The 144179-nt window shown below is 37.3% G+C and overlaps 2 protein-coding genes across 2 annotated transcripts; one reads left to right on the top strand and one right to left on the bottom strand.

The window, feature by feature from the left end:
• Positions 1 to 45600: 45600 nt before the first annotated feature.
• Positions 45601 to 99132, top strand: TMPRSS15 (transmembrane serine protease 15). Its single transcript, XM_086631475.1, has 27 exons — positions 45601 to 45745; positions 46663 to 46793; positions 47096 to 47163; positions 47975 to 48019; positions 50323 to 50465; positions 52175 to 52219; positions 54613 to 54654; positions 58097 to 58216; positions 63824 to 63932; positions 66632 to 66741; positions 67428 to 67565; positions 68835 to 68984; positions 71281 to 71383; positions 71872 to 72022; positions 73211 to 73352; positions 78003 to 78092; positions 79109 to 79234; positions 79708 to 79839; positions 82254 to 82364; positions 85034 to 85166; positions 89769 to 89864; positions 93355 to 93404; positions 93847 to 94021; positions 95964 to 96145; positions 96387 to 96482; positions 97412 to 97551; positions 98977 to 99132. The coding sequence occupies exons 1-27, from the start codon at positions 45601 to 45603 to the stop codon at positions 99130 to 99132; spliced, it is 3129 nt and encodes a 1042-aa protein (XP_086487601.1).
• Positions 99133 to 104917: 5785 nt separating this feature from the next.
• On the bottom strand, positions 104918 to 133384 carry CHODL (chondrolectin). Its single transcript, XM_086614952.1, has 9 exons — positions 133023 to 133384; positions 122410 to 122527; positions 119984 to 120037; positions 115617 to 115933; positions 114719 to 114876; positions 111348 to 111395; positions 110881 to 110964; positions 109107 to 109209; positions 104918 to 105002 (listed from the first exon to the last, which is right to left on the bottom strand). The coding sequence occupies exons 1-9, from the start codon at positions 133382 to 133384 to the stop codon at positions 104918 to 104920; spliced, it is 1329 nt and encodes a 442-aa protein (XP_086471078.1).
• Positions 133385 to 144179: the final 10795 nt, after the last annotated feature.

Genomic DNA, 144179 nt, shown 5'->3' with positions numbered 1-144179 from the left:
TTCTAAGCAAAGGCTGGCAAATGCGAGCTCCTTATTCACAGTAATGACAGTGATGTTTTCTACCTCAAACAGTCTTTTCCTGAGATCTCCTCATAATGCACATGCCTTCTAAAGGCATTGACTGAATCCACCTTTCTCTTGGTGTGAGTTGGCTATGATAACCATGGGCTATGTACAATCACCCTGACGCAGGCAGATGCTTCTGTCAGTCTCGAGAAAGAATGAAAACACTGGATTGCTCTCCTTCCAGCGCTGACAGAAGGAGCACCTCGTAGCATGACTTCAAGGTGGAGGACGACCTTTCAGAGAAAAAAAGTATATTGTGTGGACTGCTGTGTGCTGTTTTCATGCTATGTAAGAAATAGTGACAAGGCTTCCATTGCCCCTGAAACTGCTGATGTTTAACAATGGATAAACACCTGCCTAATCAAGAAAAAGGTGTACAGTGCTTTATATCATCTTCCTTGCTGGTTTGTTATCTTGAAGCAGCTGAGTCTCACCAAGAATTAGATATCTTGCAAGCAGTGTACTTGAAATGCAATCAAATAGATAGTGTTTGTTGAACAGATACTGCCAAATGGATGTGGCTAACATTTGTGCCAGCGGTGCCTTGTAGCTTCTGCAGAGTGACAAAAAAATACTCTTTGTAATTCTCTGAAGATCTGTCCTAGCACAAATTATTTAAGCCAGTTTGGGTTTGATCCTTCTACTACTGAGTGCTATGCTCAGAATGGGAGTCTGGCATTCAAGAAGATATTTGATATCATACATTCAAAAGACAAGTGATGAATCTTCTGGTGTGACATGACTGACAGTAGGCTGAAGCATTGAAGTGAATAAGGCTTTAGTAAAAGTTTCTTGCAAGGAAAGCGTACTTCTGGTACACCTGTGAGGGTATCTTAAATGCTTTAGTAAAGATCTGTTTGAAGCAAGTAGTAATATGGAAGTGTGTTATAGAATCATAGAATCATAGAATGGTTAGGGCTGGAAGGGACCTTCAAAGGTCATCTAGTCCAACCCCCCTGCAAGGAACAGGGATATCTCCAACTAGATCAGGTTGCTCAGGGCCTTGTCCAACCTGGCCTTGAACGTCTCCAGGGATGGAGCATCCACCACCTCTCTGGGCAACCTGTTCCAGTGTTCTACCACTCTCATGGTAAAAAATTTTTTCCTAATATCCAACCTGAACCTACCTCCCTCTATTTTAAAACCGTTACCCCTTGTCCTATCATAACTGGCCCTCCTGAACAGCCTCTCCCCATCTTTCCTGTAGGCCCCCTTGAGGTACTGGAAGACCGCTATAAGGTCACCCCGGAGCCTCCTCTTCTCCAGGCTGAACAGCCCCAACTCTTTCAGCCTGTCCTCATAGGAAAGGTGCTCCAGCCCTCTTATCATCTTCGTGGCCCTCCTCTGGACCCTCTCCAACTGGTCCATGTCCTTCTTATGTTGGGGACTCCAGAACTGGACGCAGTACTCCAAGTGAGGTCTCACGAGGGCAGAGTAGAGGGGGAGAATCACCTCCCTCGACCTGCTGGCCACGCTCCTCTTGATGCAGCCCAGGACGCGGTTGGCCTTCTGGGCCGCAAGAGCACATTGCCGGCTCATATTGAGCTTCTCGTCCACCAGTACTCCCAAGTCCTTCTCCTCAGGGCTGCTGTCGATCCATTCACCACCCAGTCTGTATTTATGCCTGGGATTGCCACGACCCAGATGTAGGACCTTGCATTTGGCCTGGTTAAACTTCATGAGGTTGGTACGGGCCCACCTCTCCAGCCTGTCGAGGTCCCTCTGGATGGCATCCCTCCCTTCCAGCGTGTCGACGGCACCACACAGCTTGGTGTCATCGGCGAACTTGCTGAGGGTGCACTCCATGCCACTGTCCACGTCACCGACAAAGATGTTGAAGAGGGCCGGGCCCAACACGGACCCCTGAGGGACGCCACTCGTGACCGGTCTCCACTTGGACATCGAGCCGTTGACCACTACTCTCTGAGTGCGGCCATTGAGCCAATTCCTTATCCACCGAGTGGTCCATCCATCAAACCCATGACTCTCTAGTTTAGAGAGAAGAATGTCGTGCGGGACAGTGTCAAAAGCTTTGCACAAGTCCAAGTAGATGACATCCGTTGGTCGACCCTTGTCCACCGATGTTGTCACCCCATCGTAAAAGGCCACCAAGTTGGTCAGGCACGATCTGCCTTTGGTGAAGCCATGTTGGCTGTCACCCACCACCTCCTTGCTCTCCATGTGCCTTAGCATGGTTCCCAGGAGAATCTGCTCCATGACCTTGCCAGGCACAGAGGTGAGGCTGACCGGTCTGTAGTTGCCCGGGTCCTCCTTGTTCCCCTTTTTAAAAATGGGGGTTATGTTCCCTCTCTTCCAGTCATCGGGGACCTCGCCAGACCGCCACGACTTCTCGAATACAATAGCCAGTGGCTTGGCAACTTCATCCGCCAGTTCCTTCAGGACCCGCGGATGGATCTCATCAGGTCCCATGGACTTGTGCACCTTCAAGTTCCTCAGATGTTCTCGAACCTGGTCTTCAAGTACAGTGGGCGGTGGTTCATCCTCACAGTCCCTGCTAGTTCTTTCCACAGCTTGGGTGTTGAAAATTTCTGTCAGAAGTATTGAGAGAAAGTGCCTTATAAGATATCATTAATGTCTTGTAAAATGGAGTTTGGTGTTTAAGTAAAGCAATTCCTACTGAGCTATATATATAAAAATCGGTTGCTAGGCTGGCTGTGAAGAAAAAATACTTCCTTGAAGAAAATGTTACTTTTAACTCTTCATTAAGTTCTTGCCTGTTGAGGTCTCTTCAGCACACTTGACCTTATTTAGTTTCTAAGAGTAAGAAATATGTTTTGTTGAAGATGTAAGACTTATAACCATTTAAACTGAAGTTATGTTTGGAGTTTGAATATGCAGTATGGCACAGGTATTTTAACTTGACTGCATCTCCTTATTTGGAGGAAATACGGTTATACTTACAAAAAACCTGGTAATCCTTAAGAACTGATACTTGTCTAAAACAAATAACAGTCACTGGCATGTACATTTGGCTGGTACTTGCCATGAATCTGAATATGGATTTCCCTGTAGTAACATTTAGGATGCATACCATTTTGAGGCTGAACTCTTTTAGCAAAAGTCTATTTGACTTGTGCAAGTTTAGCATACTCATTCATGGTGCTCTCACAAAAAAGTTACTCTTGATCAATTACTGCCAAAATGACCTTGAAGTCTTAATTATTAAATTGTTTTATACTATTCCTTGCAAAGATGACACTTACTCATTAATTTCTCTGCATTCCTTATTCTCAAGATATTTTTCACCGAAGGAGTAGCAATTTTATCTGGCTACTTATTATCGTGATTTACAGGTTGCTTATATAGATTATAGATTGTCTCTATTTAGGGCATTAGAATTTATCACTTAGATGCAGCAAATAGTTACAAGTGTGTGGTCGTTTACTGTCCTGTAAATGATCCTATTTGTCACAGCAGTTAGATTGAGCTGGGGGGATGTAACCTCTGAAAGCTGCGTGCTTCCCATAGCAAAACAGAACACAACTACCTGCTTTTGCCTATTCTGAACAGATGTGGCAACAGCAGTAACACCCAGTAGCTGTTTAATATGATGTTGCTTTTGTTAGAAAATTGGGAAAGGAAAAACAATTTGTGAGTATATGTGAAGAAAGATGTGAAGTCCAGTCTTCAAATGTGGTTTCTTTTAACTCTAGCGGTGTTTTGCCAGAAGTTTACAAGCACAGGAGGCTTGAGAATTATGTTCACATGAAGTATATGTTGAGTTTTCCTTGGTAGCCAGCATTTTCTGCACTCCTTACTCTGGGAAACACAGGCAAGTATGAAGTCACCACTTCTTACCTGCTGGTCAATATCAAACAGTTCTGTTCACACAGTTTTCTCTCTGTAATCTCTACTTTTTCTCTCTGTAATCTACTCTTTCACAAATTCATTGCTTATTTTAGTTTGTGGAAATGTCTCTTTCTTCTTTTCATTTTGCTTGGCCTTAAGCTCTCCTTCTACAGCACCCAAAGAGAGGCTGGGGATCCTGGTCATCCCCAAGGAAAAAGGTATTTTATTCTAGGCTAGGCAAAAGAGCAAATATAGGACCACTCACATGCATTCTTTCTTGTATTTCTTCTCTCTGCCTTCTCCATCATAAAGATGCATCCGTGCACATTAACCCCAAGGCTTTGTTTCATCATCATCCTCCTGAAGCCAGAGACTGAGAGAATTGTCTCAGTATATCCAGGGAGAGAAAGCAAGAGATATGATCAAACCATCAACCTTCCAATCGGACAATATAGTCACTTTGTCTTCTGAAACAGGAGCTGGCTCTAGGACTGTTGCTTTAATCATATACCACATAAACTATTCTGGAATTGTAATAATATCTCTCTACTGCTTCCCTAGCAGACTTAGTTTCTCATTCATCAGATGAAATATTGTATTTGTTGAACTTACCTGTGACTGTTTGACTGGGTGCTGAGGTTTTGAAAACTGCTTACCTGAACTTAATAAAAAGCATTTGCAGTCATTTTAAGAGCATCTTGGCTATTCAAGTCTTGACTTCTGAATAAATTGTGGGTATGGAACAAATAAACCTGAATTTTCCTTCAAATTTCATCAAAGGCATGGTCATCAAAAGTCACTAGTTTTCTGACAGTCCAGGAGTGCCATCCACAGGATGAAGTTCATATTTTTGTGCCACTTAATTTCTTTGATACTGTCATCAGTAAAAAATAGTCAAAAATCATTCTCTGAGATTAATGCTTAAACAAGAAAAAAGTAATTTTTTTTCAGGTGTGTTCCATTATTGAGTCTTAATAAAGTACAATAAGAATAAAAGAAAGGGTAGTGATTTTGATAAATGTAGGAGGAAAGAATATACCTCTCAAGTAGAGGAAATCTGCAAGTAGAATGAGATATACTTATTAAAAGGTAACTGTGCAGAAACTATTGTTAATCCTCTGTCACATCTTTCAAAATACCTGTGAGTTAGTATTTCCTTGAATACTTTCGTTCTATGAGTCCCACACAGAAATTACTTCAAACTACCTTTTTTTCAACAATGAGAAATCATTGAAGTGCAGCTTCACAATATTTTTGGCCAGTGTTAGCAGCCACAGTGGCAAAATCAGGCTCTGGTGGGGAGCCATAAATTATTTTGAGAGGTCTTGTACCATTAGTGATATTTGTACCATAGTTCCAGAATTGCTGGCCTGAAATTTTTGTGAGCCTTCTGCTATAAATTCCTATGAAAAAAGAGATGGACAGCTGCTCGAGGTCTCCTTATTATCAGAAAAAGTTTTTCTTATCTTTTCCTTTCTCTATTCTCTTTCCCCCTTACTGTTTTCTATGCATATTATGTTTTGCCACTCACTCTAAACATACTTTCTTTCCTCCCCTCTGTGTATATTTGTCTGGTTTACTACCTTTTCTGTTTCTACTTACTACAAAGCTATGTGCTGCTCTGAAGAAGTAAGTACGAAAAAATGGTTAATGACCTCAAGTCAGTACTTTCTGGATCTGTTTGTTCCTTTCTTTGACCTTGAATGTATTTTATCTTAGTATAATTGCTAATAAAATAAGTGTAGTTATCTCTTTATTGTCTGACTTTTTTCCCGTACTGTATGCTTTTTGTTTAGTTAGGTCAGGCGCATCAAATTTTATTTCCAGTCTAGAAAATATGTTTCAAAACATTCCAAAGCAGAAGTGATTTTGATACAGATATCATTTTGTTTTGAGAAGGGAGTGAGATTGATTTAATTAGAATATTTTTGCAAAAGCTAAGCCAGGGAGGCTAAAGACCAATAAGCATTTCAGCTGCCCAGTATACCTTGCAGAATTAACCTTCCCTGATTAATTAACCTTCTGTGCTCTCAGTGGAAAGTAAAATTGAATGGGATCAGATTGCTTAAGTGCAGTTGTACACACATGTAGAAATGTAGTTACTAGGACTGATCCAAGGATACACTATCCAGACGGTCTGATTCTTAGCTGAAACTGCAGGAATGGTAATTTCAGATTTGTTCTTTAGGCAAAGATCACTCAGGAAAGAATGCAGAAAAAAATTACTATTGGCTCATAATCTTATTGTACAGAGCAGTATTTCAGAATATCTTCCCTGCAAAGTGTGACCTAGAAACCTATGCTATTTTTTTTATTTGTCAAGCTGCTGGTTACCATTGCACAGGTCAGTGCTTAAATAATGCATCACTTCAAGGGTTATTCTCCCTGCTTCATTTCTCACAGAGAGTAAGTTCTGGTATCATGGGAGTTCTTTGTTTATGCTATTAATCTCTATTAAGTTCACTGCTGAAAATGGAGAATAATCCTAGACTGTGAAGAAAAAAATGCCTCAACAGTTTTAAGTATTTTTCTGGGCTTCAGATATTTTTCTTTTTTTTCTCTTTTCCTTCAAAAATCTCTATAATGTTTACTGACTAGACTAGCAACTCCTCACATCTGATTGTTTCTTTCTACGCCCTCTGCAGCCTTATTCTTTGATACCCAACTCTGCAAGCAACTCTGTTTAGAAGTATTAAGATCTTAGTGTGTTGCCACCTGCACATATTAAGCGGGCCAAGTTTCTCATTTTCTCTTCATTTTCTGATGTCTGTCATTACAGACAGTCTCATACTTAGCTTGGAGCCTTTTGTAGCCTGAGAGCTTTTTGTTTGTATTTGCACAGTATTTACTACAATGGGATCTTGGTCCATGACTAAAGATGAAAAAAACTACAGTGATATAGGTGACGGTTAACACTAGTAAAACCACCATTCCCAGAAATAGATACCTCTTCCGGGATCACAGTGTAAGGCTAGAAAGAGAGAAACATAACTGTTCATAGGTACAGGATGTAAATCGAAGGTCTGACATACTCAGATATTATGTTCTATATGAAGAATCTATAGGGGCTGAGAGAAGAGCATGGCTTCTTTTGTATCACCAGTATACACTAAACTGCTTTGCCATCATTTTAACATACAGAACATAACCATTGGGAATTTTACCAGCCTTAAGTTTCTGAGCAAGCCACATTTACTGCCTGATGAAATATTGATACGATGAGAGGTCATGCTCTCTTCCGAAATCCCATTAGTAACCTGTGTACTGAGGGGGAGAAAAGGAATGGGACTTCAGGATTATTTTTAAACTTGACCACTTTAGAAATTCTTAGCCAAGATATCTATAAATAATACATATCTCAGGCCCAGCCTAAAAACATCAAATTCACTCTGAGGTGCTGGTCTTGACTAAAAACAGATTGCAAATGGTGGAGGAGGTGTGATTTGCTCAGACTTCTTTTTCAGGACAGCTCGCAGCATTATGGAACAGAAATGCTGATGACTTTCGGAAGGTCTCATTTGAGAGTTAATCTTCAAAACTGACCTTCGCAAACCTGACAGAGGAGATGAGTCCATCGAATATTAACCACTTTCTGAAGTAAGGGCAGGGACTGCTGGGGGAAGGTCTAAGGCTGCAAGGGATTGTCATTTTTGTAGGTTTTCAGACTGAGAAAATGAACAGGAAAAGTAAAAAAGAATTTGCCTGCTAGGCCAAGGACAGATTTATTTATTCTACAGGCAGTGCGGAGCACGGTGCATTATAAGCATGTTTAACAGGTTGCTTGGGAACCATCTCAGACTTTTATAATGTGATACACCAACCTTTGCTCAAATTTGTGCAATACCAGCCTGGATGCAGCTGCTCCAAAGGCTCCTTATCTTGCCTTTCCACCTGGTCTATAAATGCAGCAATCATTAACAATATTGCTGACCCCATGGCTGTTGCTACTAATGATAACTAATAACAAAGTTAATATGAATGTTCATGGTATTATTATTATTTGTTCTAAGCACAATACCATCTATGCACCAGAGGAATGTGAGGTCCTATTTTACAGAGCATTATTGTCACAGTCCATTTGAATATCTCAAATTTAAAGGACAATGTACTCTGTCAATTAAGCTTTATTTTATGCACTTCATAGCAAAAATAAAACCAAAGTGTCTCAATTCCCTTTGTACAGACTAGTCTAACATGTGAATTCACTAATTTGTTATTTCTTTAATTCACGAATTCTCTTACAAGTTCTCTAATTCCTAACTTGTATATCTGTGAGCAAAATGTTTCCCTAGCTATGGTGAGAGTGCTCATTCTTCCTCCTCCTCCTCTGCATCACTCTGGAAAGCATGAAAGCCTCAGCAGCCTGGCCGCAGTTGGATGTCCTTTTGGGTAAGCTGATGTACTTACACCTTCCAGCTTGGAAGTTTGGTCTATACCATACCCATTAGTTAGTGGATTCTGATGAAACTTCCAGACAATTACTATGCAAGAATGCAGGAGGTGATATCTGCAGGAGGCAGATATCAAACCACATAGCTCACTCGTATTGCAAGTATTTAGTTTCAGTTTTAGAGGGAACGAACATTCTTTCTTATTTTCTGTTTGCTATTATATGTTTTTGTAGTGTTTAGTATTGCTTATGCATGATACAATACCCATGTGTTTATCTGCAGTATCATGAAGGAAAAATCTGAAGTTTGATGACACTAAATGTTTTTATATGTCTATTTACCTCAAGTCCTATGTCATAGTCCAGAAACTTTAATTTAAATTAAAGGAAATTAAAAAAATAAATGTTATTAGTGGACATCACCATACCCAGAGAGTTTGAAAAAATAAAAAGCTTTCTCTTTTATCCCAGAGATGAGTGTGTCTTTGGTGCACCTTTATACAGTTGGTAAAGACTCTGATCTCTGACTGGCATTAGCAGAGTAGTAGGGAAGGATGGGAAAGTCCTGAAAGACCAGAACATTGCCAAGAATGCTAGCTTAAAATGTCTTTGAGATCCATCATTTAGATATGTGCACATCTAACATAAACCTTACTAATTCTGTATAAATCTAAATTTTGCTCATTCTGTTCAGTAACACCAGAACCTGTCTTCCATGAGTCATCAATGTTACAAATTTTATGCATCCACCTGGACATCTTAGTAAGGAAAGATAGCAAGTTAGCCTGATGAGACCTAATTTCTATTAGATGCAACTGTCATTGAAGATCATTAGGCCATTCACATAATTGTGGGTTAGCTTGAGTGCTCTGCTTACCAAGGAGCCCCTAAAGAATCACTAGCCAAAGAAACTCTGCAGATTTTACAGCATTAGTGCACTTCTATTTACGCTGTTATTGTATTTCCAGAAAGAATTTATGGGGCAGTTGCAGAAAAATATCTGAAATTCTGTAACTGGTAGACAGTGCTAAATTTGTAATCAGTGTGAAAATGCCCATCTGGCAACCTTTGACTTTTCAGAAAGTTAACAAGTGTGTATCTCAGAAAGTATATCCTATCCTTGGTTATTCTGCATGAAAAATGTAGGTAGCTGTGAATTTTATCATCTTGTGAGCTTTATGTTCCTAATAGTCTTTGGAGTGGAGTTTATTAAAGAATGTAGTTTATCAAAGGATAGCTCAATCATCATCACATTCTTGCTGAGTACCTGAAATAACATTCCTGTTTTTACTTCAGTGATAGACAAACAGCTTTTATCTTCCAGTGGTTACTCAGTTAAAGTACCACATTTCCAAAGTCTAGTGGGAAAAGTACTCTATTTTATGTAATTCTATTTTCTATGCATATGGATTGAAATGAAACAAAATGAAATGAAAACTTAAAAAAATAGCTGAAGAGATCGTGGCTATTATAACATTTTCTGTATTCAAATAAGAATTCAGAAGGACATTCTTTTCTTCTATAGACTACACAGGAGGGCCTCTATGTTGAAGCTTCAAATGCTTCAGAAGTGTCTCAAAGAATGCCATATAACCACTTCAGCCTCTTCAAAAACAAAGCCAATTTAGAAGTTACATTCAAATACAATATTCTGTAACTGAGATATCATAACTGGACCAGGAAATTCTGACCCAGGGGAGCTGGAATGACAGCTGGTCAATGACTGCTCAGAACTTTGGTGACAGGAGCTGCAGGCGTCTGCTGCCATGGGCAATTCCAATGTACATTTTCTTCACAGACTCATTACTTAACTTTTTAAGACAAGTCCATTTTTACCATCTCTTGACTATATTTGGAAGACTGTCTCAGAAAGTAACATCTACACTTGTTAAAAACTTTATATTAATTTTAGTGTATGCATATTCACAGATAGTTTGTACCTGTTCACGTTTATACGGATGAAAGATCGTTTGTTTTCCTGTAATGGTCACAGGCTGATCAAAGTAAGTAGTTTTTACATAGTGGCAGCCCAGTGAGTATCTTCCTATCAGAGAGGGTGAAGACTTGGAGTCCTTCATGGGGTGATTTTGGGGGAGGAAGAAAGGAAGGGAAAGTGGAGAGAAAGCTTTCCCAAGATAAATAGCGTCACTTAAGTAAGAGAAGTGTGAAGTAACGTCCTTTTTTCCAGTCTGAGCTAATTTATTCTTCTAGATTCATTACTGACTGTATGTGCTAAATCTTCTCTCCCAAAGACTTTCTTAAAAAAAGATAATGTAACCTATCATTTTCCATATGTACATCTTCTGGATTCACTGATGGGAATAGCCTGACTGTGGAATAAAAGCTGTTTCTGTTTCTTTGCAACAGATAACAAATTACAGTGGGTTTAAAAGATATAAAAAGATTTATTTCATTCTACTTTTAGCTATTAACTATATTGAAAATCAACTTTCCAATATAAAATCAGATTTCAATGATATTTCTTCAGTTTTTCTTCTGGTTTCTAGAAAACATTAGAGCGAGTTGGCTGTCCTGGTTTTGACTAGGACAGAGTTAGCTTTTCTTTTTAGCAGCTAGAAGAGCTCTGTGTGTTGGTTTTAGTCTGGGATTCTCTATGAGAAAACTGTTGATAGCACACTGATGTTTATAGTTGGCACTGAGACCTCAAGGACCTTTCAGCTTGCTGTGTTCTTGTCAGCTTGCAGGAGCAAAACAGGATGGGGAGAGCATAGCTGGGACAAGACAAAGGGACCACAACTCCTCTTATGATTTGAATTTAGACTTAGGATTGAGGGCTGAATTGGCCAATGGAGAATTCCATATCAGGCAACATCGTGCCCAGCATTTGAAGGAGGGCTGACAGGGAAGAAGAGCTCTTGCTCTTCCAAAGACTCTCTCAGTCTCTCTGAGTGCTCTCTCTCTCTCGTTCTGCTTTTGGGCCTCTCGCTCACCCAGGATTGTGGTGTCAGGACTTAACTGTTTTGGGATCGTTTGCCGGGATGAGACATGCATTGATCATGGGGTGATGAGCAATTACACTATGCATTATTTGTTTGTATATATTATTATAATATTTTTATATTTATTATTATTATTATTATTATTATTAATAATAATAATAATAATAATAATAATAATAATAATAATAATAATAATTCTTATCTCAACCCATAAGTGTCCTTCCCTTTTCCTCTTTAATTCTTTTCCCAATTCCTCCGGGGTGTGAGAGGGTGAACGAGTGGCTGTGTAGAGTTTAGCTGCCAGCTGGGATAAACCATGACACTGATGCTCTAAAGATTAATCCAGTAATTAAAATAGACATCATTTATATTTGGAACAGAATATCTTCTTATTGTAGCCAATGAAAAATTCTTTTTTAACAACCCTGAATGTATTATCATAAAGCATAAATTATATTTAGAGATAGAACAAACAAAAAATGGTAACAGTCTTTACTAGGTGAGCCTTAGGACAACCTCAAGTAAGCCACTTAGAACTTAATAATATCTTTTTCTTATGGGTGTAATTCGCACTGCTCTGCATGTGCAGGGCTAAGCTGAGCTGCCCTTGTCCTGAGCGAGGCTGAGCTGGGTTTACCAGAAGCCCCGTGGCCAAGTGCCCATTGCCCAGCCTGCCTGAGCTCCAGCTCTGTGAGTGCCACCAGGGAAGGGGCTGACAGCCCCAGGCAGTCCCTTCCAGATAAATGGCCCCCGGGGGTACACGGGGGCTGTGCAGCAGTTTTCATCCCTTCCGTGGGAGCTACGGGAGAGGGAGTAGGTGGGGAAAAGAAAACCCACAGTCAGCATCAGTTTCTTGAGAAGAATTTGGGATGCTAATGTCACCCTGAATCTACCTCTCTGCTTTAAGCAAACTGTCACCATTGACTCTAGCAACCAGAGAAAAGGCGAGCATAACACATTAGAGGCATAGATAACCAGTAAGTCTTCCTGTACAACTGTTGGAAGGGTATTAATGTCAGTGAGTTTTTTCTTTACTAGTTTGAACTGTGAGCATTAGTACTTTGTAACCAGATTAACTACTGCTTCATTTTCATTAGAGTGTTAAAATTTTATTAGGCTAACAATAAATTCTTGGCTCTATGTAGTAGGTGTGGTCCTTTCCACACATAACAAGTTTTTTACCGGTGTACACTGCCATTCAAACTGAAGCAAAAAAGGTTAACACATCTACTTTCAATTCACAGCAAAATCTGAGGTAAAATCAAGGCATAGCATGACATATGCAATAAGAGATGAAGATAGGGAGATGAGTGCATTTGAAAGTTTATATGTGCTAGTGGAACCTACAGCTGAATCAGCAGATTCCACTTGCCTTCATTGCAAGAAAAATTGAACTCTAATTTAAAATAAGGCTGAAGCAATACAAGAGGAAGAAAAAGACACATATAGATACATGAGTTACAGGGATACAGTTAATAAACTGACAGCTATTTTTCCTCTTATTTTCCTTTGAATCAAAGCTCTTCTTGTTTATTACGTCAATAGCATCCAAGATATCAAGGATGTTTTGCCGGTGATTTGTGGCTATTTAGTTCTCCATGCTTCTTGTTCAAAGGTTAAGAGAAGTGAACCCAGTTTTCTTATTTACTAAATAATTGCAGTCTGTCAGCTTAAAATCCCTTTACAGTTACAAAATAAAATAGAGTAATTATTTATTAGGTGTTTATCTTTCTCCTAATGACTCCTGATTGTGGTCCATCATTATGAAAACATACACATCAACAAAACATGGAAAAATAATAGTGGAATTTGTTGTGAAGTTAAAAAATCAGTGAAATTGAAAGACACAGTGATCTTACTAGAATTCAGCTCATGATGGGAGAAGCAGGTTGGAAGGTGACAATGTAAAAGTGCTGTGAGATGCACCAAGTTCAATTTTGAGCCTTGTAATTACCACGCGAAACTTGTCCTAATTTAATCAAATCAAATCTGGCCTCTGTAGCTGTGAGAAGCTGAGGTGGTGCCAACAGAGAGTGAACAAATCTAAAGGGAACCCAGCAGTTATTCAACAGGGAGTTACTGTTTCAGCATCCAAAGGCTTTAAAAGATAAAAATATGAGCAAGAGTGAGAGGAAAACGAGAAACAGACAGATGTTGTCAGAGTACAACTGGATTCATTTATGTTTATTTGAGAAATTCTCCCTAGAAATGATTTTTCAAGAAGCAATTTAATTTGGCAATTAAAATAAACAAACTAACTAGGGCTATCAGTTCACAAACAGGTCATCCTTATTCTCATAATTAATATTGACTTTTGAAACCCGTGCGACTGGATCAGAGTTTCAGGACCATAACTCTTTCCCCAAGACAGCCCTCATTCTGTTCTGCCCAGGAATAATGATCTATGTTGAAGTTTCCTCAGTCATATTCAACCTTGTTTCCCACCTACCACCGTTGATGAGCTTGATTGGATTTTGTTAAAAATCCTGTAGAGAAGACCACATTAAATTGTGCATCATGTAAATCACCATCATGCTAGAGATGTTACTGTCTTAGAAAGCTCTTTGGGATTTTTCTGAGTTTCATAAACAAGGTTTCCATGAAGAAAAAAATCTAAAGCTTTATTTTTAGTGCTGGAAAGCCTGAGTGATTAAAATCCATTGGACTTTCCACATATTTGAAGTTGATAAAATAGCAATATTTACAGAGGTAGTGGTAAAGCAGAACCTAAGAAATTCTTGTCTCAAATGTGCAGTATTGAAGGTGAGAATTAATGCTGAAAAAAAAAAACACTCTGTTTCTCTGAATAAAAAAGGGCACTAGCTTTTACTCCTATTTTAATCTTTCTCAAACCGAAAGATTTCAACAAAAATAATCTGATTCAATTTTTCTTGGTATGTTACTTTGTTTTCAGGGATTTGAATAGCAAGTGAATCTTGCAGATACATAGGCGAATGCATTACTGAAAGATTCATACCCGAGGAGTTCATGCAGCCATCTGGAATGTGGTGCTTTTCCTGATCTTTTTATGAAGCAGCAATCATTTTATCCAGAAGCAGAATTGTTCTTACAGAAAGAACCAGATAATTTTGGTAATTACGCAGAGACTAAAATGTAATATTTAAAGTGTAAGTGAAACAATTTTTGGTAACTGAAACTTTTCTTAGAAGCAGTTTGTTTGCAGCAGTGTTCTAAAATTTCATAACTGTAACAATAACAACAAAACAGCAACAGTGCTTTGGAGCAGGAAATCATAGAATCATAGAATCATAGAATGGTTAGGGCTGGAAGGGACCTTCAAAGGTCATCTAGTCCAGCCCCCCTGCAACAAACAGGGATATCTCCAACTAGATCAGGTTGCTCAGGGCCTCGTCCAACCTGGCCTTGAATGTCTCTAGGGATGGAGCATCCACCACCTCTCTGGGCAACCTGTTCCAGTGTTCTACCACTCTCATGGTAAAAAATTTTTTCCTAATATCCAATCTGAATCTACCTCCCTCTATTTTAAAACCATTACCCCTTGTCCTATCACAACAGGCCCTCCTGAACAGCCTCTCCCCATCTTTCCTATAGGCCCCCTTGAGGTACTGGAAGACGGCTATAAGGTCACCCCGGAGCCTCCTCTTCTCCAGGCTGAACAGCCCCAACTCTTTCAGCCTGTCCTCATAGGAAAGGTGCTCCAGCCCTCTTATCATCTTCGTGGCCCTCCTCTGGACCCTCTCCAGCTGGTCCATGTCCTTCTTGTGTTGGGGGCTCCAGAACTGGCCACGCTCCTCTTGATGCAGCCCAGGATGCGGTTGGCCTTCTGGGCCGCAAGAGCACATTGCCGGCTCATATTGAGCTTCTCGTCCACCAGTACTCCCAAGTCCTTCTCCTCAGGGCTGCTGATTTTCCAAAAATCAAGGCTGTCACTTTCAGAAATATGCTTTATTGTTAAAGTCTTCCATTTCTGTGTAGCTCAAACTGAGATCTATTGTTTCTGTCAAAGCTGCACAGACTCAATATAGTCAAAACCAGGGTGAAACTGTAAATTGTTTAATCATCCCCAAAAAGCACACGTGTAATATATAGCTGCCTACACACTGGTTAATTAACTACACCCAGAACATAGCTTGCTGTAGGAACGTTTCTGCATGTTTTCCCTATTCTAAGCTATTGGTGCAATACTAGGAACAGCAGTAAAAGTGCCCTTTTCAGAGTTGCACCCTGAAACCCAGGTTTGTTACTCTTGTCCTTTTATCTTTCCAAATAGTAGAGGGAAAAATGAGCTTGGTGAAGAGCAGCACTGCCCTCCGGTGGTCAAATTAATTCTTCACAGAGGTAAGGCTTGGTATTCCCTTCAGCACTTGGAGGAGAGTCGTTTGAAAACTGGTGCCTAGAACTGTACTGCCAGCAAAACATACGTGCATGGGATTTAAACTTTCAAGTTAGAGTTTGAATATGAATAATGAAAACTCGGTTTTTTGTTGTGTTTTGTTTACAGAAATCTGTAAAATATTTCTATGCAAGATTAGAAATCACTGCAAAATCACTGCAAAATAATAATGGAGTAGATTTGTCTTTGGTAATCTGTAAACACTACAGCGTCAGCAAAGATGAGTTCACTTATATCATGTCTTACTCACTGTCTTATTAACTGTCTCACAAGTTCACAACCCCGAGATGAAACATTTAATTTGGACTTGCCAATAAACTGTTTAGAATAAAATATTCAGCTTTTTGAGATATTTATCTTTTAGTCACTGGACAAAGCATGGTAGACATTAGATCAGATAAATAGTAAAAAATATTTCTATTTGAAGTTAGTCAGAAAGAAGCAGGAGAATAAAATGTTTATATTTAAACTTTGTGTATATACAACTATGTTTACATAGAAATAAGGTTGTTAAGCTGTTTTTTCTGCTTAAATGTAATCCTTATGGAAACCCTTTCACAGGCATTCTTTCAGTTAACAGACAACTGATGGCAGCCTTCTTAGAATGAATTTTCAAAAACTGAACTTCCACCTTGCAAAATTTTATTATGAGAAGTTTTCATATAAAACAAAATCAGAAATCTACTCAAGTCAAAACATCTGACTGACCCAACCTACGAGCTCTGCTATCCTAGGGGGAAAAAAAAAAAAAAAAAAAAGAATGAGTTTGTTTGGAGTGAATTGTTCTTGAATTGTCCATGTTCTAACTTCTCTGTTTTCCTAATATTTCTGTCTCATTTCAGATACTTACAACTAGTTGGAGTATTTTTCTCATTGACTTCTGGATGTTTGTCCTAGGAATTGAACCTGCACTGATAGATTTGTGGGTTTCAACCAATTATTTTTTCCTTTTTGTAAATATATTACATGGTAGTCCTTCTGCAGTCATTTGACATTTGTATTTTAAGATTCCTTTAGAAAGGTGTTTTAGTTTTTTTAAGTGCCTTAAGAAAATGTTCCTCAGATCCAGTTAGCTGAAAACATCTAATTAATCCAAACTACTGTCTAATCTGTTTTTTTCCCCCATGCTTCAAGAGGCCTTGACCCACTCTTGTTAATATTCACTTCTTTACCACATGAACATCACTGAAATTTCTAATAAAGGAGTAATATTTATTCATTTTGCTCTTTTTATTGGCTCATATTCCCTTACAAATGTATTTTTAAAGCTCTAATATCATTTTTACCCTTCTATAGTCTCCTTGGCTCAACAGAAATTCCTCAGAGGGAGGATTTTTTACTCCCTTTGTTCTTCACTTAGAGACAGACTTGATTTTACCAGGTCTATGTCAGAAGTAAGTCAGTTCCTGACTGTGATATAGACTTGTGTTTCTTGTCCATCCAGGTGCCATCTATTTTACATTAAGAAAAAATGCACACACGCATCGCATAAGATCTTCATTTTCAGACGGATCTTTAAGTCTGCCATGATCATATCACTGTCTCTTAGTACCTTAGTTTTCTTGACAGGTTTCTGATTCCCCCTGCCCATCTTCTCCAAAGATGTAAACTCATACTTGAAATCTCATGCTGAAGCATCACTTTTCTTAGTATGTTCTCTATTTTAACTTGTTAATGTTGGCTGCACATTACAGACAGCATTAAGCAAAGTATGACAGAACATGCTTAGCTTTAAACACGTTTCCATGCTTTACTGAATCAAAGCTAAAATTATGAATCAAGTTTATTTTTCTCTTGATGATTTTCCAAATGTTGTGGCAATATGTTTCCCTCAACAACTAATTTGTTTAGTATTCATGAACATGCAAGATATTTTTAAACTATTCTCAAGTTGATCACCAGCTCATCTCACTTGAACACTTTTTAAAACATAGGACTAAGCGTCACTGGTTTTAAAGTAGACTGATTAGTTGAAATAATGTAGAGACTTTTAATGTGGCTTAGCTTCTTTTTAAATATTGACAGGAGTTCAAAAATAAGTTGACACTTTTATAAATACAGTAACTGAACAATATGCATTACAGTTTGCTAGAAAATTAATTTTAAACATATTTTCTTAATTAAATATATAATTAAGAAGTTGTCTTTGGATTTAGATTTAAAATACCACTGAAATCCTATATATTTACAGCGAATTTGGATTTTAATTGACCTTTATGAATATATAATGCAGGAAGATTCAAACGCAAGTATGACTTTTTATATTATTTTTTAAAAATATAATCCCCATTCTGTGATCTCTTATGGCTTGCTTCACAACCAGCAGACATCAGTGATGGCAGCAATGATGATGTCAGTGAGAGTCTCCCTATTTGAGTGAGGTTTGGATCAGGCCTATTAACAGTAACTTCCAACTATGACCAATTTCATTTAAAAGAGTTAGTTGACATAATTCCTAAAAAAAAGCACTAAGTTATTCCTAAAGAAACAAATGCTTAGCTGATCCTTCTAGATATTAGAAGTAGCCTAATTATCTATATATGTCCATTTTGGGTGATAAAAAGGACATATCTCCTTGCTATCTAAATGCCAGTACACACAAAAAAATACTAATGAAGCTGAACCAACAGCTCCAGGAAAGAACATTTTAGTTCTATTATTCTGCAAAATGGCAAGACAACTAATACAGTCTGGGGAAGATTGTAAAATGAATTATCCTTAGCTGCACTTTCCCTTATGGCCTGATTCCAAAGCAAAGAACTTTCCTTTCATTCCCTATAAATCTCTTTTCCTGTTATCCAGTAGTTTATTTTACTTTAGGGACATGATCAGCTTTTACCTGCTTTTAAAAATCCATTTCTGACAGCAGGTAACAGCATTTGGAACCTCTTGCCTTTACTATCACTTTAGACTTTTTGTGCAATGAAATTGGTCTTTTTTGTCCTTCTTAGTTTGCAGATAGTGAAAGCTGATGCATCAGCCTCTTGATGTTTCCCGTTGGGCATGAAGAAATGACCAGGCAAAAAGCCAAGTCTGAATGAGATTAACACAGAGACAAAAAATTCAACAATGTTGTTTTTTCCTCAACTTCTCATTTAGCTAGAATTTCATACCTACGCTACAAAGTAGGGAAGACTGACTTTCTCCAAAAATATTTTATTTAATAACAGAAAGCTAAAGTCCTCCTTTACTGTGGATGGAGGATACACTATATAATTAGTTTAGTCACTTTACAAACTGTGATGTCTGAGTTCAAGGGAGCAACGAATGATTCAGGGTGCTTGCAGAGCTGCCAGACTGTGGTTCACAATATAGTCCACTGAATTGATTCTGAATACAGATCCTGAATTTGTCTTCTTTATCCATGCTACTTAACCTATGCATCAGCACCAAAATCCCCTGGATCATCTGCCTGGATACACTTTGATGTTGGTAGGCGTATGAGGTGTGTTCTGTGCTGTGTTCTGTGAGCAGTTCAGTGGTATGGAGTGAAGGATTAATGTTCTCTGGCTCCTCTTCAGTCATGTCTGGCATAGCTGAGCCAGTGCAAGGAGCACAATTTTGATCTGATACAGCCCATTGGAAAAAAAAATAAAAATCTCCTTTAGAGAACACAGACAGCACTTTCAGAAACCATAAAAGGTTGTGTGGCTCAGAGAAATATGTCTGGGGTGCAGTTCATATGGACTTTATCTGAATCTACACTTTATCAGTAATAGAAGAATGTCATACATGGTCTTAGTACAACTGGAGATAAGGTGTTTCCCAATTAAATGGAAAGACAGCCTAACATTGTATTACATATTATCTTTGGGAGCTGCTTATGTTATAGAACGAAAAATTGTGCCAAGAAAGATGTAAAAGAGACAAGAAAAGTTAGATTAAACAAAATAATAATTTCTTGGATATTAGATTTACAAATTGAAGTAAGGATAATTTTTCATTAACTTTTAAATTTATGTTCATAATTTTCTATTTATTAAAGATTTTTTTTTAGTTCTTGTCTACTTAAATTATAATCATCACAGTATATATAAAGTACTATGAAAAATAAATGCATTGATTGGAAATAGATAACATTTCATGAAATTTCTGATTTTGAATTGGTATTAAAGAGAAAAGCATCATATCAGTGAAGTAACTGTAATTATTAACTGAAATAATTGGAATATGAATAAGAAATAATAGAAAATTAAAAGGTGAGAATTGCATACAGAAAATTTGAGGAAAATATTTGAAGCTTTCTTGTGTGTATTTTTCTGGGAAAACTCTCTTAATTTTTAATATACATGATGATGAAGAGAAACGTTCAGAAACTTTCAGAAGTTCTGGGAAAAGTTCCTTTGACATACCAGGAGCCTAAAATCTGTGTAGATTAACCACTCCTTATAAAAGAGGACTTTTGGAAAGATACATGTTAAGGTGTCTGCTGTCAGGCAGGTTCCAAAATCATCACTACTGACATGGTGTTTAGTGAGCACAGAGTATACTCTGCAGTCAAATGTCCATTTAAAATTTGTAATAACAACTTCACTGCACAGTGAAGCATCACTATGAAAGTTAAACAGACGAGATGGTCAGTGTAATTACTGTAGCACAATGCAGAAATCCTAGTGATTCACACAGGAGTATAAAACTTCATCAATGAGAATCAAAAATCCTGTTCTCTAATCATGGAAGAAGAAAGCTTAGTTCTATTTGTCTAAGTTAAAACAGGAATAATGTGAGAAGAATAAAATTCAACAACAAGCAAAGTGGTTGCCTACTGATTCCTAATATATTTTTTCAAAAGGGATGGCAAATCGAGCAAGGAATGTGATTTTTAACCTAGGAAAGACTCTGAAATTGAAAAATGAAAATGTTTTAGTTTGCCAGAAATGTTAAATCCTCTTTTGGAGCTGCACTAACATGCAGAAGAAAATTCACAGGAACTGTACTGCCATATTCAATGTACGAAGTTATTTCGTATATATCCATCAGTAGTTTCCTATGTGTGTGTTAGCACACTATCTGCCAGTAGAAGAGCAGTGATAAACTAGCTAGCATATTGTATTGGGTTTGCCTGGCAAGGTTTTTTAGTGGGGGAGCTACAGGGGTGGCATCTGTGAGAAGCTACTTGAAGATCCCCCATGGCCAATAGGGCCAATGCCAGCCGGCTCCAAGACAGACCCACTGCTGGCCAAGGCTGAGCCAATCAGCAATAATGGTAACATCTCCGTGATTTAAGAAGGGGGAAAAAAAATGCACAACAGCAACTGCAGCCAGAGAGGAGTGAGAATATGTGAGAGAAACAGTACTGCATACACCAAGGTCAGTGAAGGAGGAGAAAGAGGAGTTGTTCCAGGCACTGGACAGAGATCCCCCTGCAGGCTGTGGTGAAGACCATGGTGAGGCAGGCTGTCCCTCTGCAGCCCATTGAGGTTAATGGTGGAGCAGGGACCCACCTGCAGCCCATGGAGGAACCCAAACCCAAGCAGATGGATGTACCCGAAGGAGGCTCTAACACTATAGAGATTCTCACACTGGCGCAGGCTTCTGGCAAGACCTGCGGACAGAGGAACTCACATTGGAGCAGGTCTTCTAGCAGGACTTGAGACGCCATGGAGCATTCACACTGGTGCAGTCTGCTCCTGAAGAACTGCAACCCATGGAAGGAACTCACACTGAAACAGTTTGTATATAACTGCAGCTTGTGGGAAGGACTCACATTTGAGAAGTTCATGGAGGACTGTCTCCTGTGAGAGAGGGACCTTACGCTGAAGCAGAGAAGAGTGTGAGGAGGTTCTGCCTCTGAGAAGGAAGGAGCAGCAGAGACAACATGTGGTGAACTGACTGCAACCCCCATTCACCATCCTCCTGCGCTGCTGTGGTGGAGGAGGTGGAGAATTCTGGAGCGAAGCTGAGAGAAGAAGGCAGGAGTGGGAGGAAGGCATTTTAAGTTTTGTTTTTATTTCTCATTATCCTGCTCTGATTTGATTGGTAGTAAATTAAGTTGATTTCCCCAAGTTGAGACTGTTTTACCCATGATGGTAATTGGTGAGCAATTTCTCCCTGTCCTTATCTTGACCCATAAGCCTTTTGTTATATTTTTCTCTCCCTTGACCAGCTGAGGAGCGAAGTGATAGAACAGCTTTGGTGGGCACGTGGCATCCAGCCAGGGTCAACTCACCACACATATAAATTGCATTATTAAATATTAAGACAAGGCAATCTGTAAGACAGAATTTACTAATTCAAAACACAAGTGAAGGCCCAACATATAAAGCATGAAATTAAAAGTGTATTTCAATAAACAAAGTGCTGAATAAGACTACATAATGTTCCTGTGCTGTAGTGTCATAGAAGAATTAACTTTTCAAGTCATATATTATCTGTTTTAGTCATGTTAAATGGTAAGGAAAGGACATAAGAAAGATAAACCAAGTTCCAATCACTTGAAACTCTGTTTCATTTTATTATGGCATTTTTATTGTTCAATCATACATTACTCACACTAAAACTGTGGTTTTTAAGTTCACATAAACTTTTCCAGTTTATAATGCATTTTCTCTTTCAGCCCAAGCAGAAATGATTTTTCATATTTTGAGGTCTGGGAATTTTCTACTTCGACTTGATACCATTATTTCTATTTTCAGTAGCTTTTGAAATTAATTTTGGTAATGAATTATGAATTATGTAAACTGTAACTGATAGAAAGTGAAAATGGAAAGAAAAAGGCCTTAAACACAGGCACATTAGTGAAAAATAAGTATACAGGCTATGATGTGTCCAGTATTCTTTGTAAACTCTTACATTCTTTGCCATTTGTTGCAAAAAAGTAAATAGACCTTTCCATAATTAGTTACTAAGAAATATGGTTGAGAAAAAAAAAGCTTTATCTTAATGAATGTTCCATAATTTAGAGTTGTACATTATAAATTAATAAGCACCGATACTTTACCAGTTCTGCTGAATACATAAAGTATAATTTTCATTGATACATTACTTTCCATCACAGACATTTTAAGGAACCAAAAAATAAAACATCCCTAGTCATGTGTCAATAGAATTGAATCTTATGTCTAATCATAGAATGGTTTCCATTTGAAGGGACCTTTGAAGAGCATCTACTCCAACCTGTTGCTCACCAACATAGGCTGCAGCTCCACAACAGGTTGTTGCATCTCCCACAGCCAGGAGGAAATGGCCCACCTTTTGTAGGAAGGGCCTAAATCTTAATTAATTACATAATTACAAATTCATACCAGCTGGATACATATCCATAATTCCCCCTTTTTGTTTGCCAGGTTTTTTTTAAGGCTTTAGGGTGAGCAGAGACCCAGTTAAATAGCTTCAAATATTTTAACATTCTGAACATTCTGACTCCATAAATTCTCACTTCCCTCTTTCTGTCAGGGTAGCAGCTTTACCTTCTTTGTCAAAGGAATTCTCACTCTGGCTCCAGCTCTGGCAAGGGAGTCAAGGTCTCTTTATTCTCATTCTGGCTCCAGATCTTGCATCAAAGCCTCTTTATTCTACAATCACATTGGGATCACCAGATGTTGCTCACCAATATAGGCTGCAGCTCCACAGCCAGAAGAAAATGGCCTGCCTTTTGTAGGAAGGGCCTAAACCTTAATAAATTACATAATTACAAATTCATACCAGCTGGATACATATCCATACCAACCCTCCTGCCATAGGCAGGGACATCTTCCACTAGATATAGTTAATCAAAGCCCCATCCAGCCCAAGCTTGAACACAATGATGAGGTATCCACAATGTCTCTGGGCAACCAGTTCCAGTGTCTCACCACTCTCGTCATAAAAAGTTTCTGCTTTATATCGAGTCTAAATCTACTGGTTTTAGTTTAAAACCATTACCCCTTGTCCTGTCACAACAGGCCCTGGTAAAAAGTCTGTTCCCATTTTTCTTACAAGCTCCCTTTATGTATTGAAAGGCTACAGTAAGGTCTCCCCACAGACTTCTCTTCTCCAGCGTGAACACCCCAACTCTCTCAGCCTTTCTTCATAGGAGAGGTGTTCCAACTCTCTCGTCATTTTTGTGGCCCTCCTCTGGACCCACTCTAACAGGTTCATGTCTGTCTTGTGCTGGGGACCCCAGAACTGGATGCAGTACTCCAGGTGGAGTCTGATGAGGGAAGAGTAGAGTAGAGTAGAAGAATCACTTCCCTCCGCCATGCTTATTTTTATGTGGCCCAGGACACAATTGACATTTGGAAGAGATAAGGGCTATAATTTTATATTAGAGGAAATAAAATCTGCACAAAGTCCAAAGCCAATTATCTTCAAAGGCAAAAGTTCGTGCAGCAGTCAACATTCAATCAATTCCAGTTTTCTTAATGAAAGTTTACAATGTGCAGACTGTCTGGAAGTATATGTGTGCACATACACACTAAGTAGTCAACCTCCTTAAGATCTGCCAGTTGTTAAAACTAATGCATATGGTTACTGAACCATCCAAATCAAAAGTAACTGATCTGAATCATGGACACAGATGTCCATTAAGCATGGATCTGTGAGGCGACTTCCTTGAACTTGTGGGAATGATCATGCTGTGCATTTCTGACTCTGAATTCACTGAATAAGAATACGTCTTGAATAATGAGAAGCTTCCTGTAAAATTGCACTGTTTATAGCATCTTCATGGGTATTTTTTTCAATTCTGCATAAAGTTTCTGGTTCTGAATTCTCATCTGGTATTTTGAAAGCAACACAGTTCAAGCACAGGGCTTGATTTTCAGAAAAGCTCAATCCTTCAAGTGTGAGTATGACTTGTGTTAGACCCTGTGTGAAGTTTGAAAACAGATTGTGCTATTAGATTAGTATAGCTATAGTCTGCTGTTTGAGATCCAGGGGAATTCTAGCCGTCAAAGGATGAGTGGAGTACAACTGACTGTTAGTCAAGTCTTCCTCCCTCATTTGCATCCTACACAACTTAATGTATTTCTCTTCAGCTGTCTGTCAGCATTCGAATCTACACTTTTCTTGAAGTTTTAAAACTAAGAAGCATGCCATCATTATGGCTTTAGGTCAGTAAAGTGAGTTGTAAAAGTCATAAAAAGAAGGAGTTTTGCCTATGGGTAGATTTTTATTCTTTTTTTCTGTCCTGTAAAGCCACTAACACATGGCAGATGTAGTTGTCTGTGCTTTAGACAGGCACTTATTTTAATCCAAATTCTAAATTTCCATAGCTAAAAGTTACCTGCCTATGGGAAAAGTACATTTTCCTCCTGGTTTTCGAAGGCTGAAGAAATATCTTTGTTTTAAAAAAGGTGGGAGGGAACACCTGCTTGCATCATCCTATTCACTGCGGGACCTTCTACTCATCCACTCTTTACTGAGAACACGTGTAAGAGCACCAACTATAATGATTAAGTTTTTGAGGGAGACTCTATCTGTGTCTCCAAGCAGGCATTCAGAGCTGATCCAATAACCTCTAGTGTATCACTGCCAGCTCCCCGAGCCCTTTCAGATGAGCCCCATCTGGACTAAGAAATTTAGGAAGAACAGTAGAAAGACTGTAAGTTTTGTCGTAAAAGTTTGAGCTATAGGATATATACTTTTTGTTTCTTCTGTTACAAATTCATAATAAAGTCATGCATTATCATTTACAAGCTTTCAAAAGGCTAAATAGAAATGTCTATTTCTCATATAAGCTTAAAAAAATAAATCAGTACAATTTTATCAGAGCACAAAATTCACTATTCTCTGTGTGCTGATGATGACTCATAAAATTGGCTTTCCAACATATCATGCAGAACTATAATAGCTCATTTTCCAAGAGACATTGCATATATTTTGCATTTACTCCACAGTTGAACAGTAAAACGCCTCAGTGCTCTTCTAGTCATTGGCTAAGTTACGGTTAGCTTCGCAAGTGCTTTCCTTATAAAAATTGGTGATAGGCTTTGTTCCTGTGCATTACTCTTTTCCATTACTTGAAACATTTTAAAAGAGAAAATGTACAACATGAAGCCTATATGACCTTTTCATTACATCTGTATCTATTTATTGCTATTGATTGTCTTCTTTCCTTTAGTTGACAATATAAAATCAATCCTAAGTAACTGGGCAGATTTTACTCATGCAACATTGGGTGTTTTTTCAGGTCAAGCTATTCAGTCTAGCATTTCTCTTCCTTCTGTAGATAATGATATCTCTTCCAGTGCAAGTTTTGAACTGTGGAATTTCTTCTGTGAAGACATGAACCACTTTCCCTTGAATTATCTTTACCCGGTTTCAGCTGTTTTTACTGGTAAATTTTGTAGTTCTGTTTTTCTCAGAGATCTGGGTTTTTTTCATTCTCATCTATCTCACTAAAATTATTATCATTTGTATTCAGAAGTGCCTTCCACATGTTGTATAACCTGAAAAAAATACCCAGATCTGTCACTATCTTGAAGGTGCAGAAAGCTTCCTGTTATTTCCCGGCATTTGTTTTTTGCGTAGCAAATTATATCTTGAAAAAGACAGTTAGATTGTAGCTAAGCAATTGCTACCCATTGTCTGAAATCAGTGTTGTTTGCTTTTATTATGGTAATGTCTAGACAACTTATGAGTGAGGTGCTGTCTTGCAACATGCTGTGTCTGTTGTGAAGTCCAAGGTCATAAAATTACTTCTATTCAATTTTTTTTTTCACTGTCAGTGAGGCTTAAGGACATATTTACAAATAGGTGTGAGCTTATGTGCTCTTCTAAATTAAGGTCTTAGGCTCTGCTTCAGCAATCAGATCTATGTAGGCATATGGTGTAACTGCCATGGCCATGCAGTTCTCTGCTCACAGCAAACATGATTAAATTGTGACATGTTTGCTGAAAAATTATACTGAAAGTAGAATGTGCACATCTGTAGGCAGATAACTGTTCTTAATTCATTAGAAATGGCATGTGTATGCTCAAAAAAGAGATATAATTCTGCATCCCTAATTAATAGTGGGTAATGTTTGAGTAGACACTGGATTACTAAGTGAAAAATAGTTTTGAAGGCACTTCTAAAGAATACTTTTAACACATAGGTTGGTTTTTTTTCATTATTTTAAATACATAAAATTATAATGTTTTATTTATTTGTATGTGTTATGTATATATATAAATATTCCCACGCAACCTTAGTGAAGTGTTTTACTACCAACAGCACAACTGTTAAGAAGTTACTTATTAACAAAAGTGAGTCTTATCCCACAATGGATGGCATAGAGATTTTTCAGGAAAAATAAGAGGGCTGTAGACTTCTCTGCTTTCTCACTCCAGTGTTCACTCAGAGTCAGAAAGTTCTGGTGGTTTTTCATTCTGTATTTGCTGAGTAATTTTTTCCTAGCTGTGGTTAGTCACCTAAAAGTAACTTCAAATTTTACAGTCTCTAATTTTAAGTTATGAATACTTCATATTAAGGGTTTATATCAAGAGAATCTGGGGGTACAGAAGATAACTTAAAAATTACCTTAGCCTAGATTCATTTAAATCCACTTTAACAAATAGATATTCTTCTCACAGTTAATGGAAGCTGATTATTGCCCAGGAAAGGAGGTAAAAAATACAGGTAGCTAAGAAGAGAGTCAATGGGTTAAACAAAATAAACCCTAAGAAAAAGATTGCTAAAACTGTGGGGTTTACATTACACGTTTACTCTGCTCATAATAACAGACGGTGACTTAATCAAATCCCTGCCTCATTTGAGACACATAAAGGGGAATGGAGAAAAACTCAAATAATTTACACTTTGTTAAAAAAACACAACAAAAAAAAACCTAAGAAGAAAAAAAGAATCAGACTGTTCTCTCTACTAAATAAACTGAAACGATCCCATTTTCTCCCAGAAGACTATGTAATAGAATAAAAAAAAAAATCCTTTCTATGCAAGAAAGGAGCTCTACTGAAAGAATATGTCAGATAAGTGGAAGCTTTCAAATAGTACAGCAATTTCTTGCAACTTTCATTTTCGGTTTAATAAGAGAGGGGATATGATTCTTCCTTGGGTGCAGTAATGTGAATACAACCCTAAATTCAAAGTTCGTAATAGCCCTGCTTTTGATTTTCAGATGGAACTAGAACTCCCATGGCCCCTTGGTGAAAGAAAGAGTGCTGAAAGCCACAGGCTTGGGAAGGAATTCTAAACGAGAAGTGCTCATTTAAGGGAGCAGCAACGTGGAATCCTCTCTTGTGGCTCAGCCCTCTCAGAAGAACACTTCTTCCACCTGCCTTGCTATTCTCCACTCTGACCCAGGCTAAGTAGCTTGTAGCAGTTATTTTTCTTAGTCTCTTACTCCCTCCAGACCCCGTCCCAAATAAAGGTTATTTCCAAAAGGCTTTCTAAATAGCACACCAAAAAGAAGTTCCCATCGTAAGAACCGTGGCTCTAATAATGCTGTTAACTGTCAGCCTCAACCTCCACTGTGCTCAGATGCCCACTGCCGCTGCCGCTGTGTTGACAGAAAGCAATGAAAGTGCTTGTTTGTCTTCACCAGCTGTGAAGTGTAAGAATGCTTCTAGTTGCAGATGGCTCTCTCCACTACCTAAAGCTATCTTCACCTGTGCCACTCTCAGCAGCGCATACTGGCCTGTGTGAAAGATTTCTAACTAACCCTCTCTGGTTTTCGTTTGAGCGTTTTGTTGTAAGATTGTGGGTGATTGTTTGTTTGTTTGTTTTTCATATGGAGTTGATGGTGAAATCAACATTTTAGCCTATGACTCCCCACGTAATAGATTTTGAGCTTGGCGATTACAATAGCTTCAGGCATGCAGATTTTACATTAGTAGAAGGGAACATGAAGTGTTAGGAATGTTAAGACAATATATATTTCCACAGATTCCTAATCTGACACATCCAGACAAGAAGAAGAGGAAATATTTGGCTTCACTCTCTTACAATGACATATTTACAAGACTAGGGTTATTATTCTGTTTTTTAATCTGTTTTCTGCACTTCATTTTCCTGAATACTAGTAGGATTATGTGACCTTCTGTTTGAATTCACTTGTCTTCAGAGGCTGAAGCTGTCTTGTGTGTTATCATATCACATGAAGAGACATCCTGTAAGCCCTTGCTGAGCCTCATAACAGTTCACGAGAGCATTGAAAGTGAAGTTAAATACAACCAGTTATAATCCAATTACCACTCAAAACTGTAAGAAAGACCTAACACATCTGCCTTTCTTTGATGAACAATAGTTCAACAGATTCTGATTTTACTCTCAGGGAAAATATAGTGTTTGACCATTACATAATGTAGTAAGTTGCACATATATTATGTTAATCTTCTCTTTGGTAGTAGCATGCCAATTAATACAAAATGTTAAGTCTTTTTGTTGGATGTTATGAGTGATTATGTGAAGTTTTTTTTTAACATGTGAAATACAGTATGTGTTTCAGTTTTTTTGTCTCTGAAGTGGAGAATACACTTCCATTAGCATAAAAAGTTAGAATATCTTATATCCTATTATATACCTTATTCCATAAAGCAAATAATATAAAGATATTTTTTCTGTTCTTGTATAGATTTACCAGAAGATTAGATAGACTTTGTGCCCATTTGTAGCATTCATCTCTTCAAACTACTGTGACGGGGTTTCTTTATGCAGCCAAAACTGTATACATGTTGTAACCTATAATAGTAAAATTCCTTTCAGACTTGTTAAAAATGCATCTCCACACATAGTCATAGAAAGCTTTATTTAGATCAAATTTCTGGATTCTTGTAGAGAACAGGAAGTAAATAGAGTCTTCCTTCATCCACAATATTAGGATTCACAGATTTCAGATATTTTTCTCTCACAAAAGGAGAACATATGGACTTAGGAAAACTTTGAAGATGAATCATTTTTCTGCTTGTTAAAGAAATTTAGGATCAGAGTAAATGTGATTAATTATTGTTTTCTTCTCAAGACTGTGAATTGTATTTTGTTAATTTAAGCCCTAATATCTTAGTAAAAATTAATTTGTCTAAATAACTATTTGAAGGGACTATATTCTCTTGTTTCATTCAGGAGATACAGAGCTGAGACTACAGAAATGAAAAATCTCCTGGAGAAGATATTTGATCCAGGGAGTTGTATGCTGCCTTTTTTTTTTTTTTTTAATCAAATATTTAACTTCTGTAGTCTTGGACATTTTTAAATTTTAAAATCACACAACCCTTCACTGTCTTTATTAAGAGTATTCACTCTTCTTAACTGTTTATTTGGGAAAAAATGTATTTAAAATGAATTAACAAAAGGAGTGGTTCAAATACTAAGTAAAGCTATTAAACAGAGTTAGACAGAATACAAGAATATGCTGTTATTCTTTGTAAAATGTGAAAACAAATATATAAATTTAGATTTAGGAAAGGATTATTTTGATTATTTTATTTTCTCTTTCCCACATCCTGCCCATTGTCTGCTGTGGCAGAGAACAAAAAGGAAAAGAGGACAGAAGAAGAAAGTTTAGAGACAAATGAAAAGGAAAAGTGATATAGGGAACATACTTCAGAAACAAGTGTTTTTCAATAGAGTATCTTAAAAAATACACTTTAAATATTTCAGAGCTTTTTGAAGGTGAAATAATTTGAAGTAGCACAGTCATATTTTCACAAAACGTCTCTATCAAGTCTGACAGAATCTACAAATTAAGAAGCAGATCTACTCATTAAAATTAATACATTTTGCAAATAAAGAGTATCTGAAACATTTCAACCATCTGCTTTTCCCAAGTTATTGATATTATTGATATCTTTTGTTGCATATCACAGAACTGATTTAGAACTTATTGAGAATAAGACATACGGGAAAATCAGCTTCTAAAGAAGTCTTATTTCATTTTTCAGACCAAATCAGATGTAATACTCTGAAAGTAACAAAATGTCCAGACACATATCAACCATGATATGGGCCTGGGCCACCACTTTTATCTGCAGGCTTCATAGACTTTAGCATAGGAGAATGTAGAAAATTCTATCATGCAATCTTTTTTATACAGTGGATAACTATATTCTTCAAATATTATCATTATTATTCTACAGTTCTTGTTATCTTGTAAAAAATATTGTAAAATAGAATAAGGAAGTAGATTAGTAGCAGCTTACCACATATAAGCACCACAATATTAAGTAAGCAAAAGGTATTTCGTGCCAACACAGCAATAGTTTAGGCTAACCGGAAGCAAGTTGACCAGAAAATACTAGAGATATCAGACAGAGGCGAATTGGAGTTCTCCAGAGGTAAAAAAAAAAAACAGAATAAATAGCCTAACTGCAAAGCAGATGATAATTTACAACCTATAAACTTGTATGATTCCCTGTACATATTTAGGTACTTTTATATTAGTGTTTAAGACGATAAAAGAAAAATCTGGCACAATAGTATTGGCCTGACCATGAGATTTGTTAATGCAGCGGTATATATCTTCTTGAAAATTTTCAGATCTGAGCTGTTAGTTAATAGTTTCCTCCCTAGGAGATTAAAATTCCCTACTAAGTAAGTAGTGTCAACTGTTGAAGTAATCACTTTTATCTTTTAATTTGTTTTCCTCTTTTTTTCTTGTCATTTAGTATCCGTAATGTCACCAACTGTCACCAACGTGTATGCTTCATATCATTGTATTAGATGTAATGATTATCATATCTATTTCATTGTTATTTATTTACTCAGTACATTACATCATTAGACTAAGTAATATTCTCTTTATCTATTGTACTGGGTCCAGCTGGGGTGGAGTTACTTTCTTCATAGCAGCCTGTGTAGTTCTGTGTTTTGTATTTATGGCTAAAATAGTATTTCTAACTCACTAATAATTTGGCTATTGCTGAACAGTGGTTGCACAGTGCCAAGGTTTTCTCTTTTTCCCATTCTGATCCCACAGTGAATAGGATGGCGTGAGTAATAAATTAGACAGGGACAGAGTCAGGTCAACTGATACAAATTGGCCAGAAGGATATTCCATGTCACATAACATCATGCTTATCCATAAAAAATACTATAAATACTTGTAGCTAATCTTACTGGGGAGATATCCTTGAACCTTTGTAATTCTTTAATTCTGTTTGGAAGTGGGGACGTCAACAAAGAGCAATGACACCTCTGTATGTCAAGATGAGTCACTGAGTATGAATATGTTTGTTCGTATCCAACCGTACTGCAGAGATGGCATTCATTTCAAGAAAGTTACGTTCAGGAACGGAAATTTTGAGCACCTTTTTGTAATCAGACCATTCTTCAGCTAAGGCACCAGATCACTGGAACAAGGCTCAAGCATCACAGGCAAATATAGTGCTCTGACACATTTAGTAGCTGTATCAAGCTTTCCATACAAAAGTTGAGAGGTGAACATGTTCCTCATTCTTCAGCAAGTCAGGATAATCCAAATTGAATCCTGTTGAAGGCTCAGTAAAAATGTAAACTTGGGTCATTACTGGACTTATATTTAAAAAATGAAGCAACATAATATATATATGTAAAGTAGACTCGTAAAAAACACAAGGCATGAACAACTTTGTCAGACCAATGGTCCATCTATCCAGGTAATCTCAATAACATGCTCTGTCTCTGAATGCCACTTAGAAAACATACAGAAACCTGGTTACTCCCAAACGTAGTAACTTTAGTTGCTATAGCCTCCCTAAGTTTACTCTGTTATTCTTCAGACACAGGGAATTCAGCAGAAACTACACTCAAGATGAGAGTGCCCCAAGGGTTTTCAGTGGTGTTTTAAAGAAATTTTAATGATGTCCTCTTTATTGTTGCCATTAACCCTCTTAATGGTGCCCTTGATAGTTTCTTTACTCTCCTGGCTAACACCGTGGACTGAATTGAAAATTTCAGATGACTGCTAACAATTTTCCCAGGATCTTTTTCCTGAGTTATAACTGCTACTCCCAGCTTTAACATTATGTAGTCATATTTGAAATTTCGTGTTCCCTCTAAATGTATGATCTTGCATTTATCCACACTGAAGGTCACATTTCACCTTTTTTATCCATTAACTTCTAGACCCTTCTAGAGTTCCTTGTCATTAGTACATCTGAAAATTACCCAAAGCTTAATGTCAGAAGCAAACGTGGAAATTTCACTGATTCCTCCTTTTTTAGGTCATGTCTGAAGAAGTTGGCTAAAAACCAATTCCAGCACCAGTCCTTGAGGGACTCCATTACAGACTTTTTTTCTACCCTGAAAGGTGAGAATTAAACGCTCTCCTTTGCTTTCTGTACATAAACCAGCTTTATGGGTCCCTATTAAGCGACCTATCCACCAGTTCTCTGGCAACTTAGCTTCTTCAATACTTCTTCATGTGGAGTCTTGTTAATGTATTTTGAAAATCAAGATATATCCATCATATCCCTTTATCTAAATGTCTATTGACACCCTTACAGCCCATATTTCCAAAATACCAACTTAAATACTATGCACAAGGTTTTCAAAACGACATATATGTTTTGTTCATCCAAAAATGTAGACTTTCAAAAATACTGAAGATAATGGTTTACATACTCTCCCCCTTATATTTTAAGATTTAAATCAAAAATCATGTATTTGTATCCTGGTGTGTATCTACAACAAAATGACTCTACACAGTTTCTTTCAACAGTTTCTTTTTAAAATTGTGTTTGTCAAATAATTTCATCATTGCTACTTGCAAAATTTCTTATTACTGTAGAGTAATCAGAGTTCCTTTAACAAATAAAATTGTAATAATTAATGCCTGTATTACTCATAGTTGACAGAGTTTTTTATGACATACAATGCATATTTTATGCATATGATGTCACACCTTAGTCTATGCATTCTGGTGTTTTTCAAAATTCATGAGGCTTTTTCTTTTACTTTTTTTTTTTTTTAACTTTTTTAATATTTCTGGTATTTTTTTACCTTAGTTTGGATTTTATTTTTCTTCTAGGTTTCCAGCATGTCCCGCCAACAGGTTCCTTCTTTAATTTTCATCTCACTTTGACAGAAAATCTCCTAATTCTCTGTATTTTCATTTTTCGGTGAGGATTGATATTTTCACAGAATATTACTTATTTGAAATGAGGTGGAAATTCATCTTTTGCACTCTATTTAGCAAATGGTTTATCTCCATCTCTGTGACTTTTCAACGAGCAGGAGTCTTCTGTTGACTTTCTATGGGACAGTGTAAATGCTACTAACTATGCCATCTTTACTGTTTCAAAAGTGTAATGTTTTTCATGCTTTTTTAGAAAACAGTTTAGAAATAATTATCAAACAAAAATATATATAAATATTTTAATTTGCTTCATGTAATTCCTAGCCAAAAGAAAACAACTTAAGTTATACAATAGCAAAAAATCTATTTATAATTCCATTATGTTTTTATTTCTCAAATTTTTATAGCTTGTATAAATATTATTGTTTGTATAGCTATATTATTACACCATTTAATAGGCTTTTTACTAGATTGCTTCACCCTGAAAAATTGCCCTTTTTCTTTATATTATTGTGATCATGTTTGACTGCAGTGAAAATCATTGTTCTGCGAGATTATGTTGTTTTCAACCTCCATGTACTCTTTTTTTAAAAAAAATACTACAAAAATTCATGTGATGACACAATTTTACTTTATAATTTATGATCTCCTTTTTCTCTCGCATAAACTTCATGTCAAAGATAAAGCCTCCAAGATAACGAGTAAAAACTAATATTATAAGTCAGGGGAAGAAAAATACATACTGGTACAAGCAGAACATTAATTCCCCAACTGAATCTGTAAGCTTATTGAAGAAAGTCAGATGTTTGCTACAGTGTAGGAAAATCCTTTATTTAAGAAATAAGAAAAAAATCAAATAAATTTAAAGAAACTAGGTTTATTTGTCATGCTTATTCTTTTAGAAGGAGTCATCTATAATGATTATTCTTTGTTACTTCTGGAAAAAAAGAAACTTGAGCTTAACATTTGCTATATAATATATGTGACTCTTCTAATTCAGCATTTACAGATTCTGAATGTTGTGTCTGTATTCTGCCACTCTGAATCTCTGAAAACTTGTTAGATCTATGGGTACTTATTCCTCCAGAGCAGAGTTGTGGAGGCCAGTTTCTAACAGACCATGCTAAAATCTTTTTGTCCCCAAGACAATAGCTCTCATAACCCTAAATATATATGGATCATTTTTTTAGTTGGTAGGAACAGGAAAACCTTGCAATATAGTTGTACCCTGACAAAAATGCCTTAGGATACATATAAAACTCAATCTAATCTTTGAATTTTAAGTTAAAGGTGATTATTTTGTGACTGGAAATAGTTTAATTTTCCATGTATAGTTTAAAGAATTGACAGAGGTATGAGAGAGGGAATTATGTTCTTTTTTATCAACAAAATTGCCAGCTTCGTTCCACTTCTGTAACCTTTTATCACTTCCATATGTAAATGAAAAAGAATGGAGATCTCAAATCCATTTGCAGGGCTAGTACTTAGTAAGACAAATTTTTAAATGTAAATTGATTCAAAATGGGTTGCTTATGCAAAGTTTGGAAAATCAGTTGGTTTATAGGCAGTATAGTGATAACAGGTTTTTGACATTTCCATTGAAATAAATGATATATCTGATAGGTGGAAACGCTGAAACTCCTGAATACTTGTATAGCAAAAGTAAAATAGATAAATTCAAGATAAAATGCTGATATATTCGCAAACTTTAAAATTCCTTCTTGTAGAATTATACTGAAGCATTTCCTTTCCATCCTCTGTCTCTTCCTTCCCATGACGGAACAAATATAGTATGAAATCAGAAAAACTGGTCTCATCTATAGGGAATTTTTAAGGCCTCATTTTTGGCAGCATTGCCATTTGGTCAGTCTAAAATAGTTTTTTTACTTTTTGCCATGTTTCTGTCTCACTTAAAAGAGCAACAGTTTTTCTTTTTTTGCTTTTTATCCTCCTCCAGAGCATTTCAAATCTGTCAGAGTTGATTTATATTTGTATGTAAATCCTACCATGCGGAGAAGTCCTGTGTCTCAGTTGTCCAGTTTTCATTGTTTTTGAATGACAATTCTGATTTTGGGATTGAATGCACCCTCAGCAAGTTTGCTGATGACACGAAGTTGTGTGGTGTTGTGGACATGCTGGAGGGAAGGGATGCCATCCAGAGGGACCTTGACAGGCTGGAGAGGTGGGCCTCTGAGAACTTAATGAAGTTCAACAAGGCCAAGTGCAAGGTTCTGCACATGGGTCAGGGCAATCCCATGCACAAGTAGAGGCTGGACAGAGAATGGATTGAGAGCAGCCCTGAGGAGAAGGACTTGGGGGTGCTGGTTGATGAGAAGCTCAACATGAGCCGGTAATGTGTGCTTGCAGCCCAGAAAGCCAACCATCTCCTGGGCTGCATCAAAAGAAGCGTGGCCAGCAGGTCAAGGGAGGTGATTCTGCCCCTCTACTCTGCTCTCGTGAGACCCCACCTGGAGTATTGCATTCAGCTCTGGAATCCCCAACATAAGGAAATGGATCTGTTGGAGCAGGTCTAGAGGAGGGCCACGGAAATTATCCAAGGGCTGGAGCATCTCTCTGATGAAGACAGGCTGAGAGAGTTGGGGCTGTTCAGCCTGGAGAAGAGAAGGCTCCAGGGAGAACTTATTGCAGCCTTCCAGTACTTAAAGGGGGCCTACAGGAAAGCCGGAGAGGGACTTTTTCCAAGGGTGTGTAGTGATAGGACAAGGGGCAATGGCTTTGAATGGAAAGAGGGTAGACGTAGATCAGATACAAAGGAGAAATTTTTCACTCTGAGGGTGGTGAGGCATGGAAAAAGTTTCCCAGAGAAGCTGTGGATGCCTCATGCCTGCAAGTGTTCAAGATCAGATTGGATGAGGCTTTGAGCAAACTGATCTAGGGGAAGGTATTCCTGCCCATGGCAGTGGCTTTGGAACAGGATGATCTTTAAGGTCCGTTCTAATACAAACCATTCTATGATTCTATGCTTTTTAAATGAAAGCAAATTGAGGCTGAAATCTTTTCATAGAAAAAAGCTATAAAATTTTGAATATAATTGTTAGCATTTCATATGGTAGGTTATATTTGATATCAGATTTTCTTTTCCCACTTTGAATAGACATTAAAATAAAGAAGTCATCAATATTTTTTGCAATAGAAAGTTATAAAACTTTTTACCATTCAGTATCTTGGGAACATTTAAATTGTTTCAAAGGAGACGATAATCTTATTTTTGTGGCACTCACAATGGGTAATAAGGAACAATGTGAACACAACGACCAAAATTTGAACTCCTGTTCACACAGACAAGTCCATTTATATGAACCTTTGAGAAAGTAATTACATGCTTAGTTGACTTCATTTTCAAAATCCAAGAGCATTTTCCTCATCCTTCTGTGTTATCTGTCAGTTACTATTGAAATAATGATCACAAAAAAAAAATAAAAATAAGAAACCCATTGTACATTCTTTATTTTATTTCTCCCTCATCTTGTCAAATATCCAATGTGAAAAGTTAAATTTGATGCAAGAAGCTAAATGGATTATCACAAAGGTCGAACCTGGATGCCTTTCCACATGTGTTTAAGAGAATATAAATGATCTTTTGTTCAGTAGTCATTTTTTGGGTCATGTATAGAGTACAAGAAAATAACAGTAATCAAAACATGTAGTGATCTAACTTTTGATCTATGTTGTCTTGTTTGAGGGATTTTGAAAGACGGAGTACACTAGTTTATTTAGCACCCCTTTCCTCCAAAACAAACACAGATTTTTGCCCTACTGTTACATTAGGTGTAAGGTGGGTTTTTTCAAAGGATTCTGCACTAATGTAATTCTTCTATCAGTCAGGCTCAGCTTCTACTGAAAGTTTTACCACAACATCAAAAGGAAAGGAACAAGACTGGGGCTGGATGTTTTTGGAAGGGTGTGCAGAGTATTTTTAACATCAAAAAATTTCATGCTGTCGAAATTCTTTGTAATATGTGTATTTAGAGAGAGCAAGCTCATGCTTACATTTGACATATTGAGGACTAGGTAAAAGTTTATCAGTGCTCTTTTACAGCTTCTTTGGCCTCAGCTCTCTTCTTATTTTGCGCAGTATTTTTATGAGTGGACTCCAAGGATTCAAGATGTACTTCTTCTTATCTTCTTTAAATTGAGTGTTCCCTGTCTGACCTGTGTGTCTGATTTTCTTTTGCTCTAGCTGATGTGATCAACCAGAAATAATCCTTATGAGGTGGTAAAAAATGGCATAATAATGGAGATGTTTGAGGGTTTGTTTCTTATGATCTGCCTTTCAGAATCTCTGTCAGTTAGCAGTGCTCTCTCATCCATAGTATAGCTACACAGTTTCATAAAAGCAAATTGAATTTCTTATACAAATTTCCTAAATTATTCCAAAGACTTATGGACAAACTAATTTGGCTTTGTACTATTAATTATATAGGTTAGAAATAGAGATAGTTATTGCTTCTTAGGCATTTCTTATTCCTTCTGCTATGGAGATATTTCTGACTAGAGTTTTCCAGGGTTGTAAGAACAGAGATCAGTTTTAAATGTAAGTTTGCCTAAAAGAGTCAGGGATTTACCAAGATGACCTGGAGAGTGTGACTTTTAAAGCACTTAAATTTCAGAGAAACAGATGCTGTTACCAATTTTTATAGTTAAAATTTAATGATCTTGTAAGTAACTTCAGCTAGCTGATCTGCACAACAAGGGATAGCAATGATTATCAACTTTAAAGACCTGCAGTCAACAAAGTGTTCAATAATTTAAATAACACTCCTGAAATACAGGTCTTAATGTCTTAATGCTTTAATTCATATTTGAACATGAAATTTCCCATTTTTCATATTGTTTTGAGACGTAAATTTTTAAACATGTAACAAGAGTAACAATTTGCTAACCAGCACGGACAATCTTGGGAAAGGTTGCTGGAGACTACACAAAAAGACAAAGGCATATTTTAATGACAGTTGTTGAATATTTAAAAACAATATTTTTCTCCATACTTTGCAGAGGTTATAGATACAGTTCACATAGGATGAAAAGAGGTTAAACTAGCCCACATCTAAGTCTGTTTCAGATCTTTTTCTTTGCTGTGTTCTGTGGCCTCTTAACATGCAAAGAGATACAAAGTTTTTATTCCAAAGCTTCTTTAGAAACGAAAATATACTAACAAAAACCTGTGTGTCTAGTATAGAAAAAAGTAGTCTGCATTTATTCTATCATTCTGAATAAAAGCTAATGAAGACAGAAGAGAACGATTCCCTTGCCAAAAAGAAATTTTGCATTTTGAAAATAAATTTTCTTTTCAACACTTCCATATTAGCCTATAAGGCAAAAATCTATATGCACAGTAATGCTGTAATTGCTTTTATTCATAGAAACTATTACATTGTGGTAAATTTACTACTGTTTCAGCTACTGCTCCACACAGGCTTTTACATTAATTTAATCAGACCAGCAACAATGTTGCTACTTCCTCTTGACCTTTGTCTTTTACCTGCTTATTTTGCCATTCAGTGTTATCAGTTAAGTTAAGGCTTTGATTCTTTCCCATGTGTGCCATACCTGTTCCTGCCTCATCCGATTTTCTTGTCACAGAAAACTTTGAGTTGTCATGCTCTTTTCATTACTCAGATGGTTCATGTTATTTTCTGTTTTCTTCTGTCTTCAGTCTCTATTAACTAGTGATTTGTTTATTGATTGCTATTATCTTCACCTTTTTTCTCCTAATAAGGGGGAAGACAAGGAAGCACGTGCATGTAGGGGTGCAAAAACAGCTGACTAGTTCAATATGACTGAGTGACATTTTCTAACTGGAAGACATCACGATATACTCAGCTCACCTTATTTTAATTACCTGAAAATTAGACATTTGTATTAAAATATTTATTTCTGATGTTTCTTCAGTCAATGAAGAAGGATCAACTGCCTCCGGAAGAAAATTTTTCCCCTCACCATTAGACCTCTGAAGTTTGGTTAAAATCTTCCTTTACTCTCAGTGCTAGCTGCTAACTCTGCGATCACTTCTCCTGAAGTAAACTGGATTCATCACAGATTTCCTTTCTTCATACTCTCAATCTGCTCCACTTTTTACTATAATCTATTAAGAAACACATCTCTGATTCTGACTTAAAATAGAATTATCTGATTTTATGTTGCGAAGTGCTGGAAAAGTAAGTGAAGGTTGAGCTGCAGCTACCCAAACTCAGAGAAGTTATTGACTGATCTGGAAAGGAATCTCAATACTGTCCTGTGGAATCTTTCTGGATGTGCTCAAACAAGGGAAGTTATGATTTTGTTGGTGCTGGGGTTTTTTTATGGGGTTTTGTTGTTGTTGTATCTTTTTTTAAAAAAAAAAAGGTCTCCCTCCAGTTTGTGGGGAAAGTAATATATTCCACTTTTGCTTTCTGTGCATTCTTTTTTTTCACCAATCCAGTCTGAAGAATTAAAACTGCTAATGACAACAGTGCATTTTTAATCACTTTCTTGATATGGATCAATTAACATGGAGACAGATTAGTTCCCAGCAATCCATTTGGATCATTTCATTGAACAGTTAATTTTAGTCCATATTTCTGAATCCTCTTCAAGGGTTGTATAAAATCTGTGGGAGTTTCATACTTTTCTTTTTTTCCCCCCTTTTTGTTACGGGTTTATTGGAAGTCAGAAATTAATTAAATTGTGAATGCACAAAACAGCATAGATATTAGCTCGTGTGACAGGAATCTAAAACTCTTCAGCACCCTTTGTCAGAATTTCAGTATAGTCTTCCATATAAAGTAAATACATCAGTTACTTATTGCATTCAGTTACCCATTATGGTATTATTTTGCACAACACACATTGTTGCAGAGCCCTTCTGTGGACGGCCCAGAGTCATGACCATACACCAATATGGTTAGAAAATCATGCTCCGTTTATTACAAACAACACACAGGTTATATAGCGGAATGTGGCGTGACACGACTACATTCTACAATTGGCTTGCTTAGCGTAAACACACTCTCGTGGGCTATAGTGATAGGGCAGCACTAGCAGACCACAGGTAATAAGCTCATCCCTTTAGTCTCCTCATTGCGGTCATCGGAGAGGCATCCGGGAGGCGTGCATCTTGGCAGGCAATCAATCTACATTTCCTTTTAAGGCCGTTAGGCTAACTTGAAGGACAAAAGTAATCTAGCTGGTAACCTTGTGCTCTGGGGCCCAAACAGGGATTGTCCATACCCGAAAGAATATTATTGCCAGTCTCGGAGAGGAACTCCTCCACAACACATCTCATCTGTTTAGTGATCACCCCTAGGAAACTATTTTCTCATCAGATGTGTATGTGAAAGTTCTTGGGTAGTGTCTTAGAGCAAACACCCTTCTCAGATGACTCCATGAGCGTATCTTCCCACTACCAGTAAATCTTTCAGCATGATGAGACCTACCAGATATCAACTCAGAGTTTTCAACAATTGTTATTTCAGTGTATAGTTAGAGCCCCAATTTGGGGAATGCTTAGGGACTGAAGGCAGGTATCAGTGCCCAGTTCCCTTCTCTATCTTCCCCGTTTCGACATATCTCAGTCTAATGGAGATCTACATTACCTAGGCCTCTGAGCAGTTACACTTGTTACATGACCCTGAAACTGGGTTGTTTTTTTGGTTTGATTTTGGAGAGTTTTTCGTTGGTTGGTTGGTTTTTTAATTAGCTCAAACTGTATGACTTTGGGAGGGGGAAATGGAAGCATAGTTCCTTCATACCTTTCACTTGACTAAAATACAGGTCTTTCCAAACTTGTTCAACATTTTTATGTTCTACAGCACAGTTTTTTCACCATCTCTAGTCCAATTTAAATAAAAGAAAATTAACCATTACTTACAACCTTAATACTGTATGCCCTTCTAAAACGTTGTGATCTTGTCTAAGAACTTCAGGATAAGAAATACCATCCTAGAAAATGGAAGATTCAGCAAATTCTTCAAGTTGGATTATCCTGGAAATAGGTGAAAATAGGGCATACACAAAGACTATGTAGTCCTTTGCTAAGTTATGACTCCTCTGCCAAGCTGTGTCTTGCTGGGTCGAATATGCATGAGAAGATGTCTAAAGAGAGAATAGCACAATAGTGATGTATATTCTGCCACTCTTAGTCAAGCAATGTTAAATAATGGACTACGCAAAGGATCACATATTTTTAATTACTAAAAATTCTGATAACTTCTTTAGTAAATGAAGTCCATGTTTTTCACTTCATATAAAGTTCAACAGCTGGCTGACCACTACTATATATCTTCCTCATTCTCAATACACACAGTTGGAACAGTTAAAGGGTAATCAATATGCAGGTTTTGGACTTTTTTGATATGGCATTGTTGAGAAGTTGTGCTTCTGAACAAACTCTCTTTAAACTTCTCTTTATGATGTTGTAGTGAAAATAAGCTCACAGTCTGTTTTTGTACTTTCACTGCAGATCCATTGATTTAGCTTTCTGCCTCCCTCTATAGAAGCCAGCATAGAAAAAGAAACAAATCACTGAGACATCAGAAAACAGCTGCCATTAAGAAAGCTGATTTTCATTTCATTTTGATAGGGAAGGGCAAGTCTGTGTGGGTAACCAAAACATTTTCCCACAGATAACTAGCTATTAATGGAATGTCAGTCTTTAGGTATGTTTGTGATAGACTGGGTATTAGAGGAATTATCTGACCGCAACATGTCCTCCTTTCTGTGTTAGCAGCCTTTTCATCCTGTGCTGGAGATTGATTGAACCAGAAAATAAAAGCATTGCAATGAGGCTATAAAACCTGTGGAGTTGCAGATGTGGATGCAATATAAACAAACTAAATTGTGGATCTGTTAGGCTTCTACCATGGAAATGACCTATTTCTTTAAAAATTACCTAATCTCATGTTTCACTAGTATGACTATAGTAATAATTAAAAAAAAAAATTATCAATTATCAATACTTAAATAAGTTGCCATATTTCTCTGGTTTTGAACACATTCGTAGAGTATTTCTCTTTGTATCATTTACACTATTTTTAAATCATGGTATAATTGTTACATCATAGAGCTCACAAGTGGTATCATAAAAGTAGAGCTTAGAAAATAACACGAAACTGATTTCATTAGTTTCTTATTTGCAAATTGTTTGCCAATAGAATTGAATAATCTGGTTTATTACTTTTAATTCTGTACTATTTTCTCCAGTGAATAATATCTGTACTGCAGGCTGCTCATGACCTGTGAATACTCGCAACTTGCAGTAGATGGAAATTCTCTGTAATTTGGTAGTAACATCTGTTACTGCTCACTCTTTTCCTGAATGGATCACAATGTTTTGTCAGTTTAGTCATGTAGCAAACCAACCAAATCCAACTTTCAAGAGCCCTACCAGTCTACTGAGGAAATGGAAGTGAAAAATCAACTTTAGAATTATAATCAAAAGAAAAAAAATACACAGCTAAGACTGCAGAAGGAGAATGAACAGGAAGACAAGTAACTAAATGAGGAATAAAGGAGTAGAAGCAAGTGAAGTCAATGGCTAGACAGAAGTCTGCAGTTACAGGATGTACTTGTCATTAAGAGACTTAGAAATAGCCTGACAGAAATCTCATAAAGTTCAACAAAGTTCAAGAAGTGTCAACTCCTGAATCTAGGACAGAATAACGCTATGTACCAGTATTGGCTGGGGGCTCACAAGTTGGTACAGACAGGGGTGTCTAATTGCTACCTTCAGCTACCTTCAGGATGATTGCAAAGAAAATGAAGCAAGACTCTTCTCAAAATTGTGTAGTGAAAGCCCAAGAGGCAATAAACACAAATTGCAGTAACTAAAATTCCAATAAGAAATATGGGGGAAAAAAATCATTATGCAGGTAGTCAATGCTGGCACAAGGGCCTTTCCAGAGCAGTTATGAGGTCTTCCACCTTGGAGGCATTCAGATTTTGCGTGGACATGGCCCTGAACAGCCTGATTTAGTTTCAGTTAGCCCTGACTTGAGCAGGAAGTTGAACCAGATGACCTTCATAAGTCCCTTCCAGTGTAAACTGCTGCTATAATTCATTAATGTTAAGCTAACATTGGTACAATGTTGAAATCTACCCCCTTCATTTTGAAGATTTACAAATGAATATGTGAAATCATGGGTTCTTACATTCTTTTTTAACCAGCTCATATTAGTACAGACTATAATATGTTACAAACGAATTAATGAAAGATGTCACTCTTAATTACTATCATCTTAGCATCCAGGGCTTGCCTATTCATTATTGCTACCATGAACTTTTTGCCAGCTAGAATTGTTTAGCAAATGAGTTCATCTGTAGGAGTTGCACAACTCTAATTGGAGACTATCCTTGCTAAGCTATGTTCTCCGCCAGACTGTAATTGACGTATATAAGTGCATATACAACTTGACTATCACATGCAAGATGTTAGTAAAAGAACTGAACTGTAAATGCCCACAACTTTTATTTCTCTGGTCAATCACTTCACCATTAGGGCATAAATTCAGAATTTAAAATGCAGTGACATCTTTGGGTAGTAGTGTTTATCTTTTTTCAGTGATATACAAAGTCAATTATGTAAGTAGTTACATTATGCAAAATATGACAAAGGAGTCCAAAATCCATCTGCATAAAACTTTGTGATAGAAAATGTCTGATTATGAATAAGACAGAAATAAACTAGTGTTGTTTTATGCAGCATGGACAATTGCAGTGAGTTAACCTTGGCTACCTGCCAGATGCCCACCCAGCCACTTCCTCCCACCACCTCCTCAACAGGACAGGGGGAGAAAATAGGAAAGGAAAGCTCATGGATCAAGATCAATACAGGAATATCACTCACTGATTACCATCATAGGCAAATCAGACTCAGCTTGGGGAAAAGTAATTGAATTTATTGCTATCCTCAAGTGGCGCAGGGGGCTGGGGGCTGGGGGAGATGTGATCGATCCGCAACAGCTCTTCTTTGTCGCTCCTTCTTCCTCACATTCTTCCCCTGCTCCAGTGTGGATCCTTCTCATAGGTTGCAGCCCTTCAGGATAAACCTGCCCCAGCCTGAGCTCTCCAAATCTTCCAAAGATTGACTCAGACAAGTTTCCCTTTCCTTTTGCAAGTGGCAATATGGCTGGTATGCTCAGATTCTCCAGTTCTGTAATGACAGCTAAGGAATGTCATACCATAAATCTGGATTTAGGACCTCTGATCCAAAGTCAAAAACAGTAGCTCACAGGATATGAAACATAAAATCAGTATGACTTTACTCTTCTGGAGCTGAGTTACTCAAAAGTTTTGACAGATTAAATTTGTAACAAAAGGTTTTGGACTGGATGGTACATTGTCTGTTTCATCTACTTTTGCTTTATTAAGGATGCAGCACTGGCCATCCACAATGCTTTAACTTTACCAAGGGCTTGCATCCCACGGCACTTTTATGCCTGGCAAGAAAGTACAAAACAAGTATACTTTTCATAGTATCTTGACAGGCTAGTCCTCCAGAAACGTTGTCAAAGAACCACACCTTACATAGATTACATTTGTACTGCTGAATTAGTGTTCGGTGTCGAACACATTGCTTTACTATGGCACAGTACTAAAACACTTATTTGCCAGCATTTCCTATATCTATAAAATTATTATTAAAGAACATTTTTAAGCAGAATGATTAAAGACATGGCTTTCACTGTTATGCTTATTACTGCACTTGTGAAGAATTGCCAAAAAACCTGTATAAGCAGTAAATCTGACTGCAGTATTTTATATTAATTTTCACTTAAAAATATAAAATGAGAAGAAATAGTACAAATCCAGTGATCAACCTTACATTTCTGCGGTTTTGCTTATTCTTCAGCTGAGACATAATTTTAAGTGCTTCCTTTCTGAAGAGATTTCTCTTGTTCATATTTGCACATCTTGTACATGAATATGACTGTTCGAGAAAGTTGTAAAAACCTATGTCAATAAAGTTTTATGGCATAATTAATTTACAGGCATCTCCTATAAATATCTGTTCATGTGGATTATCATCCTGCCTTTCAGGTTGTGTCTTTTGTCAGCCCTTAATTCGTACAAGCTTTCAAGACAGAAATGAAGCTGAAAAAATCACCTGATAAGAAATACGTTCGTCTTAGTTACTATGAAATTGTGTTTGCTTCTCTGCTTGCAGTTTTTGTGTGTGTTTGTGTCGGACTGATTGTACTTTCATGGTTATCAATCCAGAAGTTAGAAAGAGGTAAGTAGCCAACCTTTAACCTTTTCAAGAGTTCTTAAGCAGACATTCAATCTTTGAAGCCAGTGGTGTTGTCATTGTAATTATATTTCATATTTCATGCTATGTTTTTACTGCTGAGGGAGAGGGGTGTTTGTTTGCTTTTTTTAATGTTTCCCTCCTCTTCTTCCCTGGAAATTGATGTGAACAAAATAGGCAAAAATAAAAACACTTGAAGCATACACTAAAGCCATAAGAAAGACTTTTCATGATTTAGACTTTGGGAGAGGTCCCTAAAATGCAATTGAAGCTATAAAGTTTTGGTTATTCAATTGTATTCATCAACTGGAGAAGGTAATAGGGCAAATTGTGAATTTTTGCTTTTTTCTCCATGTATAAGGTTTTACTCAGAAAGACATTGATAATCCACTCAAGTCTGTATGGAGCTTTAGGTGTTCTATATCTCTTGGTATCTTTTTATTTTTATTTTTAAAAAAGTTGGTTTAAAGTACTTATTGGTGTGAGAGAGAGTATCTAGTTACATATTTTTAATTCAGAATACACAAAAACCTCATAGTTCACTAACTCATTTGTCCCAAATGTCTTTGTCCTTCGCGTTGGACAGAACTGGACATATCGTTATCTCCTTTATCCACTCACAGTGCTGCTGGAAAACAGTATTTAAAACAGAATTCAAAGCAGTGAGAACCAAGGACAAATAGTATTCATAAAAATATCTTTACAGTGGTACCTATTGTAAGCATTGAAAAATGTCTATCACTTTTTAAATATCACCACTATGTAAACATCTCCGATTACAAAGCAGAACAGAAAGCTGAAAGTTATTGTATTGATGACCTATGTGGAATAAAATCTAATGTAATGCTTTTCATTTGTTTCTATACAATTCAAAACCCTGAATTTTATTTTTAATTATCTAGCTGAAGCAGATGAGAGCACTCATGGCTACACGGGAACATTTAAAATACTCTCTGGTGCATCATTCACTCCTGCTTTGCAAAATAGATCATCAGCTGAATTCAAAGTCCTTGCCTTTGATGTTGAACAGTTGGTAAGAACCCATTGGTCTCTGGTTAATCCAAGAGTATGTTGTAGGCACATTAATTCCCTAACATGACCTGTTGTTGATGGCTTTTTCCTCTCTCCAAAAGGAGATCTTTCAGATTCTAAGCCTGGTCAGAAATCTATATATTCCTTATTTGTGTAAATCAATGAAACATCAAAGAAAAAGTTTGCTTCTCTAGTCTAAATTTGGAAAGGAAAAATTATTTAGTATTAAAACTATTAATGCAGTGTGTAACTGAGTGTATTTTTAATTACTGTATTGGTTCAAGATTTCTCTTTTCCATATAGATACAAAACATCTTTCAAGCAAGTGATCTGAAAAACAAGTTTGAGAGATGCGAAATTTCCCAGTTCAAGTAGGTGCAGTTTACTTAACTGTTGCAAATAAACATCAAAAGTCCTCACTTAGCTATTTCTCTCAGGAGTGCTTACCAATACCTTGATTTTCAAGAGATCCTTGGGAATATCTGATATTATTCCTTTAATGTCTTTCATCTTCGAAGTGCTGCTGTGGGAAGTTTGACATCAATGTGTTTCCTTGGGCAAACTTCTTTCTTGGACTCCTGTGTGCCCATGCCTTGACCAAACCAGTAAGGCTAAGCCCTAAGACCAACTTACAAAACTTTTGTATTTTAAAGAACTGCTAAAATCTCCCCACACACACACCACCCTCCCCCGATGCTTATTAGCTGTGCTATGTTTGCAGGGTTGTTGGCCCTTGCCATCTAGAAGAAAGTTCAGGTTAGAGATCTATCCACACGGATCCACTTAACTCATATTCCTTAGAGTGTTACCAGGTGAGGCTGTCATTTGACACCAGGTAAAGCTGCACCCTGTGTGTCCTAAAGAGTCTGTAAAATAGGTACAGTAAGACTTCCTTAATTTATTTAAGTTCATTTAACTTCATTTTTCTATATCCCGTTATATTGGTTGTCCTACTGAAGGACAGCTGGCAAAAAAATCCAGTATATGCCATGTGATCTGTAGTGTTAATCATATCTGCACTGCTCTTAATAAGGTCTTGATTCAGTAAAACACGTGTAATACTATCTCCCATTATTAAACAGTTCCAGAACACACTTCCATCCTATACACAACATTATAAACTCAAAGGGAATCATATGCTTTTATGTTACGTTTTGGGTTATTGTTGTTTTTTTTCTACAGGGAATCTGAAGATGGCCTTGAAAGATTCCAGAAATCAGAGACTGGGTAATTGCATATGATGAAGTTTACTTAAAACATGGGCTAGAGACAATGATGCTACTCGTTTAGAAAGTTCTTCTGTGGACAGTGAACAGATAAAAAAATACATATTTAGAGATTGGATAAGGCCCTCTAAAGACTATGTGAAGCTTCAAGTCATATCTTTCCTCCAAAAACATCCTTTAGGATTAGAAGGAAAAAAAAAAGTGATAGTCCTTGAGACTGTCCATTTAGAAAGAAAAATGGGAATGGTAAGGACAGTGAAGCAGGTAGGAAACTAGCTAGAAAGGAAAAGATACCACTTTTGCGCTGAGCTTTCTTGTGGTAAGCTGCTTAGGCTGGCTGGCAGTTCTCACATTATCATTAGTAACTCCAGTTTTAAATAAAGAAAGGTCTGATTACACACTATGATAGGCAAGAACAAAATAGGACAAAAGATTAAGACTCTAGAAGAACTGGAAGACCTTGAGAAATGAATAATATAATCAGTTGTCTTATAGGTGAGACCACAAAATTAAAGAAAAGTACACAATATGTGACAACAGAAAATGTAATTCTGTGATTCTGTGATACTAGCTGTTCTTGTGATATGAATGTTTTCTGTAAATACCTAAAGCAGATAAATATTCATAGGATATAGTTCAGTTGAATGACTGTGCTTGCAAAAGAAAAATGGATATTAGCCAACTGTGAATACATGTATGTTGAAAAGGGAAGCAGATTTGACTTAGAGCAATCTTTTGATTGAAATAGTGAAAGCATAAACCTAATTAGCTAGAAAGATGGAGTATAATCACTTTATGAGGGATTTTATAACATCAAGAGAATAGAGTACACAGTGGTAGGAGTAGGTCACTTCTAGGTTTTTGTCTTTGTGAAGGTAGATCCAACCAGCACAGTTTGATTTCTGCACATAGAATGGGACTATTCTCATGAAAATTTGGGCATCAAAGATGGAGACATCTCTAAACTGATTGCTCAAGACTCTTTTTGCAAGTGATGGGGTTTTAGAGTTTTCTCATCTGGTCAATTTAGACGCCTTTTTTAGGAGGAGATCAATTATGCCATAGAACAGCTTATTTCTTCCCAGCAACTACAATGGTAATCCAGATATCTACACTGTAATCATCTGCATTTGGCAAAACCAATTCCACCCCTGTATCTTGACATAAACACCACAGAAATCACAGAAAATCTGCTATCATTGAATGTTGGATCTGGCTTTTAAAACATCAGTAAGGATCCATCTTTGTTTCTGCTTTGAAGCAATATTTGAAATATTACTTTGTCTCAGAAATTATTTTCTAGTTGACTCTTTTAATTTAAAAAGTGTTTACCCCTTTGGGCGATCTCCTTGTTATTTCACCCTTGAAACTCTGGTGAGTCACAAGGATAGTAATAAAAGCTTTTGTTTGCTCAGCATGGCCTAGAGGTTATCAGAAACATGTAAGAAATTAGAGGAGAGTTTGTCCATATATTGAAAACTGCAAACTATGCTCAGCAAAATGGCAAGATTAATCATTCCTTATCAAAAAACACTGCTGAATCAGTTGCAATTGGGTAATATAAATGATTAAGAGTAAAAAAGTTTGCCCCTACATTTAAGTAAATGGAGAAAAACTATCTTTAGCAAGCACCATACTTTGACACTACCTTAATCTACAAATACAAAACTTACTAATACTTTCTAGAAGGAATGGAAGAGAGCAAACAGATAACGCTTCAGATAAAATTCAGGCCCCATAGAAGTTAAATGTAGTTTAACCATTGATTTCAAAATATCTGTGCTTTCCGTTGTTATAGTTTCTTTATTAGAATGCAGGCACACAGGAGATTCTCACAGATGCAGAATCCACAGATTATGTTTGCTTTGTAGAAGTGATCACATTGTACTATATTTTTGTAACATTATTTATGAAATATATGTATTTATAATTCTAATTATATTATTATATAGGTTTCATAACACTTCAAGGTTCGCCACCAATATTTTAGGGCTTATCTAGGAGATACTTCTCTTTTAGTTCATTCAAATTCAGCTCCATTGCAGCAATTGACACGAAGATTATTTTGGGTTTTTTCCAGAGCAAAAATAAGAGTAGATAAAGAAAAAAAATTGTTTCTCCAAGGTTTAAACCTACCTGATAATTAAGAGGTGTTTCTTTATGCATCATCTTTGCCAGCCAACACTTAGGGATGACTTTGTGAATGGAACCTGTGTTGAAAAGAAATATTGTCTAGATAAGTCATATATCGGATTAACTTCATTAAGTTGCTAACTAATCACTTTCTCTGTTTTGTATTGCTAGCGTTGTTGTGATCTTCAACCTTTATTTTACCCAGATGATAACAGTTGAGAAAATAAAAAATGAGCTGGTTTTGGGTATCAACGCAAATGAAACTGATCTTACGCAGACTTTGAAAATTGATGTGAACAGCATACAAGTCACAGGTAATGCTAGTAAACATTTCTTTTCTGTATAAATCCTTGAAAACTACAGGTAACGTGAATGAATACTTAGGCTCCCAAACAGCAAATAGATTGTTACTTATGCTCATGGGTGCCCTCCTTCCCCATTACTGAACTTTCAGTAGCAGCTGAAAGAATCATTTACAACCTCAACAACTAGAAAGTATGAGTCAGCATTGTGTATGTGCACTAAAGAGGGAGTAAAGGACAAAGTAGTGATTTCCCAGCAAAAAACACTCAATATCTTTGAAGTAGCATAACATCAGTAATTTCCCTATTCCTCAAGTTGAAGCAATTAAGCCACAATTTTGTTGTTTCATAAGTAAATGCAATTATCATTTTGTTTTGCTAAAGAATAATGGAAAGGGCTCATCCTCACAATGAGTGAACTCATTTATTGCAAAGATGTCAGTAAGAAAAACAAGCTGAATACAGAGTGTGGCTTCTGGAGAGGTATGCCCAAGGAATTGGCTTCGTATTCCTCTACAGTTTAGGTAAAGCATAAATGGAAAAAAAATGAATGTGGCTTAAAAGACTAGCAAGTTTTATACTCTGCAAATATATAAATGTAGTGATTTTATGTAAGTACTAGAAAACTTATCAAAGCCTAAGTGGTAGCCAAACAAGATCAATGGGAATCCTTGTTTTTACCTCAATAAGCTTTAAAACAGACCTTCACTGAGGATGAGGATAAAAAGTAATTTGAATCCTTTGAAGTGGAAGTTGATTAGCTGACATTTGAAGACCTGCTGGAGATACTATTAAGTAGCAACTGATTGCTTTAAGAGGAGTGGGACATCTGGTTTGCAATCTCTCTTACTCTCTTCTAAAAGGTGCATTTTTTGCTAAGTATTTCAGATATTCAAAGGCTAAATTCTGACTCTTGACATCTTTATTTCTCTTTCCTACTTGCACCATATATAAAAAGTTGTTTCAGATAACTGCATATCACTATGGAAAGTGATTGCTGATTATACTTCGAAAATACCACCAAAGAATATTATGAAGAGCTTATTAAAAGGTTGTGTATCTATTGATGAACTTTGAAGTAGTCAAACTTTTCTTGCTGTGGATCATGAAAATGCCTCTTTTCACGTGAGATATCGTCTGTCCATTCCATCAGGAGTGCTTCAACAAAATAACAACTGCAACTAATTAACAATCATAACCATATATGGCACTTTTGCATCACGTTTCTCAGTACGTTCTGCAAGAGAAGTCTTACTGCTATTTCAGAGAGGGAGGGAACTACAACACAGGTGTGACTTGCTTGAAATCACAGTTTTCATGGTGATTAAAAGTAACTTTCTTTCTTGCAAATTATCCCAGATTAATTTTAACTCATTTATCTGATCTAAATACTGTTCTATAAGACACAGGTGCTCTGAAAATCTCCAGAGCATAAAAAGTGTAAAGATAGAGATTTCTTAGTTGAAGGCATTTTATATGCAAGACAATGAATAGAGATTGAGGATTGAGAGGAATTAATATAGACTTTCACTCCTTAGGAAGATCATAGCCATTGAGAAAAGGCTGGGAACAAGGTGAGATGATCAGAAGGGTAGCAGGATGCTGCTAGTGATTCAAAGAGCAACAGTCATAGCTGGTATTTTTAAACTTTTCTGAGTTGTATAAAGCTAGATACTGTGCTAGATGCTTTTATAAAAGGAGTTTATAATGATTTCTTCCAGTAGCTGCTGAAAATCTTACTACAATGAAGCCTTCAACTTCATCAGGTCAGTATATTTCATGAAACATAAACTATTTTTGTTACCAATACAACATGAACAAACATAAGACTTGCTATTCAGCTGGCATAACTTTGTAAAGTAGCCTTGTCTGTAGTTAGGGCTTGCCTGCTAGGGTCCATTCAGTGATAGTTAGCCACACTTCATCCTTTCTGACCATTTGAGTAAAGCAATGACCTGAAGCCTGTACAAAAGCTTTAAGAGCTTAATTAGTGGATCGAGGCAAAAGTTGAGTCTCCATCAACCAACTGAGTCATAAGTTGAAATTTTCACAGATTTAGGCAGGTAAATGAGGCTGGGGAGTTCTACTCTCATGCTGTGGTTACTAAGAAACTGAGCAATGTTGATTGATAGATTTTCCTTACACTATCACTGGAAGTGTTATGACAATAGGGTATGAAGCAGACACAACTCCTTGCTCACAAATTCACTGAGTACAAAGGTGCCAAAAGTCAGTCAGACAACTGAGTAATTCTGTAGATGATTTGTAGAATTAGATGCAGGTAGAGTTGTCACATACAAACTGCATAAAAATTATCACTTACAAATTATCACATTCAGATTCTCCAGGACAGGGTACCAGACCAGGAGCTTCATGCAATTTATGTGAGCTAAAGAAATGCATCTATGAATACAACAGCCAAGTATTTATTGATAGTCTAATTACAGCCATAACAATGAAAAGGCTATTATTAGTCTAGTTACAGACCTACTAATGTATATAGTCCAAAGTGTACAGTTACTACATCTTATTCTCAATGATACAGTTAAAACTGCTAACATACAAATTTTCTCCTATCTATCCTTTCCTCTAGTATGCTGTATCTATGCTGTCCTGAGTTCTAAGTGCAGTGTTACTAACCATCCTCAAGAAGAAATTGGGAGGTGAGAGGGAGGTGCCAGAGGAAGGGAAAAGAGTGTCAGGAGCTGTCAGCACACGAAGCTGGAATAGGAATAATGTTCCTCATCTGGATTTCTTCCCCCTTGGTCTTGAATCTGCTTGGGGTCATTTTTGTATGCTTGCTAACACTGTCTGCTTCCTTGCTCTTTCTCTTTGCCTTCAAATCCCTCAATAAACCCAAGTTTTACTGTTTGTTGTCTGTTTACATCTGTGGATGCTTGGATTTTGGCTCATTTGACCCTAAAATCATCCTTATTCACCTCACGTGCTACTTTAGTGAGATCACACAGTAATTGGCTATTTGTAATTTGTGCTTATACCACTGGTGCCTCTGACACTCTCCTATGCTTTTCCTTTCATGGCTTTTACTGTCAACTTGTGCATGCACCTTTGGGACAGCCTGTAACAATCTTCATTTTTTTCAACAATCTTCAAGATGTAGCTTCCTTATAATTGCTTTATTAGAACTACTTGCTCATGCATGCATCCATGTTTTAGGTCATTGAATGTTTCATTCTTTCCAAAATAGTGATCCTTTAGAACATTTATAGACATAGATACATATGTATATAACACTTTGGAAACTACTGTGAAGCTATAAAAATACTTTCCTTCTCTGAATGTATCTGTGTGAGATCAGTCAGTCCAGCTGGACCCTCCCTGAACTTTCCCCTCAGCTATCCTCTCTCTCTGCCAGAGGAAATGTGTCCTTAAATTTGCTGATACAGTACGCTCTGTAAACCATTTAATAAAAAATGGCCTAGCATAGTTTAATAGCGTGTGCCAAATGAGCAAGTTTTGATATAAAATTGTTAGGAAGCCCTCATGCAAATTTGTGCACTAGTGGAACTGGGAGAGCAGGAGCATCTCACAACGTTAAGTTTGTGATGGCCTATGATCAGCAACTTCTGCCAGCAAAATTAGTAGATGACAAACTATAGAGAAGACCTTACTGTACCTCTCATTTTATTCTTTCTAGACCTTCATCTTATAAACTAAGGGACAAGATCTATTAACTGTAGTGAAATAGGGATCTTTTTCAGCTGAGGGCATCATCATTCTACACACATACTTGAGTCTTAATGTAGAAAGTAAAAATAGTGAACAGGGATGCTAACGCAGATTCAAAGATGAATTAAAAGGCTATATGGGAGCTGGAAATGCCAGGGGCATCCTCAGTGGTTGTTAATAAAAGCACTAGTAAGTGGAAGCTGTGCTGGAACAATCACAAATAATCATTCCATTTTTCCAGAAAGTTTTGTAGTTTACTACCACTAATAAAAATCTGCTTATGTACGTAGGCATTTGTTCAACTCTAAATATGTATACACACAGGTATGTATGTATGTCTGTATACATAGGGTTGAGGCTTCTGTCCGTAGCCTTAACTGATTTGTTGAGCAATTTTATTTATAAGAAGATGTACACATACACTTTAGTACTACTAATAAAGTTCTCATAACTTACCTTGTTTCAACAGATCCCATCACTGCAATTACAAGCTCCCTGACACCAACTTCAGGTCAGAACTTTTACATATCAGAGCAAGACAAGAAAACATTGCTGCTATTTTAATGGGAAAACAACTCCAGAAGTCTTTTTAAGTTAGTGAAAAGCATGTGACTAGACCTAAAAGAATAAGATTTAAAATACACTTGGGTTCCACATGGGTTTTCTCATGTTTATTGTGACTTTGACCTTCAGGATCAAGCCATTCAAGCTGATGTTGCCATATCATTACCTAAGCTGGGGTTTGGGGATACAGCAAATAATGCAGATATAAGAGCAGACTGGCTGCCGCTTAGTTCTGCTCAAGCAACTGCAGAGGTGCTCCCAGAGAGCAAGAAGTAGAGTTCTAACTGTGGGTTGTGTTTGCCCAGGTTCAGGACAACTCACCACAGGCAAGTCCTCAACAACTGCAGGTAGGTAACTACGTATGGGGAAAAGCAGGGAGGTTACATGAAACAGTCTGAGATCTTAGAATTACATTGTTTGTGTAAAGCCTCTTCTCAAATCATTCAATTCTCGCATCCCATTCCCACAAATATATCTTTGTTTTGACTAAGGAGACCTCTTCAAAGAGAAGGGACTTCTGAGACTGTACATTCTACAAAAATTGTATATGTGTTGTGTATAATGAGATATATATTGACACTCCTACTGACTGCTCATTTTTACTTATTATTTCTTGAGGCTTTTAGGGAAAAAAAAAAAAAAGAAATATTATCAAACTCTCACACGACTTCCAATGGACAGAAAGCCAAAGCTGTCTGCATCTTTGAAATCCTTCCCTAGCCTTAACTGATTAGTTGAGCAATTTTATTTATAAGAAGATGTACACATACACTTTATTACTAATAATAAAGTTCTCTTAACTTATCTTGTTTCAACAGATCCCATCACTGCAATTACAAGCTCCCTGACACCAACTTCAGGTCAGAACTTTTACATATCAGAGCAAGACAAGAAAACATTGCTGCTATTTTAATGGGAAAACAACTCCAGAAGTCTTTTTAAGTTAGTGAAAAGCATGTGACTAGACCTAAAAGAATAAGATTTAAAATACACTTGGGTTCCACATGGGTTTTCTCATGTTTATTGTGACTTTGACCTTCAGGATCAAGCCATTCAAGCTGATGTTGCCATATCATTACCTAAGCTGGGGTTTGGGGATACAGCAAATAATGCAGATATAAGAGCAGACTGGCTGCCGCTTAGTTCTGCCCAAGCAACTGCAGAGGTGCTACCAGAGAGCAAGAAGTAGAGTTCTAACTGTGGGTTGTGTTTGCCCAGGTTCAGGACAACTCACCACAGGCAAGTCCTCAACAACTGCAGGTAGGTAACTACGTATGGGGAAAAGCAGGGAGGTTACATGAAACAGTCTGAGATCTTAGAATTACATTGTTTGTGTAAAGCCTCTTCTCAAACCATTCAATTCTCACATCCCATTCCTACAAATATACCTTTGTTTTGACTAAGGAAACCTCTTCAAAGAGAAGGGACTTCTGAGACTGTACATTCTACAAATATGGTGTATGTGTTGTGTGTAATGATGTATACATTGTCACTCCTACTGACTGTTCATTTTTACTTCCTATTATTTCTTGAGGCTTTTGGAAAAAAAAAAAATGTTATCAAACTCTCACATGACTTCCAAAGGACAGAAAGCCAAAGCTGCCTGAATCTTTGAAACCTTCCCTAGCCTTAACTGACTTGTAGAGCAATTTTGTCTATAAGATGTATACATACTCTTTAGTACTAATACTAAATTTCTCGTAACTAATCTTTTTCAACAGATCCCATGACTGCAATTACAAGCTCCCTGACATCAACTACTTCAGGTCAGAATTTTACATATCAAGGGAAGACAGATGTATGACATTTATATATGAAATATACAAAATATATGTGATATTTAGAAGTATTTTCAAATGGGACTACCGTATTTACTCCTATTTTTTATCCGAGTATAGTAATCACTTTGCAATTTAGGGTAATTTGCTGTTTAAAAAACTGTCAAAGGACACTGTTATTTTCTTTTTATCCGGTAGGTGGCAATACTGTTTAGTTTTCTGAGTTGACTAAGCCTGGACTTGACCATGTTCCGTATAAATGATGTTTTCTTGCATATTGGGCTCTTGCAAAACATTTTCGTGGATTATTGGTTGAGTTTTTATTCCAGATCTAAAATGCAATTTCATCTCTGCTCATCTGTGGCAATTCATTCATTAACACTGTATCATCTCCAACATTTGGCTAAATTATGTTTGGTTTGCTTCAGTTACCAATTGGATGCGAAATGGCAGCTCTTTTGCTTTACACTGTCGGCATCGCTGACACTGAAAGTGTTTTCTAAAGCTCTATGAAATGCTACAGTACATCCAAATCAATTTTAGTCTTTGTCACTTATACTGATATCACACAATACAATATCATATAAGCATTTACTTAATCTGATAACAGAACTAACAGGTTCATGAAAAAATAGATCAAGCAATAATGGTTAGAGGTCACAAGATCAGTTTTACAAATTAATATTTGTCTTTCTTACATAAGAAATTTTAACCTTTTCCTGTAAGAATTTACTGAAGTAAAGGAACTATGTGAATAGTACTAGGTGAATAGTTTCCATAGAATTTAATGCAATTTTCAAATTTTTGAAATTAGTAGTTATCCAAAGCTCATTTTAGGTGCATGGTTTTGTTCATTTTAATAAGACCTACTTGAATTCTACAGAAGCCTAAGACCAAAACCATCTAAATAGAAAAAGAGCGTGTTTGCAGTAGATGAACATTTGTGCTCTAGGAAAATGTTATTACTATTGTAATATTGCTGAAACTTTAAAGATCTGCCCATGTATTCTTTCTGCAGAAATTTTCTATTAACTTGTAAATTTAATTTGCAAATTTGAAAAGAAGAGTGTGTCTGATATTCCTGGTATTTCAAAATTCAGTCTTAAAGGCTTTTGTTTTCCGGATATGTTGCTTAAAAGATGAGATTCTTTAGCGTGACAAAGTGCAACATTGTGATGGGTTGAAGTTGAAGAAATTAAATTAAATTGTATTCAATTAAAACCAGAGATTTTTCACTGTTATTTAAACTAAAGTACCGTTTTCTCATGCTATTCAAGGATAAGATATTGGAAAATGTCATTTACTGTATTGCATAAAGTAGTTTATTTGGGTAGAGGAAGGAAACGGAAATTCATGGATATTTTCTTCCAACTCTATTTCAAGCTTAGTTTTAAAAACTATGTCACTTCTGAGAACTTCCTCCATTCTGTGCCAAATTTATCTTTTTAGTATGTGATGCTTTATCCCAGGCTTTTAAAAATGTAGTTTTGTAAAGTGCAATAGAGTGGTTGATTTTATTTGTGCTAAAGGAACCTGAGGTAAGCCAATTTCCCTTTGTAGTGAAACTGCATTACTGCTGTGCTGTTATTGCTGTTGTCCTTCTTATTTCAGCTGAGTGTTTGCCACCTGCTGAACTTTGTGATGACGGGGTAACCTGCATTACAGAAGATTTATTTTGTGATGGAGTCTTAGACTGCCCGGATGGTTCAGATGAATCTGAAACAAGATGTGGTAAGACTATAAACCCCTGTAAATCAGTCTTTTTAAATATACTTTAACCTGTCAGTAGTTTATAAATAGTTTATAGGTGATAAACTGGGCAGTTAAGTCCAAATCAATTCTACTAAAAGTAATAACAAGAATGATTGTTATAATCTTGTAAATGGAAACAATTTTCTTTAAAATTTTCATTAATGAAGAAGATGCTTAAAAAAAATGAAGAAATATTGCAATCGGGCTAATTAACATAAAAGAATACAGATAATATATATTATATAAATATTAATAGTATAGATAAATAAAATGTAAATTATAAAATAATATAGATATTTCACATAAAATTGTGTACCACTAATATCGAATAATATTCTTTCTAAATAAACTAAAATTATGACCCTGTACAGATATAAGGTCACATTACCCAGTAACAGAAACCACCTAAAGCCATACTTGGAGTCAGAAGAGAGGTTTCACTTTTGATTCTAGCATTAGGGCTATCCTCATACAAAACACCATGGACAGCTTTTCCCAGATTACAATGTACACTCAGATACACTGATACTGTACATCCAGAAATTTAAGGGGGAGAGGGCATGGAGTGGGCAGCGGCTGCATTTTGCAGCCAGGGCAGGTGAGCGTGACTGCAGACGCAGAAGGATGGAGCCCTGGCAGGAACTCTAACTCTGTTGGCTCGCTGCACCGAGTGCTAGAGAATGGGAGGGTCTGTGTGACTCTGACACCAATGTTTGAGTTGCTGGCACCGCAACGAGAGACGCAAGATGATGACGCGAAACTCTGGGCAACCGGCTCTAGGTGGCCCTGCTTGAGCAGGGGGTTGAACCAGGTGAGCTTCAGAGGTCCCTTCCAGTCTCAACCCTTCTGTAATGCTGTTAAAAACTTAAAAACCTGAAACTTGATTGTTTTTTAGCAGAAAAGGTTAATATCCTTCAGTGTCAGTGGGTTCGTTTGGCGTTATCTGACTGCCTAGCTTCGCTGAGCACCGTTTGCTGCAGAGCAGCCACTGGTCCATGCAGCAGTGAACATTGTGAAATTACACCAAGCAGTCTGGCTGCGTTGCTGCTTAGCAAAGCACCTGTGTGCAGTTTTTTGGTGGGGAGGCAAACGTGTTAAGGTTGTCTGCAGTGCTCTTCACAGTCTTAGCTCTCAGTTAAAAGCCTGCAAAGTTTTCCGGCGAAGAGAACTTTGCAAATGTTTTAGGAGAAATTGGAGCAATTAACTCCCTCACTGGTTTGTTTGTTTGTTTGTTTGTTCGTTAAATATAGACTTTGGTGCTAGAACTCTTGAAAGCTATTTCCCTTCTGCTCCTCTGAGAACAGCCTCCTGAGCTTTCCTGAGAATTACCAGTGGGCACAGTCTGGCCTGATCTTTCAGAAACATGTAAAATGCTGGGTTCTGGTTTAAAAACAAACAAGCAAATAAAAGACCAATTTTTTTTTAAAGAATCTGCAAGCCTGATTCTGAAGGCTGGTGACATATTGACTCCTTCTGCCAGATGTGGCATTTTCTTCAAAAAACCAAAAAGATTAATTGTAAACCTGCCCATTACCTGCATTTTTTCTGAGCGTAGCCAACTCTGAAGAGACACTTAGCTGAGCTTTTTGGGGAACATATTGATCAAAATGCTTCGGTAGGATATCCACTGAAACACATTCAAATGTCTACTTAGCATAACAGTTGCATCCAGCTAGATTATTACAATGATGGGCTCTGAGCAGGTACCTCTACAGCTGAGGAAATCAGAAGGTCCTAAAGTAGCCTCAGCTAGACCTTAGTTCCACTACAAGTGCTAACATAGCACAACCCCAAAGAGCTATTTAGTCATTCATTTCTATCATCACACAGTTGTTTTGAGACATGGATTTTCTTTGAGGTATTTTTACCTTCATTTTATTTTATTATTTATTTTATTTTATTTTATTTTAGCCAAACAAAAAGAAGTGCAGATCCTTATAGTTAAAATGTAGTATTATAAATCTCATCAAAACAAATGCTTTTTAATTACTGTGAATGACTAGGTCCGAGTTTACAAGTTTTGCTCACATTTTATTAAAGATACTACAGTCAGACCTGTTATATGGCACAGAATTTAATTAATATTCATATATCTGTAGATACAGAAAAAAATAAGCTCACCTGCTTGCAGTCAAAGCTATGTACACATGACTTAGCTGTGCCCTGAAGGCTACACAGTGGTTTAAGTTATGAATTGTGCTTGAGTAGAGTTTTTGTGCTGAGCCATAGCCTCTTATGCACAGCGCTTTTGGATCTCTGATAGTCACTAAAAAATATGCACAACTGAGCTGAAAATTTCAAGAATATGCATACAAGTAAAAATATGGAAGGAAACTAGCTACAGTTACAGGTCCACTTCAGGGATCTGGATGATTTGTTCCTGTTCATCTTCACTGATGCCTAGTATTTCCAAGCAATTCATTCAGTTACCATTAGTTTAGCAGTTTCAGCTCATAACCTTACAGAAATACAATTCTTGCTGGAGGACAAATTGTTGCTCCATGACTCCTATGTTACATTTTCAGTCTTAAAGTTTTCCATCCAAAACTTTAGAGCTTTTCTCAATTTATATATTTAGGTTTCTTAGCAGACTTTGCAAAACCAGAGGAATGAGTGACAATAAACTGTGTGCACATTTGAGATGCCTGCCAATTTTTCCACCTCTGATTTTTTACTTATATCCTATCCCTAGAGCAACTTAATACGGTCATATAAAAGCTAAAATTGTCTAGATTTTCAGAAGTGCTTCAGAGTTTCACAATGAGATTTACAGCCAGTTTGTAATTTGTACTACAAATGCTCTTGCACACAATGGATTTGCTGCCCTGTAAATAACTTGGTTTGCTTTTCCATCTTGATTATTATTCCCTCTAGTACTTCTGACATTAGAATATGTTAGTGGTTTTAAAATATAGCATACAAGAATAAATTTTAATAGTCTCTTCCTGCATTAGACAGAATTCAGTAAAATCTCAGATTCTCAGCAGAGATTCAGGCAACTGAACATTATCTTTTTTTTTCGTCTTATTGATTAAAATTATCTTGAAAGGTTTCTTTCTGGCTCTTCAATGCAGTGCAGTAACAAAAGACATTGCAAAAGTGGAGTTAGCCATTTCAATGAAAGGATCTCTAGAGAAATGTGAAAGTCTGAATAGCATCTATTAATAATGGCCGGCATTGCTGAAAAGCAGCCACGTAGCACGTAAGTGTAAGGAAAAGGAGACTGGAGGCTGATCCCAGGAGGTGTTTCTCTCTGCAGGCTCTCTTTGCAGTTATTACATGTCTAGGCTAACATTTTGTGATTGCCTACCTCACAGCATCGCTACTGTACTGAGAGATTAATCATATGTAAACCGGGAGGTAGTGCACTGCCCTTGGCAGAGAAAGGTCCTGTCAAATGAAATATGTGGGCTTGATCTAACCAGTTTGAGGAGCTTCTCCCTGCAATTCAAGGATAACAGGATTAAGCCCTCCTAATGTGCCCTGTATGCAACATAAGTAAATAGAAAAAGACAACAAGATGTATGTTGGGAAAGCAGTGAAAGTGGTTCCTACGAAAGACATCTCCTGTCTCATTAGGAAAACAACTGAGGTTTTTATGAGGGCTCCAGGAGGAGGTAGAAATCTAATGACTTCTGTGACCCTGCACACCTTTGACCACAGCTGCCTCCTCCCTGCAACAAGGAAGGACAGGGAGGTTCTTCAGGGAAATAGGACTAGTTTCAGCTGTCTTCCTGCTCATTCCTGAGATACCAAGCACTGACTGTTGTAAGCTATGGATGAGCAGCCAAAGGAGTTTTGCCTGAATTTTTCCATCCTGTTTCAAGTTGCTCACTGTCTCTTAAGACGTAAGAAGAAACAAATAAAAGTAAACAAAATGAACGGAAATGAATTGTTGATAAGAACAAACTTTTGTCGTTAATTTTATTGGAATAGGATGGTATATTTCTTTTTATTACTAACAGTGCTATAAACTCCTTTTTAGATCAGGATGTGTCTTGCCAATCATTTGTTAACACTATCACTTTTTTTCACACTTCATTGATAACAAGCTGGGCACTTTTCTTCTTTTCACACTGATTTTGTTCTTCTCAATGGGAAATGGTTGTAAATATTAGCCTATTGGTAAGAACAGGAAACACGTGAATTAAAATGGACAGAAAATTAATTTTATACCAATACCTAGCTCTAAAACTGTAGACTGTTTTGATAAAAAAATGTTATCTCTCTTTCATGGGCTTTTTTTCCTCTATTTATTTAAAATCTTATGTGTTCTGTTTTCCTTTCAAAGGCCATGAAGATTGCAAAAGGGAATATGGTTCCATTCCAGCTCAGGCATTATACATATCAGCGTTAGTTCGTTCTGCATAGTCTTTATTAACAGTGCATGTCTGAGCCTGACTGAAACAAAGCTTAATTTTTATATTGTGTTTGCTACAGTGGTAGTCAGAAAGAATTTTACACTTATAAAATGAACAGGCAAGGAGCCTCAATTTATCATTTTATATATCATTTCCCAGAGGAGGCTCAATAAAATTTCCATTTAATTTTCTATATGATTGATTATTCATAATTTGGATAGTCATTATAGGTATGATTTCATTTCTAATATTAATGAAAAGCTCTATCTAATTTCTGATTATCTGCTTCATATTGATGAACTTGTCCTTACCTCTTCGGACAATCATGTATGATACTGTTTTTATCCTTATTTGAAAGCTCTGTGATGCTTTCTGAAAAACTAAAGAAAATCCATCATCAGATTCCTAACACAATGTCCAAAAGATACAGCAAAAGCTTCAACAGTTCTTCAGTGTCTGCTGAAATAAAATAACTCTATGTGAATTAGCATTTCCAATCTTGCTGAGGCTTAAAATGACGTTTCTTTTAAAAATAACTGATTTTTAAACCAAAGAACTTGCATAGAATGGAATAGTAGCACCAAGGAAACAAATCTAATAAAAGCTTTTTGAAACAACAGATTATGATGGACGGCATTTACGTCAGATGAATGAATTCGATAGCTGGCAGGAACTTGGGATATCCGCTTATCTCTTTGCGTACTTAGTAATATATAAGGTGAGAAGCTAGAAAGCTCATAAAAGTAGAGATAGCAATAGTCAACCATATCCCTTCTTGCTTTTATTCACACAAGAGCAAATTGTTTCTGGTAGCGCAAACATAGTTTCCTGACTTAAAGTAGCTGAAGATAAAAACTGTTAAGGCAAGATCCTATTTCCTTACAAACGTATGAAATAAAACGAAATAAAGATAGTTGAATTCAACTCCTGGATTTGAGTTGTTTGGATTGGTTTGGACTAGCTTGGATTAGTTGGATTGTCTTTAATTTAAAAGAGAATTGTCTGTAATGTTTTCTTCTCATATAGTACTTTGAGATCAACTAGTCATGGGAAGTAGAAGTGAGAGTAAGTTGGTAGTGTGCTTTACTTTGTCTTCCCATTGTCGTTTACAAAGCATTTCCACGGTAATCCATGTTAAATCAATAGCTAAAATCGCCCTTGTTTTGGCTCTGATTCTGTTTATCAAATGCCATTTTGACAAATGTTCTTCATTATATCTTTACAGCTACAGTCTGTGATGGAAAATTTATGTTGACTGACTCCTCTGGGTTTTTTCACTCTATGAATTATCCGAAACCATATAATGCAAATATCGTTTGCCAATGGATTATACTGTAAGCCATTTTCCATAATTTTCTACCTAACATTTTTTTGATTAAGAGGTGATATAGTTTCCTGCACATCAACCTTACACCGTTTGTTTGTATTCCTAAACATGCCAGCATGGAAAATACGTAATAGCATTTTCTCCTTTTTCTTTATGTAACTTTTCTTTAAAAACTTGCATGCCTAAAACCCATAACTGTATTAATAATTTTCTCACTTGGAAAAGCTCTTAGGTATGATTTTGAGAAATTTTGTGTATTATATGCATGCACAGGAACTTCACTGAAAACCTCAAAATAAATCACATAACTCAAAATAATCGCGAGATATTTGTTTCCAAGTATTGCAATAAACACTAGACTTTAAGTAATGGTTTTATATGATGTAACTGTTTCTAACAGATGGAATTTTCAAGAATTCCCTTGTAATTTAAGGGTACACGTTTCATCTGGGAGCTAACAGCACCTGTGCTCCTAAGACATTTAGGAATATATTTTAAAATCACAGGAGTATCATTTGACATAATAACACCAAATGCTTTTTAAGGTCTAGGCACAACAAGTGGAATTTGCTTAATCAGGGATACATACCTACAGGAAGGGACAGCTATTTGACTTTGACTGTCTAGGTCCACTTCATAAGCCAGGGAGAAAAAAAGATAGCCATAGCATGTGACAAATCTCATCCTAAAGTACATATCTAAAATGAGTTAGATGACTGCAAGTTGGAAGCTCCTAAAAATCCCTACAATGACTGCCAATTCAGAAATTACTGCTTTGAAAGGCAGTAATTCTTGCTATGGCTTTGTAAGAACGGCCATTTTTTGATTCTGAGAAATACTAATTTGATAGAAGATTTTCAAAGGAGATTAAGGAAATGCCTTTAAAATTGGATAAGATTTGGACTTCTTATTCCCAAGGCTCCTTTGAAAGTGCCAGCTTTTGAATTTGTTCAGGACTTTCATCTTCACCTTAACACTTCAGAAAAAAAGTCAGTTTTCCTTATGTTTAGCACATTTGTTCCTTCTCATCTTCAGCAATACTATTCACCAATAATTACAGGCTACACCTGGTTTTAAAATACAGGTGTGTCACAGGAAAAGCACAAGATTGTTTCCTTCAGGATATAAACCTGACTTGTTCCTCAGTTGTCACAGAATTTGAGCATGATAGCTAATCATGTCTCAAGTGCATTACTTTTTTCTAAGCTGTCAAGTTTGATTGAAATGTTGCTATAGCTGCAAGAAGCGTTGTATTAGGTTGATATCTATACCACTTATGTAGCTAACCAAAGCTTAATTTTGAAAAGAATCATGAGTAATTGCAAATAGTATAGTACAGGTGGTGTAGAGCTGCATAATTACAGATTGATCAATGACAAAAACCATCATCTGGTTTTATTTTCCAGTTATCTGCTTTAAAAATATCTGGCAACATTCATAGTAAAGACCTAAATAATTCAATATGGTACTTATATTTTATCTCCTTTTTGAACAGAATTCTTTCTAAGAGGGAACCTTTTGGATTTTCCAGTAACCAATGAGAGACATTTTGTCCTATTATTTTTATTATCCCTATAAAAATCTGTTAAAAGTCACTCTAGAACACATTCAAGATTTGATTACTTTTCTGCCTTTCGTTGTATAGAAAGATATAACCATTACATATAGGAAAACATTTTCACTCCATTTAACTCCTCCCCAAATGAAAATGTAATTTTCTCTTCTTTTAAAAGTAAGAGCAGTATGCTTAATAATTCCCCAAAAGATTAGCTTCCTGAAAGACTACTATCACACGTTTCACTCTTTTCAAAGCAAGGATTTTTTTTCCTATGGAGAAATATATAACAACAACAAAAAGTGAACGTAAATGTTTAACTATTTACTTTATGCTTATCTGCTAATCGGTACTGATAAGCACCAGCAGATTGCCATTGAAAAGCAATTATTGGGCCTCTCTCTCCCAGAAAACAAATCATGGTACAGGAAGCTAAGCTGCTTGTGATAGTAGAGCTTTAGAACTTGGACTACCGTATCTGTTTAGTGGAAGGGCAACTGGAGAACTACTTCAATATAGATTACTGAAAAAACATAACTGCAACAAAACAAAACCCAGCATTTTTTACAGTTTAGTTAAAGTGACTTTTGTTATTAAACTTACTGGGTGATTGTTAGGTTTGATAACATGTTCCCAAACAGTGAGATCCTCAAATCTTCATGCAAATCCTGGTTTTGTCATAAGAGACATTATTTTGGACTTTCAGGAGACAGATTAAGATATGTTATTTTTCATATCGATACCATAGTACCATTCCTCTGACTTCGTGAAGTCCACCTGAACAGTGAGATGTTATCTGTTAGTAACATCTATTATAAAGTAATTGAAAATTAATGAGATGCAGAGGAAAAAAAAAAAAAACATAAAAAAGATGTTCAGTGGAATACAGATTCTAGCGTTTAGAAGATTCTCTCCAGTCAGTAAAGGGTTACTTGTACAGTTACAAAAGGTTTATGTCCTATTCCTTTGGTAATTTTGCAAATTAAAAGTTAACAAAATAGATAATCTTGATTAATAATGTTAATTAATTTAATTTCCTTTTGTTTCTGAACTTAACATCATTCAAGCACGCAATGGATATACTACAGTCAAAAAAAAGATTACTAGAACATGACTCGGTTTTAAGGTTTATTTTTCTCTTCCTATCTTAGAGTGCCTGAAGGGTTATCCATTAAACTGAACTTTACTTCCTTCGAAACACAACAATATACAGACAATTTAGATATTTTTGAAGGTGTAGGACAAGAAAAGATTTTAAGAGGTAAGGTTATTTTTCAGCTAATATTACTTCTCCATTAATAAAATTTAAGTGGTAAAATAAGCATTATGAAGTGAAAAACAATGCATGCATATGTTTAAGTGGAAGAATGCATCTGTGTCAAGTTTTCCCTGTTAGACAATTGATCTCAATGTACTTACCTACTCTTACAAAGTGACCAGACAAATGCTTCCCTAATGTATTAAGAAATACATCACAAAATGAAATTTTTATGTAATGTCATAGTTTCCTCTTTGAGTATCTGTAAGTGTATGTGCTAATTATTAAACTGTGACAGTAAGTATATGTAATAAAAATATATATTCAATACTGTGATTCTAGAGTTTCAGAGTGCATGTCTGATAATTCTGAGCACATTTACAGCATCATAAGCACAGATATGAAGATTACAGTGTTGCATATGTGTAATATAAGAGATGTTTCTCCACTCGTTCATATTCGTATTGATGGATATGAGAGATGAGATATGCAGAATACTTATATGGCAACCAAACAGCTAAACGCCTTCAGGGTTTTAAAGCTATTGTAGGCAGGATCACTGTACAAGAGGGAAAGCATTCTTTAAGACTCAGAAAACTAATCCACTGTATTTTCTTGACAGCACTGGGGATTTTAATGTGCATGGCATTGTTTTCTCTCTGACTATATTATTCTTTATTTGTTCTCAGCTTCTCTGTCAGGGACCAATACTGAGACAATTTACATTTTTTCTCATGAGGCTACAGCACAGTTTACATCCGATTATTTTGAAAATTATAATGGCTTTAATGCAACGTACACTACATTTAATGCAAATGAACTAAACAGTAAGTGTTATTTTTGTGTGTGTGTACATGTTTTTGTTATCCCAAAAGCTTGGTGAGAGTATATTTTCATTTTGACAAAATGGACATGAAAAAGGAAGCAGTATTTTCTGATCTCAGCCCAGTAACTAGATCCACTTTAAGAAATTTCATACTATAAAAATCAAATCATTGATTTCACTAAGACTGCCCACAGGCTTACAGGTCTGTTTCTACCAGTGTGGTGATGACTTATAAAGTTAATCTGTTAAAATAAAAGAGTAAAACTTTGGCCATATCTCCATCAGATTCGTCTCAGTGAGTTTGTTCACTAATGACCACTGTTGAATCACTGACACTAATCATTATTCTGGGATCACCTGACAGTATATGCTCTCCAAAATTTCTGATGTCCTAACTCATTGCCTCAAGTAGTAACCCTAAATGATAAAACTAACATTCAAGAAAGTACCTGCTTTGGTAAACAGGCATTGGGAAAAGTCCAGATGCAGTAAATCTACAGTGACAACAAAATGCAGCGATATGACTAATACATTGGTGCTTTTTAGTAGTCAGAAAAAAATTTAGATACAGATTGGTCAAGTGAGGGCTTCTTCAGCTGCTAAATTTTGAGCAGGATGTGAACAAGCAATGTGATTTGGAAGGAATATGCTGCAGGAAGCGACCAGAGTGCCAGTAAACTCTTGTCATGTGGAAGTCTTTGCTGGGGCTGATCTGCACTTCAAGGCACCGTGAAAAGGCATTGAGCAAAATGTTACAGGAAGAAAAGTTATGAGAATGTTGCAGCAAATATATGTGAGAAAAGAAAGAGCAAAGGAGAAGGACAAGTAAAGAGGCACCCCTGGTGTATGGAGCACAGCACTTATCTTCTGAGCATTTATGTCTGGTGGTAAGCCCTTTGAGCTGGAGCAATCCAGGCCTTGAAAAAGAAAGGAGGAAAAGATCAGGTTTAGCCTTTAGTGTTCTCTATGCAAGGGGTCCTGTCTCATTTCCCCACCATGTTACTGAAGAAGGATCAAAAAAGAGGGTTGATGAATGAGTGCTAGAGCTTGTAAGGCCACCTTCAGTGACAGTGTCGTGTTAACAAGTACAAATGGCACATTTATTTGAGTAATTATATTTCATTGCATAGAAGAGGAAATTGAGTCACCATGGGCTCAAGTTTTCAAACACATTTGAAGATTTACGATTTTCATCACTCGTTCTTATGTAATTCTGAGAAATTGCTTCATGTTTCTGTCATTTTTATTTACTAGAGGTTCTCATTCACAGACTATGAGAAAGTCAATTGCACTTTTGAAGACGGCTTTTGTTACTGGATACAAGATTTAGATGATGATTCGGACTGGGAGAGAGTTCAGGGCCCTACCTTTCCCTCTATGAGTGGTCCTGATTTTGATCATACATTTGGCAACATATCAGGTAAGATCAAATACAAGTTGCTTGCAGATTAAAGGAAAAACTTGATTTAACTTATGTTATACCACTGTACAATGGATTTTTGATAGTGCTATTATTGGGATGTAATTTTATTCTGCCATGAAAACAAGTCAGGGTTACCAAACGAAATGTTTTATGGTACTGATTTCCGCCTTGTGGAAATATCCAAAAAGAAGAAATAAAGGAATATATAAAGTGATTAAAGTGTGAGATATTGAAAAGTTTATGTTATTAATATACCAAAGTGCCTTACCTGAGAAGGAATTTCTATTATACAACAATGTTCTAGGTCAAATAACTGCATGTTTACCCTAAGGAAAAAACAAGCGTATCTATATTTTAGGGAAATCACTTCTATTTCATCCCTGTCACATGATAGTTTTGACTTAACACAATGTTGACCTGCAGGGTACATAGGGCACCTGTGTCCCCAATTAGAGTCTCACACCAAACACACTAATTTTCAACGAGCGTGCAAAACACACAAAGACTCCAGCAACTGCTATAGTAAAACAACTTAATTAGAAGAGTGATCCTACCAAATATGGGTTTTAATTAAAGAAATCATACTTATAGAAATCAGATTTTGAATGTGTCGTGAATGCTTATCCCAGAATTAGACTCCAAAAGTTTTTTTCTGCTTCAACAGGAAAACCAATCTTTTTCTCAGCTGATTTGTCAGTCCAGCTAAAACTAATTAACATAATTTGGATTTTGCAATGGTTATATGTATTCTATGCAAACTTATACAGAATTTATTCAGTGACAAATAACCGGAAAAATTGCAAATTATTTTGGCAGAAGTTACTCCCAGGAAAAGAAAAATACTATTCACACATTATTGTACAGAAATTATTCACCTCTCTAAGTAAATGCACATTTTCTAAACAATCTTCAGAACACTGTTTTATCTTCCCACTTGACTCCTAGAATACAAATCAGATGAAAGAACATAAAATTTGTTTAATAAAACACTTGATAATGATTTCTAGCTCTCTTGAAAATGCTAATCCTTTTTAGGTGCTCTCTGTTTCACTGTGCTAGGTCTAGGCTGACATATGTAATGTTGCTATTATATTAAATATTTAAATTTCTACAACTTGCATTTGAGGTAAAAATGTGAGCTGAATCATTAATATCTAGCTATTAAATACATTCAGTGAGATAGTGTATTTCTGTTTTGCTGATCTTGAAAAGCAAAGGACTTAATACATAGTCAATAATTGATTCTGCTCAGAGAATTGATAAAAGAGAGAACTGTCACTTTATATAAAGACCTTCTCTGAAAAAAGAATGCTATGCTTATTTTCCTACAGATACACATCATGTGTGTTTTCATGCATGCTTTCTAAGTCAACACAGGAAATGAAAGGCCTGATACAGTTTTCAGACTAATTTTCACGTACTTTAACCTCCCACATGAAAAAGCTAGCTAAACTAGAAGTGTAAATAACAGACTATGGTATATATCAATTATATAATTATAATTATATTTACATGTAGATTCTCTGAATATAATATTTACATACATATGCTTCAGATTGATCAATTGATTGATTGATAGATTGAAAGAATAAAATCTAAAATTATAGCCATAATTTCAATAAAGCAAGAATTTTATTTTAGAACTTTTAACTCTGCCTAGTTTTGCTTTTCTTGTGACAAATCACAGTGCTTCTATAGCCTGGCCTTAAATTATATTTCTATATGGCAGCAAGAAGTCCAAATTCTCAGCTGCAAGGAATTAATTCAGAAAAAGCTAAAACCACAATTTTCTCCAATAAAGTATTTTTCTTGTTTATAATGCTTCCACTTGCTCTAAAATATTCATGTAGTCATTTTCTCCCCATCCTTAACACATAACCCGTATTTCTCATTATTATGTAGATACAAATTACAAAAATGTCAGCAAATTTTTCTGCAAAGTCACAAGAAATGTCAAACAGGAAGACATTTTTATAATCCAAGTAGAAATTTCTCAGGTGAACCGCTGCCTTCACTAATTAAAAGGCAGATCTACCACTGACTTCAAAAGGGTTAGTTTCCCATTTCATGTTCAGTTCTGAGGAGGGTCCAATAAGCTAAAAACTCATGTTAATACGTTGTTGACTGATGAATATAACCTTGGAAAGTCATTCACATTTACGGTGTTGGGAATCTTCCAAGTCCTGCTGTTCCTTGTATTATTGATATTATTGTTAACATAAAAATTCTCATTTAAAAAAAAAAAAAAAAACAGTAATTCTATACTGACTAAAGTGTGTTCATTATCTTGTAGGATTTTATATTTCAACACCTCTAGGACTTGGATTCGGAGAAGAGAGAGTTCGGATTCTGAGTTTGCCTTTGGTCTCTTCAGATCCATCTTGTCTAAGCTTTTGGTATTTTTACCCAATTTCTGAACACATATACTTTGTTTACGAATTAAACCAAATAGCTTTCTTTCATATATAATATTAACCCAGATCAGTGTGCCAGCTATGTAAGCCTGCTTCTGTTAGGATTTCCATGCTCAGTCTCAACTCCAGACCTGAAACTTTGACTCCTTTATATGTTTGTGTCTTGCAGTTAGCTTTAATATATTTTATTTTTCACCCTGCACCCAATACTCATTTCTACAAAGAAATGATATTAAGAATCCCTGAAATGTTTTTTTTGTCATGAAGTTTAACTCAGCCTCTGCAGAAAATATAACTTAAGTACAAAGTAAATCTTTCAAGTGTAATCTAAGCATACAATTCATGAAATTTTCATGCTCACTGTAAATTACTCCTAGTTCCATAAAATCGTTTATAAAATAAAAGCTTGATATTTTTTCATGAATTTTCACTTTGTTCTACTAATACAAAAATTGCTCTTCCTCCTCTAGGTATTTCATGTATGGTGCTAATGTTTACCGTTTAAGAGTTAGCGTAAGTAATGACCATGGCTCGGAAACGATCATTTTCCAGAGAGAAGGAAACTATGGAAACAACTGGAATTACGGACAAGTAACTTTAAATGAAACATCTGATCTTAAGGTTTGTTCTTTTTAAAATTTACATTAGCTAAACTTATATCAGAGTTTTCTGCCAAATGAACCCAATGATCTACAGCTCAAAGATAATATCTGGTACTATTTACTAATGTGTGCCATCAAATAAATGTTAGCATGCAGAAGACTGAAGTCCTCATTTGAATTGTCATCCTCTCCCTTCCCTGCTCTGGAGTTTAAAATACTATTATTATAGAAAACAGAAAACCTTAACCTTGTAATGAGACAATCAACGTTATCACAAAAGAGAGCTTTCCACAAGACGAGGGTGTCCAAAGCCTTTCAAAATCTGATGCGGAGTTTAATATCTCGACAGTGAGTGTGATATGAAACACTTAGCCATGAGAAGACTTAAATTAAATAATTTCAGATTCTGAAGCAGTATTTTCACCAATTAATTACGGAGTAATTCACTGAAAGTGTGTTCCAGAAGTAAATGTATTTGGCACCACATGGTTAACAACTGACCTGACTCATCTGTAAACAAAAGGAGAAGACAGGCTAGACGGTTCTTTCAGAAACTCTCCATTGAAAACAATCTCTTTTTATAGGTATTTGGGATGGCTTGTCCTGCTATAGTAGTTTTGGTTGATACAAAAACACTGCCAGAAAGATGCATTTACCATCTGAGGAAATAAATGCATCTACGACCTGGCTGCATCAGATTTCCAGCAAATGTGTATTTTAACAAATCTCAGGAAGAGTGCTATACCTGGCTGTATTTCACCAACATAAATTCCTTGATAGCAGGATTACTTTAAATATGTGATATTAAAGCACAATAACAAACGAGATTAATTTCAATTTTTCATAGAGATGTGCCATTAAATAAGGAGAAGTTTGGACTGATGAGATGAGTGGCACAGAATTTGTGTTTCAAAATTACCTGTATTTATATATAAAAAGTAAAGTTATTCAATAATTTTAAATCATGTTCATCGTTTATACAAAGTTGTTCCTGCATTTCTTAGAATGATCCGCTCTGTTTGTATAGTGCCATTTTGTTTTGCGAGGAATCCTATCTCATAGCTGATGCCCTCCTCTGACTGTAACACCAGTGTAGACTACAGTGGAAATAAGAGCATTCAATAAAGTAGATAGAATGATTCAGCATAGGAAGATGAAAAATGTTTCATTAAATAATAAAATTCTATTTTTTTTTCATGAACTTCAGGTTATTTTTGATGCCTTTAAAGTACGTGGTCGCAGTGATATTGCCTTAGATGACATTGGCTTGACAAAGGGAACGTGTAATGAAAGTATTTATGTAGAGCCAACTGTGATTCCAGCCGTTACTACTACCCCTTCTGTTCCTAGTAAGTAAACACTAAATTACAGTTGATTGCCATTTCCTATTACTGTATTTGTGCATGAGTGATTCAGAATTTTCAACCTTCAGTTTTATAAAAATCTCTTTTCAGCATTATAAAGTTATATCTTCAGGATAACATACTAGGAATCAGGTTCCCTGTTCATGGCTTCATTGATAGCAACAGAACTGGTAGATTCACAGCTTAAGCAGTCAGTACTGTACCTTTCAAAACTTGAAGAGTATAGGATAATTAAAGCATTCAGAATTTGTCTCTAAAAGCTTAAATTAGTAAAGCTTCCAGGAAGCCACTGAACGGGAAAGAAGAGGAAAGAGAAGGAAGATTATAACCTCTATATTTGAAATTATAAGGGATCTAGCAGGAGAATAAGAGAAAGAGTAAAGTCACATCATAATATCACTAGAGGTCTCAATAGTAAAAATTCACCAAGCTCTGAGAACATACGCACACTGAAAACCCCCATGTTTAGGAAAATGAATATGTAACAGTGCCAGAATGGTTTAAGAATAGAGCACAATCTATGTCAATGTCTAATATCCAAAATGGATGTATCATCTGGAACAAGGCTCACGATGAACAAGTTCTTTCCAATACCCATTTGGCTGTATTGTTATTTCTACTAGATCTGATTACATTAAAAAGGAAAAAGAAGGCAATATTTCCTTTGAAAAAATTTAAATAGGGAAACAGAAAGGACAAAAGGACAGTTAGCAGTTCATCTGGTTTTGCAGGAAATGAGTGGACAAAAAAAGCCCAATGAAAGGACTCTTTCTACTCCCAGATATAAGGAGAGGTTTCAACCTTTGCATAAATTATGGAATGTGTCAAAACCTAAGCCTGATTTCTTCAATTTTGCCTTTGCTAACTCCACTCCTTGCCTCATTTCATCTCACTATCTTCTTAGCACCTTTTCTGAATCCCAGGTTCAGTGGGAAACTGGAGGAGAGTTTCGTTTGCACGTTCTTGCCATCTTCTCCATGTCAAGTAGAAGTTAATGACACATGAAACGACTCTACCTGTAGTACATATGCACTTCCCCAGACAGGTTTTACAGTTTAATCCAGACCCATCACATTGCAGAGTCTTTTACAGGAGAGCATAGAGATTTAAACTTCCTCAAAACGTTCCAGTTTCACAGAGCTAGTTAGAAGAATCTCACTGAGAAAAATATGAAAAAATGTAGCCATCATTATAAATCTGGAAAAGGTATACAAAACAATGAAAAAGATTGCATATGATGTTAACAAGCTCAATACATACTTAAAGCAAAAACCAGTACAAATATGAATAGAGCTTGTGGAAAAAATCATTAAAATATCTGGTGGGGTTTTGTAATTTATTTTGAAAGAGGCATGAACTTTTTTGAAAAAAAAAGATTTCTACAAAAGATCTATACACTGACGGCTTCAAATTATTAAACAAAGAGTGAGTATGTTGCAGAACTATCTCCTATTAGATTTAGTCACAAAGCACAGCTAGTTGCTCTCATATATATAAGCATATAGTAACTAAAAATTTAAATAATAGAAAAAGACCATTTGCATCGTACTCATGTTGAAGCACTGCACACTACTATTGCCATTCTATCAAATCTATCACTTCTAAATCTACTGCATCAGGACAGGTAAGAAAATAAAACCTTCTAAACATACGAGCAAAATTCAGTTTTAGAGCTCCATCCTGAGACACAGGGATGTAAAGTTCAAACAGATGTCTCTGTCAGCAAAATTAAATTTTAATAACATTGGTAATTTCAGTCAGGATTTACCAAAGTGAGTTTTGGAATGTGATTGCAGTTATCATTAAAGTAGTACTGTGGAAACGTGCTGATGTCTGCCACCTCCAGCCATCTTTTCAGGTGCTGTGGGTAAACATACCTCACAAGTTCACATCAGTCTAATGATTAGTGGTAGAACAACCCTGTGGTAACAGTAACTGAGTGCTGCTGTCAAAAAGCCAAAGAAATGTCATTTAAAGTATAGATCTCTGCCCAAAATATGGTGATAAAGCTTTCATATTCAAAAAAAGGAAGTGGTCGTGTGGTGTATAGCTCCTCGTGAAACAGATTAGAGAAGATCCATACTGTCCTTCAATATGGTACAAAAGGATAGCCTGAGCCAGCACTGGGGCAAAATTAACTTGTTTGCATAACTTTGCTGAGGCATGCTGAATATACACTATCTGTAACTGGATGTTATCAATCATCTTCAAAGAAGAATGAAATTACTTTGACAGACGTATTGTAAGCTTACTAACACTAATGGTTTCACTACAAATGTCATGTCTATAAACAAGAGATGAAAGAATTTGAGCTGAGCCAATCTCTTTTGCTAGACTTGGAGCTTCAGTAAGAGGCACTGGCATCATTTACAGTGCCACAAAAGCTCACTGAAGAGTCAAAAAAAAATTTTTGTGGTAGGGTAGGGAAGCTAGATTTGCTTTTGTCTTTTGCACAAGGCTGTCAGCTAACACTTTCATCTGAAACAAAGATTGCTTTCATCTTCTTATTCATTTATAACCTGTCTTTTAACACAAAAAAACAGTGTGGAAATTACAGTGTAGATTCCACACTTAAGATGTGTATGTCAATATAAATTAAAATTTGGGCCAAAGTACAGAGTAATTTTTTTATGAACAAGTCATATATCATTTCCTACATTGTGGAGAAAATTGTCTGTTATGCTTAATGGAAGGACCTAGATTATTGGTGCTGATATTGCTGTTTGGTTCTCTAATGAGTGACACCTATATGAATAACTCCATATATACTTGTGGTTAAAGATCAATGGAAATTGTTAAAACGTGTTTTCCACACATAAGTAAAATCAATTACTTCTATCATTTTTCCATGAAAGAGAAAGCTCATTACTAATTTGCCTTACCTATAGTCAACACCAGATCAGATTTCATCATAAATTGCCCCTGTTCTACTAAGAAAGCTGGTTTTGCTCTGCTCATATCATCAGATGATACTGGCTGAGAATCACATATTCTTCATGCAGCTTTACAATAGTTGTGTTTCTGCTCATACCTTCAGTCATGTTCCATACAAAAAAGCCAATGTAATCTTTATTTGTTGTTAATGCTATTTACAGAACGCAGTCCTCGTTGTGAGACATACAGGTGAAACATAATAAACTTGTTAGTCGATGTGTGATTGTTCCTTTCAGAGAGTTTGGTGTCTCTTGGCATGACTGGTTTGGTGAAATAGAAAGATCTATAAGATGGGGGTCATGAGAAAGATCAAATCTTTCTTGTATTTAGTGGAGTTTCCTCATGGTGGGATTCAATGATTACGCAGTCCCCGATCAAGTGGCTCAGAGTATGCAATCCTGACAGACATAATGAAGTGCATAATTTGAGCCAGGAGAGGAGGGAGAGTGTTAAAGTTTAGCCAAAGTCTGAAAGCTAAAAAAAATAATTTTAATTCAAAGAATCAAACAACAAGAAAACGAAATTAAAAAGGTAGATCTCTTCTGCCTTAACTTCTATTTACTGAAGCACGTGGAGGAGCACTGTTTATTTTTTAATAAAGTAATTGTGAACAAGAGAAGTGGGAAAACACCAAAGCTCATTCTGGTGATACAGCTGAAATGAAAATAAATAGTTTCTCAATATGAAGTTAAGTTTTGGAATATGAAGCTGACATTTCGGATGAAAACCATCCTCTAAACTATATATTGGAAGAGAATATTGAATATATAAAGTACAGTTAGCTATGTCTATGTGTGTAAGTGCAGGTATGTGTGTATATACATATCTACAATATTTGCTTTAAAAAAAATATTCATTTTTATGTGTAAGGGCATATATATTTTTATGATAAAGACCTTTCTTATTGGAGCAGTTGTTTCAAGGAAAAAAAACCTTTTACCATTTGAAAGGTTAACTGTAAAAGTTTTTCAGATTCTAATGAAATCAAAATAACAGTATAGATGGATTTTTGCTATGAAGTTTATTTGCTGCATGACAAAATGGGCTTTATACTTCAGTATCTCTCCTAATGCTGCAAGACAATCAATCAGATAACAAGCAAGGCATACAAGCTAAGTGCATAAATATGTTATATTTGAGGGAGAAGGGGGCTTTCTTTTCTTTCTTTGACATTTTCCAGCTTTTATATTAATGTACTACTGAATTATGCAGTTGACTGTAATACACGCTTTTCTTCATATTTCCTGTTATGTGCACGGCTTCCAGACCAATAATCACCAAATCACTGTGTCTTTCCCCTAACTACATGGGGAAAACTTCTCATACCACCATCATGAACCCAGTTGTGCACCTGGGCACTAGCACTTCACAAACAGCAATATATGAACTAAAGCTGTAGATAACACTATGACATTAATAGTATATGTCAGCAGGTCTGACTTAGGCACCATAAATAATAAGGACAGTGAATTTCTTACACACCTTGTTTCCTCAGTGCTCTGTGTCCTTACTGGAGTATTGGCTTCTCACAACTCTTTGTTCAAGCTTTATACCAATGGCACCATAGCTGAACCTTTACAGTGATGAAGTTAGCTTGAATATCCTCTTCATAAAATCAGTTTTTCCAAATTATCTTGTTACAATGGATTGCAACAGTAAGACAATAGGTCAATTATGGTTTTGAAATGTTTTCTTTTTCAGCTGACTGCGGAGGGCCAGTTGAACTATGGGAGCCGAACAGCACTTTCAGCTCCAAAAACTATCCAAACAAATACCCTAATCAAGCTTCTTGTAAGTCATTCTTCTCCAAGTCTTCAGGAAAAGTTTAGTCATATAAAAGTAGAAATAAGAAATCTATTTTCTCAAGTCAGATGCTGTCAAGCAAAAAAGATCTAAGGAATAACCAGTGTGATGTTTTAACTGAAGTCTATATGGCACTTAGCAGAAGCTAAGGAATCACGTGCCAGTTCATTAAAAAGTGATGAAGACAAGCATAATCCCTTGGAATGGGTTCAGACAGGCCAATTCCGTCATGCCTATTGTGTCAAATATTGGTCCACTATGTGCTGTTGACAGATGAAGCAAGGAAGAGAATTTTGCTATTGCTTCTTAATGAAATTTTTATTATTTATTACTTCACCTTTAACTAGAGAATTGTGTTGGGATGCTAATCACAAATGTTGTAATTTTGTGTTTCTCTCCCACTTGAGATATGGCTCTGATTTCCAAATATTAATTTCGCAAATTCCCAAATGAGATTGCTACGGTAAGAAAATACTTTCTGAAGAAGCTTAGAAATAGTTTTGGGTTTTTTACCTTATTTACAAGATTTCCACAACATCCTCACTTACATAGATTAAATATGATAACACATAGGCTAAACAGAAGCAAATACTTCTTCTCTAAAAAGACTTCTAACTTGAAAGACAGGCTTCTGTGACTGATTATAGAAATTATCTTACTATCAAGTAAGACTTAAGTGACAAGGCTATTTGTCATATTTTAACAGTTACAAAATAATTAGCTTTGCTGCTTTAGGGAAACTCACAGTTATGAATGTTAAAAAATGCATGTGTATATGTCTTAGGAGCCTAAATCTAGTTTTCAAAAGTGTTTTAGAGAATAAGAGTCAATTGGATCTTGACAGCATAAGTCACTTTTAGATTTAGAATTCTAAGTCTCTTGGGTGATTCTTAATAGTTTAGCAGAGATTCTTTTTTTTCCCCAAAATCCTTCAACATGAAAATGACATGGTAAATGTAACAACAGAAAGGGTGATTTTTTTAATATGTGTTACTATTTTCTAGGTGTGTGGTACTTAAATGCTGAAAATGGAAAAAACATTCAACTTCATTTTCAAGATTTTGAGCTGGAAAACATTAATGATATAGTTGAAGTCAGAGATGGCAGAGGATCAAATTCCTTACTTTTGGGCAAGTAACAGCATTGGGTGCTAAAATGAATGTAATCAGACAGCTGGAGCAAACTGATGGATATAACATAAAGGAAATTCATTCTCTCTGATTTCATTGTACATTTCTTCACATTTTTGGGTCTCAGAAGTTAGGAGGAAAACTTGAGAAAGCATACTGTATGTGACATCATATTTCCCAAATGTTTGCACACACTTAGCTTTCTATGCAATACAAATGAAATTAAACTCTCAATAAATAAGACTACTCACGTATGTGGACAAACACAAGCATAATCTTAGTCAAACCTTATTTTTCTATACTGATATGTCAAATTTGGGGTTGATCTTTGATCATCACAGTCTGACAGCAGTTAGGTTTGGGGGAATAACTGTATTCCTATAGTAGCAGTGTTTGGTTTTATATTCAAAACATTTTGAAATACATAAGAAAAAAATAGCTTAACTGGATATTCATGTTCTTCTGGAGAGTAGCTGTCTACACAGGACAAGACCCTTTGCCAGATGTCTTCTCTACAACAAACCAGATGACAGTAATCCTTCTTACAGACGAGTCTGTAACAAAGAAGGGATTTCTTGCAAACTTTACTACTGGCTACCATCTAGGTAAGCATATGAACCCTTGTATTTAAGAGGTTATAACACTGGTCAAATACATTTGAGAAAAAGTGAAGAGTGGAAGATGACTCTCAGCTCTTCAACTGAAATATGAAAAAGTGGAAGAAAAAAAGCCTAGAGGTTACCCATCTGTATTTTATGTTTTCTAGCATGAAAAGTTATGATTTAGTTGCTTTAGTGTAATTGGACCGACGTCTGTATCATCTGCAACTCTGTGTGATATTATGTGAAAAATTATTGGTATTTTGACCAAAAACTATTCAAATGTTAAGAGGGAAAATAGAAACTATTCCCTATACATCCGCAGAAAAGAACATCGCTTTGTGAGTCATGTGAGGGTGTCATTAATGTGTGTTTAAACGCATTTGTAAAATACTTATTTTCAATCATATCTACCAGAAGAGAAATGTGTATGATAACTCTGATTAATGTCTGCAATATGGTTCTTCTTGCATCTTTAAAAATTCGGTCCTTAGCGTGTCGTAAACATTTGGACAGCAGTGTTTCTGGTCCCAGACAGTCCTGGAAGACTCCTGTCTTGCTGGGGACTGCAATTAGATTCGTCACTCATATAAGCAATTCAGCAATCAGCTTTCCAAAAACACGCAAAACTGAGCCAAATGCCAAAGTACATGGAACAGCAATATGCTTACCAGGACAAATACTTACACTAACTCTAGGTCAAGTCTGGATGGAATTAATTAAAGTCTTTGTATTACTTCTGTGGAAGTCTGATAGAAAGAAGAAAAAATAAAAAGAAAAAGCGGTATGTATTCAGAGGTGTGTGAAGTACCATGCGTTTGCATAAACAGAAAGTCACCAAGAATCTGTACTCTTTCTCTTACCTTAAATATCATAAAAAGCAAGTGTCCCTCAGCATGTTTAGCTAGCTGCAGCTTTTTTACAGATTGACAGTAATAATGATATTGATTTTCTTAATCTTTAAAAAAATCTTAACTGCAGATTTACGTCTGTAGAATCAACTCTGTTTAGTCCTCTTGTGCAAGACTGAGACGTATGTTTAAATGGACATGTGAGCATTTTGGCACTTCTTATTCTGCCTTCTCTATCACTTTTGTTCAGTCCAACAGCACTATGCCTCTTTTTTAGCTGTTTCAGCATCTTCGTTGAGCCAGCTTTGCCATATTTTATTGTAAAATAAAAATTAAGCTTAGCAAGGCAAAGTTCTCAAAGTGGCCATTGCCAGTTCTGGTTAAATATATTTAAAAGGTTCCATTTGCAAAAGAATTATGCTTATTCATGATCTTTGCAGCCAAAGAACAGAGACTAATATCATTAGCATGCAGGCTCAAAGATAAAAGGATTGTCAGTAAATAAATTAATTTTACAAGAAAAGCAGACTTTTATTTGTATTTTATTTTTCCATGAAATATTGAAGTTTTGAAAAAGAAGCATAATTTGAAAAGAAATACTTTTTGGTAGTCTGCAATATAATAAATAACCTATCTAAGTGAGAACTAAGTTCTATGGAAAATCTGGCATCAGTTATGGCCACTGAATGTGTGAAAATCTGGTTCAAACCTTTTATAAACCATATGCTTTTGCTTCCATATTGTACAACAGGCCATACTGACTAATGAATGAATCATTTCATATGAGTATTAAAAATTCAGAAGTAAAGCAATTATCTTGCTTTAAATAAGACTTGTAGAAAACTGAATGTTTCAATCAGTAAGTCCAGGAAGGTAAAATAGAGAAAATAAAGTTTTTCAATAGAATTTAAGTTTATGATTGTTTAATTCCTGTAAATACATAGAATGGTGCCATTAAAACTACACTTTGGCCACAGAAGGAATTATAACTTTATATTTTGTTTATATCTGATCTGCTTTTGTTACATAACTGATACTGAAGTAGCTTAATCCTACTTTGGTGAATGCTTTCCTCATTCATTTCTGTGACTTTTGTCTCTTCCACCTTTCCTCCCAGATAGGTTTTGAAACGAGACTCTTGGCTTTAAATGCCACCTTACTTGTATGTTTGACTTGACATGCTTTAAGGTCCGTCAACTTTTGTGAAAGTGCTGAACATCTGGAACTTGAAATCATTAGTCACTTTTGACAGGATTTGATCAGTATTTGACTTTTCTCATCCCTCCAAAGTTTGTTAGATGTAACAGAAGAACAATAGTAATTGAGCAATGCTAACTATAGCAGAAACTACAAGGTATAATACCATAGCTTTATTCTTACTTATCTTCTATTTATCTGAATATAATCTTTATTTTGAAAAGGAGATAGATAGGAGAGGAAAGCAAAGGAAATCAAAGGTTTTGTGTACTATCGAGTCAATTTTTCTTTCAGGTGAACTGTATGATCTCCAGTCAACATAAACCTTCCTCGTAATTATGGCTTAGTTTTCTTTTTCTTGTTGGCCTTCAGGAGCTTGTGCAATTGACGAGCATCAGTGTGGTAGTGGGGAGTGTATACCATTGCACAACCTTTGTGACAACCTACCTCAGTGTGAAGATGGCTCTGATGAAGCAAAGTGCGGTAAGGTTTCCTTCACACAAAGAGAAGGAACGCGTGCATATTTGGTAGGAATTATCTAGAAACATAGCCACAACACCTCAGCTAGCATAAACTACTGCAGCTGCATGCAGGCCATGCCATTTTACACAGCAGTATCTCACTGAGTTTGTCAGGGCCAAAACACAAAGACTTTTCTGAGGTAGGATATGTAAGTTGGTGAAGACCTCTGGAAAAGGTAGGAAGCTCCTCTGTGCTTAAAACTCTTGCCATTTATAACGGCCTCAAAATTAAATGAAAACTCATTACATGCTTTCCTTCTGTATCCATTTCATATTCCCAAATTCTTGCACTTTTTGCTCTAATTAATTTGAGTTCCACAGCAGTATAAATTCTGCAGTGTAGGGTAGAGAATAAGAGGAGTCTTGATGGAAATTCCCAGATAGTCTGACGGATGTGGTGTGAAACTGCAGCATGTGACACCATCCAGCCTGCCTGGACTCTGTCTTGCGGAGGCATTGCCGTAGGGCGAAGGGATGACACAGCTGCGCAAGCAGCATCCATTGCTCATAGTGGTGCACGTTCCCACAAGGAGACCAACAGCTTTTATTGCTTAGTCCTCTGGTAAAATGGTTCTTCCCAAAGTGTAGAGGTACAGTATATGGCTTCATTTCACATAACATGTAAACACCGTTCTCTAAACAATAATTTACATTTAAAACCAATGTTAAAATCATGTTAGGCCCAGCACAGAAACTAAGTTACTGTTTCTGACAAAGTGCTGTTCCGACAATCTATTACAAAGCACTAATGGAAAAGTTAAAAGCAGGCTTTTAAGCTCAGTAGAACATCATCTTCCTTTGTTTTAAAGAGGACTTCTAGGTATTGGATACGTCCTTGGATGTGTGCTGACAGTTCAGTATCTGATTTCAACATCTTTTACATGCATAAATACATATACGTTTTCATATATCTGCCATATATAAATATATGTATACATAAACCTGTGTCTGAAGGCACAGATTTACTCTTTGCAAAAGTGCAATTAGCTATTTTGTTGCGAACATATTTATTTAAAATCCATGAAATAAAATTCACTTCAGCTTCTTCTTAAGCAAAGAGGACTCGAATGGGTTCTTCCAGCCATTGCTAAAGAAGATCTGAACAAGGTAACCACCACCTACATTAACATGATGTACATTTTCCCAAAGATTTATTTTGCCGTAGATTGTCTATTCCTTCGTAGCACTTTACCTCATATTAAAGGACTGGGAGAATTGTTTCCAAAAACCCACTTAATCCAAACATTGGCTGAATCAGTTTAAGCCTTAAAATAAAATGACAATTCAATTAGACATCTTTACATAGAGTCTTTCCAGTGTCCAAAAGTCTTGCTTATTTTCCTGAAACCAATTTCTATTTCTTATCAGAAGTGACAATTTGAACTAGACAAACTGCCATTTTTCAAATCCTCCAACTTCTGAAACTTCTCAGGGACTGCAAAGAAAAGGCATAGGATATCTCTTCCCTTGCAGAATTCTAAAATACATGACATTTGAATTAAGCAGTTGTTAAGTGCTCAATGGCTGTCTTACTTCTTACCAACAATGTATTTGGAGAAGAACACGGATCTGATGAGGAGAAAGGAAAAGCAATTATAGTTCCAGTAGAAGAGAGGAGAGGTGTCAAAAGCAATTTGGAGAAATCTCGCAGTGCAAGCAATTCTGAGAGTTTTCAAGACTGCTCGAAATTTCTCGTGACTAAGGTTTACCATTTATTAATCACTGTATATCACTTCTTTAATTCATAAACTCTGGGTATCAAAGAGGCATTCCTAAAAATCCGATTAATTTCTCTTTTTTTTACTATAGAGTACAGTTTACTTTTTCGTGGAAAAAGGTTTTCTGGACAACTAAGGTTTTGAAAAATAATTATTTTGGCAACCAGTAAATTTCAAATCCATCGTATGTTTTTCCCTACTTCATGCTGGTAATAACTGACCTCTGTCTGAAATACAGCTGTAGCTCCTGAGACCCATATGAGATTCCATTGACCTTCTTAAACCTTATGGTCCAACTTCCTTAGTCACAATACAAATAGCATAAGATTTTTCACAAATACTTAATCAGTTTCTCAATTTTTGTTCTGTTTTGTTTTGGGAAAAAGTTTTGATAGAAAGATTGACTTTTAGGGAGCTTTTATTATTTGTACGTGTGTGTGTTTTAACTAGAGCTGCGATGAAAACAGTGAAAATTCTCATAGCAATTGGAACTGGAAAATCCAATTTTTCTCTCAGCTCTGGTTTTAACCTTATTTCAAATCAGTGTTACTGAGCATCACGTAGCTAAAGCGTCACACAGTATCTGGAAATTACATAATTCTGGCTAAGAAAATACATTGTTCAGAGTTGATGGAAAACATATTCTTTATTGTCTATTCATGAGACATTTGCAAAATACAGGGTATGAAACTTTCCTATGGCAGAAATACTGAAGGAGATAACAATAATATTTCCTTCCTGTGGGAACACAATATCCTGGAGATGATGGATTTATAACCACTTTAACTTTTTAAACTTTTTTGGTTTTTGCTGACAATAATAAAACTGTTTATATTACATTTCTGTCTGCTTGGGGCACGGGAAGGGTGGTTTACCACCTATCTAAAATGCTTCTGTCCATTTTAACCTACAGTGAGATTGCTTAATGGTACTCTAAGCACCGAAGGGCTGGTACAGGCCAGGATTGGGACAACGTGGCACTTGGCATGTGCAGATGATTGGAATGAACAGATTTCAGACAGCGTTTGCCACCTGCTGGGGTTAGGGTAAGTGAAAAATATTCATTGTCCTTGTAACTCGTTTGCAGGTTTGTGGAATATGTATATTGGTGTTTTCCTCATCATTTTAGTGGTGTCTTTACCATCCAAAAAGAGGGCAAATGTATATTTCTGTGACAAGTGAAGTGCTTGGTGTGACAACAAATTTAAATTTTGCAAACCCTGTTTTGATGGCATTCATTACAGGATTGATGACTCTAAATACAGCAGATTAGGCATAAGGATACATACTGGAGAACACTGGGAGACTGATGTGGATGTATTAGTCTTTTATAGCATTATGTCATCATTTACATCTTCACTTCTATGAGGATGGCTCAAGAGTAAAGCTGGAGCAAACAGCAGCTGCTCTGCAATCACACTAACATTAGTTTCCAGTAAATTCAGGATACTCACTTGGGTATTCTGCCATTGGGCTCCCAATACATTTCATACTTATCATTAGACCTGAGCTGTTGGAAGAGGAAGCTGTATTTTTCTTGAGGTACACTTAGAGAGGTGAACGAGGAGAGAAGTATATTTCTGAAGAAATAGATTTGTCTTCAGCCACTGCTCAGAAGAATTTCCAGGGAAGAGATGAGAAGGGTTGAGTGTAGAAGTGTTATATTTTTCAATCCATTGTAAAATTTATGGCCTAAATTCTGGCCTTCCTTACACTGTATGCAACTTCGCTGCCATACACTGAATAATAAATAGCTTTCCTACAGTGTTGAGATTTTTGGGGAATGTCACTCATCCAAGTAATAATCACATTAAATTCTAAGCTTGTAATTCATTATGTTGGTCTTTGACCAAAGTAGGATGCCTGCAAATGCCCTTCTGATAAATTAATTGTAGAAATCACAGAGTTGGGAGGACTTAGAAAAATATCCAAGTGCTATTTGAAATTATTTTTAATCGTTGGATGAATGTGTCCTGGTTTGTTTTTTAACTTTATTCCCTTTGGGTAGGTACTTCATTTCCGTAAGTATCAGCTACCTGAATGCACAAATCTTGATTGTAATTTATGTATGTAGTTATCTCATTTATGTATGCACATAAGAACATACTATGACTAAACGTTCTTCTAATCAAATACTTCATCCTTCACAGTGGCTAGTAGCCTTCTTCCTCTTATTCTTCATCCCCTGCCTCCTTTCCCTCTGTAACTTCTGGACACCAGACATTTTGTGGTCTAGAGGTTTAATTTACATTTTTATATTGATAGGTTTCAGTGAACTTTGCCTTCCATGGTATTTTCTATTACATTTTTTAAATTACTTATACTTTTGTCTCCATAACATTCTGTGGCAATGCATTTCAGTTTGTCTCTATAAACTACTCATATATACTTGTTAAAAAAATTCCTATTACATTTCCTAGTTATTTCTTTTTAATTCAATTTCTCAGCTTATTATGTATTCTTATTGTCAAGAAAAAGTATTTTTAAACTTAAATTGCATCACATTCTCATATCCTAGGTGCTACTGCTGTTACTGATGCTACAGAATAGGATAAAATTCTCATATATACAGATATATAACACTCCTGTAAGCATCACGCTATTTCTGCCTTCCACAAATCCCGCTGTAGAAGCATATTTGTTAATTAGTGGCATCGTGTTTGTTACTAAATGTAGTAACAGGTCTTGAGTATGCTGTAGGTCATGCTTCTATACTGAATAATTACCTAGAATCATGCTTTATTAGAGAAAAAGGCTAAGGTTCATCTAGGACAATCTACTTTTGCTGTTAATTGCTTACACATTTTCTAGTCTTATTCACTATTCAATTTATGAAAAGTACTGAAATGATAGGAGTCCTGTAGCATGTCGTGGTTATTTATGTAGCTGGGCTAGAAAGTGCAGTGCTCCACACAGATTCTAATAAATCACACATGTGAATCCTTTTGCTTCCATTTTTAAAACATGTGACTGTCACATTTGTGATTGTGCCAAACAGGAAGCAAATCTGGAGTTTTCATCTGTGTGTTCATCTTCAAAATATAGCTTAGACAAATCACTTACAAATATTCTTAATGAGTCTGGAGTGCAAGGTGCACAAATTGATGCTCTTGAGAAACCTGAACAAGATCCTTTCCTCAGCTTGCACTTGTAACTGTGTGCACCTCACAACACTTAAAATCTGAGTATTGTTAGCATTGCTTTTGCTTGAACCAACAAAATCATACATTGAGCTTTTCACCATTCTGCTGCTCTGGTGTTAAACATGCTTGTTTCTCTGGGATCAGAGCCAGCTGGGTCTTTACTGAATTGTACCTAGGAATGTGGTTAGACCTTGCAATTTTGCCATACCGAACAGTCCAACAAGGACAGAGAGTTTAGGACTTGCTCTAAACGCTGCAGACTATTTTCTTCATGAACTCGCAAATTTCTTGAAAAGGAATTGAGGAGGAAGTTCACTGGAATACAATGTCTTGCTTGAAATTTCCAGGTCAATTAGTTTTTCATTCTCCCCATTTATGGACGGTGAGCAGTACCTACGTGCCTAGCTCCTTGAGACACCTCAGAAAATCCTGTCTTTGACTGTCAGACCCAGGTTCTCCAGTGTGCTGAGAATATAGCATATGGCCTGAAAGGAGTGGAAATGATCCCCCAAAATTTATGCACAAAAAATTTTTATTGTGATGGATAAACTAGGATAATAAACAGATAGCATGAACTTACTCTGTGGTAAAGCCAATGAGAGCCCTGTGCCGGATGTAAGAATCAACCTGGGTTTCAGTGTGTTCAGGCTGTGTTGGCAGCATCAAGGACCAGAATTAGGATAATCCTAACAATTTGGCGATAGATCTAATTTCATGTCAGTTGTCACCAAGTAATAATGTGCACTTTGACCTGAAAGCCACAGAAGGAGTCTCAGTGATTTTTTTTGGATTTGTAGGTCCACAGCTTCACTTAGGATCAGACACTGCTAGTAAACTTAGCTTAAACCCGCTGCTTTAGAAGCTTCATTTCAAATCCAGAAAGTATAGAGATTACTTTTATTTATCACTTGCAAATTTTCATTAAAAATTGTGTGCACACAAGCATTTAGAAACAGCAGCTTTTCATATGAATACATATGTGAACAAAGATTTTTTATGCCAAAGGAAGTGTTCCCTATTTGTAATTTGTTACTATTCTTCATTGTTTTTCTAACTGTTGGAAAATCAGCAGATGAAACAGAAACAGTGCCCTGTGACTCAAACACAAATTAAACATACTGCAAACATCTCACAGCCCGAGAACTAAATAATGAATTACAAAATGTGCGAACAAATTTTCTTCAAATAAGAAATACGTTGTTTGGGTTTTTTAAACATGGAAAACAATTGTAGCTATCAGGCAATTGCACTTCTATCCTTATTCTGAATATTTTTTCAGCATGGTACCACATCATCTAAATCTTTCCCAACATTTGCTACTGCTAATTGTTACTGAGCACATCTGAGGCAGTTAGAGACTAAAATCATAGTGATCTATGGAATATTCAGGTACATAAAGACCAGCAATACCTGCAGAATTCACTGCACAGATATGTCTGTAGATCTGCATGTAAGAAACGTCTAAGACTATTCTCTAAGTTTCCTGTAAGTCTTGCCTAGTAAGCATGTTGAATAGAACGAGGGTTACTTAACACCTAGGTTAGCCTCTTAAAGGCCCTTTTTCCACAACATACAAGATTTCTAAAAGACAGTTTCCACTAAGAGAAATTAAAGACCTGTGACACTGCATTTCTGGACCTGCAGAACTATATCCTTGTTACTAAACTCAGTATGTCTAGGAAAAGCATATGATTTCTTATGCTTACAGAAATGCTTAACTCTCATCATTTACCAAGAAATTAATTAAGAGAGTAGCAGATCACAATGTATATGATACAGAATGGGCTATAAAGTAAATCTGGATATGGGTTGTAAACATCAAAACAATTCATCTCATCAATATTACACAGAATTCTTGGTGTTCAAAAGGCCATCATTACAAAAAAAGTGAGTCGAAGAGTACATCCCATTTCAGAGGAACTATCCTGTTCAATAGCAAACATGACACCCTTGATTTGTTCTACAAACAGTTATTTTGATTTCAACAGATCTGCAAAGTAAAAGCTAACTTCTAAGGAAGGCAGCGTTTATTCTATTAGATTCTTTGTGATATAGTTTCATTTCTTCTCTAGGCACAGAGGTATCGTATCAATGTAATTGCCTGCTCCCTCAAAAACGCAAAACTCTGATATTCCAAGGTTCTGCTATCATCGTTCCATTTTGCACACTAAGTTTTAACTTCATACATTTAAGAATTGGTACTGCAAACCCTTCATTGTGGCACAGAAAAGAATTGGTAATTTACTGCTAGTAGAATAATTCATTTCTGTCTCAATATTATTGTAGCGTTAGAAATCTTAGTATAAGATGTAAGAGTGAAAGTAGGTGAGTTGCATTTCAATCCACATAAGTTTCAAGCCTCGAAAATCTCCTGATAAACAGTCATTATTTCAGGGAAAAAAATGATGCAGTTTATTCCACCAGCATAATCATTTCCCAAACATTCCTCCATTGGTGGAACAGGACAAATATTTAAAAATACGCATGTGTGTCTTCTCCTTTCAGGGATGCAAATGTGTCATCAACTGTATTATTCACTGGAGATGGCCCCTTTGTCAACATCACCAAAGCAGATAACTACAGTCTAATATTTACAAAAAGGTAGGTAGAGTGAGGTTTCTTCCTCATGCAAAGGATAACTTAAAGTATGGTGGTGATCATTTCTACACTAATTTCTAGCTCAAGCTTCTCTGAGAGGTAAGACGATTTGGTATGAGGTCTGGACTATAAACACATCTAGGTTTATTCTCTGTGTACTGCTAAATTCTGTGTGATGTTGGACAACTTCCTCTTCCCTCTTCCATTCTTGTCCATCTCTTGTAACTTTGAAAGGAGAGAGATGCTTGCTACATTCTTGGCTAATATTCAGTACAATCTTAAGTAAGTGAAGTTTTTATACATTTACTGTGGAAACGATAAATACTGCTATTTTTACAAAATATGTCTTATCTAGCAATACCTAAATTATGAATATATAATATAGTAATTAAAATGCAGTGGCATTCACCCATGATTATATAGTAGTTATCACAGTAGCTCCTCTCTGTAATCAACAGAGAAAAAAAAGCACTCCAAATTGCGATCCATCAAGACATCTCTTGAAATATAATGAGTTACACTCTATAATCCATTGACTTTATTAATACAGACTTAGGACTAAGTGTGGATTGCTAAGGTAAGCAATCTACAGACAGGTATCTGGATTTAGACAAATTAATCCCACTCAAAAATTACTTCTGGATTTGTCTCCACATTTAGAAGTGAATCATTAGATCAGATGATTGTTAGAATACATTCGATTATATTCTAATCTTTCTTAGTCCAAATAACAGCTAAAGTGATTCTGAAGGATCCCACAAACTGGTAGAGTTTCTTGTAGATTAAATGAAAATGTAACATTAGCATTGGATTTTATTCTCAGGAAATTCTGGGATTCACGGCACACCTCCAAAAGGAGAAAGGTTTGGCATCATCAAATAAAATATATATATATATAATGACTTCAATTACTGTCTTTCTGCCTATAAGAGGGCTTATTATACACATTTTCCTGGAATCCTACCAAAAGCACTGAGGCAGAAAATTACTCTCTAATTGCTAAAACGCTGAAACCATGTTGAAGATGGCAAGAGTCCATGTTCTTTTAGGTTTCCTTTATAAACATACCACATAGTAACAAAGCAGGAGAGAATTCTTAATTTGAAATGCTGTATTTTACCCACAGTAAAAAAAAATATTTTAAAACTGTACATTTTATGTTCTAATTACTCTGTTAATCCCAAACATTTATCATTCTCACTGGTGGTGAAAGTATCTTAAACTAATGGAATATCATTGCAAGCTATTTTTCTTTTTTTTCTTGAGCATATGTCTAAACCAGCATTGCCACAAGAGATCTTAAAGAGCAGTAATGATTTAAAGGTGTCTCTGTTAATATCTATTAAACACTAAGAAGTGATTAATGCAGGAGGAAATGGAATAAGTTCATTCATCTCAGCTGTATTTCTGATGCAGAAATAGCTATCTTCTACCATGTTTCATCTGGACAGCCAATAGGAATCATTTTACAGGGTGACACCATTACAGATTCACAGACTTTTTTCATACATATGATGAATGACAGAAAGATCATACAAATTTGATAATTAAAGAAAACAAAATTCATTAACTGATTATCAAATTATAAAGTGTTTTTCTCACATCGTCTTTGGTCTTTATTCAAGCATAACTACCATTGAAACAGAGGGCACATATAATAGGACTTGAAAGCTGTGATGGCAGAGAGAGCAAAACTGTTCTCTGATGCTCTTAGGAAATGTATTTCTTGGCAGGATAACTTTGTAACAGGGCAAAATCCTGACTTGAACATATATATGAGCAGATTCCAGAGGGATAATTGTTTTGCCAGTCCTAAGTGAAGATTATTCTCGCAGATGTCCCAGCTACTCCAGATTTCTGCTCGGTGTGCTACTGCTTAGATAACACTCAAAGAGGCAGACAGGATGGGTATTCAGCCCATGCAATATCTCTGTCGCCTTTTGGACTGTCCTGTGCTGACCGAGAGGCAGTTGAGGACTGGTGAATTGAAGTGCAGGCAAGGAAGTGGTTTTCATACTGGGAGATAGCTTCAGAAAGAAGAAAAAGCAGAGACCCATGAAGTAATTTCTACTGAAGCAATCAGTACATACTGGTGGCAGAACAAAGATCTTCATTACATGTGACTTCCTGCTTCAATGCACAAAAAAATAGGGACAAATCTGATATGTTGGGTGTTAGTTTGGCTAGTTTATGCATTTACCTAAGAGAAAGCGTAGGCCTGGATAAAGGAGTTAATATACAGTACCACTGATCACCCTTATGAAGCCTATGGAGGGCGCTTGTTCAAGAGTATCTAGATGCTACGAAGTTTATGCAGAAGATGGTATTGATTCCCTGTGGGTTTATGCATTTCTGGTTGTCCTTCTTGATGTTTGTCTCACTACCAAGGGAAACTCTAATGAAGTCAATACAGGTTTCAATACAAATCATAAAATTTGGTTTCCACCTTTCAAATTACAGCTTTAAAATTATGCATCTATCTTGAAGTGGAAAATGGCTATGTGAGACTATTCAGGGCTGAAGGCAAATCTCATTCTTACCCCCTCTGTGGTGATAACGTAATGGGGGTGGCGGGAGGTGGTTAGAGTTCCCACTTGTCCTTCTTGCACCTCTATGCCATTGCAAAAATACTGGGTCATGTTATGCATTATTTCCCTCACGTAGAGCAAACGTAGTGAGGGATACATAATACCCTATCACATTTAAAGTATCCTTCCCTTTTTCTATTTAAAAATTATGTGGAAATGCATACTGTAAACTAGCTGTTGGCAGATTTTTTTTTTCTCTGATATATTTCTGTGTGTATCAGATTTAAATTTCCAGCACGCACACTGTCCCAAGTGTTCCGCTTCATTACAAGCTATGAAGATAATCCTAGAACCTCTGGGAATCAGAAATACTTGAGCAGTTTTGATCTGTGGTCTTGTGCTCTTCAGTCTCTGGCTTTATATCTCTGCTAAATAATTTCTAACCCTGTATATGCAGCTATATATTTTGCAGTGCATTATAATCTTAGTAAAAAGATACAGTGATATCAAACTAACCTCTTAAATTCTTTGGTCACACTGATCTCTAGTGGTAAGGTAATGAAAACATCTCAAAAGGTAGAAAAACTACCATATGCAGTTACAATTTTATCAAGAATCTGTCACGGACAGATGACTCGTTTCCCTGAAACACAAGGAAAGTCTACTTTTATTTCTGCAACATACACCAATCAAGTGTCCATTGAAGAGGAATATGTACATTTAATACCATATCTGACATAAAATTGTCTATTTGTAATTAAAACATAATTAAAACATGTAATAGAAAAAAGTGTATTTACCAGTTTGATACTGATAAACTAATGTACTCATATATATATAAAAGTGTATATATATGTTTATATACATTTATTTATATGTGTATGTGTTTATGTATGTATATTTGACAGTCATTTAGTGTTACCTGTTGTGCAGATACTTGTGATTTAATTGCACTTTCATTCTAGAGAACACTGTTTGAACAACCTGGTGGTTCATCTGCAATGTACGATTAAACGTAAGTACACATACCCTGGGAATATTTCACACACAAATCAAATTGTTCAGTCCATAAAGCCTAATGTTTATAGTTTGAATTGAAAGGTTAGGGAATGGGCTATAAAAGCTATGCTCATAATGATAGAAACACAAGAAAATTTACAGTCTTCACTTGTTTTCAGAGTTAAGTATACACTAGAGATGGGTCTATACTGAAAATACATAAATAAAAAATCCAGAGGGTGGGAGAAAGAACACGTCTAAATCCAAGTTATAAAGTGGCATCTTGATTTCAGCTATAAAACACCAAACTTTTTTCCACAATAACAGTTTTTTTAAATAGCAGTTCAGATACTATAAAGCCTATTTTTCCACAAATATTAGCTAGTCTAATAAAACATGCTACATCCCCCTAAAAAGCTACCATTTTCTTTTTTTTTTTTTTTCTTTTCTAATTTTAGCTTGTGGAAAACATGTGCTAACTCAGAACAATAGGACAAGGATTATAGGTGGAAGTGATGCCAGAAGAGAGGCTTGGCCTTGGATAGTTTCACTCCATTTTAATTCCAGACCTGTTTGTGGAGCCTCCCTTGTCAGTGATGAATGGCTGGTGACGGCAGCACACTGTGTATATGGGTAATGTTCACTGCACTCAAAAGCTAAAACATGCTGACATTTCCACAACATGCAAGTATTCAAATGGTGGATAGTTGTCAGCAAAGCTGGGTTGGAAGTATGACTTGAGCCGTGGATCAATCCTGTATAGAGCAAAATACACTTTCAAAGGATCATACTGAAGTCACTGGGGAGCAGCACTTTTTAGAGGGTTTCAAGATGTCTACGCTAGAATGAAATTAATATAAATTCACAAGTGCTGCTTTCTCTCTGCTAACTCCAGAATACCTTTCCAACCAGCTGAGATGGCCATATGACATCCACGCGATGAATTTTCTTTTTGATTTTTATGATGATGAAACACTTGTTTTATGTGCGGGTTCGCTAAGGAGGCATCAGATTATGAGTAATCTGTGACACTGATATAAAAAATTAACAACTAGCTCATTGTTTAATTACTGTATTTTGAATCACTTCTGGGCTCAGCTGAAGTCTCCTTTACTTTCTGGTAAACCCTCAGTCCTTACTCTAAAGCAGAGAATCATGGAAACTAAGCAGCATTTTCTGCCCAATGAAGAATTGCACTTTAAATATATGGTATTAATACCGAGCATTTACACTTTACCCATCACTAATGCAGGCCTCCATTAACTAGTTGAATCTCTGCCAGTGGTATGAAGGATGACATCATACCTCCTAAAGGTAAACTCAAAAAAGTGTGGCCTCTTCCTCCTGTATATTATCATAGATTGATCAAGATTTACTGTGCATCATTGGAAAGAATCTTGATTTATGTGCATTGACCAGGCAACACCGGATACCCTCTAGATGGTATTTAAATAATACCATTCAAAGAAGTGATGCATACTTAAATATTTTCTAGGGTTTGCTTCCTTAACATCCATAGTAAAAACAAGTGCTGTAGAAGACACGTAGAAACTGGAATGGCAAAAAAAAAACCCAAACCAAACATTAATATTCAAAAATTACAGTAGAGCTTCCATTATAAATAGCTAAGTAGTAAGGCAGTGGAGACTATGCCAGTACATTTAATGCTGCCTCATTGCATGACAGGAGCTACATTCCACACAAAGGCACTGAAATGAGAAGGATCAAGCCCCTTCAGTTTTCACACAATAAATCCATACCTGCCTTTATACTTCCTTTTAACTTAAACGACCCTTTTATTTTCACTTAAATCTCAATTTATCATCTTGGCTTTGTTGGAATTTTCTTCAGTGGGAGTTTCACATCTTAATTCTGAACATTTAACTTAAACACTCCTAGTTTAGAACAAGATAATCTCTTGATGTCAAAAGATCATCCAAAACCAATTCAGTACAACAATCAGGTTGAAAACATCTTTGAAATTATGAACTGGTTGATTAAAAAATAGCAAAAAATTAAGCTATGTAACTTAAACACAGTCTCAAACCAGCATGCGTGGCTCAGTAAAAAAGGCAGATTATGTCATATTTTGTCTTAACGTATCTTTTTTGATTTAGATAAAAAATTAAGAGACCAATTTTCTGAGTCTATAAGCTGCAGCATTTCCAACAATATTTTAGACCTATTATTCTTTAGATATTCCATAATAATTTTCTAACTGGGACCAATATTAATTGCCTGTTGAGCAGTCAGCACTATTCTTCACTGTGTTTAAAAAGCCATAATAAGGTAGTTAATGTATTTTCCTCCTCTGCACTACTGTCTGATTAATTCTTCATAAATAATGCATTATAAGCTTAACATAAAAAATCAACCACGTATTTCTACAGTGTGGATGTTTAAGATAGTATTACTATCACAAAATTCTAAGCACATCTGTTACAGTCTATTTAGTTTGACAAAACGTGCAAATGCTTTGAATTGCCATGAGGTTAAAGATCAGCATTTTACCTAACATATTTTTCAAAACTTTCATTAATCATTCATAATTGTGAATATTCCTTGCAACTTCCAGGAGGCAATTAAATCCATCTCAATGGAAAGCAGTTCTTGGCTTGTATGCTCAATCGGATATGACAGACCCTTCAACAGTAGTTAAAAACATTGATCAAATAGTTATAAACCCTCATTACATGAAGAGCACAAAAGATAGTGATATTGCTCTCATGCACCTTCAAGACGAAGTGCAATATACAGGTGAGTTGCTATTTTCCCATAATATTTTCTACCATGAAAAACGCTAACTGTGCTGAACGTACGAGGGTGATGGGGTGGCTGTACGTTTTTTACAACCTAATCATTCTGGAGTCAGTCCAGTTCTTCCTGGATATCTTGCCCAAAAAGTGGGTTTGAATTAATGCACATTTTCTTATGTGACTTGATAAAAATCTGAACACAGGGAAGAGGTCAAAATTGATTGCTTATTTCTCATTCACAGATTACATACAACCTATCTGCTTACCAGAAAAAAATCAACAGTTTTTACCAGGAATTAACTGCTCCATTGCTGGCTGGGGTACCATTACAAACGATGGTGGGTCATGTGCTTGGAAAATTATGACAGCCACAAAGCTGTGGGGGAAGGCTTGCTCCTGATTCCACAGGAGCTGCTATGGTCAAACAGTTCAGAGAGGAACTCCTCCATACGAAAATTTGAGAACTATCCCCTTCCACTGTTCCTTCTCTAAGGCAAAGTAATAGAGTTATAATATATTTATAAGAAAAAAATATATGTATCTAAGATCATTAAATCATGAAAAAAACTTATTGTATCCTCTTAGACATTATGATAACTACTTTTCAGAAATGAAGTATATACCTCTTATTTCCAGATATCGGGTGGGGGAGGAAGAGGAAGATTAGTTTTTCTGACAATGTGCAAATGATTTTCCCCACAAGTCAAGAATACTGACTGTAGTGTGAAATGTATGTTCTGTTTGTATATCACATGCTCCAGATCTGGAGTCTCTGTGAAATAGTAAACATGCCATTTCACTTCAACTGTTGCTTGTACACACTTGTCTCTACATTTTCAGAATAAAATTGCATTTAAAATTTTGGGTAGGAATTAGGAACAGAATTTTTTATAAAAACTCGACATACTCAATTAAAGTTACACAATGAACAGTGAGAAAACATTGGACAATCCAAGCTCTTAAGCCCTTAATTATCCCTTAGATCTCCCCACAGCGAGTTCACAGTCATTGATTTTAGTAATCTTGATTTAATTATAACCAAATTCAGTCCCATTACACAAATGAAAGACAGAATTTGGTTAATGAGCAACGTTTAATCAGTGACTGTGTTACAGGGGTATAAGCCTGAATAATACAGTGGTGAGGCAGGGCTTCCAGCTGCTCGGTAGCGTGCCCAGCATGCCAGAACAGGAACAAAACCACCGGTGTTCCGAGCAGGATGTACATATTTATTAGAGCAGGTAAACATACTTTGTATTTTCATCAGGTCCCACTTCAGATATATTGCAAGAAGCACAGGTTCCTCTCATTTCAAATGAAAAATGCCAACAAGAGCTGCCAGAATATAATATTACTGAGAACATGATCTGTGCGGGATACGACGCTGGAGGAGTAGATTCCTGTCAGGTAAACACAAGTGACTCATTTCCAGTGTTAGCATACACCACGTCTAATTACTGAATAAAATGCTCCCTGATCCTCCAGTCATTAAAACCAGGACAATCACTGTCCATTTCCATTCAGAGTATTATGTCCATTTATTACTTTATCAGGACACAAGTTGAAAAAAATCTACTCTGTATCATCTTGACATAAACAACCATGGAGGCAGATAAATATGAGGACTGGAAATTTTCTGCACTGAGCATTGAATAATTACTGATGAATAATTCCATGAAGGAAAGAGGGACATGCTTAGGGAAAAGCAGAGTTCAGAAACATAAATACCAAATAGACTGAAGTCTCAGAAATGCTTCATGCAGGGAAAAAGTGAGACTAATGATGCTTTTCCCCAGAATCCATAGATGCTGAAGACCTTTTGTAAGTGGATCCACAGTATTTTGGAAAGGCTGCCTTTTTGCACTGATCTCATACGCTGCTTCCTGGGCATCACTTGCCATTCCTGCAGCCTCTGTGGCTTTCCTCTGTCCTTTTTGCCTTGTGAACCTCATACTGAAAAAAAGCAGTGTAGCACCATAGGCTGATATAGAGTGCAAGTGACCAGCGTTGTGATCAATGACCACTGAACCATGAGCAAAGACAAACTGCTAGTGCTTCAGCCTTTAGGCTGCTGTCACAGCCTTTGAACTTTTGCAGATGCCCTAGAGTTACGGGCAGAAGTATTTTAATGGCCAAGTGCTTGAAGGACTCTCCTGTAAAGCTCCATTCACAGGACCGTGAGAAGACAAAATTAATACTGGTTCAACTAACTCAACAGACAACGAAAAACAGTCATTGTTTTCTTTCTCAGCAAAACAGGACACTCATGGCTGACTCATCCTCCCCACTCAGGCTGTGGGATGAATAGAATTTGGCCTCTCACACTCTATTGCAATGCTATCTCTGCTAAACCGTTGAGAAGGAGGTGTGATTAAAGGACACCTCCTCTTCTGGCAATCTGGCCATCTTCTTCTCCAAGTTTGAAACTGCAGAAACTCTGGGGTGAAAAAAAATAGAACTGCATTTTGGCTGAACAGATTTAATTAAAAAATTATCTTACATGTTTACCTAGGCTTTGTGAATGGTGAAGGGCTAAACATAAAAGTAACAAGCAAAAAAAATCATTTGAAACCTAGTCTTGTACTGAAAGACTAAGAGCTTAAGATCATATGCTTTATCCTTTTTTTTTTTTAAAAAAAAAAAAAAAAAGGAAATGGATTATTTCGAGAATTTTTCCACATGGAAGAATTCCTATTGATCTCATTTCTGGTGCCGAAGACATATAGAGATACAATGTGTATGATTAAGGATCAAAACAAACAAAAGATCATAAAGACGTTCTGCTTCAGAGTTGACATTGTTCACTTTTAACTTCTGAATCTCCTATTGCAGGGAGATTCAGGTGGCCCTCTGACATCCGAAGAAGATAGCAAGTGGTTTTTGGTTGGTGTGGTATCATTCGGTTATGAGTGTGCACTTCCCGAACGACCAGGAGTGTATGTTCGAGTCACCATGTTTGTGGACTGGATCAAAAATATCATCTATTAGTTTGATATTTGTTAATCATAGAAATAGAATTTAAAGGTTGAAAGCAAGCCACTTTATAATGATGTAAACTAGACTGGCATTCCAATCTCACAGATAGAGAAACTGAATAAATATTTAAATTTGGGGGAGGGAAATATTAATAAATGATAACACCAATACCAATTAAGAACAATATTTCAAAACAGATGCTGTGGTTTTGTTAATAAATAGTCTTATCATTTTACTTTTTCTTTTATACAAGACCATGGGGAAACAGTTTCTTTGAATACCAGTGCATTAAATGCATAGTGGATGGCTTTACAAAGCATGGGCAGAAAAAAAAAAAAAAAAAATGTTTGTAAACTGCAAATGCTTTATTGAAGAATGGTCTATATTTTTAATTTCAGGCCAAACATTATCTAGTTTTATGTTTTTACCACGTATTTTTCAACGTGCATTTTCATTCCAATGCATAGTCAACTCTTGTCAGTAATCTCACCACACATCAAAATGAAGGTACACATTATCTGTTTAAACCAGGCTCCTGAGAGTTCTTCTGTCTTGTCTATTACAAAAAACTCTGGAATTAGGTTTATAGATTGTGCATAAAGGCTGATCATGTATTATGCTGCTTTCTAATGAATAAACTTAATCTAAGCCAAAAGTTCTCTCTTGTGTAATTCGTTTGGAATTAATAGAATCATAGAATCATAGAATGGTTAGGGCTGGAAGGGACCTTCAAAGGTCATCTAGTCCAACCCCCCTGCAACAAACAGGGATATCTCCAACTAGATCAGGTTGCTCAGGGCCTTGTCCAACCTGGCCTTGAACGTCTCCAGGGATGGAGCATCCACCACCTCTCTGGGCAACCTGTTCCAGTGTTCTACCACTCTCATAGTAAAAAATTTTTTCCTAATATCCAACCTGAACCTACCTCCCTCTATTTTAAAACCATTACCCCTTGTCCTATCATAACTGGCCCTCCTGAACAGCCTCTCCCCATCTTTCCTGTAGGCCCCCTTGAGGTACTGGAAGACCGCTATAAGGTCACCCCGGAGCCTCCTCTTCTCCAGGCTGAACAGCCCCAACTCTTTCAGCCTGTCCTCATAGGAAAGGTGCTCCAGCCCTCTTATCATCTTCGTGGCCCTCCTCTGGACCCTCTCCAACTGGTCCATGTCCTTCTTATGTTGGGGACTCCAGAAGAAGGACATGGACCAGTTGGAGTTAAATAACAAATTGAATATAGCTCTTTAGTTTTCTTTTTAGGTAAAACGCTTTGGCAATCATTCAAGCAATTATAGATACATGCTTGTGTACACCCAAGCGCAGGCTCACAATACTGAAACTTCCTCTCATAAAAAGTAATGTTTTTCCAAAACATCTGACAATAATGAGTATCAGCTATTTCTGGTGCATAAAAAGTAATAGGGTTCTTTTGATATATTACATGCTTTTTCTGTACTGGTGACTTAATACTGATTTTGTGCTTTGTATAAAATCTATCACAACAGCCCATTACAGCATTCTAAAGAGGAAAGAATATGAAGAAAAAGTTTATCTTCTTCAGCTCTTTTCTAAATAGGTTTCTGTTAAAATATGTCTGTCTACTTGTTGAAAAGCCTTAAATTCAATGATGTCTTAATGTTAGTGTAATATGATGCATTTCCTTTATTTCTATTTTCAGCCTAGTGTTGGAATTTTATATATTTTTAATTCCAAAGTACTGCATGAAAATACAAAATGCATTCTAACTTACTGTCTATGTCTATCTACGCAACTCATACACACAGATGTATGGGTTTTGTAAGGAGCTCCCACACTTCGTGCTTACAATGCTAAATGCATATAACGAAGTGTCCAAAATAGAAGGCTAGCTTACAAGCACAGGCTGGTAGTCACTGATAAGAAAAATATCAAGTCCCAAACTGTTTTCAGGTCTTCATAAGCATTAGAGGACTAGGTCAAGACTAAAATATTTAGCTCTATCAATACATCTGTGACCGCAAGGAACACAGACAAATGGAATTATGCCAGAGAGATAAAAGGTGGTTTAGACCCTTTCTTTCATATAAACCACACACTTTTTAACATGAAAGTGTTAAAGTTGCAAATCCTATCTTTCGTAGTGGACTACTGCTTTTCCTGTTACTCTCCTTCACTTGAAAACAGCCACTGAAAAGAAAGTGTGTTCTGCTATCAGTATAAATTGGTTTGGATGAAGCAATTATGTTAAAATGCTTAATTAAAATGTGACGTGATTTCTGTATTACTTACCATACATCACTATCGTAAACGGTGTTGCAGTCTGTTAAGGAAATATAAGATCCAATTCAAAGCAGATCCAGTAACCAGAAAACGTGCTTCCCAGAAATAAAGTAATATACTTCTATTTATGTGCACTTTTTGCTTCCCAAAATAAGAAGCATAGATGTATTTTGAGGTATACGTTAATAAGCCATCCTCTCAGACTAAAAAAAACATGAACTCTAGTATAGAAACATATATGTAATATAGACTAGTATAACTAGAAATAAACATTTTATTTCAACTAATTTATGTCTAGATAAAACTAACATAACCTTAGTTGACCACATTCTAGCCTTTATTCAGCATTCATTACTTCATTTACCTGCATATTAACCTGTGGAGAAACCAGTTGTTACTACGTTAAAACACATGGGCAGAATGAATTCTTTTCAATTGAGTCAGGTCCAAGATGCTTTGAAATAGGCGGTGGGAGCTTGACGTTGACTTCCACTTGCTTGCACCGAAAAAGTTTAAAAGATAAAAGGAGGAAACAAGAGCTTTCACTCTCAGATGCTTCTTGCTTGCAAAAGGCCAAGATCACTATGGAAAAAAAGAAAAATTATATTCCCTGGGGAAAAAGGGGGTGGTAGGAGTGTAACGTTTTTTAAAAAGAATGCCAAACTGAAGCCATGCCATCCATCTGAGGACTAACTAATGTTTACTGTTTATCCTTTAGTTCCTAGCCTCACCTACCGCTGCCGTTTGGAAGAGATTTAGAGAGGCAGTGAGCAGAAGGGAATGTGGTCACCACGAGGGGACATCATAGCTGTACATAAAAGCCAACAAGCTTATTCAAAGTGGCTCTAGTTGATGAAATCTGTCACCTGAAATTGGAAATCGTTTTCCTTTCTCCATTTTGTAGAGTTTAATGTGAGTATGAAGGATAGAGAGGGTTGGGGTCTTTTGTTGAGTTTGTTGGGGTTTTTTTCTTTTTAAATAGCAATTCTATTGCCACTAATGGATCATGTCACATAAATACCTGTTGTTATTTTTCTGGAAGTCCCAACAAAATCCCCAGGAAGTAGCAGCATAAAGTCTAATTTCTAGGTATTCTCTCTGCAAGCGTGAAACACACCTATCTTTCTCCCCTTCCTCTTTCACCCATACTCATATCTCCCTTTTGTGTGTGGAAATCAGGCAAACAAAGATGAAAGAATCTGTATATTACAGGATTTGTATATTTTGCATGGAATAGAATCACCTACCTAAAGGTGGAAGTCGTAAGACTAGAAATTTGATCTGTGCACCATTTGCAGTCTTCTGCACAGGATTCTTAAGATTGTTGAGGTTTCACTTGGTATCTAGGAACGACATCCTAAGTGAAGGAAACATGTAGAAGGAAACTATTTCCTTCCCCTCAGCAGGCGATATGATATGGAAATATTTTGTCCCTATAACCTGTATTTCTTATTTACTTATAGAATCAGAGTTCATTATAATAAAAGCATTGCATGCGACTTTCCAATCTTCCTTCACACAGAGTTTAAGACTGGTCCGTGTTGATAACTGGCCAGCAATCACCTTCACCCTGTAAGAAAGACATCTGAAGATACTCCCATCCTCCTAATTGCTGCACGGTATCGATTGCTACACCTTTACACGTCCTATATAAGCACAAAGTACCAAGAAACACTTTTATATAAATCTTCGCTCTCCCTCCTTCCCTATATTCTTTGTGGAGTTAGTCCTTCAAGACCATAAAACAAAAAGATTTTACTGCAACTGTTCCCAAGAAAGAGGAACCTCTTGCCCTCCGTTGAATTAAGCAATACTTAAGCCAGGAGAAAAACAATTCTGATCTTGGTGATCACACAGGATCATAGTCTTTTCTCTCTACTTACAATCACTACAAAGGAAATCGAAGTAAGGGATTGAGTAAAGAAAGAAGTTGTGTCTGACTGGAAAAACTAAAAAACATTGTAAGTAGGAAGAGCAACACTTAACCTGAACTACAGAAGAAGGCTTCTTCAAAGAGGAAGTGAAAACATGGCATAACAGCAACTTTAAGATGCTTCCAAGAATGCTGCAGTAATAGCATTGCACAATTAGCATTAGTGGTATTGAACTTGGAATGTTTTGTGTTTTTTCTTATCTACTCAGAAAAACTGACACACATTTGTCTCTGAAGTTCAAAGCTGTGGTCCACATCAGCTAGCACAGCGTAGGCAACCCAAAGAGTAATATGCTTTTGCTTCTGTCCAGCTCTCCCCCAGCTTTCACCCAGCGGTAGTTCTGGATTTGTGCCAAATTTATGCTCTTGAACTTGTGCTGCAACTGCAGCAAAAACTATCTGCTACAGCACCAGACTGTCACCAACAAATCAGCCACCTATTGCTACCACCCCAAGAGCTCCTCCTAACGACTGTAAACCCATTCCTATGGCACAGAAAACTCTTAAGGAATGAAAGAGAATGGACATTAATGATGTTAATAATAACTCTAAAAGATGACTTTAAATGCATCAAGCTTACCTCTAAATCTGTCTATCAATTAACATAATTAACGCTTTTCTAGCTAATAGTCTGAGTAATGCTGGGATCAATCTATTAGTTCCACTTCCAAGAATGGCCATTTGTCTTCTCTTTGATTCAACTTTACATTATTCCTAACAAACTATTAGCTATATTTAAATGATCTTTAATGTCTTTTTTTACAAAGATTTACTGAAACAAGTGATTTATCTTAAACTTTTGCCCATTGTGATATTATTTCTTTTCCTCAGAAAAAGTAAAAAAATATTTTACTTAAATAAGAACTGATGGCTGCCTTCAAAGGACACCTCATTAATGAGGTATCACTTGCCAAGTGATTTATGCTCACCTCGGGCTAATATGTCAAAAAGTTACAGCCATTCCCTGGCAAAGTGGATTCATTATATGACATCAAATGACTTTTATGAATCCTTGATTTTTCCACATCAGATTGATGTCACAACACGGCGGCTATCTCTGCTAGTGACCATGTTAATATGTAATAAAATAATTTGTGTGCCTGAGGATCAAAAATTGTGTTAAGTGTGCAAATAAATACTAAACAAATATTTTGTATCAAACATTTATGCAAAGATAAATAACTGTTACACTGTAAAATTGTCAGTTCCATTTACAGTACATCAACTACATTACAATGCATGAGAGACTAAAGGAAACAAAGAGGGTTTGTTTAACTACAAACAATCGTAAAACTGATATACATTGTAGATATTTCCCCATAAAAACTTCAAATGCTCTGTTCATTTCATTGCTCACAACTAGCTAACTTACATCTCTTAGCAAAATAAACACATACCCTTTATTTAGCATGGCATATTTTGTTACTGAATTAATAATCAAACATTATATAAAAATGATCTGAACAATTGCCTCAAGGGGGAGCTTACAGTTCATTCTTGTAGATCCTTTGCATTTTCAAGCCATTCCAAGCTAATGTTCTTTGACGACATTATAATACATCCTGACTGCAAAATGTTATTTTTGCTTTGTTTTCAGTCAGTAAATCATTATACCTCCATGCTACTGTCCTTCCTAGGCGTCTTTGAAATCCATAGTGTGGACTGGTTTGGACTGGTTTTTGTTCTTCCTTTACTGAAAAATAAAAATATAAACTATTTTCAGTGCACGCGTGCTTTGCAGTCCTCATTCACGTTTGTGATCAGACCTGGGTATTTCATGCCCTATTTGAAGGCCATCTTTGTTGCTTTCATAGCATAGGTTCCCCATCCACAAAAGGGTCGTGCCCATGCTGCACCAAGCACAGCACCAAGCAAGCGGTGGGTCAAGGTAAGCAACTGTTACCAAAGTTACCAGACCACCCTGCTTAGCAGCGCTCCTCCCAGGAACTGAACCGACTTGGCCTGTTTGGTTTTGGGTTTTGGTAGAGTTTTTTTTCAGTTCACGTTCAACCACACCTACTCATACAGAGTGGTATTTTCAGAGGTGGGTGTGAACACCGTTTGACCAGGGTGATGGGAGGCTGGGCACTTCCCTTCTCTGAGGGACGGGAGCACACACACTCCCGAGACCCCATGTCCTACATGCTCAGGGTGCAGCCCACCCACCCCAGGAGGCTACCACAACCCTGCCCACACGCATCCTGGAGTTGCAACCCTGTGACCACTGTACACTGACGGGTGCCAGTGTGTACTGGTACACCAGAAAGCCTCTTCCCTTCAGGGCTTGACCTAATGTCTGATGAAGTAATGGTGCATGAATCAGACTCCTAGCAATGAATGACTAGTAGAAAGCTTCCTTATGTCTAGTTTTCATTCAAAACTGTCAATGGTAGTTTTCGTGTTAGGAGTTTTTTTAATAAAAAAGATAAAACCGGTTCCAAAAGTACTTGCCCTGTTAACACTGCAAAAATGTTTGCTCTAATCTTTACAGGGAGCCCTGAGGTACCCTGTAAGTTGATGCCAGTATTTCCACATGGCTAGCATCTCTGCTAGGACTGCCACAACACATCACCTTTCCTCATTTAGATGGCAGATGACACTGCACTGCAGTCTACTGAAAAGAAAAGGCACTTCATGAGCCGCTGCAGATACATTTCAATCAAAATGCTTTAGTCTCTGGCCAGAATATTTCACACTGATTTTTTTTTTCCAATTAAGTAAAAAACAGAGGAGGAGAAGTAGCCCTACAGAATTCTGTAAGTTGAAAATCTGAGAGCCAAGATCCCAACAGTCCTAAACATTGAGTTTTATTCCTTTCCTGGTGTGTAAATGTAAGCGAGCCTGAGTTGATTTAAAATGTGCTTTGAGGGACCTGAGTGGTACAGTAGTTTTTAGTCCCTCCAGACTTACCTCTGAAGTCCTACAAGGTAATGCATTATGCACCTGAGCCCATTGGAGTAATTGAAAAGACTCTCATTGGTTTCAGTGGACTTTAGATCAGGCCACAATGCTATAAACAAAGCAATTGCAATGAATCGAGTAGTTTCAGCACTTCTTTCTTAAGAAACTGATTCACTACTTCCTTCCAGATTAATACAGCAAAATCAGACATATTTTGTAAATTAACGATGAAATGATTTTAATGGAGAGTCCTTGCCACACAGCACGAACAATCTCTAAATAACTTGGATCAGAACTTTAGCTGTATCAAATGAGCTCATCTTCAGTTAACCTACACTGATTTTCAACAGCTATATATCTGGTTCAGGAAATAGCAAAATGCAATAAATAGCTTGAGCGTATCACTGTTTTGACCATCAAATGCAATCATAGAAACAGAAATATACCAGGTTGGAATTTAAACTTTCTGCAAGGCATTCAGATGATAATGGAGATGGGTCTTTGAAGCAGTTTCTCCTTGCTTCCCTGGAAGAAATGAAAGGGAGAGCATCTAAGCATGAATGAGCTGATCATTTCTACTAGCTACAGGGAAGATGTTTTGCTGTGCCTTATTACTACCCTTTAAGAGCCCAATGCCAGGCAAAATTAGTCATGACCTTTCAAGCTAGGCATGTCCTGGTTGGCCAAGGATTGTGGCTTTCAGAGGAAAGGTCACCATGTTGTGGAAGCCTAAAAAAGAATGAGAAGTCAGGTTCATTTGGAAAGTTGGGGATCCCTCCTTCCCCAGCAGGGCAGAATCCCCTTCCTAAAGCTCTACAGTGTCCAGATGATCAGTTCAAGCGGTTGCTATTTTTTTTATTTGCATTTTACCCAAGAACTACATATTTGTGATGAACCAAACTGATTTGCAAGGTAGGTCATATGTGGAAATATAACTGAAAATAGATGGGGAAACATTTTTTAAAAATAAAGTTCTGTTTCAACAGATAAAAAAGAAAATACTTAATTTGTGGTGATACTAGAATATCCTCTCTTGGCTTAAATGAATTTTAGATAAAATTAGTTTTATTCTCTTTAATTAAAAGCTTTGGTGCAACCCAAAATGAAAATTCTGAAAAAAATTCAAACACATTTTGTCCCTGATTTTTATATCATTTAGTCTACCAAACTAATCAGCTAACAGAAAAAGTACAATCTTCCAAGCTGAATTTCCAATATCTGTGTCATGCAATTTTTAAGTCCTGGAAGTACAGATGAATTACTTCTGGATGAACTGCTATAGCATCAAAGGCCTGATCAAAGCCCACTGAAGTCAACACTACTGTTTCGATTGATTTCAGTGGGCCATGAATCTCTCATTGTTTTCCCAGGAGTATTCAGAAAAGCTGAACTTTTTCTGAGGAGAGAAAGAGCTGACAGAAAAGGTATGAACACATATGTCATACTTACCAAGAAATCCAGGTCCATTGTAATAAGGGTTCCAGAGTTAGATCACTTATATAATTGCTATTGTTATACATATGATTCCCTTATTACTCTTCTTGCTTTCGAGTTTCCAACCTTCTACAGCCTCAGTGCTGAGGTTTAGAAACAACCTTTCACAACAGTGAATTTGCCTGCCACAAGACAGTTTGGAAAGTGCAAGTTTTCCTTTTCTTTATAGGAAAGCGCATAACATAAAGACATAATCTACTTTATGACACAGACCTCAAAATATCTTTTCTTTATGTTCACTTGTTTCAGTAAGACACATCACTAAGGAGTGCTGTGAACATCAGTGTACACTCACACATATAAGGAGACTCTGCATTTGAAAAATTTTCTCACTTGAAATAAGGTATTTCAGCTATTTGCAGAAAATGCTAAATAAAAACCAAAAACTAAAAGTAAGGAGAATTATTTTTTTTCTAATTTCCTGAAACATTCATGTGATATTCCTTACTAATATTCCTGCTCTTCAAGAGGGATAACAGCCTGTGAACCTGTTCATTACTTTTGTTATGTTACCAAAATAATGTTTATTCATAAAATATATTTCGTTTTGAAATTTTCTGGATTACATTAACTTGAGAACACTTCCTGAAAAAAAATCGCAGAATGAAAAGTATCTTTGAAAGTTTCAAAAAGATTAGTCAGAAAAAAAAATTAAAAATTACACGTTGTCGTATCTTGGAATACCATATTTTGAGAAAGATAAAAAGTCTAAAGAATTTTGAAGTATGGATCAAAACATATCCTTTTTCATAGGCTGAAATGTTTCCTATTTGCATAATAATACATCTGTTTAATACTACATCTATGTACATGTACCTATTTACTTCATGCATCTTTGACAGATACATGATGCATAAAGGAGTTGCACTGGCGTGCGGCTCAAAACATGTTTTTGCTTTTTGTTTTCAGTTTGTCTGCTCCAGTGGCCCATCTGTTGCTCGATGTACACTGAAACAGCATTAAACAGCTGCTGGCACCTTGGGTTTACCCTTGGAAAAAACTGCACTTTTGGTCAGAAACTGAGGTGAGTTCACCCTGTATCAGTCAGGACCCCACTATTATTCTTCAAAGCCCAGATGCTGTATAGGTGGTAATCATGATGGAAGAGGTGAAGTAAAAGTGCTGACAGTAGTTCAGCATATCAAATGGTCAGCAGACACCTTCTTCAGAAACAGGTGAATTCCTAGTGGCAATATACTTTGAGAGACCTGGAACTATTTCAGTGTACTGTGGAAAAGCCTGATGGTGAATGTTCAGCTGAAAACTACTTGCATTTTAATAGATGAAAAGATGCTTATTTGCATATTTGGGGACAGATGTAAGCAGTCTTTCAGTATGAAAAGCTTGCCAATGGAAACATGAATTCCGCATTATAAGACCATTTTGCATTAGTTTATTTTACCTTTTATGAAGCATCTGGAAACAGCAAGTCCCAAAAGCCACCAGTATCAACAAAAGTAGTGGTATAGTGGGTATTACGACGTAAATTAGATTTGGAATTATACCTGCAAGACAAAAGTTCTCATTAATGTCTCCCACGTTGAAATACTCTTAACCACATGAGTAAAAATCTGGAGTAAAATATCAGAAATACATTAAATTACATAAAAGTTCATATATTCCTTCTATAGGAAGAGCTCCAAAAAGATGACTCAGCAATATTAAGAATAAAACAGTACTTCACCAGTAACACCCAAAACATAGCTTAAGGACTTAAATTCTGATATTTTCTATGGGCATCAATGTGAGAATTCCAATTTTTTAATTGAAAATTAAAATATTTAAAGAGGGTATATTTCGCAGCCTATTAGTTTTACAGTTTATACAACCTGTTTACTCAGTGGCCCTTACATGTCAGATTCCCACCCATGCAGGACCACAAGAGGAACAAACCCTGCTCTTGTCTCCCCATTCCCCTTAAAAGACAAACGTACGCTGTTCTTGACTCATGAGGAGAGAGCTAAAGGTGCTCCCCAGCAGGTCCCTGGGCAAAAGGAGCAGGAAATGGTATGAGCTGGCACTCTACTACCTGCCTAGACTAGAGGATGAGGTCTACAACTTCCAGAAAGGGTCTGACTGTTTTACAGTACCTGTATGCCCATGTTTTATAACAGTATACATTCAACATACAAATTGTGGAGGCTTTCTTACCCGTCATCCTCTTTGAACACATTTTCACTATCAAGAATAAATATGAATGTTCAGGTTGGGTTTGTATATGAGTTTTAGCTAGAGAGTCTTTGCATGGTTTGTAAAAATATTATTATTGATTTCAAAACACAGTTCATCAGTATATCCATTCCTCTGGAGTTACAAACAATGGGAACATCAGTTACGAAAACGGCTCAAATCCAGCCAACAAGTGTGGAAAGGGAGCACCAACTTTCCAGAATCCCATGCTGTAATCCTGTAAAATCCTGAGTTGCTCCTCAGGGATGTTCGAATTAAGGCCATGCTACAACTCTTCATGAACCGCAGGACTCTGTTTAGGACATAAATTGCTAAATGAAGGAGCTGAGAGCATTACAGCAAGCTCTTAGGCATTTTCAAAATATCAAGCACCACCTCTTCTAGAAATCTCAGCAAAGCATTTAACTCCTCTTAGCACATGGTATTCCTTAAAACACAGGGTACTTGAGGGAGCTATGGTACAGTGCTCATTCTGCAGCTAGCTGAAAACTCCAAGCCCTATCTGTTAGGAAAGATTTTTTTGTGTCTTTTTTGTGAGCCCCAGGTATCTGATATAAAAGATAATGTATGCACCACATGTTTGTTAGACAGGTTGGGGAAGAGGCTGGGAGGACACAGAGAGAGGCAACGCATGGGCTACCGCTGTCTAGAAGGCAACACTACACAGCTGGGTGAACATGAGTGAAACCTTGTGTCTTGACAGAGACTCGCCAGGGTCAGAGACAACGGTGCAGATTTCAAGGTCTGCTAAACAGTAGATTTGGATCAAAGCTTGGGGAGACATGGAAATAATTTGTTTCCACAGTTACGGAGAGGACTGACTAAAACTTTTGAAATGTTACTCGAAAGTATACTTTTTCGAGGCACTTCCTGGGGAAACAGACTGCTTCCTCCCACTGACAATAATGGAAATTGTTAAAGATTAATTTAACTGAGTCCACTGTTAATATTTTTATCAGAATGCTCAATTCATATGAGCACATTACCTGTTTCAGTAGCAATAACATGATACTGATCTTCTGGTTTGCTTGTGTCATAAGGATTTCCTGCTGGCACTGTTGGAAAAATACCTGAAAAGGACAGCAGGCATTTTAAGAAAAAAGTGAGTACAAAAGATGGCTGTTATGTTGTTAAATAAATTATTAGTAATTGCATCTTAATTTATATTGGAAAAATTAACATTTTCAGGATTGATTTAACTGCTGGATATAAACACATAAACAGTATTTTATTGCAAAACTAGGATTACATCTGGAACAAGAATTATGAGCAGTGCTATTCTGAATAATCACCACATATTTGTAGCTGTTGGTCTCTAAAGGATTCGTTTTTCTTATGTTCCAGTTCCAAACTACGGCTGTTAATCTTGAGTAATTTTGGAGGTTCTTGTAAGCTATCCTTACAATTATGTATTTACTATTGCAACTCAATTTAGTATTTCAAAATTTCTTACCGTAATCTGGGTCTGCTCTGTCTCCTAATTCTTTTTCTAAGACATTATCTGTTAAATCAATATTTGAAATCAATTGTTGAAGAATGAAAAGTGTGTGTAATAAAACAGATGTTTTCATCATTTTGCATGCAGCGTCACAGAAATGGATACATTCTCCAAAACAATAATTGCTTCATTCTCCAGCATTTAATGTTCTTACCAAAGACTGTTTGCAAACTAGTGTCAAATCACTTCTTGTTCGTACTTTTTCACTCCTTAGAAAAGGGCTATAGGTTATTCTAGTTCCAATTCTTGGTGGCCTCTGCTAGGTTACCAGCTAAATCACTGAATCTCTTAATTTCTTGTGCTGAATAAAACTCCTAATATATTTAAAGTTTCATTTGTGCAGATGATCCTCATAAAATGTAAGAGAGGAAGTGTTCTTGATTAATACTTAAATCTTATTCACATTTTCAAAATAATGCTTGCAGAATGTTGGCTACGAAGCAAAACAAGCGGCACAAGTTTCTGAGATTATATGTCAGCTTCATATACTTTGGTTTTGCAACAGGCAGCCCTAAAACACAAATCATGGGCAGCAGGTTCTAACACATCACGTAAGGAAGTGAAATTAGCAAAAGAGAAACGAGAGTATATTTCTTGTAATGTATCAGAAACTGGAAAACCACTTCATGGCTTTGAGCTGTATTGCAGAGGCTTGCAAGTTTACTTATGGCTATTGTTACAACTAAGAGTTTACAAACATTACGGAAATAATTACCTCATATTGAAAGGATGGGCATGGGGTGGAATCTGCATGATTGTTTGAATACCATGCTTTTAAATCAGATTATACTAATATTATAGTGCTATTAGCCTGCAGTTCCAAGTGTCCTGAAACGCTGGGAGAAATCGAAAGAGTGACAAAGCCTACTAGAACAAAGACAATTATTTTATCTACCCTGGTAAAAACTGGCTACATTTGGCCATATATAAAAAGATAAATATCTAAATACCACAAAGAAGTAAGTTGCTGGCTCTAGACAGCAGAAGAGGAGATGAGTTTTTAATTTGATTGCATAACCAAACCTACAGGAGCTGGACAGGAACTAAATGTGGTTGCAATTACCAACCTATAATTAAAATTAGATCACTGAATGATCAATATGATGTAAAGCCAGACTGAACATTGCAACACTAAATGCTGTCAAGGGACGCACTATAAACGGGGCTCAGAAAAACAGAAATGACTGCCAGAAATGTAGTTGCTGCTTGAGTAAGATTGTTTAATAAGCACTGCCCTGAACTTGCTGCTGATACAATTATGTGCAAATTCACCATGGTCACCTACACCCTCTGCGTTTTGGCTTATGGCTGGTATCATACACTACACACTCAAAACAGACAGGAAAGTTGTGAAAAACAGTATACTCAGAAAATAAAAATGAAATTCAATACACGTGGTACTTTAATACTCCTGGTAAAATGGTTGTATTTTGTATTGCAAATGGCCTGACATTGAAGCTATTACAGTGATTTGGGAGGGGGGAAAAAAGGTCATTTACAAGTCTCACTAGGTTTTAGATAGAAAATGTAATTTTCTTGCAAACACTGTGGTACTTTCTTCAGGCAGTGAAAGGAATGTCATGTATCTATTTATATACATTTATGCATCTACTCTTCTTCTCCATGTGATAGAAAAATACATTTCCAGAGAATAGCCTCTTTTCCTAAAGAGCACAATTCCAACTGCTTGAAAAGTAAATAGCTACAATTCAGCAGTACTGTATTTAGCTGCATAACAATGTCAGTCCTAATGATAATCTACCTATATATTGTTTGCCTTACTAGATGCCTCATTATACACTAGTAATCAATTTCTACATAGTGAAAGAAATATAAATTCATTTTCATTGTTACTGTTATTACTTTGTTTTCTGCCAATTCAAAATACTTGCCATTTTTTCAGATGGTGAAAGCAATAGGAAAAAATAATTAGCACATCACAACTAGAAGGGCAAGTAGTTTGCTATCACAGAATAATTATTTCACTTAAATTTGTTTGGTTTTAAAGATATGAAATATACTTGAAACTGAGCCCTCTTAATCAAACTTGCATTTTCTGATGTAAAAACGTCGTTATTTTACCAACTTAAAACATTTTTATTGTGTTCTCTTATTTCAAAATAACTGTAATTAGTTGTAAAAGTAACAAAATTGTATGTATCACCCTTCCTTGAATGGCCTGTGTCACCAAGACGACAACTAATCACCTTAAGACAGTGATAATCACTAATAATTTTAGAAGCAGGAACAGATTTAGGGTGTGGGGGTAAAATGTGTGGGTATATCAAGCCTTCTGACTATTTAATATTTGCTTGCAATATTAATTGCCATTAAGATATTAGACAGTGAGATAATCATCTGTCCACCAAAACTGGAGGACGAAAATAGCCTGAATCTCTATAGACAGACCTCTACAAAGGGTATGATTATTGCGATGGGTACGATGAGCATAGAGAAAGCAAGTAGGAAACTGCAGATTTAGGTGGGTGAATAGCTGCTACAAGTAGGATTTCATATGCATTCTGACTTTGAGCTTAGTTTTTGAAAAGCAGACACACCATACATTATTTGAAAATGTTTGCATGATCCTGCTGAAAAACATGTTTTCATCTACTGTAAGCACCACCAAAAAGTAGAAACTGTTACAGGCTCAATTTGAAAGTTTACTTTTCACCTCCTTTTTCTGTTTGCACAAAGTTCTAGTTTATAGTTCATATTTCCTGTACTGACATATATAGAACCTATGTCATGTCTGGAAGTACAGCCAAATTGCTTAAGATCTGGCTTTTTCTGTCACCATCTGAACCAGTGTGCATCTGCTTTTCATATCTATAAACCTATATGTATGAATGCAGAATATTCTTCCTGCTGTTCTGGACTTCTATTTTCTTTCCTTAAGCCAAAACTTTTAGAAACAGTCATTACACATAAGTTGTTATGAAACGCCAGAGGTCTGAAAGTGCAAGGACATTGTAATTTTTGTACAGTAATATCAAGAGATGTCTTGGTCATCCCACTTGATAGTGAGTAAGGGAAGTAGCAAATGCCCACTTAAAACACCTCATGGAGAATAAAATAACTAGTGAATGAGTTAAATCAAAGTAAAGCTGGGAATGCACGACAGCGAAGCTAACCTTCAAAACATTGTTATTGGATACAGACTGGTTTACCTAAATTATCACTACATTTTATATATTCCATCCCCTATTAATGTCAGCTCAGCACCACAGGCCACGATACATTTGCAGATTCCTTCACAAAACAAAAGGCAGTTATTTTTCTAAGAAAGTGTCCCACCTGTGAAATATAACTTTAGTTTCACCTACCTGGGCCATACTTGCAGATAAAATTGTGCTTCATGTTGCATCTATCATCATTCCACTGATAAAGGTACGGCCCTCCCAGACCAGGATTTGCAGTTGGCTGATGATACATCACAACACAGGCTTCACTTCCACAGGAAGGCTCATCTGTATACCAGTTTCTAGTGGTACACACAAAGACAAACTTTCAAATTTTGAAGGTAAGGTTCATCAGGACTCCAAGGAAAGGATTTTACATCAATGAAAACATGTCAACTCCAACAGTCCCATCTTATTTAAAGATATGCTCAATTTCCCACAGCTCCTCTGTGAAATGAGTTTAGGGCTTGGGCTAAAGATATGCTCAATTTCCCACAGCTCCTCTGTGAAATGAGTTTAGGGCTTTAAACTGCTACCTGTTTCCCTTCCTATCTGACTTTTACCTGTCCCATTGTCCTGAGTCCTGTGAGCTGCTGCTACTCTGGCCTTTTGCTTAATCCAGAAATTAAAGGCTTTTTGAAAGACAGGGTAGAAACAGAACAATTTACACTAAGTAACATGCATTAATTTACTTGGTGGCTGGCTCTCTGATTCGAGGTGGCCAGAGTCTTGCAGAATTCGTCTGTCTGCTTTCAGATCACATCTTATATCCTCTATTTGGGGCAGAAAACCTCCAAAAGACATTTCATCGCTCATGAGATGGGAGCGAAGAAAATCGTAGACTGAAGCCACACTGCCATCCTTTTACAGCTTCAAATTCAAAACCCTGGCTGCCAGCTCCCCTTTATCTGGAGAAGTTAAGAAGGGATGCTACTAACTTCATGGGGCAGCAAGTCTCCAAGCATCTTTCTAGACTTGCCAGGCATTTCACTCTCCATTTCCTTCCATGAAACGTTCTCAACAAGCAGTTCTACAGACTTACCTGAATGGTGAAATACTTCCATCAGCCCACTGGTAGAGGTCAGGGCAAGCACTTGAGGTGGCTAATCCATCACCACTTCTCCACAATCCAATCCAGAAATCACCATCGGAAATCCCAGAGCCTGACTTAGTGAGGTTTTGCAACATGTTTTCTATTAGTTGCTGCTCAGCTTCACTTTCCAGGCTCAATAAAGCCCCACCATCAATCTCACAGGCTTGGCGCGCCTCCTGGAAGCCCACACGTCTAGACAAGTCCTGGAAATAAGCTAACTTGTAACAAGAGCGCTTGAGGTCACCATAGCATACCTTTTGACCTGAAAAATATAAATAGGAGAGAGTTTAATGAATATCACAACTGAAAAATATAGCACAGCATGCATACAATGATGGAGAAGGACAGTAGTTTTTTTCTTGTGCCCTTCTATGGAAGGACTCACGGTGATACAGTGACACTGCTGAAAACCTTGTTTTTAATTTAAATTGCAAATATCATACAGTCCATGGGAATCTATGGCTTGCTTCCCAAGGCCTGTGAAATTCTCCAAGACACTGAAAACTCCCACTAAGTTCTAGAAGAATGTTCTCTACTTTAATGACTGTACCATCAGGCCTCTCTGTTAAAGCCAGGATCTATTTGGAGGGCATTTTCTTAACTATTTCATACTAATGGACCAACTCCACTTCTGTTTGGTAATCAAGGCTATCTGATCACAAAAAAAGTTTAAAATTCTCAATTTTAGTGGCAAGAAGCAGCTAGCATTTTCTTGATTCTGCTACCTAACCTTGAGAGGGTGTATCCACAAGGACCTCACAGCTGCTCTACGCTAGAATGTGTCTAAACATAACCCGTAAGGGTGTGTGGAAGGAGAGTGTGTGCTCCTTTAAGGGTATCTGATCAATGACTTTTTCAGTGCAAAAAGGGATAATAAGAAAAGGAGGAAGCCATAAACAAAACATAGATATAACAAGCTGACAGGAAAACTCAATGGAGAAAAAACACCAAAAAAAAACCAAAACCAAAACCAAACAAAAACCCCACGTCAGACACACTAATTGGTTGACAATCAAGAAACCCCAGGCAAACAGCACTTTGCACCTTCATAAGGATGCACGCCTGGGACCCAGGATGTTGGGCAGGTTGGTGGGACTACACAATCTGATGAGGGACCATGTAGGGTTAGGGAATCAGGAGGAACAAAGGGGGAATGGACAGAAAGAGGTATAAAAAGGGCTGATGACATGTAAAACAAGGGGAGCAAGTGTGGGTCCAGCCATGTGCCTTCCCTAGTGACCTTCTATCTGTACCAGCTGATGATGAAGAGGGGACTTGGCTGTCTCCGTTTATGTTTTATGTGGGTCCTACACATGGTGCCTTCAACAGCATCTTCTCCATTGCAATCTGTGTGACAGCCATGTCATCGTCCTGTCTGTGTGGCACTGGGACACCTGCTCAGCTTTGCTACCAGTTGGACCAGCCAAGGGGAAAGTGACAGCCGCGTCCCTCAGCTCAGAGAGAAGCCCTGGGCACCAAAGTGGGCACCAGCAGCCAGGCAGGAGGGAGTCCTGGGACTGGAGGAGTTGATCACATTCTTAACATCCCTTAACACAGCCAACAGAAACTCCAGACATTAGCAGATATCACAATGCTATGCAGATACCATAAAGAAGCCCTGTGATGCTTTCAGAAAGCACTATATCTACTGCATTCACACCGGGTTTTTCCTTGCCCTTCAGAGTGATATCTGTGGAAAGAATCAAAAGCCAGATGATGAAATAATGTTTTTTTTCCTTCCAGTTCTTTGGCTCAGAAAGACACATGCGTTTTTTTCTAAAAAGGGAAAACAATTATCACCTTCTTCAACTACCGAGATTAGCTCTAGAGTTTATTCAACATATACAAGATGTGTAATGAACAAACTCACTTATCAGCTGCAACTGAATGCCAGTATGATTTATTTGGGGACAGAAGAATGGTTCTAAATATATAAGTGTGTATATATATATCTCTCACATAAGAAAATCAACTAACCATCTCTTAAAAGATCAAGTTTTTTTCACTACGGAAATTTATCATTGGAGAAGAAAAGTAGAAAAGTTTATTTTGCTAGGTAAGAATTACTGAAGGATATCAAAGTAATAAGAATTACCAGGCATTATCTAGTATATTTAGAAATCACAAATTTTATCATTTTACCAGAAAATTTTTCAAGGACAGTTATTTTATTGTACCTTGTTAGTTTTGCATTTAAAAATCTTGTGTTTACTATCACTCTTAAGCAAACCCAGATACATGACTCTCATGTAAATAACCTTTTGGCTTTGTCTTGGAAGAGGTTTTGTCTTGTTTTACCTTAAAAAAAAAAAAAAATTGTCACTGGGAAACAGCAACTTCACCCTATAATTTAAGCTGCACTTAAGCTGTTTTTTAAGGCAGTGTTTTTCTATACACAAAGAATAAACATAGATGTGAACAAAGAAGCCTAAAAGATACAACAAAATTAATTCGTCTTGCTTTAGTCCTGTTTCATTTTTACATTTAATGACAGAGCAGCACGTTTCCCATAGAAGACTGCATACAGCACAAGAGCTGAATGGAGACTTCTCTATATTTGCCCAGAGCACAGTTTCAAGAATTTGCAGAGTATAAGCAGACTGTACCAAAGTTGCATGAACAAAGGAACATAAAACCAGGATCATCTCATGCTTTTTTGCTGAATCTGAAAGTATCTCTTAATTGGGGGATCTTTTTTATTGTAGAAAGCCATCTAAATTATAGGAGCAGCAGGGATAAACTATGTTTAGTTTCCTACTGTTTCTTATTCTTGTAACCTTTCTCAGAAAAGAAAAAATATCTCTTATGACACTCTATGAAAGTTCATCTGGGAGAAAGGCTGTCAGTAAAAGAAGTGTCTTTGCAGTCTCCTTCTTCTTTAGGTTTGGCAAACAGACTTCTGAAAAGCTACTTGTTTATCAGTAAATTAATCTGCCAAAATAATACAGGTATAAGAATAAGTTAATGTAAGGACAAGCTTGTGCCACAGACATCCATGGAAGAAGCCAGGCTCTGAGATCAGGAAGTGCCCACCTATTTGGACTTTCTCTGATAACATCCTGACAACGCTATGTATGTCCTGATTCCTTTCCTGTCATTTCCCTTTATTCATACGGGTTAAGAGCCCTGCTATCAATGAGTGCAGGAAGAGCTGTAGTCCTAGCTGGGCAATGATCCTGAAGAATCAAGGGCAGACCCTTTGTTACAGATGCATACAAAATAATGGGTTTCTTCATAAGACTTCTTGGAACAAAAACGACCCCTATTATCAAAGTAACAAAGCAATAACTCTACACGCTCAAAAGCAGGAACTGCAAGAATGAAACTTGCATGTCAAATTGCAGCTTATTCCCTTCATCTATGATGTTGCGATTGAAATTTTGCAAACATGATCACAACCTCTTCATCTTCCCCAGGAGCTCTGTCTCGTTGACAGGATAGAGGGCACACCGAAGGAGGAGCTATTCAACATTTTAATCCTCACAACTGGGTGAGTGACTATGGCTCATTGCCAGAGTACACATATGTACATAGCAGTGCAAACACCCAAAGGCTAGCGCTGAATTATGTAGGACATTAATCATTTACAAGGAGCACACCTCTCCCTGTAACTAAAGATGATTTGATGATTCCTTTCATGATTCCTTTCATTCTACGCACAAGCTCCTCCTTGACACCAAGTAGTAAGTTATGAGCAAATTCAGGTATCAAAACATCTCTGTCACGATTTCAGTCATGCAGGAGTGTTCAGTCCACTGAGATGACTGGGCTGGCCGCTCCCCATCTCAATTCCTGTGCTGTGCCTCCCTTTCCTGGGAAAACGGCTAGCTTTCCATGCATAACACGTGCATCCACTCCCCTTCCCCGTGTGTTTCCCAGGTGGCTGAAGCGCCCCCCTCACCCTCTGCTCTCATGCACAGTTTCTGCTCTTCTGTGATTGTCCCAAAACCTCAATCAAATGTACTCTCTGACAGGACAAATGGGTCCTTGCTGGGCAACTGACCAACCTTCTTCAGCGTACCTACCCTCCAGTCAGCTCCCGCACCGAGACTCACGTTGCCAAATGGCACGTGCTGTGTCTGAGCTGCTATAAGGCTCCTGTCCGTAAGCCGTAAGTGGTGCTACATCCTGCTCCGATACGGAAGTTGCATCAGAGCCAAGGCTCAGCTCCACCACCCACACCAAGCTGAGGAAACCAAGTGGAACCATATGGAACCGGGAGGGGAAGGACAGGCACTTATGATACACAACGGCAGCAGAGCGGCTCAGGAGGTGCCGCTGCAGCCCCTAATACGTGCCCGTTTTGTGGAGTCCAGTAACAGCCTGCCCGCTCGTGCACTCGGAGTTATCCAGAATACAGATGTGAAAGCCTAATCTGTACCCAGATTAGATGTAAATCTAATGTAAAAGATGTAAATCTTGAAACTTTGTGAAGACTTTTTGTTTTCCTTCCCCTAAACTAATCTGAATCATTGTTGAGGATACTATTATTGTTGCAAAGGTTTGTGCAGGGTTAAATAACTCTAAAATCAAGTATTATAAAGTGAAATAATTAAACGCGTTAAAATTTGAGTACAATCCAACTCCAAAATTACTTCTCTTTCATTTATTGCTCTCCACACTTGTGGCAAAAGAAATACTTTCCTCCTTACAGGTTGATTATTTGTGCAAGAATGTACCTCTAGAAAATAACGGAGAAAACAGCAAGAAACAAAGAAATATTTGGCATGAAGATCCACCCAGTGTGAATGAAGTATGCGATGCAGAGTAGTAAGCTTTCTGGAAGAAGCTGTGAAATTTTTTTTTGTTCCAGTTAATTTAGTCCCTGTATACAGGCAATGACCTACTCTGAATCTTTTCTTTCTTCTTTTGAAGGGAACTTTTATCTGCTGTAGCGGAACTACCTGAATGTGTTAATGGAAAACTGCAGATGTGCCTTACTAGCTGACAAATCAGTTGACATTTTAGTGCTTTTCTTGGAGCACACTGAGATGTCAAGTTTTCAAGCTTCATTTTTTACAGCTTTCTCTCACTACTAATTTCTGAACTACAAAGCAGAAATAATTTACCATTAAAAAATGACAGAATGGACCACATTGTATAGCAGACAAGCATGGAAACATTAACTATTGGCTATTTTACCTTCTTCTGACATCTTTGAGGCAGACAGGACTCTACTGTTAATTCTAAAGCAACATTTGCTATTTCAACTGTATAAATTGAATTCCAATTTTTCTGTCACAACTGAATAGAAACTAGATTTGTAAGCAAGCCTATTGGAATGAATCAGGTTAAGATACGACACAATGTGAATAAATATAGGCAAGGCAGGCCTTTACAACCTTTCCACAAAATTTGCTCTGTGCTGAGATGAAAGGAAACACGAAGGAAAACATTGTTTCATCACAGGGTATCCGGAAAGGAAAAAAAGAAAAGTATGTTTTTGTATTTAGTCCTCCCTTCAGCATGAGATCAAAGATGTAACTAATTAATTTAATAAGATCTAAGAACTAATTCTTACTGTTTTCCCTTACAAATGCTCAGATAAATTGAGGTTTCGATCAACGCTATCTGACTATCTGCAGATGTGAAGGTGGAGTGCTTATACCCTTCCTTCCATGGAGCGTATCAGCTCCTTAATCCTTGACCCACCTTCCCTCACCTGAGCAGAACAGCCCATGCTCTGGTCAGAAGTAGGCATAGAAATAGGCAAAACATGTATTTGGCTTGGTTTCACGAACCCACACCTTACCTTTTCATCAAAAATTGCTTTCTTGCCTGTTGAGGGAAGAGTGCTGTGCCAAAGCTACAACTAACTGACAGACAAAGACTGTTCTTCTCTTTTTTCCCAGTTGCAAAACTGCTAGATTAGGTCTCCCCATTTTCCTTAATGGAAATGTCTCCAGGTTTCTTCTTTCTACCTCTCCCGCTTACACCAGCTGTACAACATAGCTCTGGCCCTGCTCCCTCAGCCTTAGCAGCTCCAGTTGCCTACTACAGAGAATCTGAACTGGCTGAAATTCCCTTGCACTCACTTTGTCTTACCATCCTGCTAGCCAAAGAAAGCAGTGTACAGTGCTTGCTCTAAGAAGTGCTAGCTACCATTTCCATCCATACGGCTCAGTTTTCATCCTTGGGTATCACACAGCAGCTCCACAGTAGAATGCTTTGATATCAACATTAAAACAAAAATAGCTTTCAGTTGAAATACCTGATATTTAGTTAAAACATTTCTGCAGATAATTCTGCAGGAGAAAAAGTCTCCTTTAAGAAAACAACAAACAAGCAAAATCTCAGTTGGTATTTAAATCAATTATGTCTTAATAATGATGCTTCATTAAACGGAAATATAGATTCCTTTAGGTCTGTCATGACAGAAGTTATAGCAAAATGTCATTTAGAAGCAAAATCACTGATAAAGTATCCAGCTCAAAGACTCATCTCCCTAAGAGCATCAGGCTCAGTCCTATCTACACCCTCATGGGCTGTGAGGGGCACAAAGGTTATCATGAGTAACAAAAACGACTCAGCTGGAGGTTTTGAAGATGTCAGTTAGAAGATAAGCTCCCTGCTAGTAAACACCATCCCTCTTCCTCTTGAACCTCATAAACTAACCTATAGACCAGCGTCCCCTACCATTAGCATCCACCTAGATTAGTGGGCAACAGCAGCTGCACGCGCACAGCGTACGTGAGGAGAGAACGAAGGTATGCACAAAGCCTGCTATAGAAAAGCCCATTACGTTTTCATACTGCGACTTTCCTCTTCCCAAAATAACAGATTCAGCAGAAAACACAGAGAAGCATTCGGTACAAAGGAATGCGAAATCTTTATGGTCAGCATGAGGCTGATGAAGGCCTCTGAAAATAACAAAATAAAGACATAAGGACTTCAGTGAAAGTGATCATGAAATAACAGCAAGCTGACAGAAATCTACAAAAATTAACCAAAACATTCCACTGGCTATATAATATTTCTCTGCTTGTGTTATGAAGACTAGCCTTGGCCTTGAGCTTCTGTGAGCACGTTGACCTCAGGGGCTGTGTAACCAGCATGCAGGACACTGAGCACAATTTGTTTTCATCTGTCCCCATTTCACAGGGTGCTCCACACCAACGCACAGTAATGCACCTCAGAATGTGGCCAGTAAGAGGCTAAAAACTATTAAATTTTCCTAATCACGTTTTGTTTAAAACCTGATACATTTTATCAACTGACCTTTGTGTCAGCCAGTGAGATTTTGATGGGATTCAACTGCTGGTTATTTTTTGATATGTTACGGCTGTTGATGTTTCACTGCACCATATTTGTGTCCATCTACTGAATTTAATTTGGTTTTTTTTGATGGTTCATACTACTTTTTTAAAAAAATACTACTGTGATAAGATTTCATAATTACGTTCTGTCTTCATTTATGACAAAAGCAAATTGCTATCTTCTCTGTCAAAGTTTGTAATACTGAAGACACATCGTTCTCTCATTGAGGCAGTATTCAAATCACAGATGTTCCTGAGCTGACGCTCTCGAGCAGCTTAAGGAATTCCATGTGCTAACAAATTTGCCATTCAAATACAAACTGCTATACAGATTGTATGCCAGCTTCACAGCTAACTCTTCCATACCTTAATAGGTAATTTTTCCTCCCACCCTCTTAATAACCAAGTCTTCAGAGAGAAGAGACATTCGTTACTGATTTATACTTTTTACGGATTAAGGGTTATGCCTAATTGTCATAATACAGTTTATCTAAAATCATTTTTCTTCTGTGAAAAACTTTCCAAGATTCCACGTCCCTTTTAAGCGCTTATATAAAATAACGGAAGGCCACCATTGCCTATTAAGTAGCTGTACCTTAGGTAGACATGTGTACAGGTGGTCATTTTGTATACATCATACTGTATAGTCATTAGCGTGTAGACAATGTCTAAAGTGGCTTAATAGAGGCTGGCCCCAACCTCTCTTAAGTAAAACTCATCTATTAGCCAGACTTCTTAAAATACTTGTCATAATGGAGTCCCTTTCTTGCTAAATTGTTAGGCATTAACATGTAAAAATTACAGATGTATAGATGGCATTTATGAAATGACAGGTAAAAGACAAATTTTTTTTATCCTCTCTCAGACACAGGCCAGACAATCTATCTTTAGCCATTAACCATCCCACATATTGTAAATTAGCAAAGACGACAATAAAGGTCCTCAGACACCAGCCAAACAGTCATCTCTAGGATTAATGCAACTCTTGCAGAGAGAGAAAACAGGGTACCGTGGAAGTTGTAAGTAAAAAGTACTGTATTATACCATTCATACAGAGATTTAGTACAGTTATGCAGAATATGAAGCTATACAAGAAGCATTTGTCCCAGACCAGTCCCCATATTCTTTATTTTCTCTTTTGCCATGTGAAGTGATTTTCACTTTATTTATTACTGAAAATGAGTTTTCAGCTATATGTCAGCCTTTACTAGTTATGCTATTGTGTTTCCAAGTGCTCTTGGGGACAAAGAGTTGACTTGGTTATTTCTGAATAACTGTTCTCATAGAGCCATAATAGCTACACTTCTACAAAACGGAGCAGTCAGAAAGGAGATAGTCTGTTTGTAAAGAAGTATTGGGCAGTGCTGATTTTAATATTAAAGAATAGTACTTATCACTAACACCTAGATTTTGCCATCTGGCTGAATACAAATGCAATTAAAATGAAATCTGATAGCTTCCCTGTATATTGCAGCAAGATAGCTGGTTAGTAAAATAGGTGGTTAAAAAAATATACATATGAACATTGAGGACAAGTACTGATCTAAATAAATTATTTTGGGGGAGGTTTGTTAAAGCCTCTATGTGCTCAGAACCTACACCATTCTAGGTCTTCAGAAGATGCAAGCAAGGATTCCTTGTCCTGCAAAACACAGGTAAGTTTTTCATTGTGTTGAATAAAGCACTGGGAGGACTTGTCTTCCCCAGAGCAGACTGCAAGTTTGTCTGGATTTTCAAAATCAGCGATGTGGTATTTCAGAGACCAGCTTGCTCTTGATGTACTAGGAACCGGAATACCTGCCCTCATGAAAGGCTGCCATCTTCACCAGGCAGCAATAGGCTTATTCACTCATTTCACAAAGAAAGTAACACATACTTATTCCTTATAGTTAGCTTCTCAGCCCTGGCACACATGGTAGGGATCCCAGGCCACTGATAACGGAGCTGTAAAGAAGTAGCTTGATGTCTAAATCTCATTAGAAGCTAATCAACGCTTCACCATTCATAATTATCCTTGCAGGAAAACATACGATTACAATTATGTAAATCAATACATGGTAAGTGTCTTCAACTGGAGAATAAATATCCATTTTTATGAAAGAGTTTTAGTGACTGATTCAAGTGATATGTCAGTGTCAAAAAAAAAAAAATCTATAAAGTACTTCACATGTTGTTTTTTTTTTCTCCCTGGTCAACTCATTAAAGCCCTGACAGTCTTCCTTTCTTCTACGTGAAACATGCCTACTTTTTGGCACCAGCTCTGTTTCAGATATCTAGCACATCAGAAATTTAAAGCCTGAGATGCATTTAGCTTTTCCTGTAATAACAGTTTTCCTCTCTTCTGATCACGTAAACTGTATAGGTATATATCATGGGCCTGATAGCGGCAGACAGCCACTCACTTCTATGGGGGACCAGTGTGAACCTGCACCGTCCAAGGGGTTCACACAAAGTGCTAACAGAGTTGCCAAGACAACCCCCTAAAAATTGCATGTTGCCTTCCCTTTTCCCACTTTAAGAAGGAACTGAGACTGCTGTCAGACCTGTATTTTTCCCTCATCTATCTGAGAGGCTCAGCACCATCATCACTGTGAGGAACGCAGGATCCTTGGCATCATCCAGCATGAGGACAACGCATGTAGAAACTCAGTGCTGGCACCCACGGAGATGGCAGGCTGGCATTTCAGTGCGGCACGATACGCACCCTCTCAATTGGGAAGAACAACAGCGGGTGAAGGTCAGGGCTCCTAACGTGGCAGCCACCAGCTCCTTCCCACTGTTATTGTCACCCCTCCAGCATCACGCCACAGCTCAGATCTGACCAGGCTATAAAATGGGGCCCCTACCAGAGATCCCCTTTGAGTGGCTCTCCTCACAGCAGCGATTGGAAACCCGCCCCCCTTCGGACCAGGACACAACTCAAGGAAATGCCTAGGATTGAGTGCCCTCACTCTCCTTTTGGTGAGTGATTATTCCTTCTGGATATATCCCTGAGTAAGCCCTTTCATGTGAGTGTGTGTGCACACGCTGTGGTCAGCATTCTCAGATGCTGTCATGAAGCAATTACATCCCTGACTGGTGTACCAAACTCATCATTTGTTAAATGTTATTACCCCTGTTGTCTTGTTAGTTTTAGTTGTTTGGTTTCAGTTACAAATTACAGTTTGCTTGAGTGTATTATCTGTGTGGAGTACTTTTGGTGTACCTCTGTGACAACCATGAGCGTAGGACACGGAGCATAAACATTTTCTTTTGCAGTATATACTCAGGACCTCTGTTTCCCTAACAATGAATTATGTTTGTCAAAAAAAAAAATGCAAAATTACCCAAATCGTAACACTTTTCATGGATATAAATAATCCTATTAAATTCCACAGACACAAGCAAGGAGGCCAATGATAACACCCAAATGCCAATGGAATCTATTCAAGCCAATTCAAAATAAGAGGAAATAGGATGTGTTAGAAAGTTCTATACATCTACAAGCCTGCTCCAGGATGTGGATTATTGACCTAGGACTTAAAAAAAAAAACCACACAACAACACACACCCCACACACACTTACTGCTGAAGCTATCAGCAGTGGTTTTGCTTGACTGTTTTCATTTTTCTGAAAAGTCTTATACACACACACTAACATAATTTTTTTTATACATCACAGCCTAAAGACACACCAAGAGTGTTCCATCATTTCAGCTGTTTAATAAAAAATATAAATCCTGACACAAACACTGACAAGACTGGCAAATTAAGTCCTTTCGTCAATAGTATTCAGTGTAGCTGTGAAGACCAGAACAGATTTCCCAGATACTTTTAAAACAGACATTATATGGCAGCTAGTAAGTTGTTGTTAGCATGTCGTGGAATAGACTTGACAAAAACTGCAGTCTGAAGAGCGTAAGTACAACGTGTGCCAGACTAGGGAAACAGGGAATATTCTAGTCTGTTGGCCCAGACATTTTCACACGTACCTAATTTTATATACATCAGTAGACTCCCTCAACAGGATTTCTCACAGGTATAAATTTAAGCAATTCTGAAAGTTTCTGCTGATTGCTGATGTCTTATTTTCATCTCTAGAAGGAACCAGTTCTTAAATCTTTAGTCATTAAAATACAGTCTTCATAAGTCATTATCCAGAGCAACCATCATCAATTATCTTATTTTTCAGTGAAATTTGAATGCCTTTTACCAAGTAAGTCTATTCTCATGGATTTTTTTTTACCAAGATACCTGCTGTATTTGCCACAGATGTAAGTAAAATGTCTATATCTATATATGGATGTGAAATTATATTAATTTCCTTGGTTTATGGACTTAAAGTTTCCTAGGGTGGAACACCTTATACGCATCCCAGTACAAGAGTGCAATAGAGCACCCATCTTCTTGCAGCAATAGTACAATGAAAAGACAAAGCAACGGGCAAGCCCTTGCTCCATTGACCTTCTGCTAAAAAAAGTGGGAAAAGCCAGTTCACATAGGATCTTAAAATTGGTGACAGTTCACTTAAAGCAAAAAAAGAAGAGGAGGAGAAATAAATTAGAATAGATTTCCTAGGGTAAAATATCCTTTATAAAAAAGTCAAAAGGAGGTAAAGCAAAACTGGTTAATTCACATCACATGTATACAACCCTGTATGGGAAGAAGCTGTTGAGATATATGGAGTGGGATTCTTCTCACCAAAATTTAGTCATTCACAATGTACCTGTCCATATCTGAGCTAGCTCACTGATCTCACTGTGTAGACAACTGAAAGAAATAGGCATTTTTACAGTATATTTGCAGTATTTCCAAGATCTGTGTTAAAATGAAATTAATCCCACTCTAAAAATACTAATTTTTTCCTTCACTGCTTATGAAGTGAGCCTAGAGTGATTAGCTGTTTACTGCAGCTACATTTAGATTTAGTTAGAGCCATGCCAACTGTTTAGTTCAGACTCAGTATTTCTTAAGATTGTTTGGAATGGAAGGTCCTACTGTCTGTCAGTGGTGGGAGTGGAGACTGCTTCAGCTAGAGACTCAATAATTTCCAACTAGTGAGTAACAGGTAAGAGTATGGGATTACAGTGTAGAAATTACTATCAAGTCATTGCTTCATCTTACTTATTTCATAGATTTCTAGGTTGGAAAAAACCTTAGAGATCATCGAGTCCAACCATCCCTAATCCCCATTAAACCATATCCCTAAGCAGTTCATCCACCCTATTCTTAAACACATCCAGGGATGGGGACTCAACCACCTCCCTGGGTAGCCTATTCCAGTGGCTGACAACCCTTTCAGAGAAGAAATACTTCCTAACATCCAACCTGAATCTCCCCTGACTAAGCTTATACCCATTTCCTCTTGTTCTATCACCCAACACTAATGTAAAGAGCCCTTCCCCCACCTTCCCACCATCTTTTCTCAAGTATTTGTAGGCCGTAATCAGGTCTCCCCTCAGCCTCCTCTTCTCCAGGCTAAACAGCCCCAACTCCCTCAGCCGCTCCTCATAACTTTTATTTTCCAGCCCCTTGACCAGTTTAGTCGCCCTTCTTTGGACTTGCTCCAGGAGCTCAATATCTCTCTTAAAGCGAGGGGCCCAAAACTGGACACAATATTCCAGGTGCGGCCTCACCAGTGCCGAGTACAGGGGCAGGATCACTTCCCTGCTCCTGCTGGTCACACTCTTCTTGATACATGCCAGTATCCCATTGGCCTTTTTGGCCAGCTGGGCACACTGCTGGCTCATATCAAGCCGGTAGTCAACCAAGACACCCAGGTCCTTCTCCGCCAGGCAGCTCTCCAGCCACTCTTCACATTAGTACTATACATTCTTTTCTGATCCATGCAAAATTTGCAAAGAGAAAGCCATTATGAGAACTAGTTTTTAAAAATTGTGCTGTATAGAACACTGAACCGAAGCATGTTTTCCTGCAAACACCTTACAATTAAGATGTTTGATCTACACAGGATCAGACCAGAACTACAGAGAACTAAAGTCAAGGTACAGAACATGACTTCAACAAGGCAAGAGACTTTTTTCCACCTAGCTGCTGCACTGGGACAGCACACCAGCCTTGTCTCACTGGGAGAAAACAAAAGCCATGTCAAAGACAAGCAGACTATTCATACTGTCCCACACGTGATTTATCACAGCTCCCTCCATGGTAGGTATTTTCTCTTGGGCCTGTTAGCCAAGTAGAGTACTGGGGCTTAGCAATCACGAGTTTGAGAATTGCAATGCCTTCCTCTATCTGAACAAGATACTGAGAATGAGAAGTTGTATTCCTGGAAAAGTAGCACTTTTGTCTCTCACTTGAGACAAAACTCTAGAATTTTTCATCACTCTTTCCTTAGCCCCTGAACAGAGCCGCAGTCTGGCCAATCTGCATAGCTCTTCCCCATAGGCAAGGCAAGCTTTACAGGGCTGATAAAGGGGGATTGCCTCCAACTTAGAAGTTTGACTCCTGAAACTGATTTAAGTACTTTGGTATTTCTGCCCTGCTATGGAAGGAGTCATCCACCATCACACATCTCAGGTTATCAAAACTCTGTTCTCATCTGTAAGTCATAGCAGTTTACCTCATATAAAGTGTCTTTCCACAGGGTATTACGGAATTTCTTGGTTAGGAGCAAGCCATGTTTAGTGAAGCATGTATTACATTCAAGAGTCATCACCTCATTTCACTTTAAGATCCTAGATCATTGGTGTGTCCCCAAGATATTGCTCAGAATAGATGCAGAAGGAGAGGAATTAATAAAGGAGTCTAGGGGAGTTAAGTGCCCAACTTCCCTTGCAGTTCTCATTCTCAGCTTTAGTGATTACCGAGACCTACAACTGAACAACAAGACCTTGTACTGTGTGGGCTGTCCATTAAAATGGAACTGAACACTGGGTGCTCACAACAAAATGTTGTTTGATACACAACTGTTGCATGCGTATCCTGTAAGTGAGACTGGCAGTGTTTTTTCAAGTTACACTTTCCCAAATTCTGAGCTACAAATCTACCTTCAAATTAACAGCCCATGCCCCTAAAAACACACCAGCTGAAGGTTTCCTCTACCGAAAATACTTAACGTCTGATAGACAAAACTCAGGTGTAATAAGCAGGCCAAGCCAATTGAACTAAATTAAATTGTGCCTTTGGAGAAATGGTTTGTAATCTCTATTCAATTCATTACCCATGAAGGTACTTCTCTAATTATCTTGCTTCACAATATTTTATGACCAACTCAAATCCGGTCACAAGCTGTGCGAATGAACATATCCACATCCTTAAAGGCATCTGAAGCAAAGAAGCCTACAGCTTAGGGGCAACTTTTGTTGTTTCATGACCCATCAAATGTTTCTGTTCATTTTGGTTTTTTTATGTATCCAAATACTTCTACATCAGAAGAGATACATATTGCTTTAAAATACTGTATCAGTATTTAATCTGCCATTGATGCATAGCAACAGCAAAGAGCAAAATTTTAAAAGCCATTGAAATACAAAAAAAGAGTAAACAGTAGTCATTAAACTATAACATCTATGATTAATACATAGGCTGTTAAATGATTAGTAATAAGATTAGCTTGCATCTTTCCTGCCCAATAGATACTTAAAGTAATTGCATCTTTGCAAACTGCATTATCATCACTTCATGTTCTTTATGATGTCATGGGACAGCAAGGCAGACTCAGCAGTTTCTCCTGAGCCTGCTTTGATTTTTTTCTTTAAGAATCAATTCTCTGGCAACACTAGATATTCTGATATGGAGGCTGTGAGCACTGCTCACAAAACATCTGTCTAACTACATTAAAAATTACAAACCATTTGTATTACTTCTCTTTAACAATTCCCAAATTAAAGATGATGAAGAAATAACACCTAAATGAGAATTGTTTGATGCAAACAATCATTTTGATTATTTTCTGGAAAATTAACATGCTTGGAAAAAGAAACAGAAAACCTTTACCTAAGGAAGTGACATTTTGAAAAGGTAGACCCTTCCTTCTCTGCCCTCTTGACACTGTGGTCAAAGTGGTTGCAATTTTGCAATTATTGCTAGATTTTCTGCAAACTTACTGTGGTAAATGGGAATCTTTCCACAAGTTCCAACCAGTACTCAAGTCAGTTTCAGGAACACTTTTTTATCTGAGTGATAGGGATTATATATTTAACTTATTTGGAATGAGAGCAGGGAGATTTCCATTTATTCTAGATGACGATGATTGAAGAATAAATTAGCAATTTTTCAGAAACAGGTCTGTTTAAGATGTAGAATTATGATTTTAAATGAAATCCTGTTTAAGTCTATATTATAAAGTGTTGGTTCTTATATACATTTAAGCTAGGTGAAAGTCAGGTGGACAGCACACACAGACCAATAATTCCATAGCACTATTTCTTGTTTAAAGAGTGCAAACTACTACTAGTACTAGACCTATCCATGTGCATGTGGCAGGATAGGGGTGTGGTCCTTGTGAGAAAAAGAGTTCTCCTGTCAGTATTTCAGAATATTCTGCCACAACCATACTAAATATATTTGGCTGTTATTGCCTAGTATGGATCCCCTTTACCTAATGAATAGAACTTCAGCCAATATACCTGATAGCACCTAAATGGTTGCTTCTGTAAGTGGCTTCAAATCTTCTCCAGTACTCTACCAGCCAAGTATTACTCGCATAATACAGTGACATGAGACTCAAGACATGCTTTCAAATGCCTCAGTGAAATATGGGTTAGAGCCTGTATTCTCTCAAAGCCCCAAAGCTTTATAGACATCTAGGAACAGTTTGACTAAGCAGTATACACATATTACACGTTGTTTTAAAAGCTGGACCTCTAGTCAATTTGTTATATATGCCACTTAAATGCAAAAGCTTCAGCTAGAAGGTTAAGGGACTGGGTTTCCTCAGCTGCATATGGACTCCTGCACCAAGAACACTATTGCAAAATGCATCTCATGGATGTGTAATATTCACTTCTCCTTCAAATAACAAAGTGTTACACAGCATGCATATAAATGGTTAAACTAAGCTTTGCTGTGCCGTATACGACTGTACGATTTACATTATACCACAGGTAGGCGAAATATTTCAGGGTACACTTCAGGCAGGCAAGCTTTTTCAAAATGTTGGAAGCACTGTCACTTCATTATTGTTTCCTGGAAAACAAAGTTTCACCAAAAGCCCAATAGCACATCTCAGTTCTGCACATGAACTTTCTTCAAATAAGACATCACTGAAATGGTTTAGTGACTGCACTCCATTAGCAATTAAGAAAGTTATCTGAATTCAGCAACCAAATATTTTCTACAAAAAAAAACCTACAAAAAAGTTTTCTTGACATGCTACTGTTACAGCCTCTGAGCCTCTGAAACAATTGTCACCAAATAATTTGCATTGCTTTGGAATCAGTTTGTAAAGTAATGTGTTCTTACCTGCATGTACAGGGATTTACACACATAACTTGTTAACAAGTACAGTCAAGTGTGTAAATCTTCAAGACAAATGTATGGATGTGCTTGCACACTCGACATGCCTCTGAGAGCCTATTAGCTTTAGCTTGGAGGATTTGACTCAAAGTGCAATTAAAACCAGCCTTTTCATTTAATCTAGAAGCTTCCGAGCATATGCACCTGTGTGCTGGAAACACACAATGGGATCCTGCAGCTCTCAAATCTAAGCTCAAATGTTAGACATAGATTTCTGAAGTATTGTCTTCCTCTCGGTTCTCTAGAGAGTTCTAGGTATACCCACACATAACAAAACTATTTACGCTGTATGTTCTTAAAAGTTTGCTTTTCCCTCCTAATTATATTACAAAAAGGAAGAAACATTCCAGTAGAGACGCAAACGAATCTCAACGTACAGCTGCTCCTCAAGACGACACTGTACCGAGTACCTGCTCTATCTTCTAAAACGATTAAAACAGAGCTACATCACGCAGGCAAGCGAGCACCTCTAGAAATCTGCCTGCAGAAGACACCACTGTATTGGCAGGAACCGGCTGGAGGCTGCTGCAGAAGCTGGACAGTCTCGCTTTCTGCCTCCCAAGACCCAGATCTCCAGTTGCCTCCAACTCCGACGGGTGCGCCCGCCGCAGGTCAGCCTCGCCGCCAGGGACGGGCTCACCGAAGCCCGGGCTGCAGCCCGAGCTCCCCGGCAGCGGCGGGGGCAGAGCCGCGCCAACCCCGCTCCCGCGGCGCGCTCGGAAGTAGATTCCACAGCTCGCCTCCAACACGCGGGTCGTTTAACCAGCGGGTTCGGTCCCAGTTCTTCCCCTCGGTGGTTCCTGCTCCTGTAAGCGCTGAATTCCCACACCGGCCCCCGCACCGACGCCGGCCGCCATGCGGCCCCGCGCCGCACCCCCCGCCGCACCCCGACCCCGACCCCGCGCACTCACCGCTGAGGACGCGCCCGGCGAGCCCCCCGGGCCCGCACAGCACGGCGGCCGCCAGCACCGCCGCCAGCCCCAGCCCGCCTCCGGACCCCATGGCGGCGGCCCCACTGCCGGCTCTCCCACGAGAAGCGGCCCGGGCGCTCAGGGCAGGCCGATGCCCGCCGGCGGGGACAGTGCGCCCACCCGGCTCCGCGCCGCTACCCGCCACCGCCGCCCCTCCGCGCCGCGGCCCTGCCTATATCTGCTCCCCCGCCGAGGGCCGGCCCAGGCGGGCGGCCGGGACCGCCCCCGCACCGCCCCCCGACGCCCCCCGGCCGGCCCCGACGGCGGCCGGACCCTGCCCCTGCCGCTGCCGCTGCCGCTGCTCCTGCCCCAGCCCCGCCGTGGGGGCGGGCCGGGGGCGGTGGTAGCGCCTGGGACTCGTCCGGCTGCGCGGGGGCGGAGAGAGTCCCGCCGCTCGCCTCGGGGGCGCGGGGCGGGGGGCGTGGGTCCCGCCGCGCGGCAGCCCGATTCCGGGTGGGCAGGGGACCGGCGTGCCAGCAGCGCCCGCTCCTCTTCGCCGGCGGCCGCGGAGCTGGGCTGAGAGCGGCAAAGGTACCCGGTGTGCGGCACCCGGGTGGTGGGTTCGCTGCCGTCGGGACGGTCGCGTTCCCTGAGGCTCTGGGAGCGGCGGCTGCCGTCGGTCCCACGCTGTCGGGTCGTTCGGGGTTAGTAACTGTCCTGCCGGCTGGTGAGTTTGATCAAGACCCAGGTCCATGTGGGTTTCGTGTTGTTAAAGGCTCTATAGACTTCTCCTGTGCTGTGTTTTCCCTAGCAAGAATAGGAATGTACTATTGCCAACTTAAAAATTTATAAACATATATCCATCTATACAGATATGTATACTGGAAAGGCCTGTTTTCTCACTGCCCTAGAAGATGCTGTAGTCAAATTCACGTTACTGTCACTCTGAAAATACACTGTGATAACCCTTTGGTCCTCTTCAAAGGACCACTTTAAAGGCTTTGTTCTTCCGATTCATGTCGTTAAGGTTTTTTCTACAAATACAGTTTGTAAATTTCTTTTATTACTTACATACTTCTGAACGCTTTGCCTTTAAACGGGGTCGATCATTATATATAGGTTTAAAGGACATCTTGTTTGCAAATTATTTGATGGTTTGCCAGTTAACTTCATCTTTCTCAGAACTCAGCTAGAGATCATATATATGGCATATTGGTAAGTCATTTTCCCGTTGGATGTTTATAGCCAAGTTTTGAAGTCAGTACATCTCAGGTTAGTATGGATTTTAAAACACTTGATGGATTTCCTAGCTGCCTTAAAGCTACCTGAGACCTGTTTCTTACTAAAAAAACCCTTGACGTTTATAAGTAGCGATGGAAAATTATTTCAAGCACTGCCGTGTTTTGCTACCAACTTATTTATTTGTTTGACTGATACAGATTTTTTTCCATGAGGATTTTAGACTTCCAAGCCAATAACTATTTTTTTCTACATCTATAGCTAAGTTGAGCTGTGATCTAAAACTGATTGTACTGAACAATACATTCTGAAATGGAGAAGTTACCTTAAATATTCATGGCATCTAAGATTCCACCTTTTCTTCATGTAAAGTTGATAGTATGCAGAAAGAGAAGAGCATGACCAAAACTTTACAATGAATACAACTGAGAATTTTGAAACATGTTTGGAAATCAAAGCCTTTTAGCTTGTATATGTTTTTAACATACTCCCGTGTTGCGAATATGGGGGAGTTCAAGTTTGTCTGAATTATCTTGGATCTCAACTGATGTCCAGCCAAAGGAGGTGGGGAAAATCAGAAATATATTACAAGTTTTCCAGAGTGTAAAGTCTCCCACTGTCTAAGAAATGACATATGGGTAGTAAGAGATGAAAATCTCCAAATTAGTGGCAATCTTATGTCGAATACCAGCCATACATACTGAAAAGGTCTTCCTTCTTTTTCTTATGACTTAGCAAAACTTTATTAGCTTGCCAGCTCTTAAAGCCATGTTGAAGTCAAATAGTCGTATATTCGCATAGCTAAAGTACTTCTCCAGGTATCAACAAGACCGCCTTTTTTCCAGTGGAATTAAACAGCATGCAGAGGGAAACAAAACAACATCATCACACAAGTCTCTTGGGGGAAAAAAGAATAAAAGAATAAGTGCATTGTGTTGAGACCAAACTGAATTTCCATAATTATCCACAGAAACTTTCCAGACTTGTCTTCCTCTTACTTGCAGCCACTTGCTGCTTTCTTTCCTGCAGAAAGAAAACACATAGCCCTATGATACCACATGAGAGGAACTTTCTTTACCAGTGCCAATTCACACCAGATAAGAAGCCACTTATTAGTCTACTTCTCCCTATCCCTTTCATAGTTGAAGTATATTTCTTTCACCAAAGTGGTAGTGCTCTGTACTTCACTTTCATAAAGTGCCGTTTAAAATCTGAGTTATAGCTGTTTGCTCAGTTCATTTCCCAACAATGATTATTTTCTTTTTCTTTTGAGTTTTTCCACTTGTATCTAAAATTCTTCTGTCATTCGCCCTTGAGCCTAGACAATGCAGTTTCTGAAGCTGCCCTAGTGTACAACCGAAAGTAGAAGGAGAAAACTTTGTAGATTTACCATATGAAATGGTTTGCACATGGATAATTTATTAAATAACTTTGCTAGAGCTCTATCAATTTGATATCTCATTGTCTTCCAAAAATTGTTTAAGCCACTTAGCTTCTCCTGCCAATTTTCTTGGGATGATAATAGCATTATATTTTTAATGTTTTTTTTATTCTGTAGCTATAGAAAAGAATTCAGTACAGAGGCTAAAAACATTTGAGAATATGTAAGATCTGCTAGAGGAGGGAAGGTATTACAGAAATTTTAAGCTTCCTTCACCCCACTTTATCAGCATCTGAGGTACCATCCACCCATAAAGTTAATGCGAGTCGAAAGAAACAGAGGAGCCAGAGCGAGGAGAGAAGAAAGGGAATGTACCATCGTTCATTACTCAAGTGTATAAAAATGTATGTCTAGCCTGCACAATACAGTGCTGCTTCGAAATTCCCAAACTACCTGCAAGTTTGAGGTCTGCATAGCTGGGGCCAGCGAGGCACACTGGCTTGGATTGTGGTGCCCCAGTTAGAATGGCACTGTTCCCACCTTTCTCTGTCCAGCTCGGAAGCCAGCTAATTCAGCACTAACTCAGGCATTTCTGCATCGTGCTGCATTGCACAGTGCAAAATGCCGTTGTGGCTGTACGTGCAATGCAGTATGACTGACAGTTACACCAAGCGCTGCCAAGGAGAACCAAAGTAATTTAATTTCCTTTGATTATAATCCATTTAGATGTAACATATAGCAGAAGTAGCTTTAAAAAAAATCAACAAAACATTTTAGATAAACAAGGGTTCTTAAAGGCCACAGGATACTTTTTATGTATTAGCACAAAAATTCTAAGTTCATAGACTTTTTAAGCATTCTTAAACTGTGATATCTTGTGTCTACTAAAATAACATACTTCCCCCTCCCCCCCCCCCCAAAAAAAAAAATCCTATTAAAGCTAGTTCTTCAGCAAAATCTTAATGGCTACAGACCCAATTTATTAATATTTCTTGGGCTTGGATCAGACTAATCAGCAAAATGAAACTATGTGTGTTAATTAAGCCTGATTCTTAAACCAGATGCAAAATACTAACTCTAAGTAAGCAGCAATTCTGTCCCAAAACGAGATAGTAAGTCACATTTTGAACTTCCAAGATGAGCATTTTGACAACTTTAAAGCTTCATTATGAAAACATATTCAAGGCAAAGAGGTAATTGAAAACAACTGTTGTTAAGAAAATTCATCCTTCTGGATAAAAATAGTGGTTCACCAGAACTCACAGCTCAGTCAAATCTCTAGCCTCTTCTTTCTCTGTCCTCTCAGGGGAAGCAACAAGTGCACAGCAATATTCTCCTAAGATTTAAGATGTAAGAGCTTCTCCCAGCTTCAAAGTCCAGGTGGCCTCAGCTGAGGAGATCAATTTATATCTTTGGATGAGCACAAGCATCTGTGTGTCTTTACTAGATTTGCCTGAATGAGAACTGAAATCCTGGTTATTGGTGTTCATCAAATATGTAGCAAATTTGTGAGAGTAGAAGCATTGAGATTAATATCATCCTTTCACTGTATTACCCTGTTTTCCCTGTGTACCAGAGATGATGATAGGACCTCATTTGGTTGCTAGGGTCTCTATTTGTTACAGATAGCAACAGTATTTATGTAAGCCTTGCTGCTCTACCCTGCATGAAGGATGCACTGCACATTTCCTTTTTGCTGTGACCTTTGTGATTGTCTAATCTTATTTTGTGCTTATATATTTTATCAAGATCTTTGAAGTCTGGAATTTTCTATAGACTTACAGCAAGTTTGTTCAGGAATGTCATGAGATTCACTTATTAAGTTTTCAAACCTTGTTTTTACTGCTCATTCTTAGCTACTATTGTGACAACTGAGCAGGACGGTTTTGCTAGGAGGGCCGATCAAGTGCTTTTGTGAATCAGTAACCATGGGAGAGGGAGTAAAGACTTTATCTTGTACTTCTTTAGTCCAAATGTTATTTTCTCCTAAAAACTTGATCTGTTTCTGAAGGCATGGCTGCTAGGCTAACAAACCTGTTCTTTCCTTCTCAGCTGCTTTCAGGTGTTTGAAAAGAAAACGTGATTTGAAGATGTGGCAACCAATAAATATTGATAATTGTTAGGTTTGCTCAGCAGTAGAGTTGCCTGACAGTCTTAGATCCTTCCTTTCCTTGGGGAACCTGAGCTCTGGGTTGTATTTTGCTGTTTTTTCTTACCATGGGATCTACACGTCAGCAGAAGAGGTGAGAGTGCTTCAGCAGCTGTGAGTGGTAGGGATGTCTTCTCCCTCCCCTTTCTGGGAAGGATTTAGTGTTTCTTAAGTGGAACAAGGAGTCCTGACTGTCACTCAGTGTTTGCTTTTGTCAATGTCTCAACTTTTTAATGACCTAAGTAGCTCTAATGCAAATCAGTGTTCGACTAGAAGAAAAAAAAAAACAAAACCCAAAACACCTTTGTTTCACAACATTGTTCTGTTTCCTAATGTGTTCTGATCAAATCATGCAATTTGTTAACAAGAACTCTCACCAGGCTTACAGCTTTGTGTACTTGAAGTCTACCTCATACAAGTAGCTGTTTGAGTCTATTCCTTCTGGCCTGGATAGTTCAGCTCACATCTCTTGGCCAGCCTACATCATGGGTTTGCCTGTGATACAGAGGGCGTGGAAGAGGGTATCTTGCGTGTCGTGTCAAAGCAGACCAAACTGAGCTTAACGTCAGGCAGGATACGCTCACAGCGCAAGACAGGAGTGTGTGTGCAGAGATGATTTCTTGCACCTGTGCGGGCTGAACTGTGTGAGCTGTAAGTTAATGGAGTCACGACCAACTGAAGTGGAAGTGCAAGAGCAAAGGGAAAGGGACATCAGAACATGTAGGAGCAAGATTGTTTGTGTTGCTCCAGAGGCTGTTGTACTTGGATGTCAGCAGCTGACATTTCAGTTTTGCTCACTTGCCCTTCTGATCCATTCTTGCCAACAATAACAATATTAGTTAGAAAACCTCAAAACAGAAATATGGAAAATTGTTGCCCTTCTTTAAGGGCCACTCCAAAGTCCCTTAGAAGAGTCCTGACACAAGAGGGTTAGCTTACACTGGCACTGTGTAGTCAGTGCTTCCCAACCTTGCTTGAACTTCCATGCTGGCAAGGCCTCTCTCCTCGGTACAGAAACTGAAGTAAGAAATCCTTGAATCGCTGATCTGCATTTCCTTGTTGGCCTTGCCAAGGCTTGAAAATAGCTTGAAATTTTTACTTTTCCTCCCAGCTCATGGCATCCTCGTGTAGGCACCAGACCTGATCAACTTCTGTCACTTGAAGTCCAAGTTCCCACTAAGAAAGAACTCCATTTAGGCCTGGGAGACAACAACCTGGATAATACTCTGGAGTATGACTTCTCTGACTCAGATTTGAGGAGAGGCCAAGGTCTCAGACTCTGCTGGCTAAAGCCGCAGGAAACTGAAGGATGACTAAGAACTTCACATCCAGTGGCTCAGGTCTTGAGTTCCTCTCAATGAGAAGGAGTCATCCTAATTCTCAGGCTTCAATACTGAACAGGCAGCTGGGTGCTGCTACCCTTGCTGCCTTTGTCTTCTCCTTCATTCCCATATCCAAACACGTTTCCCACATGAAATGAGTCCCTCACAGCTCTGGCTTTGTTCCAGCCAGAAGTCCTGCAAATCAGAGGCTCACAAAAGCTACCCCTTGCTGGAAGCAGAGGGAGTGGTGAGCAGTGGCGTTCCTGTAAAATTCTAGATTTCTGACCTACTGTTTTTCTGTTTCAGCTGCTGGCAACTGGATCCCAAGGCAGCTGGATCTCAGCTTTTCTGCCTGAGCAGACTTGTGTACACTTGCGCTTTTTGTGTGTGGTTATAGTTTAAAAGTAAAAGGTTTCTGTAATGAAGATGGGTTGCTTGTGTAAATACAGCTTGAGAAAGAGGAACAGGGTGGGATGGGGAAAAACTTGAAGTTCAGCTGGTAGCTAGCTGCAAATAACAAAAAAACAGAAAAAGCATAGACTTGTTAGATCAAGCACACCTAACCTGTAGTATTCCAATTAAGGAAAATGCTTAGTATTTGCACAATAAGATAATCGCCTTTTATTTGTATTCTACATTGTCATACCTATGGTCTTCCCTACCTTATTTACTGGCCTTTTAGCATTTCATTGGTAAGATTAGACAGTATGGCTCATTAACATGATCTAGTTCTCTGGCTGAAATCAAATGAGCTGTGTTGCAGCTACACCAAATGCCATATTACTATTCTAACCTAACATCTAACACTAAACCAGTGATCTCTATGGACTTCTTCTCTTGAACAAATGGTGGTGTTTTGCAGATGCAAAGTCTATTAAGGCTACCTACACCTTGGGGCATTGCTTCTCTAGTAAGGGGTAGCTTCCTCATAGATCTCCCTTCAATAAGGAGAACTACCATGGTCTCATAATCTTCAGTAATTCAGACTGCAGTAACAGGGTGTGAGTGACTCCTTACTGTTTTATGATTCTAATTCCTGGAGAGCTGGGATTAATTCAGTTGCAGATGTCAATCGTTGCTAATTCAGCTCTGCAGCAATAAGGTGGCTGATTCAGCAGGAACCAGAATTCATTTTCTTCTAGACACATACTGGTGTCCTCTTTTCATGAGTTAAGCTATTTTTGATCCTCCCAACCTTGCAGAAGCAGGAAAGCCAGTTACAACTACTGTTCTTGCATTCCCAATGAGGTCTAATCAATGTTAGGGATGCCAGGAACTTTGAAGGCTTGGCTCTCATGCTTCTGTCCAAAACTGAGCTTTGGCAACTGATACCATCTGAACATGCTACTGATAATAAATTGTTCTATTTTTCTCCTTTCTTTTCATCACCTTCTCCCTGCAACTTCCTGAAGTGAACCACCTGGGGAGGAGAGAAGTCAATCCACACACAAAACACCCTGCAGCAGCTACTTTAATGGATAACATGCATGAAATACAAAATCATCCTCTCTAGAAAGTCTAATCAGTAGATTTTGCTTCGTCTTTACAGAGAAGACTGAATGATCTCATAAGACTCCATCGTTGAATTAAAGCTTCAAGGGTGGAAGGTTTTGTTCAAGGAGGAAGGAAAGAGAACTGCTGACATCTGCAGCACAAAAAGAAATCTAGACATTTAAGAAATAAGAATTCTTATATGAAAAGTTTGATTAGTAAAAGCCTGAAAAAAAAGTGTATAGCTTTATAGAAGGAAAGAGGAGATGATTCCGTTCCTAGAGAGCATTTGACAAAGCTTGTTTTTATTGCAAGAGGATATACTACCCAGAGTACTACTTCAAAAACAGAAATCTAGGGGATTTTGTCTTAGCTAAACCTAAGCAAAACCAAATACTGGCATGCCGAGAATGCCACTTACACTGAATACAGTGAAAGCTCTATGTAATAAGCTTATGCAATACATACTCTAACTTTAAATACATAGAATACCTTAAGGATATCTGCTCGTTAAAATGATTCTTGTCAAATGCTATATTGCACAAGCTGACCCATGGCTTCCTGAGTTTCCAGACCTGGAATGCCTTTAGCCCTCTAGAGTTGAATGTCAAATGACAGGCTGTATCTACAAGGGGATGGGATGGAAAACGCTTCATTTTCTCTTGGAGGAAACACACTGCAGAAAACTGATTTGAATGTTTATTGTTCCTTTTGAAGTCACCTGGCTGTTCTTCTGTATGTCGTGTAAACTCTGATGTTCAATCTTATAAACAGGCTGTAGAACAACTCATATTAGGGAATGTATGTAGTGACACTGCAGAGTTAACGTTACTGGCAAAGCTTCCACCATATGGCTAGTCCACAGGCGAGATAATTAAGGATTACTCATAACCTTTTCGGACTGTCTTCCCAAATGAAGGCCACTTTAATTAGTCTCTGAATGTGTTTGGATTCTCTTCTTTCCCAAAATCATGCTAACAAGCACTTTGGTGAGGTAAATACACTACTTAATCAACAGTAAAAACTAGTTACTTTTCATAGCTCAATGAAATGAAATTAAATAAGTAATTATATTAAAATAGAACAAAAAAGAAAAAAGGCTAAAAGTTACTATAGAAGCAGTGTTTGGTGTCTATTAGCTTCATATAGGTTAGCAATTTGCAAGCATCAGACTAGTAGAACTTCTCATGAGAACTGACATTATACCTAAAAGCAGCAACAGCAAACCTTTTCATTCATCTTTGAAAGATCACATTATGGACAAAATCTCTGTTCTTTTGGAATTGTTGTTTAATTATGATTGCTTCAATAAGAAAAAAATCTTGAATTTTTTTTTTAGTACTTAGTTTCAGGGAGACCCAAACTGCATCAAGAATTAAAGAATATATATAATATAAACATATATATATAAAATAATATATTAATATGTAGTAATGTTTTAGTATATATTCTCTATGTGTTTATATTAGAGTATAATATTCCCCAGCAACCAAGTAGAGTCGTTATAGCTATAATAATCAAATGCTGTAAGCATGAGTTTGTCTCAAAACAGTGCAAAAACCTACTAATTCCTGTGTTCCATGTAAGTTGCTTCAGTCATAAAACTGAAAAAATTGATAATTTCATTTGGCATGTGTATCCATCTTTTTGCTGAAATTCAAAGAGTTTCAGAGACATATCTGATACAATAAGGAATGTTAGATTGCCATATCTTCCTGACTTAACTTTACCCACAGGGTTAATGGTAAGTGTTGTGCCTTTTTAGAGTGTTTGGATTTTTGTTTTGGCTGGGTTCTTTGGGGAAACTAAAAACTGAGCACATGTATAACTAATCAAATTATTAAAAGATCAAGAGTGTGTCTGTTTGGGGTCAAGGAATGGTGGCAGGAAAGTGCCTTTGTACTTGTAAATGCATAACAACTACTTTCTTATTCGTGTCTCCTATTTTTTCCCCAAAAATATGAATATCAGTGCATTTTCCTCTCCTTTTATTGCAGATTCTCCTTTTCCTCCTTCCTAGGTTTTTACATGGGACCAATCCATTCTCCTGTCTTGCACTGAAGTAGAGCAATCTCACTCTCAAGAGAATCATCCAGTTTTATCCAGGAATTTCTTGATTTTTCTTTCTTTTATATATCTTGTTTAAACATTTAGTATTCTTCAATTTAGGACTAAATTTCCCACTCAATGGAGATAAGTCTGCTTCAATACATCATAATCTCTCACTAGTTGAATCTTCTCCTTTGGATACTGCTTTATCTCCATTTTACCCCTCTTCATTTTCCCAACTTCTATTCCACCGATGTTTGTTGCATGCAGTTCTCTACACATAGTCCTCTTTCCTCTCTGCTAGTAACAGAATCTTTCTTTAGAAAAGCACTGATAATATAAGGTCATTTTGCCATGGATGAAAGAAAAAAATCATTTTGCATATATAAGGTGCATGTTTCTGGTCTCAGCAGGGAGCAAAATTAATTAAATCATTAAATGCAAAACTTCTTAGTGTTTGTGGCTGTTCCAGCTGCCTAATATGGAAAACTTGAGAGTGTTTCTTAGTCAGATGGACTAAGGGATTGCAGCCAAGTGGCTGCATGGGAACTCTCTTAGAAGTAATGGTCTTAGTTGGCAGAATTGGCTATAGGTATGTTATGGTGCTGAATTAGCTCAGGAAATAATTGGTTTTGTCTAATTGTTAAAAGCATCAGAAAAAAGATATGAGTTAAATTACATGTACAGTAAGGTACTTTATTTCAAACATTTTCCTAAGCATGTTAAGGGAAATAAAATTACAGCAAGGTATCTTTGAGAACTTGCAAATGTTTACAAATAGTGCTGTGGAACTGAATTTTTAATTTAAATTTTCTTTTTCTTGTCTCTCCTTAAGTGTTCTTCCTCAGTCCTCCATTCACATCAAGATTGTGACACGAAGTCACTGAACTAATTTCCAAACATCTAAGATGCTTTCCCAGGCTACCAAAACCTTGTGGAGCCATATCTGGGATTATCTTGAGCTACATGATCTGTCCAAAATTTCTGGTAATCTTGCAGGGAAGCCAGAACTGTGAAGAACTAAAAGTCATATTCTACAGATATCTTTGCTGGTGCTCCCCCAATGCAAATGCACATTGCATGTTTGGGTAGCTGAGATGTTGAAGGTCCTGGGGAATGGAAGGAAACCTTCTGGAAAGGGATGAATTCCTCTGTAGTGAATAAGTTCAAGGCACAAATTTAATAATCGTAGTAGTAGTAGTAGTAGTAGTAGTAGTAGTAGTAGTAGTAGTAATGCATTGCATATGGCAATTTA

Source organism: Tauraco erythrolophus, chromosome 1 (assembly GCF_009769465.1).
Source record: "Tauraco erythrolophus isolate bTauEry1 chromosome 1, bTauEry1.pri, whole genome shotgun sequence".
In the NCBI taxonomy this organism is placed as follows: Eukaryota; Metazoa; Chordata; class Aves; order Musophagiformes; family Musophagidae; genus Tauraco; species Tauraco erythrolophus.
Note: the sequence above shows the minus strand (reverse complement) of the source record. Positions and strands in the feature narration are given on the sequence as shown.

Bases quoted from the DNA above. Each gene is read 5' to 3' on its own strand.
- TMPRSS15 (XM_086631475.1), top strand. From the start codon at position 45,601: ATGAAGCTGAAAAAATCACCTGATAAGAAATACGTTCGTCTTAGTTAC. The intron at 58,217-63,823 runs GTAAGACTATAA...ATATCTTTACAG, and splicing joins TGAATCTGAAACAAGATGTG to CTACAGTCTGTGATGGAAAA. The intron at 63,933-66,631 runs GTAAGCCATTTT...TTCCTATCTTAG, and splicing joins GTTTGCCAATGGATTATACT to AGTGCCTGAAGGGTTATCCA.
- CHODL (XM_086614952.1), bottom strand. From the start codon at position 133,384: ATGGGGTCCGGAGGCGGGCTGGGGCTGGCGGCGGTGCTGGCGGCCGCC. The intron at 120,038-122,409 runs GTAATGGGCTTT...GGTACAGATTAG, and splicing joins GAAAGTCGCAGTATGAAAAC to GCTTTCACATCTGTATTCTG. The intron at 105,003-109,106 runs GTAAAATAAACT...TTTATTTTTCAG, and splicing joins TTCCAGATGCTTCATAAAAG to TAAAGGAAGAACAAAAACCA.